General features: G+C 42.3%; 2 protein-coding genes and 2 long non-coding RNA genes across 46 annotated transcripts; 2 read left to right on the top strand and 2 right to left on the bottom strand.

Moving 5' to 3' along the window:
* Positions 1 to 30,199: 30,199 nt before the first annotated feature.
* Positions 30,200 to 42,544, bottom strand: LOC116660825. 3 transcript variants are annotated; one of them, XR_004316473.1, is made up of 4 exons: positions 42,416 to 42,544; positions 41,014 to 41,212; positions 40,574 to 40,771; positions 30,200 to 30,650 (listed from the first exon to the last, which is right to left on the bottom strand). It is a non-coding gene; the product is annotated as an uncharacterized LOC116660825 (long non-coding RNA). The 3 variants fall into 3 exon arrangements; XR_004316472.1 differs by having other exon boundaries at positions 40,574 to 41,212; XR_004316474.1 differs by lacking the exon at positions 30,200 to 30,650 and adding an exon at positions 37,886 to 39,274 and having other exon boundaries at positions 40,574 to 41,212.
* Positions 41,065 to 68,764, top strand: LOC116660823 (leucine-rich repeat and calponin homology domain-containing protein 2-like). Of its 40 annotated transcripts, XM_032471160.1 has the most exons (8): positions 42,444 to 42,548; positions 42,886 to 43,019; positions 43,486 to 43,537; positions 43,977 to 44,053; positions 44,308 to 44,362; positions 44,959 to 45,025; positions 45,309 to 45,421; positions 53,181 to 53,912. In XM_032471160.1, exons 2-7 carry the CDS (start codon positions 42,961 to 42,963, stop codon positions 45,383 to 45,385), a joined length of 387 nt encoding a protein of 128 aa, XP_032327051.1. In that variant the 5' UTR covers positions 42,444 to 42,548; positions 42,886 to 42,960; the 3' UTR covers positions 45,386 to 45,421; positions 53,181 to 53,912. The 40 variants fall into 40 exon arrangements, 39 of the variants coding, with proteins under 39 accessions (XP_032327051.1, XP_032327031.1, XP_032327035.1 ...); XM_032471140.1 differs by lacking the exon at positions 42,444 to 42,548 and having other exon boundaries at positions 42,559 to 43,019; positions 44,959 to 45,000; XM_032471155.1 differs by lacking the exons at positions 42,444 to 42,548; positions 42,886 to 43,019 and adding an exon at positions 54,723 to 55,708 and having other exon boundaries at positions 43,131 to 43,537; positions 44,959 to 45,000; positions 53,261 to 53,286.
* On the top strand, positions 41,418 to 62,488 carry LOC116660826. The gene is made up of 3 exons (XR_004316475.1): positions 41,418 to 41,427; positions 50,681 to 50,685; positions 61,574 to 62,488. It is a non-coding gene; the product is annotated as an uncharacterized LOC116660826 (long non-coding RNA).
* Positions 68,765 to 69,666: 902 nt separating the features above from the next.
* LOC116660822 (actin, cytoplasmic 2-like) lies at positions 69,667 to 97,136 on the bottom strand. 2 transcript variants are annotated; one of them, XM_032471124.1, is made up of 3 exons: positions 97,132 to 97,136; positions 88,828 to 88,833; positions 69,667 to 73,449 (listed from the first exon to the last, which is right to left on the bottom strand). In XM_032471124.1, the coding sequence occupies exon 3, from the start codon at positions 73,428 to 73,430 to the stop codon at positions 72,432 to 72,434; it is 999 nt and encodes a 332-aa protein (XP_032327015.1). In that variant the 5' UTR covers positions 73,431 to 73,449; positions 88,828 to 88,833; positions 97,132 to 97,136; the 3' UTR covers positions 69,667 to 72,431. The 2 variants fall into 2 exon arrangements, with proteins under 2 accessions (XP_032327015.1, XP_032327014.1); XM_032471123.1 differs by lacking the exons at positions 88,828 to 88,833; positions 97,132 to 97,136 and adding an exon at positions 82,076 to 82,091 and having other exon boundaries at positions 69,667 to 73,694.
* Positions 97,137 to 113,908: the final 16,772 nt, after the last annotated feature.

Here is a 113,908-nt window from a genome sequence, read left to right as displayed (position 1 = left end):
ACATTCTTCTAGACCCTCTAGAAGGAAGGCACCCTGCTGGTAACTTGAATTTAGCCCATGAGAACTGTGTTGGATCTCTGACCTCCACAGCCATAAGCTGATAAATCTGTGCTGGTTTAGCTATTAAGCTTATGGAATTTTGTTACAGTGGTAATAGAATAATACCATAGTGAGCGTATTGTAAGGGATTAAAGGCCTAGGATGGGGTGTGGAGAGGATTCTGACATTTACACCTAAAAAAAACAACCAGGTGAGGTGGGAAGGTGTTTTAAGGAAGACCAAACTGGCAGGGCTGTTGAGCAGACTGTTTGGAGTGAGGAGAGCATTGGAGTAGAGGAATCAATTAAATCTCTACCAGAAAAATAAGGAATAAATTCTAACAGGGCTTCAGAATGGAAATGGGCAGAGAGATATAAACATTACTTTGAAATTAGCTACAGGTTTGATGACTGCATGTTGGGGAGAGTTAGGCGATGTGTGGACTGAATGCATCCCCTCAAAATCCATATGTCGGAACCCCGTCTCCCATGGTGATGGTGTTGGGAGGTGGGGCCTTTGGGAAGCCATTAGGCTAAAATAGGCAATAAGAGTAAAGGCCTCATGAATGGGATTAGTGCCCTTATAAGGGGCTATAGAAAGCTTGCTTCTCTCTGCTCTCCACCCCATGGAGATAGTGGGAAGACAGCCATCTTCAAGCCATGAAACCAGTCCTCTCCCAGATACCTTGACCTTGAACATCTCAGCGTCCAAAACTTGAGGAATATGCTGGTTGTTTAAGCCACCCGACCCACGGTAATTTTTTACAGCATCCCAGACTGACTAAGGCAGTGGAGAATGCCTCCGGGTGTGAAACTGATTGCCTGGAGAATGCTGAAACCCAGGGAAGTGGGCAGCACAGAAGTTAAATCACTTAATCCTGCCAGCACAGTAGGAGATAGAGCCTACATATTCCTCACCATTTAAAGGTTAGGAAAAAGAGGCACAAATAAGTAAAATAACAACACAACAACAACAACAATAATAATAAAAATTTCTCCAAGATTCACACAGAACCCCCCAGAGGCAGAGTGAGAATTTATTCTCAGGCAGGCTGGCCCCGGAGACCCTGCTCATAACTACTAAATCAAATGGCCTGGCTTATGTGGATCTTTTTTTTTCAATGTGATATGACGGCACTATGTCCAGTAACTTATAACTTCAAAATACCTCACTATAAGGGAATCATTAGTCACGGGCATTACAAACACAGAAAGCTAGACATACAAAAATAACCTGTTAGGGCAAGAAAACCACTAATGTGTCTAAACATCATACGTGCTGAAGCCTTTGCTGTAAAATGTTTATTTATAATTCTGCCTGGGTACAGAATAACTTCATATTTCTGCATGTGGCTGGTGGCTCACATGTTGGACAGCATGGGCCTAGAGAACTTAAATGACTTGCCGAGCCTCACCCAGGAAGCTCATGGTGGAATCAGATCTACAATCTGGGACTTTTCCTTCTTATCCAGCAAGTCCTTCATGGAGGCTTAGAAGCTTCTCCTTTGGTGCCCAACTGTCTATCCATGCTTATGACATCTTGTCAGGTGTCCCAGCCTGCTCCTGAACATCAGCCGGTACACACTTCTGCTCTTTTCTGACCATGTAATATCTCTTAGAAATTTTGGTGACATCAGTTCTTATCTGGAAGGGTAGTGGCTAGAGATGTAAATGTGTCCACAAGAGCAGACTGACAGATTTTTCATAAACATAGCAGGAGTGGTCAAGAAAAGAAAAAGTCAGGAAAAAGACCAGCAGAAGCAAGTCATTTAATATACCAAATGAATACTTTCAATGTTTGGTTGTGTTACTGAGTCCAAACTCATTCTGCTTACTGCAGGACAGGCCAATAAATTGGAAGACCATGTTCTGTGGCAAGAAATAGCATTTTAATTGCAAAGCCAGCTGACTGAGGAGATGGCAGAGAAATTGTCCTGGAGAACCATTTTCCGGTAGTCACAAATCAGGCTCCTTTTATATTAAAAATGGAAAGGGGGTGTTCTTCATTGTTGCAAACATCTTGGTGTAGGAATCCTTTGTTGTTAGAAACCTTTGTTGTTGCAGCTGTCCACCTGGGTCAGATCCCTGTAAACCTCCAACAAAACAAATGTTATTTTCTGTTCTGCAACATGTTATCTTTATAAGAATGGAAAAGTGTTAATATCCTTAAAGGTCAAAGCCTTGAGAATAGGTTCTCCTGTGTATTTCAGGCTCTAGGCAACATTGTTTTATAAAAGGTGCAGAACCAACAAGACTAAGCCTCGGAAACAGAGCACAGGGTTAAAGTCAAAGAAAAAGATGTAATATGGAGTCAGATTTGTTCTTTCTTATTTCAATAGTGCCATGGAGAAACCACTTTGGGCAGCTTTTTGTGGGGCCATGGAGGCTTTCTCTCTCTGCCTCTGGGCATCTCTGTTGAAAACCCTTCCTAGCTGTCTGGCCTGCTGGAAACCCATTCCACCTGGTTTTCCCAGAAGATGTGTTCTGTTTATAACTCATTTATACTCCTTGGAAAACAACTCAATTAAATCTCAAATGGTTTTCCAACAGCTCCCCTGGGCAGGGGTCTGTGATAGTATGTTATTATTTTATAAAAAATATACATAATAAATGAAGTCATAAAACAGCACTGGGCACATAGGAGAGAGTCAATAAATGCTTCCTGGCTTAAAGCAAAAGTGACGGCTCAGTTCTCCGTGGCTGCTGTACTTGCTGAGCTAGTTTCTCCTCCCCTGCATTACACTTTTTTTTTTAACTGAAAAGGAAACCCATGCATATGGTAAAAAAAATTCAAACAGCACAAAAATACACAAGGGAAAGGTTTGCCTCATCCTTTGTTCTCTCAGCCCTCCCTGGAGATGCCACTGTTTACAATCTTTTGTGAGCTTTTCCAAATATTTTATGCATATTTCAACTTATGTATGGAAATTCCTTTAAAGTTTTACTTATTTTTAACCTAAAGGGATTTAAATCCTCAAGTGGCTTCTGCCTCGATAATAGCAAAGAACACATCAGACTGTGTATTAGATCTGTTCCTTTGACTTTAACCCTGTGCCCTGTTTCCTAGGCTTAGTCTTGCTGGTTCTGCACCTTCTGTAAAACAATGTTGCCTAGAGCCTGAAATAGACAGGAGAGCCTATTCTGAAGGCTCTGACCTTTAAGGACACTAACATTTTTCCATTCATATAAAGATAACAAGTTACAGAATAGAAAATAACATTTGTTTTGTTGGAGGTTTACAGGGATCTGACCCAGGTGGATAGCTGCAAGAACAAAGAATTCTAACAACAAAAAATTCCTACACCAAGATGTTTGCAACAACCAAGCAAGTAGGAAAGGAGCCTGAATTCTGACTTGGGGAGATGGTTTTCCAGGACATTAGTTTGCCATCGAGGTCTACAGAAACTTGCTATTCCATGCTCCAACACCTTGTCTCCTGATTTATTGGCCTGTCCTGCATTGAGGAGAATGAGTTTGGACTCGAGAACACTCCTATCTACATAGCAAGCTGGGCACTGGAACTGAGGACAGCTCTCCCACACCCAGGGACCTACTGTGAGCCCTTCATTGTTCCACTAGGGTGGAAAGTGGTTTACCTAGGAGAGATGGGGACTATGCACCGACACTCGGGCAGTCTGCTCTGTCTGGGTCTCTGAACTTGTACCTCCCACTCCCTGCCAGCCCAAAACCTGGGACAGTGCAGCTAAGGCAAAGATCATGCCTGCCTCAGTTTCCCAGCCTGTAAAAGGGGAATTTATACTCTTCCCAAGGTAGTTCTAAGCGACAACGCCTGTGGGTGTTTGGTTCCGGGAGCAACATGTAGACCCGCTCCTCTTGGGGGCAACAGGTGTGATCCCTGTAGGGGTTCTGCAGGGCCTTGGCTGGAGGGCTGGACCAGGGAGGTGAAATTTGAGCTTCCGGCCTTGAGGGGCTAGAGAAGGGCATTGAGGCAGCACTGGCGCCTCCTTTGGGGTGCCCTTGAAGGTAAAGTTTTTCTCTTCATCTCGGCTACTCCCCTCCCCCTTCTCCCTCTAGATCTCTCGCTTGTCCTTGCTCCTCCTCCGTCCATCTCTCTCCCTCCAATTTTCGCTTCCTCTCCTACTCCTCCCATCTTCTCGCCCTCCCATCTTCTCCCTCCCTCGATTCCCCAGTGTATCTCGCAGAACCCAGAGCCCAGAGCGGATCGCTGGCCCTCCCGCGCATGCCCACGGTTGGATGCCAGCTGGACCGCGGGACCGAAGCTCCAGCTCCGAGCCAGGGATCAGCCCCTGTGGCTGCTCGGCTCTGTCGCCCGGTAGGCCTTTGGCTCCTGCCCCGGGTCGGGGCCTCCGGCTGTGTAAGTGGAAGGTTGGGGGCTCTGGGAAAGGGGGTCCCCGTGTCACAGCCTGCAAGGGCTCGAATCAGCGCGTGTCCAGCTGACTGGCTCGTGACAGCCCCCTCTGCCTGCGCCACCTGCCCCGGCGCCCAGGCCACACCTGTCCAGGGCCGGGAACGCACCTGCCGGGGACATGGCCACCCCCGTCCATACCGCGGCCCGCACCTGCCACCTCTCGCCCCAGCCGGGCTCCCCTGAGTCCGCGGCCGGCGCCCCCTTCCGCTCTCCCGCCCGCGAGTCCCCTCTTCCCGGGCTTCCTCTCCTCGGCTGCAGGCCCCGCCCCGCCCCTGGGCGGGCTTTGTCCCTTGCCTGCGGGGTCTGCGGAACCGGGCGGGGGCGGAGCAGTGGCTGGGACTGGCCTCTGAGCGGGGCTGCAGCCCGCGCCCCCCGCCGCTTTCCCTGCCCCGCCTCCCCTAGACTGCACTCCTCTCCCTTTCCCTGTCCCTGAGGTCGAGCTCAGTGGCATGGACGCTGTTCCCTGGGGCTGAGATCCTCTGGCTGTAAGGCCCAGCTTCTCCTGGCAGAGACTTGGGAAAAGAGAGGGCTGAGCATTCTTCTGTCTCCTCCCTCGGTGTTTCTGCCCCAGGTAAATAGCCTTAATACTTTTTCTGGTGTTAGGATGGGGGTGCTTGTTGATGTCACGTGTTTTTATGGTGAGCGTGATCACAGTGTTGAAAGCAGGGCTTGGTTCACTTAAAAGTGAGCTGAGAAGTAGGGGCAGGGCTATACTTAATATGTTTGAGTTGTTCTGCAGGAGCTAAGGCCCCCACCCATGTGGAGGATGGTAACTTCAGGCTGAGCACGAGATTCCTGGAACACGGCCCTATTACCTACCACCAACTAGTCAGAAGAAAGTCACACACCTGGAAGCCCTCAAGCCTCATTTTGCCTATTAAAAGCTTTACCCTAAAAAAAAAAAAAAGAAAAAATTTCACCTCAAAAACCATCAGAGAGTTCAGGGTTTTTGAGCATGAGCCACTGTTCTTATTTGGCCCTGCAGTAAAAAACTTTCTCTTCTCAAAATAAAGGGATGAGGGCAAGAGGCTGTGACATTCTCCATCTTCCCCTCTCCCAGGGTGAAACATGTGACCGTTGATTTTAAAAACATACAGTCCTTAACTAGTCCAGCCCAACTAGTGTGTGTTAACAGGAGCAGCACCATCAGAGGCATTTTGGAGACCCAGGAACATTGCAGACCTAAAGATCTCCTGGCAAATTTTTGTTTGGTTTTTTTGTTTGTTTGTTTGTTTTTCTTAAATTGTGGGGCAGAGTAGTAATATAGAGGGGAAAATAGTGGTCCAGAAATATTTTTTCGTAGGACAGCTTTATTGCGATATTGTTCACACACTGTGAAGTCCACCCATTTAAATGGTACAATTCAGCGGCTTTTAGCGTATTCACAGTGGTGCAACCATTATTATTCCAGAACGTTTTCATCACTTCAGAAAGAACAGTGGAAATGAATGATCTATCCACCCCTCCCCAGTGGTGGTTCTAAAGAAGTTTCCTGGCTGTTCCTGACCCTAAATTAACTTGTTACATTACATAAAAATTCTGGTAGGAATTCTAATCAGAATTGCATTGAATCTATATATCAAAACAGGAAGAATTAATGTCTTTATGGCATAAACTTTTTCTACCCATAAATGTATCTGGGACCCTATCTTTTCATCTGTCCAGAGCCTGGCCTATGGAAAGTCTTCACTAATTTGTTCTGTCTGTAAATAATGAGATTACATATATCATTGGTTGCAACTTTTCATGAAAGAGAAAAGTAACCTCAGTGAAGCCAATTGACTCCCTGATGGTCAGAAAGAGTGACAGCCATTGCTGGAGTGATCGAGTGGACTTGGTGCTTTCAACCAGTGTTCTCCACCACCTACAGCTAGGGGATTACAGTGTTCTTTTATTTATTTATTTATTTTTAAAATTCTTATTTTTTATTAAAGTGTAATCAGTTTACAATGTTAGTTTCAGGTGTACAGCAGAGATTCAGTTATATATATGCACATGTACATGTATATTTTTCAGATTGCTTTCAGTACAACTTATTACAAGAAATTGAATATAGTTCCCAGTGCTATAAAGTAGGTCTTTGTCATTTATTTATTTTATATATAGTAATGTGTATCTGATCATACTAAACTCCTAAACTGTCCCTCCCCCTTTCCCACCTGCAAACCACAGTTTTCTATGTCCATGAGTATTTCTACATCCTTTTTCCTAGTAATGTATGCTGGTTAGCTGCCCTCATTTTCAGTATTTCCATCTTATCTGTGGGCGTTTTTCTTCTGGTGGGCCTGCATGTGGTTTGCACACGTGTTCATAGAGATCTGTATTTGGGAGAACTCCAGGCCTCGTGTAGTGCCTGGCACGGAGCTCCCGCTGAGCTCATGCTTGAACTGGGAAAAAACATACAAAAAGTTGGAATTTCCACTGTGGTTGAGACTTCCAGGTTTCTATAACCTGTTTAGTCCACCTTAATGTTGGCGGCTCCCATACTGGATAATTTGGTGGAACTGCATGGTACGACGGTGTAGAGAGAGGACTTGTATGTTTCTTCTCTTTCCTTTTTCTAACACTCATTCTCCTGGGCCTCCCACGTCCTTCCCCAGCAGTGCCCAGGGCTGGCTTGGTGCTGCGCTGAGGCAAGATTTGTAAATAAGGCCCTTTCCTCATCTCTTCTGAGTCTCCATTTCCTTCTCTGCACAATGAGGGCTTAGACTAGATAAGGGCTTTTTGGTTTCTTTTAAACCCATGTCTCCTTCTGAGAAACAGCGAACTCAAATCTCTACTCCAACCTTAATTCTAAAGATTTTGATACGTCCTCCAAGGGGTGACACAGCTCTTTGTGGAAAGTTAATCTGACTTTGGTTCTTTCCAGGTGGCACAGAAAAGACTTAAGAGATTTATTGCAGGGAGGGGGCAGGTGGGGGGCAGTATGTCACACTTTCTAGTGTGAGAACTGCAGCAGGGGCATGGATTTAAATACAGCCTCTGATGTGACCTCTCTCTAATCTTGCACAATGTGATAAACCTCTCTTTTCCTCCGTTTCTTCTTGTGTCAAGTTGGAGTGATATTATTTTAGGTTTTCGTGAAACAATATACACATAAGCCATTTGTGTCTCAGTAGAAACCTGACCTGTTAGAGAATCAGGGTTTCTTTAAAAAAAAAAAAAATCTTGTCAATAGCAATCTATGTGTAATTTGAATTTCCTGGAGTGTGTGGGTTGAGACTAAATTCCATCATGGGACTGGTGGCCCCTGGGTCTGGGGACCCCAGTTTCCTCCTCCTCCCCAGTTCTCTTCCTCAGTCCAGGATGAAGTTCCTGCCATTAGAATTACACAGACTTCTTGTGGATATGGCTTTTAATTTTATTGTTTCACTGGGGAGGGCTGCTGTCATGATTTCCGTGGTCAGGTTTTGGTGACCTGAAGGCTATGCAATTGGGTATTCCTATTTAAGTATAAGAAAAGGAAGTTACAAATACAAAATTAGACCTAGGGTGGTGGCAGGGGCTCTTGGAAGTGGGGACCATTAGCTTTGTTAGCTTCAGGTGCAGTGCCCTCTAGCCATGAGGACCCATCCTTGTGCTCTGGAGTTGGAGGGACCAGTGGGCTTGGTGGGAATGTTTACTGAGTGTATCTCATGGGCTGGGCATTGTCCTATTTGTACTGTGTGTTCCTTATTTAAGACAGTGAGCTCATTTAACCTCAATAGCCTCTCTAATAAAATTGGACCTTTTATTTTGAGATGTAAAGTAGATGTCCATGCAGTTGTAATAGATAATATGGAGAGAGCCTATGGACTCTTTGCCCAATTTTCTTTCGTGATTCCATCTTGCAAAATTGTAGTACAATTTGTTATTGACTCACTAACCCTTTGAGGTTTGTGTTATTACTCCCATTTCTATTCGTGAATAAACTGGGGTTTAGAGAAGCACACAGGCCTGCCCAGGTCACCCACATGGTTAGTGTAGAGTCGGGTGGAACGTGGGCTAAGGATTTCCAGGCAGTGCCATTGTGATGGTCTGTGGCAGGGGCAGCATTCACTTGCGTGTTTATTCATTCATTCAACAAACATTTATTGAGTAAACTCTGTGGGTCAGATGATTTCATAGGGTTATCTGATTCTTCAGCAGTACTGAGGATCAGCTAATATTTTCTTTTTTAATCTGAGAAAATTAGCTCTGAGAGGTTATAACCCCATCAAAAGAAATACAGCTCATAAAGGAGGGATAGTAAATTCATACAGTCCCCCTTTTTATGCAGGTGGTACCCTAGGCATTTTGAATTTGCAAACTTCCATAATCCAGATATATTCTTGTAAGGCAAGGATTTTTTTTTTAATTTAATTATAGTCAAGTTTACAATGTTGTATCAATTGCAAGGTTTGGGGGGGTTTTTTTGAATTTTGAATTTAAAAAGATTAATTTTTGAGGTGGGGTAATTAGGTTTATTAATTTGTTTCTTTTTTAATGGAGGTACTGGAGATTGAACCCAGGACCTCATACATGCTAAGCATGGGCTCTGCCACTGAACTGTACCCTCCTCCCCAAGGAAAATTTTCTTACCCATTTTTCTGCAGCTTAGTAGTTCAAGTAAATTGGAGTTAAAATCCAGATCTTTTGATCCCACTGTGGTTCTTTTCTTTATATTCTGCTCAAGGGGGTGAGGAAAGCAGTTCCTTTGTTCATTCTTGTATTCAGCATTTTTGAGCACTGACTTTGCATCAGGGCCTGGCTAGGTGTTGGAAACTGAAAACAAAAAATGACCCTTTACTGCAGGGGCTGGAAGCCTAGACCAAAAGCTGGGTCATGTGATCCGAGCTACGGTAGCCATGTGCAGACGCTGAGGACAAACTGTACGCCTGGCTTTGCTTGGGCTTCCCTGCCTTACGGCTGCTACACACCAGGTCACTGCATCCCAGAAGGGTCTGCAGCCCACAGCAGAGTGTGTACCTCAGTCTCCTCTCCCCTCTCAGCAGGGCCTGCAACGTGAGCATCCCTACTATGTGCAGTGTGCTGAGGACAACCAGAACCTCCCCTTGGTGGTCCAACCTGTTGGGGATCGTCTCAGAGGAGAATTTCTTTTGCATCTATAAATGAATCTCCTCGGTGTGCCAGATCAGCCCGTGCGGCTCCCAGTGCGCACTCTGTATCCACTACAGGCACCACTACGGGCCCAAGAATGGGTGGAGCGACTTCCAGACCCACCACAAGGTCGTGGGCCTTGTCACCATTACCGACTGCCTCTTGGTCAAGACCTTCTAGAAGCTCCAAGTGCAGAGGAGCTGTATGGCACCACGCTATACGACCCTCAGCTCTTTGCCTTTGGGTCTGCATGGAGAGGTGGTCAAGAGGCCACCTACTGATGTGGCCTTCAACCTACAAGGCCTGCAGAGTGGTGGAGAAGAGGGTCGAGGACATCATCGAGTCACTCTTCATCGTGATCGTGTCCAAGAGCCTGGACGGGGACCCCGACAATTCTAGGGACAAGATCCCCCTCCCCTGCATCCCGTTTGAGAAGGAGGACTTGGTGCGACTGGACACAGACAGCAGGTAAGCCTACCTGGAGGCCCGGCCACCCTGGCTGTGTGCCAGGTTGCTTCCCTACATCCAGAAAGGGATTGGCAAGGAGGAGGGCTGTCTTGTAGCCAAGGGGGGAGGGAGGAGCAACCCGCCTGTTTTCAGACGTTTAAAAGTGAATCCTCCTTTGTTTCAGAGAGATCCTTTTAGGGTTAGTGTGGACACTTTCCCTTTTCAGCCAGGACCCCTGGTGGGACCCCTGGAGCTGCTGTCCAATACAGTAGCCACAGCCACCGATGCTAGGAGCACTGTGGGTTTCTAATTTTTGCTTGTTCCTCTTTTCCTTTCTCTTTTTTCCGTTTTCTCTCGGACCTCCCTGTGAACATGTTGGGTCTGAAAATGAGGGCTGTGCACACCCTGCGTTGGAAATAGCGAGATTGCCCTCCGTGCTGCCTCCATCGCTTTAAGAACCAAAAACTTAATGGTTGCCTTGATTCATGTATTATCTCAGTCATGTTTTTATGTTCTAATTTTTTGAAATTTTTGCTTTGTTAGCATGTCACCTCCTGGTGTTTGATACCTGGTAGAATCCTTGCTTTGAGAAACATGTTAGGTCCTCCTTACATTTGGTGACAAATGAGCCCTTATTAATTTTGTTTGTTTGTTTTGAGGAGGTGAGATGCGAATTGATTTAGGCGGCTTCTGAGGGATGTTTTTCATGGGTATTTTCACTTGGAAAGTCAAAGTCTGCAGCACCTTGCTTGATTCTGGATTTTACACAAACGTGCTCAGCAAGCGGTTCCTGGCTGTCGCTGTGTGACTTGCGTGATGGCGCTTCCATGCTGGCTGTCACTGGTGAGGAGGAGGCCGGCTCGGGGCTGAGCAGCTGCAGGGGACGCTGTTGGAGGAAGCAGTCACCGGGTTTTCTTTTGCTTTTGCCTTCCCCATGCCATTTACTTTACTTTGTCCTTGTGAAAGGGCAGAAGTGGGTCTAAAATCCATGTCACTCTATTACTCCCTTTACAAGGCTGGTTTTTCTGAGTATCAGGACAACATGGCCTTCTCCTAAGTAGCTGGCTCACCTGGATCTGGTGGACACAGGGGCTGCTAAAGGGGACCGTAGCTTCCCCTCTGCTTCAGCCAGTGGGCATTCAGAGCCGGGTCTGTGCTTTGCCTCAGCAGCCGTGCAGGCCTCCCTGCACCAGCCCTTACTTTTAACTCATTTTGGCAGTAAATAGCTGACTCTGTGTCTGTTGCAGCTGACGTCCACAACTGATGGCCGTGTCATTAGGTTGTGGTAGTGAGACTCCAACACCCAAGTCAGCCGTGAAGGAAGATGCTTGACCGACCTAGGACCTTGCATTCTCACCCCCACCCTGGTTCATCTCACCCGGGGGAAGGGTTTGGCCACTGCTGTCATGCTGGCCATGAGGCCTTGTTTCTCCTTTCATGCCCTGGTCCAAATGTGGACACCTCATCCTTCACTGACTTGGTCTCGCTTGAGACAGGCCAGACATTCTGAAATAGTCCATCACATTCTGGGTAGGGAACAGAACAGAAGTTAGTGTGGCAAGTAGGAGGAATTGAGGCTGTCAGGGTTGGCAAGTGCAGGCTGGGATCTGTGATGGCTGGGCTGTGTCCCGGACACAGAGCCTTTCCCATGGCTCCTGAGAGCCTGGGGTCAGAGTGAGAACAGCCTTGCCTGGGTTCCTTCATCCTCACCTGCTCACTGGCAGGTGTGCCTGCTATCCAGGGGCTCCCAAAGTCCTTGGGCCCTTCAAGTTCAGAGCACAGGAGAACATTGAGTCCTTTCTCCTGGACCTCCTGTGTAAAACACCAGTGCCTTCTGAGGTGACCCGTGCCAGGAGATGTCTCCCCCTCTAGGGAGCACCCTTCGGAGAACTGTGCGACTCAGCACACCTTGCTGTGAGCTTGCGGGGTTCTGGCCGTGATCTCTTCAAAACGAGACAAGCGATGGGCTTAGCGACAGAAATGACAGGACTGATTCCAGGGCAGGGCTGGGGGGAGGGAACAGGGGAAATTGAATGTGACCTCAAACAACTAAGTGTGTGCTGGGGCTGTTACTAAAATGGGGAAACCAGGAGTTACCTACCAAGGGTTGAATTCCAGAGTAAATGGTGGACATGAGGCATTTTAAGATGCCATTTGCCATCTGAGTTATGAATTCAAAGAGGCACTCGGGTCTATGAGCCTGGGGCTGAGTTGAAGGAGCCGGACTAGAGATACACGTTGGGAGTCGTCATTCTAAGCTGGTGTTCACAGCCTTGCATGTGGATTAGCTCACCACCAGAGGTGCAGACTGAGGCTGAGGGAGGAAAGGGCTGTGCTTGGGCTGGAGGAAAGCCCAGATCACGCAGTTTGGTGTGTCAGTCAACATCATTTGGGATTTTCAGAGCAATGCCATTAATCCACAAGGGGCTGGGGGGCGCTGCCTCCCAGGAAGAAATCTGAAGGGAGGGTCATGGCCACGTGTGCATCTCAGGAAGACTCAGAAGCCGCAAGATCTGGGCAGGATGCCACCTCGGAAGCTGGAATTGCAATGGGGAGTGGGGAGAAGGTAGTCACACTCACCTGTGAGGGAGGGAGGGAGGCATGGGGAGCCCCCACCCCAGCTTACTCACTTTCCCATGGACAAAAGGCGATCAGACAGAGGATCTGAGGTAAGAGGGGCTGGGGGTTGGGAGGGGAGCCAACCTGGAGATGGTGGTTGGACAATTCTGGAATACTCTCCCTGCAAATTAAACTTAAAAAAAAAAAAAATGAAACTCTTAAGAACACGGATAGTGACTAGGAAGGACGCAGGTTTTTTGTTTTTGTTTTTGTTTTCTGGCCTCCTAAGGGTAAGGCTTGTATCTGGGGATACACAGAAGAATCGGGCTGTCTCTTTCAGGGGCTTGACCCTTACCCGGGGGAACAGTGCAAGTTTAAAGGGGGAGAAGGGCAGCGGAGGGAAACTAGCCAGGCCCCGTGTCAGGTACCAGTTGGCAGCCCTACTTGCGTGTTGCATTCACCCCCATGCCTCCCAGGTGGGCGGTGGCAGCCCCCTTTTGCAGATTGGGAAGCCTTCTCAGAGGGGTTAAGGAATTGGTCCGTTCAGCGGCTAGTAAATGCTGTAACAGGATTCAAGCAGGGCCTTGTCAGACTTCAAGGGCGAGTTTTCTCTACTAATTCTGGTACCTCCCTGTTGTACCTGGAATGGTGAAGTGGGTCAGTTTTGGAGCCTTTCAGAAAAAGTGCGATTTAAGTGCCTCAGGACTGTTTTACAAAGCTCAGTGTTCTTTGATGGTTCGGAAGCACCGCAGTGCTTTTCGCCCCACAAAGGTAAGGTCTTACTCCTTTGACGATGACGTGGTTGCAAATGACGTACAGGTGCAAAACCAGAGTTAGCAGCTTCTGAAGGGAAACTCTCCAGTTCTCCCTAGATCGGCTTTCTTCCGCGGGATGTAACTGCTGCAGCGTAGGTCTGAGCTTTCCATATGGAGTGAGGGTTTGGTATCCAATGTTAGCATAAAATGATCAGATGGAGAAAATTGAAGTTGACAGTTTATTTCTGGGTTTCACTGGACAAGATCCACTATCGGTTAATGGCCCAAATAGCATATGAAATTGAGTACAGAACTTTGCATTTCTTACTTTCTACTTAGAGCTGTCTTCCAATGTAAGGTTGTCTGCTTTGGGACTTCAGCTCCACCACCAGGGCGCCTGTCAGTGTGTTGGTGCGATTGCATTTACACAGTGCATGTAATCTGGGCTTCCTCGGTCCCAAATGCTCCAGTGCACAATCATGGGCTGTAGTCATCCAAATACTTCTACAATATATGATGCCAGAAAAAAATGAGACAGACAGAAATTGCCTTTATCAAAGTTCCTTTGGATTCTAACTGCAAACTGTTGTTGAGCAGCTCTGGTTTCCTTTGGATATGAATATATACATTTCTTTGTATGTAACTTGGTTTTTGGAAACACCACACTCTGGCTTTCCACAAGCCACAAAAATAGTAGCCAAATTGCACACGTATGAAACATTTTGTTCTTTTTCCTGAGAAAGACTCCTTGAATTTGGGACTTGGGCTGTGATTTTGCTTTTTGCTACTCCCACCCCTCTTATCATCTCTCACTACTTCTTCCCACGTGGCCTCCAAGAGGTTCGTGGTCTCCAAGGAGCAGGTGGACAAACACCAGTTGGTCGCCATGCAGTGCTGCTATAGAGGGAGCCCAGCCAAGAGCTAAAGGACATCATCAGAGAGGACTTCCTGGAAGAAATGGGCTCTACATTCAGTTGTGAGGACAGAGTAAGAGTCAGCCAGGAGAAGGCATCAAGAGGGTGGCTCAGGTGGCAGGAGCAGCCCGGGTAGAGGCCTGGAGGCTTGTGGGGTGGGGACTCGGGGAGAGTGCCCTGTGTGGTCCAGGGCGGAGGGTGCCCCTGCTTGGGAGGACAGTGGGGGGGGCCTGGGGTGGAGGGCTTTGGAGGAGCTTGGGTTTTACTAGAACTGACAGAGAAGGCAGTGAAGGGTGTCAGCAGGAAGTGACCCTCAGGAGAGGTCCTCCTGGTTTTGCTTCTGATGTTCTACAGAAAGAAGGGGTCGGGACGGGAGAGAGCAGCTCTGTCTGTCTCTTAGAGACCCACTGCTTCATTCACTTATTCATAACACGCACACTTCTGAGTGTCTAGGGGAGAGGGGTCGACCGACAGTAAGCTAAATGTACTTGCTTCTTGCGAGCTTAGCAGTGTCAGAAGTTGACTCAGCGTAGACTGTTCTAGGAACACAGCAGGCGAACCTAACCCAAAGCATGGGGGTTGGAGGCAGGGAAGGCTTCCTTGAGAAACAGAGTCAGAATCAGCACGGAGGCGAGTGGAAAGTAGCTAGGCATCAGGTCAGGGGGCCCCTGAGGTCACTGGGGACCTGGGTACTGCGGTGAGGCTGGGCGATGAGGGCCAGGGGCGGGTGTGGGGCTAGAACTGTGCCAGCGATCCTCGGAAGTGTTTGAGTGGAGGAGTGATGTAATCAAATTTGTGCTTTGGGAAGATTGCCAGCGCTAGCTTGCTTGCTCGCTGTAGCTCTCTCTAGCTCTAGCACTCACAGGCTGGGGAGGTGACCAGTAGGAGAGGCCGTCGGGGCTGCGTGGGGATGGCCCGGGCAGTGCAGATGCAGTGTCTCCTTATGGGGAGGGCTTGTCAGCGTGGCCGCCCTAGTGGCTCCTTGTGTCTGGAAGAAAGCAGATGGTGGAAGCCAGGATGACTTTCCTCTTCTCTCCTTCCCTGCCTTGTGTGATGATCTTAGCTCAGCCAACATTTGGAACAGAAGAGCTAAGTTCCAGGGTAGCCCAGGACTTCGTTGAGCTCGTTCAAGTGAGATCTGATAGGATTTAAGTCTGTGTTGAGATCTGCATGTTCAGTTAGCCAGAAATGTCCCGCCTTTTGGTTTTCCATAGGGGTTTTTATTCTTGCTAAAGATTGCTTTCTTGGTGAAAAAAAAGTGAATATAGCTGCTGTTTTTCTAAAAAAAAATCTTATCTTTAAAGAAATTTAATATTCAAAAGAACAGGACTATTTTGAAATAATAAAGGAAGGCTTCTGTGTAGTTTCTTTGGTTTCAGAGTTGACACGGAGTTAGAGCCTTTGCATTACTTAATAGCACATCCTTGTCACTATTTAAAGAGCAGTTAGTGAGCGCCCCAGGCCCCACCTCTTCAAAGCATCATTAAAACTTGCTCTGAAATAGTGAGGTCATAAAGGTCTTGTTTGCCGAAGACAAACGGTTTATAATATGCAGCATAGCTCTTTTTAGAAAATAATAGGTTAAAAGTTAAGAAAGTGCAAGGTTTTTTTTTTTTTTTTAAAGTTGAAAGCTAAACATTCTTGTGCTAATGTTGTGACTGGAAATTTTGAAAGGAAAAATCCTACCGTAATATTATCTACATGAAATACATATATGCCTATCACGTTTGAAAAATAACTGCACAGCAGTTTTCGAAATCAGGACCATTCCAGCTCAGATACTGGCAGTGATGCGTAGCTGGTTTTCAATTGTAGAGTCTTAATTTGCCTTCTTAGCCTACTTTTTTTTTTTTTTTTTTTTGGAGTGAGAAGTTTGAGTAGTGCTTTGCCAGAGTGATTTTGGGGCAGACGTCGTGCACCATCAGTGAGATATTTCTGTGCATTTTACTTTTTGGACATCACCAGGGAGCATGTGGAAACACGAGGGGGTTTGTGCCTGCAGGCCGGGATGCTGCAGGACTCTCTGGTCCATCACCATTTGTCCTGGAGCTGCTCCGGTCAGTGAATGACTTTCTGTGGCTTGGAGGTAAGGTGATCTGAATGCAGATGATCAGATGTGTAGTTAAAGTGCTCTTACTTGAAATAAGAGAAAACCTAGCAACATGGCTCTAAAAATACAGGATGAAGGAGGAGAATTGGCTGAGCTGCTTGCAGTGGGGAGTCTTAGGTGACTCCCTCACCATGATTCCTGCCAATATCCACCCCAGCACTGCACGGCAGTCCTGCCAAAGCAGGCGAGCCCTTTGCTCAGAAACGCACTGAATTTCCTTGTACCTCTGTGTGTTGGGTTTTTTTTAAGCGCATCTTGGCCTTTGCTTCGAATGCAATTTTTGTTAGGCACATTTTACACCCATTCTTTCAGACCTCGTCCATACGTAGCTGCTGAGTGGATGAACAGAATATAATATCTCCACGTAGTGGAATGTTATTCAGATGTAAGAATGAATGAAAAAGAAAAAAAAAGGGAAGATGAAACAGCCCACTTGCTCTGGGAAGTCCACCCTGACTACTCAACTCGCACTTTTCCCTTTGATACCTCACCCCTTATACTTCTCTCAATTTGATAGTAGTTACTGCCTTCTAATAAACTATAACCTTTAAAAAAAAAATGAGACGCTAATACAAATTCGATATGGGCAAGCCTTGATAACAGCATGTTAAGTAAAAGGAGCCAGACACAAAAGGCCACATATTGTTGATTTCATTGATCTGAAATGCCCAGAATAGGCACATGCAGAGGCAGAGGGCAGATGATGCTAGCGAGGGGCTGGCTGGACAGGGGGATGGGGAGTGACTGCTAATGGACAGGGGATTTTTTTGGGGTGGAGTGTTCTGGAAATAGATGATGGTAAGGGCTGTACAACCGTGAGCATACAGAAAGCTGCAGAATCGTACCTCTTGAAGTGGGCGCGTTTTATCATATGTGAATTATATGTCAATTTAAAAAAAAAAAGCTGAAAAAAAAGAAATCCTCAGGCAAAGGGCAGCCTCTCCCGGGCCCGCCCCGCGGTGGGGTCTGTCAGTCTCCCTCTGGGCTGGAGCTGCCTGTGACATGGTTTTCTCCTGCAGGGACTGTCTCCTGGATGTGGGAGCGGGAGGCAAGGTCCATGTGTCTCCATCATCTAGCATGTTGTAGATGTTCCCTAAATGCTTGTTAATAAATGCTCTGGGAGTAAGGACTAAAATGGGGCACTTTCCTGGAAGAAGCTGACAGCTCAGAGCGCCTGCCAACCACTTAGGATAAATACGGGTCAGAGTGAAGTAATGAAATTCTCTAATAGAAGTTTAACAACGAGCTGTAGTACACACTAAGTAGAAGAGATTCTTGAATGGACTTACATTTCCTAATTTGGCTTCTTAAAGAGGAGAGAGAAATAAAAGTGGGAAAGAGAAGAAATCAATGCAAAAGAAAAGAGAAAACATGTTAAAAAAAAATAAAGTGAATGAGAAAAGGAAATGATGGGAGCTTGAGTATGTTGTATTGAAAGAGAAGTCTGTAAATCCTCGTGACTGATGGATGGAGGGTAGCTGTGAGATTGGGCACTTCTCCAGGATGAGAACCCACCCGGGACCCTGACCCACATGGTGGTGACGGGCTGTCAGCTTCCTGCAGAAAATGGTGTCCTGTGTTCTTGGCCTCTCACTTCAGTCCATCGGAAAAGTACAGTGGAGCTTCCCGGGGGCTCCACGACGTGCGACACCACAGCAGACGGAGCGCAGAAGTGGATGTGGGGACCAGGCTCACTTGTGTTTAACCAGATGGGAAGGAAATTTTAGAACTGTAAAACTATGCCACTCTTCTGGCGTTTTGTTTCAGAAAGTTGTTATCCTTCACAAAAATTTAACATTTAATGGGCTTATTATTTTAGTAGGAATGAATACATAAAGTTTTAAATCCTTCTCTAATTTTCGTCTTCTTTTTTTAATGGAGGTACTGGGGATTGAACCCAGGACCTCTTGCATGCTAAGCTTGTGCTCTATTACTGAGCAATATCCATCTCCACTAGTTTTATTTTTGAATGTGGTAAGTATCTGTAGGTGTAACCTGCACACAGACAGAAAAGCACTATTTGAGAGCCTCAGTGATTTTTCAGAGTGTCGGGGGGTTCTAAGACCAAAAAGTTGGAGGTTCGCGGAGCTAATGAATGCAGATGAAGACTGTAGCCCAGCTTGTCAGGCCTGTGGCTGCCTAAGGTTCTCAGGGTGGAACTGCCAGTGACAGGAGAGCAAATGGTTGTAGCTACTAACTGTGGCAGTCCTTTGAGAAGGAGGCAGGCCAGTTAGATATTTATTCCAGGTGGGGCAGATGCATTTAGGGTGGAGGAGGTGGAAAGGTATTCTGGTCCTGCTTCAGGTGGTATTATTTTAAAACACTTTCATTTAGGGGGTCCTTCCTGCTCAATCCATCTCTCTGCAGTGGCAGCATCTGGCCCAGAGCCTGCCGCACAGCACGCACATTAAACTCTTGGCTAAATGAAGAACTGGACGGCCTGTTTCACGTGTGGGCTCAGTCCCTCAGTGGAACCCTGAGCATCGTGAGATTCTTCCGTGTCGCCAGCCTTGACACGGGCGTGCAGAGCAGAAAAGGTGGCAATTCCTGTTTGTAACAAAACCAGAGATCTGTGGGTTTGATCTTTGGGGGGAAAATTGGCATTTCCACGTAATAAGACTGTCCAAATCATTCTTAGTCACTGCAGTCTGAGATGAGGATAGGCCGTAATTTTGTTCATTGTGCTTTCATTTTAATGCCCAGCTGAGCCTGAGGGCCTGTGTTCGGCCTCTGTCATCTGTCACTATCCTGCTGAGACTGGTTGCTAAGCTGGGGCTCAGAGGTTCCAGGGTAGCTCACTTCCTGCCGAGGCAGCCAAAAGACACCGCCCAGGTAAGCTCTGCCCGTGCCTCTGTCCTGGGCTCGCTGGCAGTCCTTCAGCAAGCAGGAGTAATTTGCTACTGTCCCCTCTGAGTTAAGCTTGACTAATGTTTAAATAAATTATAAAATCCGTTGGGTCATGAATCTTACACATGAGACGTTTTCTTCTGATTTTACTGAATATGCATCGATCTTATTGAGTCTAATTGAATGATAATAATGGATTACAGTCATTGGTTGATTTCTGGAACAGGTACATAACATTTCCTGGTAGATCGACCTTGAACTTCTGGGTCCTTTTCATCCTGTGTATTTGGTGAAGTTAATCCCAGATGTCAGTTTTAACAGCTGATTTAGCAGGCTGTTTCTTTGTTTCCTGGTTGACGAATTTCTCTTATTGAGTGAAGTCAGATTTGATTATATTCATTAGAACCTACAGAGAGTAAAGAATTTTTTTTGGAGGAACTGACCTGCAAATGATCGCTGAATGACTTTGACTCTTTGGGCCCCTAATGAATGAAATTGCCTTCAAAGGTTCAGGACGTAGCTGTCATATTGCATAGGTTGCAAAGTTAATAACAGAATGTGGAGATCCAGGTGGGACACAGAGCTGCCAGGTGTTTTTTAATCCATGAGTTTTTATTTATTTATTTTTTATAGATTATTCCCTCCAAGAAGAAAGCCTCTGGTAGTAGGTGTGTATTAGATGAAGAAATGCTTTAAATTTCCTTCTCCCTGATTTATTCCATCCCCCCCCCCCACCACCAACTGGTGCAGAGAACAGAAGCCGCGCGGCCTGAACCTGGGTGCACTCTTTGTACCCAATGAATCTGATGGTTCTTGAAGATAGTTCATCATTCTTCCTCAGGCCGTTCTAGTGGTCTCAGTGGGGTCTCAGCTACTGGAGAGGGAAGAGGCAGCCTGAGATGTGACAGAGGAGATCAGGTCTAGATGTCTCTGTTCCCTCTTTCCTGGGCTTGATTCTGACCTGAGGTCCCTCCCGTCAGTGTTCCCCCCACTGTGTTTATCCCTTGCCGTCGTCTCTGTTGTCTGTGGGAGGAGGTTCCAGCTTTCTAAGCCCCCGGTCCTCTGCTCCCTCTCTCTGGGAGTGCCTGTTGCTGTGGGTGGCTTTGTTGTGTTGTCACCCTGCAATGTGAAGCGTCCTCATGTGCTGAGGCCGTTCTACTCATGTGAGCAGTGAGGCTCAGAGATTTTGCAGAGTCATGTTTCTTTCTCCCCCAGCTGAGTGTAGGTGAAAAAGGTTTAAGCTAGAGAAAGTGCTCTGTCTGCAGAAATTTCTTTATTTAGTTTTGCATGTTGTAAAAACTTGAGAGCTTTTTAATCATTGAAGACAGTCTGTTGGGGAACAGTCGGTGAAGCCCAGGTGAGACCTGGAAGAGCCGTGCTTCCCTCACTGCCACGGGTGGTGACTTCACCCCTCTTCAGGCAGTAAAGGGCCCAGACCTGTGAACGGAGGTGAGATCATGAATACATATGTGTATCCGCTGCTTCACCTTGGGTGTTAATTTCAAGCTGAGACAGTTTGTGGCGGCAGCCTCATCCTACATCAGGAATTTATGAGGAAGACCAGACAGGCTTGATTAGTGCAGTATGAAGTTTTCATGAAATCAATGTCATTCTAGTAAGATAGGGACTAGTTAAAGTGCCTAAAGCAGACAACCTTGAAGATTATTTACATAGAATGTGTATTTTTACACTCAGAATTCATATTGCCATGTAACCATCCACTAGAACTTTTAAACTTGAAGGAATCTGACCAGAACCACTAATTTAGAAAAATCAACATTAAATATTTTCAGGGAATAACCTTATCTCTTTTGTGATTGAAGAAAATTTTGATTTTTTTCTGTACTCTTAATAGGTTTTAAAATATCAAAACATTGATTTGACATGTCACTTTTTAAATGGAGAGAATAAAGTTCAAGCTGTTTTAATATGTAACTAAATATTTTTGTATTTCAGCAAACTGGTGTGATTTCCTGACTCTTTGTGAAGTATTTTGCAAGACACTTAGATTACCTACTGTTGGAAAAATGCAGAAGTGACTTTTATGAATATAGGCCTAGTACAGTTCTGTTGGTCTTTGATATACTGCAAGACATGAGGACTAGGAGAGCTCTGCTGCTGATTGCCAGAAGGACAGATGCCGGGTCTCAGTCTCCCCTCCTGTAAACTGAAGAGGCAATACTGGATTCTTTCCTCTTCTAAAATGAGTTTCCATGAACTTATGCCTTTTGTTTATATTCAGGAGTATTTACAATTTCAGATTAAATGCTGAATACCACTCCCTTCCCCGAAGCAGAAGTCAATATGTGCTAGATAAGCTTTTAGTTATCTGATTCTTCTTTCTTTTTTTTTTAAATTTATTTTCCTGAGTTATAGTCGTTTATAATGGTGTACCAATTTCCAGTGTAGAACACAATTTTTCAGTTATACATGAACATGCATATATTCGTTGTCACATTCTCTTTCACTGTGAGCTACCGCAAAATCTTGTATATAATTCCCTGTGCGATACAGAATGTTCTTGTTTACCTATTCTATATATACCTGTCAGTATCTACAAATTTCAAACTCTCCATCTGTCCCTTCCCACACCCCTCCTCCCTGGCAACCACAAGTTTGTATTCTATGTCTATGACTGTTTCTGTTTTGTATTTACATTCATTTGTCCTTTTCTTTTCTTTTTAGATTCCACATATGAGTGATCTCATATGGTATTTTTCTTACTCTTTCTGGCTGACTTCACTTAGAATGGCATTCTCCAGGAACATCCATATTGCTACAAATGGCATTATGTTGTCATATTTATGGCTGAATAGTATTCCATTATATAAATATACCACATATTCTTTATCCAGTCATATGTTGATGGACATTTAGGCTGTTTCCATGATTTGGTTATTGTAAATAGTGCTGCTATGAATATTGGGGTGCAAGTCTCTTTTTGAAGTAGGGTTCATTCTGGAGAAATGCCCAGGAGTGGGATTCCTGGGTCATATGGTAAGTCAATTCCTAGTCTTTTGAGGAATCTTCATACTGTTTTCCACAGTGGCTGCACAAATCTGCATTCCCACCAGCAGTTTAGGAGGATTCCCTTTTCTCTACAGCCTCTCCAGCATTTGTCATTTGTGGACTTTTGAATGATGGCCATTCTGGCTGGTGTGAGGTGATACCTTATTGAAGTTTTGATTTCCTTTTCTCTAATTAGTGATATTGAGAATTATTTTCATGTGTCTATTGATCATTTGTATTTTTTCCTTGGAGAATTAGTTGTTTATGTCTTCTGAGCATTTTTGGATTGTTTCTTTGTTTGTTTGTTTGATTTTTTTTATATTAAGCTGTATGAGCTGCTTATATATTCTGGAGATCAAGCCTTTGTCGGTTTCATCATTGCAAAAAGTTTCTCCCATTCTGTAGGTTTTCATTTTGTTTTCCTTATGCTTTCCTTTGCTGTGCAGAAACTTGTACGTTTAATTAAGTCCCATTTGTTTATTCTTGCTTTTATTCTATTGCTTGGGTAGACTGGTCTAGGAGAACATTTTTGAGATGTATGTCAGACAATGCTTTGCCTAGGTTTTCTTCTAGGAGGTTTATTGTATCTTGCCTTATGTTTAAGTCTTTGATCCATTTTGAGATTATTTTTGTGTATGGTGTAAGGGAGTGTTCTAGCTTCATTGCTTTACATTCTGTTGTCCAGTTTTCCCAACACCATTTGCTGAATTGGCTGTCATTGTTCCATTATACGTTCTTGTCTCCATTGTCAAAGATTAGTTAATGAAAAGTTTCTGGGTTCATTTCTGGGCTCTCTATTCTGTTCCATTGGTCCATATGTCTGTTTTTGTACAAATACCATGCTGTTTTGATTACTGTAGCTTTATAGTATTGTCTGAAGTCTGGGAGGGTTTTTCTTCCCTCTTCTTCTTTTTCTTCAGTGATGCTTTGGCAATTCTAGGTCTTTTGTGGTTCCTTATAAATTTTATTATGATTTGTTCTAGTTCTGTGAAATATGGCCTGGGTAATTTGATAGGGATTGCATTAAATCTGTAAATTGCCTTGGGCAGTGTGACCATTTTAATATTGATTCTTCCAATCCAGGAACATTGGATATCTTTTGTTTTTATTTATTTCAGGCCCTACTGGGCTTAACATTCCTTGATTGTTTTTCCCCAATACTATAGCAGGCAGGTAGCATTGATGTGCCATCACTGCTTGGCTTATTTGACTAGATTGGGAGAGGAATGTAAATTTTAGCTTTCCATTGTTTTAATAAGTCTTTGCCCCATAGATTTATCAGCAAGTCAGCAATATAAAGTTGTATCTTAGCTGTCTGACCATCAGGGCCTCGACAATCAAGGATCAGACTGCTACATTTTAGTCCCTGGGTTCTCCCTAGACCCACAACATCAATATTTGCTGGCTGCGTTGGCCATCGGCTCAGCAGTGAGTACAATTAATGATAGAAATGTCCGCTCCAGAATCAATTAAGCCTCTGAAAGATTTTTCTTGTATTTTCACCTTATGGACAGGATGTGAATCCAGAATCTTTTTGGTTAAAAACACCCCCACCTTTCCTGTCCTTCCAAACCCTTCGTTTCCTCGCACATTGTTGCCGACACCTGCAGGGTGGTGTGGCAGCAGCGGCAGCTGAGCAGTTTTATTTCCTTTTTCTGCTTTTCATGGCTTTGTAGATGAGATCAGAACCTTAATTTCTCCTGTATAGTCACTATCTGTCACCCCAGTATGAACCAGGATACCTTGAGAAGTTAAACTCGATTTTCCTAATAACAGGCCCACTCTTCTGGGAGGAAGAGGTCCATACATTTCTGTTTCTATTAATGATGGTTCCTCTCCTGGCATAAGAATTAGTGAATTTAAACAGGGGGTATCGACTGAGGCACTCCCTGTGGTTGCTGGGGATAATTCCATGACATTGGGCTGTAATCTTTGTTCACTCTGGCCTGTACAGGGAGCACTCCCTTTTGTCACAGGGCTGGGAGCGAGCCACTTTTGAAGCTTTCCTGAAGCATTGTCTCACCCTTATGCAACAGAGACCACCTCCATTGATTTGCCCAGTGATTTCTTTTTCACATCTTGGACAGACTCCAGGAGCTTTTTCCTTTTTATTTCTCATAAAATTTCCTGGTGCAGCCTTTTGTTTAGTATTTCTTCATTCCTTTTTTGTATGACCAATTTTTCCACAATTAAAACATTTCCCTTGAAAAATTTTTCCTTATTTCAATCCTGCCATGGCTTGCAACATCATACTGGCCTTAAAATTTCTGTTCCCAATCTCTGGCACAATTTTATATATTCAGTCAATGAAGCCTTCCCTTTAAAGGGACCGATAGCCTTTTTGCAGTCCTCCTTAGCATTTTCATAAGCAAGAAGTTGAAAAGTTGTGTTAGCAGCCTCCAGGCTAGTCTGCCAGGGAGATGGGAACAAGATGACTAAAGCAGAGCATCCTGGGCAGGTCCCATACACCTGTCTTTGACACTGCCCCACCCCCAGACCCCTGACCTCACCAGGCAACCCTCCTGGGAGCAAGCTAACCAGGAGACTTCCATCCCTTGAACCTGGGGAAGCAGATGTTGACCCCAAGCCAGGCCTCAGGGGAGATGGAAACCAACCCAGGAGCTCACACCCCACTTCTTATGCACATACTGAGAGTCCCTGCTGTGATAATGATGACAGTGGGGGTTGGAGGTGCCCAAGACCAACTGGGCACAATACTCAGTAATTACTTCATTTACTTTAACCCTCACAAGCCCTTTATGAAGTTGGTGCCTTTACTGTTTCCCTATTGGACAAATGAGGAAGCTGAGGTTGGAAGAGGAGTGACTTTTCTAATACTAATTACCGATGATGGAGGTGGGGCCCAGGTCATCCATCTCCAAAGCACAAAGACCTTAACACACAGAGGATCCAGGAAAATGGGCATAGAATCTGCTGGGAGACCCTTTTCCAGTTGGTTATTTCTTCATCTGGTTTACCAAGGTGTTTTCAAGTTCTTACTTGAAATGTTAAGAATATCTTGACCTCCTTGCAAATTGCCAACTGGATAGAAGGTCAGATACCAGATGGTCCCATGGTCCCTCTGACTCAGTGACATTGTGAACTGCTATAAATAACAGCCAGATACCCTTCAATCTTCCACTTCAAAAGGCTAAGCCTGCATGTTATGTTCAGTCATTGACCCCTGAAAGTATAGGCTGTCTTCTCCCAGCTGCCCTCCCCTTTGGTGGATATGTACAAAAATGATGCACATCCAAAACCAGGAGCTTGGGCTCCAATAATGACATAACTTATATGAATAGTATTTACATATTTTACATGCATTTCAGTAAACTGGTGAGTTTCCTAAACTCCAGGTGGTAGAAATGAAAACTTGCAACATAATGGAAAACTTTGGCACTGAAAAGTTGACTCACACTCCCTGTCCTACATAAAACTCTGTGCTTCTCAGGACACGATGAGGAAAACTGATGATGCAATAAGTGTAGTTCCTTCCCTAAAATAACTTGTGACTTCATTGATGAGATCATATATAAAGAAGAAAGCAAAACGCCAGCGTTAATACTTGAGTGCTGTGATAAGATCTGTAGGGATTGTCTCAGGCTGAGCTACCCAGGAAGCAGATCCTCAGACAAAAATTTGTGTGCGAGCCTGTTTGGGGTATGTTCTTAGGAAGCTCCCGGGGGGGGAGGCAAAGTGAAAAGTGGAAAATGCTATTTCAAGTGAAGACAAATAAATTCACCAGCCCCCACTTAAACCATGAGGGCAGGCAGAAAAAGCCACCTTTCATATGGTTTCATTCATAGGGAACATCCAGGAGACGTAAAGACACCCAGAGAGGAAGAGGACTCGTGGTTGTCAGGGTCTGGGGGAGGGAGGAAGTGGAGTGTGTGCTTTGGATCCAGGATTTTACTTTGAGGAAAGAAATAGTGAGAAACTAGATAGTAGTGATGGTTGCACAGCATTGTGAATTCACCTAATGTTCCTGAACTGCACAATTCAAACGGGAAAAAGTCTATATTTTATTGCAAGGAACTAAAAACATAAAAATAAAGGATATCATAGAGGATGTGAGAGAAACAAAGGAAACTAAAGAGAAACCAAATGAAAAAACTCTAGGGGAAGGGAAATCAATTTCAGGTGGGGAGGGGATTGACAGTGGGAATTTGGAGAAGGTGTGGGTGGGCGCAGAGGGGGCTCAGCCCCAGGGGGTGGTGATGCCTGAACTGGTTCTCCATTGCCCAGCGGTCCAGATGTAGGTTCGGGAGGGGCTGCAAGACGGAGCTTTGGGTCTCCTGTTGGGTCAAGATAGTACTTTTTTTGGTCTCTGGCATCTTCCCCTGCCCCGCCTGCTCTCGATCTGTAACTGTTGGACTTGGAGAGAGCTTTGAGTCTTGTGGGAGTGCTCATGCTGTGAGAGAGGAACAATTTACCCACGTACCACCTTTTCCATGTGCCTTTTCAGGAACAAAAATCTTCCCAGAGCTTTTCAGACACGTCCCAAACAGGAAGTGCCCACAGGATGTGTTCTATGACTGAATTCTTCCAGACAGGTGGTCTGAGGCCAGTGTTTGCTCTGGTACCAACAGCAGCCTCTGGGGATGCCTCCCTGTGTGGCCCAGCCCTCGGCCCTCCCTCACCTACACACATGCACCCAGCCCAGCCCTTCTCACTTTCGGGCTTGGCCTCAGTGGGTTCCTGGTCCTCCACCAGACCCATACGCAGGAGGGCACGGTGCTCCAGGTCGGAGCCGGGTGTGCTGAGCTGCCCGTCAGCCCCGGGCAGGACCCTGGTGAGAGGCCCGGGTGGTGTCTGGGCAGGAGGCCTGCCCTGTTCACCTATGGGCCGTGGTAGTGGGGACACCTCCATGTCCAGATCCACCCGGAGCCTGTGCTGGCTCTCAGAAGTGTGGCGCACCAGCCCTTCACTCGGGGATGTGGAATGGGTGTCCTTGTCCACCAGCTGCTGTGGTGTCTGGCTCTGCAATGACAGTGACCAGCAGCCACCCTGGCCCAGAGATCTCAGAGCCCTGCCCGCCCCGGACCACCCTGCTTTTACCCACTCGACCCTCTGCTGCCACATCAGACTGGGACCTTGGTCAGCTCAGACAGTCACCCGGGAGGGAAGAGACACACCCAGAGGGCATGGGCTCCACCTCGGGCATCAGGGCCCTGCCCTGGCTCTCCACATCCCAGCCAGCCATCTTGGACCCGGGTTGTGGACGTGACTGGCCCCACAGGCCTCTGACTCATCCTCAGCCTGCTCTCGCTTGAGGCAGGACCCTCCCACCCCAACATGACGGCCCCATCTGCACCAGCCAGGAAAGGGCTGTGGGGCTACCCAGGTGGGATCTGAGTGGTCGCACAGCCTCGGTAAGCCTGCCCTGGGGCTCCCTGTTTTACCTTTGGGTCCCTCTGGCCAAAAGGCCAGAGGCGCCCTGGGTGAGGATTCACCCAGTGTCAGCACCGATGATACAGTCCCTCGCTGCGGGCTTTCCACAGGCCGCGCCTCGGGTGTTGGGATGCAGCAGAACATCTCTGAGTTGTGCTGAGTTTACCACCCAAGTGAGCTGAGTAGGGGGCTCCTCTACAAAGTCTTGGAACTTGGAACTAGGTTCCAGGTTCTGTTGAGCTCTATTGTGAGGTCACTTCCTGGGGTCCCCTTCCCCAAGCTTCCTCCTGACACAAAGCTCCCCAAGGGCATTTCCGGGCTGCCGATGGCTCACTTCCCACCCCATGCCATGTCCACACACAGTGACACCAACTCAGCTCAGCCCATAGCCCTGGGGAGGCCTGGATGCAGCCAGGGACACCAGCTCTGGACACACCTCTGAGGACACAGCTGGGGTCAGACCCGGCTCCCCCCTCAGCAGTGCTGTCACCCTGGACAAGCCACGTGCCTTTCAGTGTCTCCCCAATCCCTCGTCAGCATAGAGGGCATCATTCTGGCCCCTGCTTCCTAGGGAAGCCATCCAGTCTATAGACCCTTAAATGTCCACTGCATATGTCATCCCAATGGGCTGGCATCACAGGGAGCTCATTCACAGACCTAGCAAAGGAAGGACACCACACAGGGCTGGCAGAGAACAGAGCACACCCTACACTGGCTGGGGTCTGCCCTGGGGAATGGGGAAAGTCACCCTTCTTGCCGCCTGCTTCCCAGCTCCCTGTCCCCAGGTTGAAATTAAATACAATTCTGAAATTGTCCACTCTGGCATACAACCTCCTAAGTCATTCTGTCATGTTCAGATTCAGGTTCAGAGTCTCATCTGGGCCTCTAGGGTGAGCTGCCCCTCAGTGTCTTCCTGCTTGTTTGCCTTCTGGTCACACGTCCTTGTGTGATCCCCAAACCTTCCCCTGCAGGGTGGATGGACATTGGGACCAGGTTCTGACATGTAGACTGACTTGTGAAAACGTGCATGACTTCCACACATTCCCAGCTCCAGTGTTCATTCTTTCTCTGTCTCTCAGTTCTTCTCTGTCTGTTTTGTCTCTCTCTCTGTTTCTCTCTCTCCCTCTACCTCTCTGTGTTTCAGCCTGTCTGTCTCTTTCCTGCATGTATGTGTGCATATGTTTACGTGTATATGTGTGTATTCATGTGTGTGTATTGTTAGGACCCAGGGCAGATCACTTCTGAAAATGCCTTGATGACATATTATGTGGTATTCATGTTATTGAAGAAAAAAAAATCTTTGAAAGTTGTGCAAACACTTTGGTGGGATCAGCTCTAAGGATCAGTACCGCTGGGGAAGGGATGCACCTGTGGCCCTTTGATGCGTCCTGCACACTGTTCCCCCAAAGAGGAGCGTCTGTTCCCTCTTCCCTCCAGGGGACCTGCTGGGGCCTCTGCCTCCTCACGTTGTCACCAGGCTAAAGGCCTGCCAGTGCGATGGTGACCAGTGCTGCCTCCACAGTGTGTCCGTCTGCCTGTGTCCTCACCTGAGATGTTAAGCATCTCGAGCACACTGGCCACCTTCACTGCCTCTTATTGGAACTGCCTGTGTGTGTTCTGTTTCTTTTTAGAACACTGGGTTTCATGAGGTTTTTGGTCCACAGGGATATGAAATCTTTCTCTGACCTTGGGTCATGAGGAAAGCTTTTTCCACGTTGTGGTTTGGCTTTCCAGCTGTCTTTCTTGGCCTTTGTTTGTTTTTTGGTTTTGTTTGATTTGTTTTGCCACAGGAAGACCTAAGCATCTCCCTTTTGGCTCTGGTTTCATAATTAGAACAGCAGTGCCTACCCCCAGATGATGCACAGAGTTGTTAAAAGGGCTTTATTTTGTACATACCATCTTTAATTCATGTGGGTTTTCCTTTCAAAATACAAACATGCTAATTCATGTAAACACACACAAAAAAATCACCAGTCCCCTCTTAAGGTATGTGGGCACACACAAAAAGCCACCTTTTATATGACTTCATTAACAGGGAACCTCTAGGATAGGTAAAGACACAGAAAGAGAAAGGGGATTGGGGTTTTTCATGGGCTGGGGGAGGGAGGATGTGGGCTGTGCTTTGAATACAAGTTTTTACTTTAAGGAAGGAAATAGTCTGAAACCAAACAGTGGTGTTGGTCTCACAGCATTATGAGTGCACTTAATGCTCCTGAATTGCAGAATTTTAAATGGGAAAAGGCTAAACTTTATTCTTGTAAACTTAAAACATATAACTAGATGTTACTCTAATAGAAAAGAACAAACCTGACTCCATATTAGATCTGTTCTTTTGTCTTTAACCCTGTACCCTGTCTTCTAGGCTCAGTCTTGCTGGCTCTGCACCTTTTGTAAAACATTGTTGCCTTTAGCCTCTCTGGTAAATGAAAGAGATTGTTCTCAAGGCTCTGACCTTTAAGCATATTAACACTTTTGCACTGATATAAAGACAATAAGTTGCCAAATAGAAAATAACTTGTTTTGTTAGATGTTTTGCAATGGCGGCATGACCTGACCCACGTGGACAGCTATAGACCAAGAAAATGGTAGACTACGTCCTGGAGAACCATCTTCCCCATGTCAGACTTCAGGTTCCTTTTCTATTGAAAAGGGGAGGGGCTGTGGTTAGTTGCTGCAATCTTCTTGGCGTAGGATTTCTTTGTTCTTGGAATCCTTTGCAGCTGTCCACGTGGGTCGGATCATGGTATCCCTGTAAAACCTCGAAGAAAGCAAAGGTTATGTTCTATCCTGCAAATTGTTACCTTTATAGGAGGGCAAATGTGTTAATATCCTTAAAGGTCAGAGCCTTGAGACTAGGCTTTCATTCATATTTCAGGCTAAAGGCAACATTATTTTACAAAAGGTGCAGATCAAGCAAGAATAAGCCTAGATAACAGAAGACAGGTTTAAAGGAAAAGGAACAGACCTAATATGGATTCAGATCTGTTCTTTTTTATTACAGTGCCTTTTGTTGAGAGGTAAGAGGATGTTTACAGGTGGGTCTTCCTCTGCCCCAGGCTGGAGTTCAGGCAGGAGTCCTTCCAGGTTCACCATGTATGTGGACTTGATCTCCTGCAGAGAAAGTAACAATTATTGGTGATTAAAATTGGAGTGAAAGTCCCTTCAATTGCCTGTAAACCATACCATGGCAAGAGACATCTCATAGGCCAGTCAACGGTCAGTTTCCCCTCATGCAAGGGACCAGCAACATGGCGGGTTCCATGGTGGCCTGGCCATCGAAGATGCCTGCTTTGTTCTCCAGCCTTGGCTTCCTAACATGAACACTTTAAAAGCTCCCATCCCTCTTCCCTTTGGCCCAGTGTGAATGAACAAGGTCTCTGCACCCACATGGGCTGAGCCCACGCCATGCACACAGCCCTGTGCACACAGCCAACTGCCTGCTCTCCATCTCTGGGCTTAGCTGCACCCTCCAACCTCCCCAATCCCTGCAGGTCCACATTCCCAGTGTTTCTGCCCTAGGGGTCTGGATCACCATCAGGACCATCAACCACCCCAGGTCCACAGGCGAGTTGCTGGCAGCCAGAGATCACCCTGACACTCAGACTCAGATGAGGCACAGTGCGCAGGGTTCAGGACACCAGGGCGGGAATTGTATCTGCCTCCAGCTCGGCCCGCCTTGCCCTGTAGCCTCAGACACTAGCTATGCAGGTGCACACTAGGCCAGAACCCTCGCTGGTGGCAGTCACCATGGGGACTGGAGTCCGGACTACCAAACCCCAACCACGGGGTGAGTGGTGAGAGATTCATCTCCAGGTAGGGATGCACTAGGAGTGAGGGGGGAACCCGCGGTGAAGGGGATACAGGCTGAGAGGTGACGGGCTGCTCAGAAGGAACTGACCCAATTGAGGGGTGAGGGGGACCACTTCGGGATGTTGGAGGTCCTGTGGTGAGGCATGAGGGGTGAAGTTGGGGTGTAGGGGCCATAAGTTAGGACCTAGCAGGATGGAGTATGTGGCAGGGACCTCGGTGTGAGGAGAAGGAGCCCCATCTTCGGGGTCTGGTGGGAGACTGGGCCTGTGCAGGATGGGAGGATAGTATCGGGAAGGGAGAGGCTAGCAAGGGGAGTGGGGCTGGGGCTGTGGCCCGGCCCAGGGCGGTTGTGGTTTTGAGCGGCAGGACCCCATTGGTGGCGGTATGGGGGCACTGGGGATGGAGATCTGGGTAATGGCGGGCAGCGGTGTGGCGGGCAGGAGGGTAGGCCCGCAGGAGAGTGGGCCTGCAGAAGGGTGGGGTCCCAGCCCACCGCCCCACCGCAGGGCCCCACCCAGGTCCTTCTGGCCCCAGGCGCCACTTCCGGTACAGCAGGAGCTCCAGGCAAAAGTCCCGGATGCCGGCGGGGCGGGGTGGGGGAGGGCGCGCATGCGCAAACGCACAGACGCGCGGACAGCGGAACCCGCGCAGAGAGTGTGGCAGCCAGGTGGGAGCCGGGTGTTCCTGGAGCAGCTCCCTGAAAAGGAGCGCGGCCTGGAGTCTGGGCCGACGCTTACAGTCTCCTCCTCTGCCGCCGCCTGGGAGGTGAAGGCGCGCTGGATGGGACACGGAGGCGGCGAGTGCGGCCTGAGCTGCGCAGCTGGGGAGGCGCGTGGGTAGCGGTGCTTAGTTGAGTCCCGGGCCACGAGGCCCATTAGGACCCTGAGGAGGGTCTGAGGCCGCCGCCTGGTTCGTGGTGCTGTCCCCTCTCCTTAGTAGTCCCTGAACCCCGCGTCTGCCATGACTCTTATTCCCGGGTTTGGGAAAGCGGGTGTGGCCCCGGAACATCTCCAATCGGCCCTCAGACCGTGGCCTGCTCCCTGGAGGCTGGTGCGGTGCAGTCAGTGGGCGGCGGCTGAGAGGAGGGGTGCCTGTCCTCAGGGGGAGTAGGTGGACTTGCTCCCATCTCCTCCAGGGCCTGTCCTCGGGGCAGCCTGTTCCGCGCCAGGTTCTCAGGACACATGTCTTCATGTCAGCCTGCTCCTGGGAGGAGGGCTCAGTACGGTCGGGGGCAGTGTCGATGGCGGGCAAAGACTTGTGGAGGACCAGGCTCTAGCCCAGGGTAACTCACTCTCCTTTTTTCTCTTGCTTCCTCAGGTGGTGGCTGTAGTGGCTTTTCCAGTATAGCTTATTACCAAGTATGGAACATAAGTTTCTGTGCTATACAGAAGAAACTGTTTTTTAAAAAATCTATTTTCATATAGAGTGGCTAACACTTATAAGTCTCAAACTCCCAAATTTATCCCTTCCCACCCCCTTTCCCTGGTAACCATAAGATTGTTTAGTATGTGTACGAGTCTGTTTCTGTACTATAGATGAGTTCATCGTGTCCTTATTTACTTTTTCTTTTTCTTTAAGATTCCACATGATATTATGTTGCGTTATTCTTTCCCTTTTTGGCCTGCTTCATTTAGAATGATGTTCTCTGGCTCCATCCACTGCTATTGCAGCAAATAGCATTATTTCATTCTTTTTAAATGGCCGAGTAGTATTCCAGTGTATAAATATACCACAATTTCTTTATCCTGTCATCTGTTGCTACCTTAAAATTTGCGTCCACGTCTTGGCTGTTGTATATAGCGGTGCTGTGAATATTAGGGTGCAGGTCCCTTTTCTCATTGGAGTTCCCTCCGGATATATATCTGAAGTGGGATTGCTGATTCATAGGGTAAGTCTATTTTTAGTTTTCTGAGGCGTTTCCATACTGTTTTCCACAATTGCTACACCAAACTACATTTCCCAGCAACATTGTAGAAGGCTTCCTTTTTCTCCACAACCTCTCCAGCATTTCACATTCATGATGGCCATTCTGACTGCTGTGAGGTGATACCTCATTGTAGTGTTGATTTGCATTTCTCTGATAATTAGTAGTATTGGGCATTTTTCCTTGTGCCCATCGGCCATATGTTTGTCTTAATTGGAGAAATGCTTGTTTAGGTCTTCTGCCCATTTTTGGATTGCGTTGCTTGTTTTGTGCTATGAAGTTCTGTGAGCTGTGTATATATATACTCAGGAAATTAAGCGTTTGTCGGTCGCATCATTGACAGATATTTTGTCCCATTCCGTAGGTTGTCGTTTTGTTCGCTTGAGGTTTCATTTGCTGTGTCAAAGCCTGTAAGTTCAGTTGGGTTCCGTTTGTTTGTTTATTTTTGATTTTATTTGCGTTGCTTGGGTAGACTGCCCTAGGAGAACATTGCTGAGAACTATGTGAAAGAATGGTTTGCTTATGTTTTCTTCAAAGAGGCTTGTAGTGTCTTGTCTTATATTTAAGTCTTTAAGCCATTTTGAATTTGCTTTTGTGTGTGGTGTGGGGGAGTGTCCTTACCTCTTTGATTTGCATGCAGCTGTCCAGTTTTCCCTATACCATTTGCAGAAGAGCCTGTCTTTACTGCAGTGTGTGTGCTTGCCTCCTGTGCTGAAGACTAATTTACTGTAGGTGTGTGTTTATTTCTGGGCTCTGTTCTCTGTTCCATTGATCTAAATGTCTGTTTTCATGCCAGTACCACACTGTTTTGATTACTGTATCTCTGTAAAGTAGTCTGAAGTTTGGGAAGGTCATTCCTCCAGCTTTATTCTTTTTCTTCAGTATTGCTTTGGCAATTTTGAATCTTTATGAGTCCATAGGAATTTTAGGATTATTTGTTCTAGTTCTGTGAATAATGTCCTGGGTAACTTGATATGGATCACATTAAATCTGTCCAATGCCTTGAACAGTACAGCCATTTTAACAATATTGATTCTTCCAATCCAAGAGCATAGGATTTTTTCCATTTCTTTAAGTCATCTTTAATTTCTTTAATCAGTGTTTTGTAGTTCTCCATGGATAAGTCTTTCACCTGCTTGGTGAGATTTATTCCTTAGTAATTTTTTGTTTATTGGTTGTGATTTTAAAAGGGATTGTTTCTTTACTTTCTTTTCTTACTACTTCATTGTTAGTGTAAAAAATGCAACTGATCTGTGCATGTTAATGTTGTATCCTGCCACCTTGCTGCATGTTTTTGTAGTTCTTCTCTGTCCATCTTTCGTACCCCTCCCTTATGGGTAGTTGATTTTCTTTATTGTTACATTTGTGCTTCTCACTTGTTTTTGCATATCTAATGTAGGTTTTTGATTTATGGTTACCATGAGGTTCATATAAGTTGCTTTGTTACAGTATCTAATTGTTTTAAACTGATTGTCATTTAAGGTTATATAAGTTCTAAAAGATCTACTGCTTTATTCCCTCTCCACCACTCCTTTTTTTATTTTATTTTTTACATCTCCATATGTGTCCTATAGGTGTTTATTGTAAGTATAGCTTTTACAAATTTTGTCTTTTAGTCTTTGTAGTAGCTTCTTTAAGTGTTTGATTCACAGCCATTGCTCCATTTTTGCCTTTAAAGTGGGATTTCCCCCTTCACCTAAGTTCTGATTTCTTGTTCTTTTTCACATGAAGAAAACCTTTTAATACTTCTTGTAAGGTCAGTTTAGGATTGATGAACTACTCTTAGTTTTTGCTCATCTGAGATGATTTTTAATTCTCTTTCAATTTTGATTAATAACTTTGCTGAGTAGGTGGCCTAGATTCTAGGCTTTTTTCCTTTGAGTACTTTAAATATATCACAGCTGTTCCTTCTGGCCTGCAGTGACTCTGCTGAAAACCAGCTTATAGGTTTCCACAACTTGCCTCTCCTCATGACTACAGTGAAACCACAACTGACTGCTAAACAAGCATCAAAAAAAGATTGGATCCTAGCAAAACAAGATCTTCAGTGGAAACATAGAGACGGAGCCACAGCAGGATGGTAGGAGAGGCATTCTCATGATAGAGTTGGGCCCCATACCCTCCACTGTGGGCAACTCACAAGGTGAAGAATAAGTCACAATGAACCTCCCACAGGAGTGAGAATGATAAGGCCAGCATCAGGCTCCCTAGCCAAGGGTTCTGACACTGGGAGGAGGAGGAGACCGCAGGACACTTTTTTTTTCTTTTTTTCTTTAATATTCTGTTTATTTTATTGTCCTTTACTTTATTTTACTTCATTTTATTTTATTTTATTGAGTTATAGTGTGTTTACAGTGCTGCATCAATTTCCAGTGTAGAGCACAATTTTTCAGTCATACACATACTCATTGTCACATCCTTTTCTACCATGAGCTACCACAAGAACTTGTATATATTTCCCTGTGACATGCAGTATAAACTTGTTTATCTATTCTATATATATCTGTCAGTATCTACAAATTTTGAACTCCCCAAGTGTCCCTTCCCACTCCCCTCCTCCCTGGCAAACACAAGTTTGTATTCTATGTCTGTAATCTGTATCTGTTTTATATTTAGGTTTATATATACATATGAGCAATATATGCTATCTTTCTTTCTCTTTCTGGCTTACTTCACTTAGAATGACATTCTCCAGGAATATCCATGTTGCTGCAAATGGCATTATGTTGTCACTTCCCATGTCTGAATAGTATTCCGTTGTATAAATATACCACATCTTCTTTGTCCAGTCATCTTTCAATGGACATTTAGGCTGTTTCCATGTCTTAGATATTATAAAGACTGCTGCCATGAATATTGAGGTGCGAGTGTATTTTTCACATTGGGTTCCTTCTGGATATATGCTCAGCAGCATAATTACTGGGTCATATGTTAAGTCTATACCTTGTCTTTTCAGAAATATCCATATCATTTTCCACAGTACCTTCATCAAATTGTATTCTCACCAGAACTGTAAGAGGGTTCCCTTTTCTCCACAGCATCTCTCGCATTTGTGATTTGTGGACTTTTGAATGATGGCCATACTGACTGGTGTGAGGTGATACCTCATTGTAGTTTTGATTTGCATTTCTCTGATAACTAGTGATTTTCAGCATTTTTTCATGTGCCTATTGATCATTCATATTTCTTCATTGGAGAATTGCTTGTTTAGGTCTTCTGCCCATTTTTAGATTCAGTTGTTTGCTTTTTTCATATTAAGTCATATGTGCTGTTTATATATTCTGGAGATCAAGCCTTTTTCAGTTTCATCTTTTGCAAAAATTTTCTCCATTCCGTAGGTGGTTGTTTTGTTTTGCTTATGGTTTCCGTTCTGTGCAAAAGCTTGTAAGTTTACCTAGGTCCCATTTGTTTATTCTTGCTTTTATTTCTATTGCTTGGATAGACTGGCCTAGGAGAACAATTTTGAGATGTATTTCAGATAATGCTTTTACTAGGTTTTCTTCTAGGATGTTTATTACATCTTGTCTTATGTTTCAGACTTTGATCCATTTTGAGTTTGCATGTTTGTTTGTTTGTTTGTTATTTATTTTTATGGTGTAAGGGAGTGTTCTAGCTTCATTGATTTTCATGCTGCTGTCCAATTTCACCAACACCATTTGCTGAAGAAGCTGTCTTTTTTCCATTGTATATTCTTGCCTACTTTGATGAAGATTAGTTGAGCAAAAGTTTGTGGGTTCATTTCTGGGCTCTCTATTCTGTTCCACTGGTCCATATGTTTGTTTTTGTACCAATACCATGCTGTCTTGATAACCCTCCTACACTGCTGGTGGGAATGCAGTTTGGTGCAGCCATTATGAAAACAGTATGGAGATTCCTCAAAAGACTAAAACTAGACTTGCCAAAAATGCAATAATCCCACTCCTGGGCATATATCCAGAGGGAACCTTAATTCAAAAAGACATCTGCACCCTGATGTTCACAGCAGCACCGTTTACAATAGCCAAGACATTGAAACAATCAAAATGTCCATCAACAGATGACTGGATAAAGAAGCAGTGTTATATTTATACAATGGAATACTACTCAGCCATAAAAAGAATAAAATAATGCCAATGACAGCAACATGAGTGGACTTGGAGAATTTCATTCTAAGTGAAGTAAGCTAGAAAGAGAAAGAAAGAAACCATATGGTATCAGTTATATGTGCAATCTAAAACAAAAAGAAAAAGATAAAGAAAAAGACAAATGAACTTATTTACAAACAGAAACAGATTCACAAACATAAAAACAAACTTACGGTTACCAGGGAGGAAGAAGGAAGGGATCAGTTGGGAGTTCGAGATTTGCAGATACTGACTACTGTATATAAAATAGATAAACAACTAGTTTATACTGTATAACACAGGGAACTATTTTCAACATCTTGTAGTAACTTATGGTGAAATAGAATATGAAAAAGAATATATGTATGTACATGTATGACTGAAACATTGTGCTGTACACAAAAAATCAACACAAAACTGTAAACTGACTCTAACTCAGTAAAAGATAAAAATTAAAAAACAAAGATAATTCTCTTTCTTTGGCTTTCAATAATTGAACATGACATGTGCTAGCAGTCTCATTGTTTTTATCCTACCTCTGTCCCTTCAGCTTCTTGGAGGTGTAGATTAATCTTTTTCATCACATTTGGGAAGTTTTCAGTCATTATGTATAAAATGTTTTCTTCCCCTTTTCTCTCTTCTATCCAGGTGACACCAGTACATGTTTGTCTGTGTGATGACTGTTCCCCACGTTTTGCTAAGTCTCTGTTCCTTCCCCTTTTTCTATCTCTGAGCTTCAGTTCACATTGTCTCTCTCTACCTTCACGTCCTCTGAGCCCTCCACGATCCTGCTTCTACTCTTGGACCCATCTAGTCAATTTTCACTTCAATTTTGTAACTTTTAACTCGACAATTTCTATTTTCATGATTTCTATCTCTTGATTGATATTCTCTATTTGATGAGACACTTCCTCTAATCCTTCAGACGTGGCCTCGTTCAGTTCATTGAACATATTTATGGTGGCTTCTTTGAAGTCTTTGTGTGCTAAGGCTGACATCCCAGTCCCTTCCAAAGCCTTTTCTTTGCCTTCTTTCTTGTGTGTGGACCACACTTTTCTGCTTCATCACATGTCTTCACATTTTCTTGTTTAAAGCTGGACATTTAAATATCATGTGGTAGCAACTCTCAATTCTTTTTTTTTTTTTTTCCGGTTTTCAAAAGTTTACTGTAAACTGCGTGCATTTGTAACATCTTTATTATTTGCATATAGATATATTTTGATGTAGCAACTGTCAATTCTAATCCCCTGCCCGCCCCCACTCATCCCTGGTTTGTCTGTGTGTCTATTAATTTATTTTTCTAGTGAGTTGGCTGAACTAACTCTGTGACTTCTATTTTCCCTGATGTCCCTGCTCAGTCTTCTTTTTCCTGGTTTCACCTTTTAGCCTGGCTACCTAGGGGTCACCTTGGGCCAGCATAAGCCACTTGTCACTCAAAGGTTGTGCTTAAGGCCCAGTGGCCTGTTAGATTTTTGCCCTTTACCTCTGGATGTTTGTGTGACATGGAGGCTGCTGTCCCAGTTTACATGTATTTTGTCCCATGTCAGACAAAGACCACCCACGCACCCATCTCTCCTGCGAGGCACAGCCTTGGGCGAGCACACAGTCTTCCAGAGTGCCAGGGATGTGTGTGGTTTATTCTTCAGAGCTGTTCCTGGGTCAGGGTGGCCTACTTCCCAGCCTGTTTGGCCAGAAATTGTGCTGAGGTCGTCAGTGCTGGTGGGCCTGTGTCATTGGGGCTGGGTTTGTGGGGCTGCGTCAGTGGGGCCCTGTGAGGAAGCCTGGGAGAGTCTCCGAGTCCTCTGATCATCCTTCATGGGGTGCTCCTGAGCAGGGACAACTCCTCACCTCCAGGGCAGCCTCTGATGCAGGGATGGCTCTTCTCCACCGTCTCTCTCCTGGTGGGGATGGGGGTCCCTGACTGTTGCTGCCCCCACCTTTGATGGCCCTGGTTCTCCAGCCCTTCCACACAACCCAGAGAGGCCAAGGCAGAGTCTAGCCTCTGTTCTTCCACACCCTCATTCAGCCTGCAAGTGTCTGTCTAGCGCCTGACGTTCCACCACCAATGGCAGGTCCAGGGGACACTGAAAGTCAGCAGTCAGGGATTCTGCCCAATGTGGGAAGCATGCTAGCTGGGGACCAGTACACTGGGTGGTGGGGCCGAGGGTGCTTGGCAGGGAGGGAAGCGGGTCGGAAGACCGCACAGCTGGGGAGACTTTAACCTAGGGTGAGTGGGAGCTGGCTGATGCATGGCATCTCGGTGCAGGGAACTCTCCACACTCAGAGGGGTTCCCACTCCTGCAGAGGCCCTTTGATCAGGGTGCTGGGCTGTCAGCACAGCAGGGTCCCCAGTGAGGATTACGGTGCCTTCAGGCAGTGGGAAGTGAGGGGTCCAGGGGCAGTTAAATTAACTGTGCACCCAAAACCAGCCCCCACCTACTTCAGCCTGTTTCCTAATCTGCAAAACTGGAATGGTGTTCACCATCCCGCGTGGGTGTAGATGGGCTGGGACAGACTAGAGATTCAGGAGCTGGAATTCCTCTGTCCCCTGATTGTTTTCCTTCCTTCCCACTATTTGCTCTCACGAGCTCAGTCTCTCTGTCTCTATCTTTCACTTGTAACTTTCTCTCCTGCTCTGGTTTCATTTGATTTTCACCCTAGCCCCCAGATGAGTGAACTTGGTTTCTGTGTGTCAGTTCCAAATTCCCGAGAAAGACCCTCTATTTCCCTCTGGATCTGTTGTCCAACCCATCAGTTGTAGCCAGAGGAGCGACACCCACTGGGACCAGCAGAGGGGGTCTGCACAGCCCCCCACCCACCACTGTGGGAGCACATAGCTCTCCGAGGAGGAGGTACTGGCTGTGACTTGGTGTCAGTAAATGTGAATTTATGTCTCCTCTTGCCCCACCTTCATCCTTCTAAACAAAGATGAAAATTAAACACTCCCAGGATCTGTGTCATGGAATGCTCAGGGTGGGGGCTAAGGGGGCTGGATTCCTTGCTGTGTTTAAAGGGCTACAGTGACTCCCCAATGAGAGTCTGAGAAGGGGACAGCACCGTTCCCACCCGGCACTTAGGGCGCTGAGTCTGCATAACATTGAGCCAGGCTTCTGACCACAGCTCAGGGGTCTGGTCTGACCAGTTAGCCTTTGAAACCATCCAGCTTTGGATTCCTCAATCCCTCCCTGAGGTTTTACCTGAACCACCATCTTCTGTATCTCTGAAGGCAGATGATGAGGACCCTTCACGTAAGGCATTTGCACAGCCCTGTGCAGGCCTTTGTGCTGCGCGGTCTGCCCGGCGAGCTGACCGAGGTTCGTATTTTACCGGCCTTAGAAATAGTCTGGTTTCCCAATGCACTGTTTCACTGAAGAAGCAGCAGAAGCCGCATCCAGCTGATAAAAGCAAAAAAGGGACTTAATGAAAATATACTCGGAGGGTTCGTGGAGTGCCCCGGACCAGAGCCGACCCGGGGGCCGTAGGAGATGTTGGGGAGCCCCAGGCACCAGGCCGGGCTGGGTGCTACCGGGCCCCCTGCCGCCCCAGCAGGGACCCCCCTCCTCCTGACCCTCCACCTCACTCACTGCAGGTTCACGTCCCGGCAGGGCCAGGTCACACTGAAGCCACCAGCACACACCTCAATGGGAGAGTTGGCCCGTCTCAGCTGAGGGCGTGTCCGGTGTGGGGAGATGCCCAGTTAGAGGAAGGCGGTTCTCCTACTGATCCGAGTTAACGTGCAAGTCAGTGCCCATCACTCAGGAGAGCCGGGCTGGTCGGACTTCATTGTGGTGACTAGGCCGTCTGAGGTCAGTTATCACTTTTTATGTTGGAAGGCCCTGGAGGGAGCAAAAGTGGAGGTTGTAGTGCTTATTTTGTTTCCCACATACCAGGTATGGTAAGAAAGCCACTTCAGACGAGGCCCAGAAAAACCATGTAGACAGGCCACAGAGCAGGTCGTGCAGCCAGGCCTCTGAAGCCGCGAAGCCCGTGTCCCCATCGGCTCCTTAGTTACCAGTGGAAATTTGGGGGATTTATGGGACTGTGTGCTCATGTGGGGTCTGGGACGTGTGTGTTTAAATCCACATCTTCAGAAACTCGGCTAGAACCACAGCCACTGATTGTCTGCATGGAGGGAGAGGAGGGGAGGATTCCAGCCTCTGGTCCAGCTTGTGAGGAGCTCAGAAGTTGCTCCTCCTGTCCTTAAAACAACACCAGAGCTGAGGGATCTGCAAACCCACTTCTCTTCTTAGATCCACCAGAAAACTGAGGGGAAAAGCTGCTCCCAACCCAGAGAGGCAGCCGGAAACCTCGGAGATTCTTACAGCAGCTCCCAGGGCAGAGCCCGCTGCTGTAAGAACCGCCAGGGGCAGGCAGATTTAAAAGGTCCCTGAGACCAGCGGGAGGTTACAGCATGGGGAAGTTTGAGTGTGACAACTCCAGGGGGCCAGTCAGAGGGGCCCCCTCCTCTTTTTCATGCATTTTACCTTCAGGATCCCGCCCTGTTCTCAGAGTGAAAATAACAGAAAAACCCCTCATGCTTCCTGCCAGGAAAGGAGAAAATAGCTCTATTGAAATACACCCAGAACATTCTGTTCCATTGTGGGGGGGGGGGTTGTTTTGGTTTGTTTTTAATGAGAAATTATTTTACCAGAGCCTAACCTAACTGGGGGAAGGGAAATCCCTTCTGTGTCACCCAAATTGGCCTGGGGGAAAGAGACAGACTTGTGGAGGTCACAGCTCAGGGCACAGGCTCAATGAGAACTAATCACAGGACTACAGATGCTCCCCTCTGTCCCTCTCCCCCAACGCCTTACCTCCATGTCAGTAGGGCCCCTGTGTAATGACAGGAATAAAATTAAAAGAAGTAAATGTCTCAGGAGTGTCTAGGGAAAACCCAAAGACAGCGGGGAGATGAAAACAAGGACACACGGGTGGCTTTAGCCTCTCACACCAATAGCTGTAGCAAACTACACACAGCCCAGCCCCAGCAGATAAACAGAAAACCTCACAGAAGAAGCTATTTATTTTGGTTCTCTTACCCAGTGCATTCCATGGTGCATCCTCGCCTAGAATTGAGTGGAAGCAAGTCCATCTCAGAAGGGACATAACTGAAGAGGGATGGCTTTCCAGACTCTGAGGGGCAGAGAGAGCACCAGCCTGGGTGCGAGCACGGTGAGGGGTGGGGTAGGGGGTGGGCTGCCTTCTTCCCAATAAGGAAACTTCCTGAGGCCAGCACAGTGGGAGGGAGGGCTATGGGGTGGAAGCAGCCAGACTTCTTCTTGAGAACTGATGGGGTGCCTCCAAGGGACCATTCAGGTGCCCAAACTGGGCCCTGATGGTGGGAGCCAGTCTGTTAGCCTCAGAGCCCAGGACTGAGCTGGGCGCACAGCAGGCCTTACTTGGCAGGGTCCATTTCATTTCCGTGAAGCCCTGTGTAAAACATGAAGCATGGACGGCCTGGTGAGAACAGCTCTGCCCTCAAGAGCGGTTTCAACTCCTCTCTTCCCAGAGAACAGCATCTCTGAGCCCGTCCTGGGCGACCTCACAGAGATCACCCTAGTGGCCCAGGCTACTGACCGGGAACATGTACCTTCCTGCAGCCAACCCCAGACGTCCACTGATGCATCATATACTGGCAAAGATATGAGTCCCTGTGCATTGGTCTAACAGCAGAGACTCTGCCACAGGCCCAAGAGGTGGTGTGTGGGACAAGCAGGGGTGCAGGAGTGTACGCAGTGCAAAGGTGTAAGTGGTGGCAGGGGTGCAGGGGCTGTGGAGGGTGCAGGCAGTTCAGGGGATGCGGGGGTGCAGGCAGTGCAGAAGTGCAGAGAGTGGCAGGGGTGCAGAGGTGCAGGGAGTGTAGAGGTGCAGGGAGGTGCTCAGGCAAGTGCACATCCTCGCAGTCAGCCTGACCCCGGGAGGCTAGTGCAATGGTCTGGGGTGGCGGAGGGGGCGGCGGCGGCGGCGGCGGCGGCGGCGGCGGCGGCGGCGGCGGCGGCGGCGGCGGCGGCGGCGGCGGCGGCGGCGGCGGCGGCGGCGGCGGCGGCGGCGGCGGCGGTGGGTGGGAGGCTGCCCGGGCAAGCCGGTCGATTTCTTCTCTTCCCTGCAGCCTGGCCTGGGGGGCCTTGGCCGCCGGAGATTCGCCAGATGTTGGACTCCAGGTAAGCTTGCTCCTGGGAGGTGGGGCGGTTAGGTCAGGGGGCGGTGGCAGCGGCAGGGAGGCGGAGCGGGGCTGCCCCTGGCGACCTGGTGGAATAGCTGCCTTGTCCCGGCTGCCGGGCCTGGGAGCGGCCTCTGCTGCCCCAGGTCCCGGGACACCCCTGTCCCACTTAGCCAACTGGGGGCGGGAGGCAGGGTAGTCAGGGTGCTGGGGTGGCGGAGGTCGGGGGCCTGCAGCGGGGAAGCGGGCCCATTTGCTCCCATCTTCCCCGCGGCTTGTCCTGGGGGTGGTCTCTGTTGCCCTGGGTTACGGGACACGTGTATCCTAGTCGGCCTGACCCCGGGAGGCGGGCGTGGTACTTTGGGGGTGGTGGCAGCAGCGGCAGGTTTTCCCATGGAGCCGGTCCACTTGCTCCCATTTTCCCCCATTGTTTACCCTAGGGGCGGTCCCTGTTGTCCCAAGTTCGCCGAACGTCCATCTCCAGGTCAGCCTGCTCCCCAGAGGAGGCCACCGTGAGGTCAGGGGGCAAGAGTGGTGGCTGCTGCGGGGGTAGGGGGCTGCCTTGGGGAGCTGGTGGATTGGCTCCCGTCTCCCCGATGGCCTGGTGTGGGAGCGGCCTCTCCTGCCCCAGATCACCAGACACACCTGTCCCATTCAGCCTGCTGGGGAGGGGCGCCCTGGGCGGTGCCTTTAAGGTGCGGGGGTGGCGACGGCGGGGGTAGAGGACCTGCAGCGCGGAGCCTGTCCATTTGCTCCCCTCTTCCCCGCAGGCCAAACCTGGGTGCTGCGTCCTCTGCTGCCCAAGAAGCCGGATGCCCGTCTCCAGGTCAGCTTGCTCCTGGGAGGCGGACGCGATGAGGTCGAGGGGCAGGGGCAGCCGGCCGTCGCAGCTGCCTAATGGGGCCACTTCTCCTCTCCCCTGACCTGGCCTGGGGACGGCCTCTCCCGCCCACGATTCGCCTGACACCCCACACCCGGTCAGGTTGCTCCTGGGAGGTGGGCGCGGTGAGATCAGGGGGTGGAGAGGAGAGGGGGGCTGCCCCTGGCGGGCTGGAGGATAAGCTCCCATCTCTCTGGAGGCCTGACGTGGGGGCGGCCTCTGCTGCCCCTCGTTCCCAGGTCACCCTTCTCAGGGTCATATTGCCCTGGGGGTTGCGTTAGGGTGCGGGGGCGGCGGGGTGTTGGCGGGGGTGTGGAGCCTGCCGCTTGGGAGCTGGTGGTTTAGCTCCCCTCTCCCCCGCAGCTTGGCCTGGGGGCAGCCTCTGTTGCCCCAGGTCGCAAAGCACAGTTTCCCTGACAGCTTAGCCACCGGAGGTGGGCAGGATGTGCTGAGGGGGCGGAGGCAGCCGCCAAGGCAGCGAGGGAGGGGGCTGTCCCTGGTCAGCTGGTCAATTTGTTCCCATCTCAACCTTTGCTGCCCAGTTTCGCAGGACGTCCTTCTCCAGTTTATCCTTCTCCTGGGAGGTGGGCGCAGTGCATGCAGCCCAAGGTCTGGGCTCTCCCCTGGGGAGGGGAAGAACTCTCTTGTTCTCCTTTTTCTTTATTCTTCAGCGAAGTGGTTACTGGACCCAATTCTTAATTCTGAGAAAGTGTAGCCTGTGTTACGGAGGAGCTGCTGGACAGTGAGGTTTCTGGGTGGGTTTTCACATCAGCTGATGCCCCAGGCAGGCAGGAAATCTATTAGCTTAGAGCTTCTTAGTCTGGAGTTGGGGGATGGCCCCGCCATCCTCACCATGCTTTTTAAAAATGTGTTACTCCCCTCTTTTTCCTAGGTGACATTTTAGGTTATTGGGTCCCAGATTGCTGGCACACTCATCCCTGTTCTCAAACATCTTTTAAACTTGGGTGAAGTGATAAGTAGGGGAAGAAGATGATTTACTGAAAGGTAAGAACACTTAAATTTGCATTAAAGCTACATTCTGTCAATCTTTCTCAAATGATTTTTCTCTGATTCTAAATCCACGACCTAGTGAATGTTGTCCTCCTGTGTAAATCATTGATCTTCACATCACATTAGTTAAATGGTCAATGAGATTTGTTAATTAGATTATTCCTGAAAGGAAAAGCTCAAGCTTTTGAGAATTCCTTGTCTGATGTCACCCAGGCAGTCACAGTAGAAGACAGAGCTTATATAAAAATCCCTCAGCTGCCTGAACTGCAAAGCTTCTGGGATTACTGATCCCTGAAATGCAGGTGACTCTTGATGATATTCTGGGGGGTGGTTTACATGATCAGATTCTTCCAGTCCTGTAAATGGGTTCCGTGGCCCCAGCCCCGGGAGAGCTGGTCATCAGGGCCATATCGTGAGGGGTGGGATGGGAAGGCAAGGTCTAAGAGCTGAAATCACTGAGATTCCACACTCGCTAAACACAGACTCCAGAGCCTAATTGTTGTCAGGTTCTATTCTGGATTTGAGAGTGTGTTCAGACATGATTCTTGCCCTTCAGGAGTCACTGCCTGGGTGGAAGAAACCCTTACATAGATCTGGGGAGGATGGCAATTAAGTAGATGGGCTGTTATGGTTCTCAGTGTGCCCAGGCTCACTCTTCCAGGCACTCGTGGGACTAACGAGAGTCATGTTATTCACTTGTTTACTGATTTATTACCCTTGAATTGATCATTTGTCCCACAGTATGTGAAACAAGGGATCAGGAACCTGAGCTTTGTCCCCTCTCCTATCGCTGATTGTATCTGTCAGTCGGGCGCCCTGCGTATGCATTGTGAAGTGGTGGTATTTCTGCCCAATGGGGCTGCACTGTCAGTTCTGGGAATCAGGGGAGACACGTGGGTAGAACAGTGGTTTGACAAACATGACACCTCTTTATATTGTCACCTGGGAACTTCTCTCTCCATAGTTAGCTCTGTATTATTTTTGTTGTTGTATTTTATCCAGCATTACTAAAAAGGTTTACTTAAAAATAGATCCGAATTAGCTCTCTGTTCACCTGTTTTCAGAACTGAAAGCTTCAGTTCTAGAGTATCTGTTTGATTTTTCTTAAAAATATATTCCAGTATATTTCTGTGGTGAAAGTCTTTATCCTGTTATCTATTTCACCATCATTTCTTTATTTTCTTGAATATATTCAAAGTAATTATTTTATAGTCTTTATTGTTAATTCTGATGCCTACATCACCTGGGAGGTTGCATCCATTGTCTAATGTTTCTTATTCTCATATTATCCATCATATAGTCTTGACATGTTGCATATCTAGGAATTTTCTATTACATGGCAGACATTGTGAATGAAAAATCCATATATTATCTTCCATGAGAGGTTTTCTACCTTCCCGTCAGGCAGACAGGGTGAGGGACTGATCATCTCACTCCAATCAGGCACTGAGGTAGGTCAGGACTGGCGTCTTCTTTCTTAAAACAGCTTTGAGGTATACTTGGCAGAATAATTTTCACATATGTAAGTGTACAACTTAGTACACTTTGACATAAGTATATCCCCAAGAAACCATGACCACACTCAAGACAGTGAACACATCCATCAGCCACAAAACTGTCCTCCTGCCTTTTGTTGTTCCTTAGATGCAAAGAGAGATCTTTGTATCATATCATCCTTTATCAGATATATGATCTACAAATAGATTCTGTCTATGGCTTGTCTTTTCATTTGCTCAGCGGTGTTTAAAAAGAGCTTTGAAGAGTCTTCATTTTGATAAAGTTCACTATATTGGTTTCTTTTTTAAATAGATTAGACTTTTGGTGTCATAGCAGGGAAATATTTGCCAAACCCAAGATCTTAAAGTTTAAGCCTATGCTTTTGTCTCCTAGATGTTTTATAGTTTTCGATTTTCTATGAAGATCTATGATCCATTTTGAGTTAATTTTTCTGTATATGATGAGATTTGGATGACAGGTCATTTTTTTTTTTTCATGTGGATATCTAATTGTTCCAGCACTGCTTGTTGAAAAGACCCTCCACTACATCCTTACTGAGAATCAATAGTCCATATGTGTTGGTTTATTTTTAATTTTTAATTTTTAAATTTTTTATCTTGTGGGAAAAGCAATTAGGTTTATTTTATTTATTTATTTATTTATTTATTTATTTATTTATTTATTTATTTATTTAACAGAGGTCCTGGGGATCGAACCCAGGACTTCGTGCATTCTAAGCTTGCACTCTACCACTGAACTGTACCCTCCCTCTATATAAGTGTTGATTTAGTTCTGAACATTTTATTCTGCTCCATTATTCTGTTTTCCTGTTTTACACTAATAGCATACTTTCTGATTACTGTAGATTTTTTTTTTAAGTCTGAAAATCAGATAGTGTCAGTCTTCCAACTTTGTTTTTCCTGTTTAAAATTGTTTTGAATATTTGGGATCTTTTGCATTTTTATATGAATTTTAGAATCAGTTTTTAAATTCCCTTCCTTATATCCTGTTCTGCCAAAATTCCACCCATGTCTTTGGCCATCTCCAAAGCCACATTTTCTGAAGAAGTCTCTCCAGACACCAGGTGAAAGGAATTTCTCTTTCGTCTGTGCTCCATTCACATTTCATAATATTTGATTACATTTATTCATATTTGGCTATATGTACTTGTCTGATCTTTCCTGCCATATAGTAAACCTCTCAAGATCAGGAATCTTGACTTGGTTCCCTCTGTCTGCTGAGAAAACTAGTTCTATGCTTTGCAGGAGTGAGCCCTGCAGTCAGAGGCATCTGCAGCACACATCTAGCTCATTGCTTGCATATCGTCAAGGAATCCTGCAGATTTAGAATTGTTTATTGATTGTTGTCTCCAAGACGGCTCAGTCTTTTTTAATTCTATTGCTACTGCTGCAGTTTCAAAGAGCAATGGGCTAATTATTTTCCAAATATCAAAACATACTGTAATTGAGTTGTGATGCAAATTATGTGCTGCTGTGACTTAACAACCTGCTTAGTGTTCACAGGCTCCTTCACTCAGGGAACTTTGGGAGAATGTCATATCCTTAGAGATAGCCATGCTGTCTTTGGCGACCTGAGCAGCAGTATCTGAACTCACTCTTGTTTTTCCAGTGTCCCCTCTAGCCCTCCTCCAGCCCTCCATGGGGGGCCCTGCAGTTCTGCCCTCGAAAATCCTGTTGCTTCTCAGGAAGACTTCCCTATGAAACATAATCATGTCCTTTTTGTGGGGACATTCAGTCCAGAGATCTGACGGCAGGGGAAAATGTTTAGTCTGCTTTTGGTAGAACCTAAATTCTTCCATACTTGTTAAAGGCAAATCCAATGAGGAAACTGTGTTGGCATCTAACAAATCAGCATAAATGTCTGATGAGGAAGATCAGCTTCCCCATCCCACTCAGGCGTCAGGTTGACGTGACACTCACCTTGGCTAACATTCTCTCCTGTGAGCAACATAAGGTTCAAGACGTTATGAATGGCCTTTTGTTTTTCTTCCTTAGTCTTTCCACATTCACTGTGTCTGGTGAGATTACATGAATCCTGCTTATTTTCAGCCCAGCACTAAGCTTTTTTAAAGGATCACATGTTTAAAAGTCCAGTGGGCAATTTGTTAGAAGCTAGACATCCTCTTAGATATTGGCCCTAAAGTCAAACTTTGGTTAGTGTGAATGAAAATTTCCTTTAAAATTTTAAATACAGTGGTATAAACATTTAAAAATAATTAAATATTAGTCAATTTCATTAAACACTATAGCAGTTATTTACCTTTAAGCCTGTTTCTGGGGCAAATTTGCAAAGATTCCCTCTCTTCATTGATTCCCTCTTTGTCAGAATCCTTGAGAGGCCCCTGTCATCACTGTCAGTATCATCATCATCATCATCATCATGGAACTGACTCCTCTGGAAGATTCTAGGAAAATAGAGATGATGGGGATAGTGTAGGTGAGTGTATGCATATACACTGAGAACAATTATTAAGCATTAGATGCACAGTATCTGTTCACTTTAGAGAAGAATGTGGCCATGAAATCCTGATGTGGTGAATGAAGGAAAGGGTGGGAACAGGATGGTCAATGGAAAGGAGGAGGAAGTGAGCAAAGCGGGGAGCATAGATCCTCGGTTAGGAGACCAGCACGTTGGTGAGAATGAGGGGAGTGTGGTGGCAGAATCATGTCCCTCCCCCGCCACAGGGTAGGCCACCTGTGACATGTTACTGTACATGGCAAAAGAGATGACAGATATTTTAGGACAAAAATCTTAGAGGATTTCTGTCTTCTAAATTGTCTATTAGCCTTTTAAACCCATGATACATTATTAGAGATTAGTGCAGGGCCACAAATAAACAGGATTCATATAATCTCACCAGATGTACTGAACGTGGAAAGACTAAGGAAGAAAAACAAAAAGCCATTCATATGTGCCTTGAACCTTAAATTGCTCACGACAGGAAACGTTACCCAAGGTGAGTGTCACAGCCACATACATAATGCCTGAGTGGGGTGGGACGAGGGGATCCTGAGATGAGGTGATGGGGAGAGTAGCCTGGATTGTCCAGGTGGGCCCAGGGGTAATCACAGGGGTCCTTACTAGCAGAGGACATTTCCCATCTGAGTTTAGGGTCAGAGGGAGGTGCAGCCATGGAGCGATGTTCAGAAAGGCTGCTGGCCATGAAAATGGAGGAAGTCGTGGGGCACAAGCTAAGGAAGGTGGGTGACCTCTGGAAACTGGAAAAAAAACAAGGAAACATTCTCTTCTAGACCCTCTAGAAGGCAGGCACCCTGCTGGTACCTTGAATTTAGCCCAATGAGAACTGTGTTGGATCTCTGACCTCCACAGCCATAAGGTGATAAATCCGTGCTGGTTTAAGCCAGTAAGTTTCTGGAATTCTGTTATAGTTGTAATAGAAAAGTAACATAGGGAGGGGGTGTGTAAGGGATTAAAGTTCTGGGATGGGGTGTGGAGGGGATTCTGACATTTACACCTAAAAAACAACCAGGTGAGATGGGAAGGTAGTGCCCTCAAGCCGAGTTTTAGGGAGAACTACCTGGCAGGGCTGTTACGCAGACTGAAGCGAGGACAGCATTGGAGTAGAGGAATCAACTAAACCTCTACCAGGAAACTAAGCAGTAAAATGTCACAGGGCTTCAATGGTAGTGGATGTAGGAAGGGTAATGGGCAGAGAGAAGCATTACTTTGAAGGAATTAGTACAGGTTTGATGACTGCATGTTGGGGAGAGTTAGCCGATGTGTGGACTGAATGTTTGCATCCCCTCAAAATCTATATGTCGAAACCCCATCTCCCAGGGTGATGGTGTTGGGAGGTGGGGCCTTTGGGAAGCCATTAGGCTAAAATAGGCAATAAGAGTAAAGGCCTCATGAATGGGATTAGTGCCCTTATAAGGGGCTATAGAAAGCTTGCTTCTCTCTGCTCTCCACCCCATGGAGATAGTGGGAAGACAGCCATCTTCAAGCCATGAAACCAGTCCTCTCCCAGATACCTTGATCTTGAACATCTCAGCGTCCAAAACTTGAGGAATATGCTGGTTGTTTAAGCCACCTGACCCACGGTAATTTGTTACAGCATCCCAGACTGACAAAGACAGTGGAGAATGCCTCTGAGTTTGGCACTGATTGCCTGGAGATGCTGAAACCCAGGGAAGTGGGCAGCACAGACGTTTACTCATTTAATCCTGCCAACACAGTAGGAGATAGAGTCTACATGTTCCTCACCATTTAAAAGATAAAGAAAAGGGGCAGAAATAAGTTAAAAAAAAAAAAAAGAATTTGTCCAGGATTCACACAGAACCCCCGGGAGGCAGAGTGAGAATTTATACTCAGGCGGGCTGGCCCCAGAGCCCCTGATCATAACTACTACATCAGATGGCCTGGCTTATGTGGATCATTTTTTTTTTCAACTGTGAGATGATGATACTGTGTCCAGTAACTTATAATTTCAAAATACGTCACTATAAGGGAATCACTAGTCACGCGCATTACAAACCACAGAAAGCTAGACATACAAAAATAACCTGTTAGGGCAAGAAAACCACTAATGTTTCTAAACATCATACACGCTGAGCCTTTGCAGTAAAATGTGTATTTATAATTCTGTCTGGCTACAGAATAACTTCATAATCCTGCATGTGGCTGGTGGCTCCCATGGTGGACAGCATGGGCCTAGGGAACTTAAGTGACTTGCCCAGCCTCGCCCAGGAAGCTCGTGGTGGGATCAGAGCTATAGTCTGGGACTTTTCCTTCTTATCCAACAAGTCCCTCCTGGAGGCTTAGAAGCTTCTCCTTTGGTGCCCAGCTGTCTATCTGTACTTATGACATCTTGTCAGGTGTCCCAGCCTGTTCCTGAACATCAGCCAGAACCCACTTCTGCCCTTTTCTGGCCAGGTAATACCTTCTAGCAACTTCCATTGCCTTCTTGGCATCAGTTCTTACCTGGAAGCGTAGTGGCTAGAGATGGAAATGTGTCCACATGACAGGTATTTCATAAACATAGCAGGAGTGGTCAAGAGAAGAAAAAGTCAGGAAGAAAAACCAGTGGAAGGAAGTCATTAAATACACCAAATGGATACTTTCAATGTATGTTTGTGTTACTGAGTCCAAACTTGTTCTGCTCGCTGCATGACAGGCCAGTAAATCGGGAGACCAGGTTTTGGGGCAAGGAATGGCAACTTTAATTGGAAAGCCAGCTGACCAAGAAGATGGCCGACTAATGTCGTGGAGAACCATCTTCCCCAAGTCAGAATTCAGGCTCCTTTTATATTAAAAAGGGGAAGCGGGAATGCTGAGTTGTTGCAGACTTCTTGGTGTAGGAATTCTTTGTTGTTAGAATCCTTTGTTCCTGCAGCTCTTCACCTGGGTCACATCCCTGTAAACCTCCAACAAACAAATGTTATTTTCTATTCTGTAACTTGTTATCTTTATAAGGATGGAAAAGTGTTAATATCCTTCAAAGTCAGAGCCTTGAGAATAGGCTCTCCTGTCTATTTCAGGCTCTAGGCAACATTGTTTTACAAAACGTGCAGAACCAACAAGACTAAACCTAGGAAACAGGGCACAGGTTTAAAGTCAGAGGAACAGATCTCATATGGAATCAGATTTGTTCTTTTCTATTACAGGGGCAGAAGCAACTTGAGGATGACGTTTATTTGATTTATAATTTTCTCTCAAATTCTTTTTAACTCTTGATCACTTCCATTTCATTTGCTTGTTTTGAATCGCTCACGGCCTCTGTACCCTTCAGTATAATTTACTGTGGATCTCAGTACTGTCCAGCCTTTGTCTGTGTGTTAATGCTGCTTCCATTTCATCTTTTTTTCTCTGATTACTTTTAATATTCTACTTATTTTCTGTACTTTGCCAACTCTTCTTTCATTCTGTAGGCTTCCCATATATTTCTTAAACTCTTGTATATCTTTTTTCTACTTTTATGAAAACAATTGCTTTAAGTCATGTTTCCCATAATACATTTAGTAACACCTTTCACCATTCTATGAAAAGCAGTTTTGTTTTCTAGAGTCTTCCATTATCTGTCATTTTATTTTGTTCTCTTTTTTTAAATGTATTTTTGTATAAATACCAGCTAGCTCTTTTATTTTTAAGAACTTTTTTTTTCATTTCGACTAGAAATCCAGGCCAAGCTCTTTTCCAAATACGTAGAGAGGTGCCCAAGTCATGTGCCAGTCCAGAAAGATAAAATCAAGATTTTTTCATTGTTGTCTCTCCCCAGTCTGCCAGAATCAGTTCTGCAGAGCTGCTCCCAGTGTGCATTTTCCCCATGTCCACTGCCTCATGTCCTGCTTCCTGCAGATGCTGCTTGTCTGTGAAGATTCCCCGTGAGCTCTCCTCCTCTCTCAGAACCAAAGCCGTGCACATTCCCAGTGATGTCCTCTAGGCCCTGGTCCTGTTGTTATAAAGAAAAAAATGTTGCTTTCACTCTAGAGTGTGCTACTTACACTAGAAAGATATGTGTTACCAACATTCTCTGAGCTCCAAAGTCATGGGCGTTCTGTAGCTTTGTAAGCACAGTCTGAAGTCAGGAAGTGTGATACCTCCAGGCTTTGTTCTTTTTCCTCAAGATTGCTTTGGTAATTCCGGGTCTTTTTTGGTTCCATACAAATTTTAGGATTATTTGCTTAGTGAGATAAGTCATACAGGGGAAGACAAATACTCTACATTATTACTTATATTCAGAATGTGAAAAATAATACAATCAAGTGTGTGTCACAAAACAGAAACAGACTCAGATGCAGAGAACAAAGTAGTGGTTACCAGTGGGGAGAGGGAAAGGGGGAGGGGCCAGAGATGGGTAGGGGATTAAGAGACATGAACTACTATGTAGAAAACAGATAAGCAACAAGGATCTGTGGTATAGCGCTGGAACTGTAGCCATTTTTTGGCAATAAGTTTAGATGGAGTATAACCTATAAAACTATTGAATCCTTATGCTGTACACCTGAAACTAATACAATGTTGTAAGTGAACTATACTTCAATAAAAATAAATGAGTAAATAACTAAAATATAAGTGAATAAATAAATAAAATATAAACGAATAAATTAAAAATAAAACTTGGGACATTCTTTTCCCATGTCCTTCCCTGTTTTATATTTACTGATTTGGGCAGCCCCCTCCTATTTCATTGTTCAGGAATTTAAGTAGCCCACATACCTCAACAAAACATTAGATTTATATTTTTTCTTATTTTCCCAGTTACTTTTTTATATTTGAGAATAAATGAGAAATGAAGGATTTAATCAGCCACATTAGAGTGGAAAGTTTTTAGTGTCCTTTTAATAAAATATTTTGCGTTATATTTTGTATATTTTACTTATTTGCAATTGGTCTGTCAAGATTATCTACTCCTTCTTGACTCAGTTTTAGTAATTTGCATTTTTTCTAGAAACAGTGAACTTAATTTAGAGTCTAGATTTTTAAAATATATGCATTATTTTACATACACATAGATCTCTTTTTAATGAAAAAAGTTTTCTCATTATTTGTAGTTATATTCAATTATCTTATTTCCTTCAACTAATTTGCAAAGTAGGTTGGTGGCTCTTTTCAAACTACCATACATATTTTTATATTTTAAATATTGTTTAAAACATTATTTTTCTTTAAAATTTCTCCTCTTTTACTTGCATGTTACTTATCTGTTTCTAGATTTTGAGTAGAATATTTTATTTTAAACTATTTTTTTCTAATAATGCTTTAGAGCATCATAAATTAACTCTGATTGTTGCTTTTTTTTTTTTTTTGTCTCTCATAGGAATTGATGAATATTCTGACTAATTTTGAGAGTTTCTTTTTTATTGAAATAAAGTTTCTGGTGTACAAAATAGTGAGTTATGTTAAAAGAGTTTCTAATGCCAATTTTGATTCTCAAAATTCGTATTAAAGGTCAGTAAAGAAATGTAAGCTATCCTTTTTTTTTTATTTCTATGTAAAGAGCTTTAGTTGGCTACTATTTCAGTTCTAAATTTATTGCACTGTGGTTTAAGGGTGTAGCTTGAATAACATCCATTTTTTAAATTATAGCTTGTCAATTGCTGAGTCATTGATTGATCTTACCATGTGGTAAATTATTTGTAGGTGTTTCAATAACGTTAGGAAATAATGAGTATTCCTAATCTGGGTTACATGCTTCTATGTCTAGTAAACAAGTGTTGCTTGTTGTAGCTTTTAAATCTTCTATACTCAGTTTCTAAGAAAAAGGCATTAAGATGTTATAGAATATTAAAGAACAATTCAAAGAATGAAGGCATCTTTATGTGCCAACAACAAATGCCCTCAAGATGTAAGTGCTGAAGCCAAATTTTGGAACCCCTCCTCCAGGGCTTTGCTCAGACCTTACCTTCTCCGGAAGCTGACTGAGAATCCTATTTAACGTTGCAGAACTCTCCACTGCACACACAGGAAATTCTTACTCTTTACTCCGCTCTGCTTTTTCCACAACCCTTAATATATTCTGCAATATTAAATGATTTAATTATACGTTATGTTTACTGTTAATTGTCTGCTTTTCTCCACTCAGATATAAGCGCCACAAAACCAGTAACTTCTGCTTGTCTTGGTTGCCAATGTCTCCCAGTGCCTGGTACACAATGAGTAACTGTTTAATAGATATATCTTGAAAAAATGTTTATTATTGTAAGTCATGTAGGAATAAAATCCCAAACTATTTTGAAAACACATAAGATGCAAATACATAGAAAAGAACCCATAAGGAAACTCACAGAATTGTTACGTGTTTGATTCTAGGATGGGGTTGAAAAATCAAGGAGGCTTTTTACTTTTAACTTGACATCCTTCCTCATTTGATGGTGTTTATAATAAAAAATATGTAAGTATTCAGTATGTAATTGCAATGTTAAAAATTAAATTTGAAATGACAAATGGCTCAGAATAAATAATATGTTTTGATAAAGAAGAGTGATAGATGAGGATGACCCTTACCATGTATGAAAGGAGACTCTAAGCTTCTCTGTGGAATGGCATTGATAAAGGAATAGACCTGCACATCGGGGAACCAGGCAGATGTCTGGGATAGATTCCTTAGCAGAGATGAGAAAACACTACATAAGAAAGGCATGTCAAGTCAAGGTGGAATAGAGAAACGTGGAAATAATTATTGAGCTCTTGGGGTTAGGAGCGAAACAGTGTGAATTTCACCTTACATCAAAAAGGAAAATATAAATAGAAAAATATAGAAACATTATATTACTCATGACAGGAAACACCATACATAAAATGGAAAGTCCAAAATTACTTTGAAAAAAAAAGTGCTAAACAAATATAGAAGATACTGGATTGAGATGCCTATTAAACCAAGGTCCATGCAACCGAAAGAAAAATACTAAAACTCTGGTAAGGGGACAAAGCTCTTAGACATGCAGTGCTGATTCAACCATAATCTACCAATTTGTTTCTTTCTTTAATAGTCAAATAAGCCATTTACAGATGGTTACTTCACACTGAGTGACCCTAAGCGTAGTCTGAAGTCTACAAACAGCATATTTGCAGAATTTTTAAAAGGCTTTAAAATCAGAGAAGTACTGGCTTTTGGGTAAAGTAAGACTTTCTACAGTTAATTTTTATTGTAGTTTAAACACAAATCAAGGATGCTGGTTCAGTGACAGATGAATGCAAATTAACTGGGATGGGAGGCTATTTAACTGCCCAGAACAGGGGGAATCTGTCTGCCTGGAAACCCTGTCAATAATAATTAGTGCTTTCTGAAAAGGATGTTGTAGGTACACAGTCAAAATGATCCTTAAAGGGGGGATATAATTTGACTTAGGGAAATAACTGCTTGTGGAGCAAAAATATAACAAAGCACCGCACTCGGAAGTGATAACCACACAAAATACCACCCCACGCCCAGGCTCGGTCTTATATAAGAAACTATCATATTGCCAATTAAATAGTAATTGCTCAGTGATGACACTTTGAAATGGCCAAATACAAAATTGAGAGAAGAAAGGAATTGATCCCAGTCACCTCTCTGTCCCTCTTCCCTGCCTCCGCAGCCCCACAAACAAAACAGCAAGGGAGAAAATCCAACAGCCCTGTTAGAATGATTTTCCTGTCTCACTTTCATAAGAGACCTGGAAATAACATCGCACCAGTTTATAAGCCAGACAGGGCCTGGCCCGCTGTGTCAACACAGAAAAGCAATCCTGCAGTCCCAGCCCTGCCTTGTGGCCTTTAGGACTGCTTCAGAAATCAATCCTGGGGAAGAATAAAAGGGCAGCACCACCAGGCTCAGGGACACCCCTTGCAATCTGGGTTCTAGCTGTGGATTTGCCAGGAGAAGAGTCCCGGCCACGCACGCAAGCTCCTTCCAGGTGCTGCCAGCCCTTTGAGGCTGAGATGCTGGAGGACTTCGTGGGTGAGGTACTGAGCTACAGCTTTGCATTAATTACCTCACTTTGTCTCCACAGCAGCCCTTTGAGGAAGATGCTATTCTGGTTCCCCTTTGCACAAAGGAATAAAGTTACTTAGAGGAAGTCAGTTGGCTAAGGTACTGATCCAGTGCATAAAGTTGGCCCTTTTTACCTTAAGTATTTACAAAATAAAATGTTTTCCTGACATCTTTGTGCTCATTTATCTGGGCAGCCAGGGCAAAGTACCATGGACTGGGTGGCTTAAACAATGAAGATGTATTGTCTCAAATTTCTGGAGGCTGGAAGTGGAAGAGCGAGGTGTTGGCAGGACTGGGGCCTCCTGAGGCCTCTCCCTTGGTTTATAGATGGCTGATCGTTCCCGTGTTCTCACATGATCTTCCTTCCCTTTATGTGTCTCTGTCTCCTGGCTTTCTCTTGTTCTAAGAACACCAGTAATGTTGGATTAGGGCCCACACTGATGAGCTCCTATAACCTAACTACCTCTTTAAAGGCCCTGTGTCCAAACATAGTCACATGCTGAGGCGTTGAGAGTTAGGAATTTAAACATGAATGTTGGTGCAGGGTAGGGGGGACACATCTCAGCCCATAACAACTTTATTTTTTTTACAGACTTTTCATTTAATATTTTATCAAATAATGACCATAACCTGCACATCCCACTCTTTGCCAATCCAATAAAAAATATCTGATTTTGTCTGAGAAAAACCTACAGTATGTTAGCTGACTCGTCTCACTTTGCATGTTCTTGATATTTGAGGTAGTTAGAGTGACCCCCAAAATCATATAGTAAGTCCCCATGCAGCAGCTCGGAAGCCCCAGCGTTCATCAGGACCCCTGGAGGACCGGCTGGGCTCAGCCTCCGAAGTCAGGTCTGAAGTAGGTCTGAAGGAAGTCTTGGGAATCTGCATTTCTAACAAGTTCCCAGGTGACACTGTTGCTGCTGGTCTGGGAGTCCCCCTTTGAGAAGCGCTGTTCTGGCTTATTCCCAGCCCCCTCTCTTAGGTGCCTCTTCCGCACCAGCCTGCCCATCGTGAGATGCAAAGGGCTCAGAAGAGAACCTGCTTGAACTCCCAGTGCTGCCTTTCCTCCCCGCACCGGCACCTGTGCTCACTCGGCCTGCGTGGCTGCTTGGAAAGATGGAGTTTCTTTGGTCTTTCTAGAGCCCGTCCTTCCACATGGGTACCAATCCCAACCCCTGTTGCACACTGAAGACATCAGTCCATGCATTTTCCCAGTCTCTCCTACATTGCCAACTTTTTTCTCCTTACAAAATCATCCTTATCAGCACATAAGCATGATATTAATTCTCTCATCTTGAAAAGCAAAATTGAAACAAACAAAAAAAATGTATATTTTACTGCACTCTCCCTTCCCGTTAGTTGTTACGCTATTTCTTCTAGTCTTTGCAACAGAACCCCTGGAAGGGACGGTCTTGACTCAGTCTCTCCTGTTTCTCTCCTAATCTCTCATAAACTCACTGTGATCAGACCTTCACTCCCACCATTTCACCAAAACTGCTCTTATTAAGGTCACAAACGACCCCCAGATTGCTAAATCTCATGGCCCACCTTCTGCCATCTCATATTTTACCCCATGCGGCAGACATGACATTCCTTGTTCATACACTTCTTTTGGCATCTAGGGCAGCTGATAATGAGATTACTCTTGTCATTTAGAATATATTAATGGTTAAAATTTCAAAAAGTCTTTAGCTTTCTTTCTAATAAGATAAATATAGATAGATATGATCTACATTAAAAAAAAAAAAGTCTTTGGGGTCGCCCATGATTCTGTAACACTGTTAAGAGTCCCTGACACCGAAAGTTTGAGAAGCACTGCGGTCCTGAGTGCTCCTGGGCTTTGAGACATCCGGAGTTCGGGGCTTTCTATTCCATTGTCTCTCTAGTGTTTCTACGTAGAGTTTTGGGAAAGGTGGGTTATGTATTGTCCCATGGAAGATGAAGATGTGATTCTCAGAAAGGCACCACCACACACAAAAAAATACACATCTATTTTAATGTGGTTAAGGTCGAGATTTTTCTCCTTAAAGAGGAAGGAGCAATGCAGAGAAGGGACAAAGCTTTCAGGGTTTCAAATCCTACAAGTTCCCCAGCTGCCAAGGGTAAGACCCCATCAGGTTCTTTGGAAGGTGTCCGTTTGCCAGTGTAAACTGTTCAGGGGCTTCATGATAGCTGCGCCTGCTGCCCAAAGGCAGGCAAGCAGCAACCTGCTGGGAGATTTGTGGAAAGTGCAGATAAATCGGAGTTTCTGTTGCCATGTGAATGATTCCCTTGGCAGGCCTGAGATTGAGGCCTAAAGATCTGTTACTCTAAATAGAAACTCTACAAATACTTCTTGATTAATTGGTTGATGGACTGAAGAAATAGCAAAAATTATAAATTAAGAAGTGATATATGGTAAATTCTCACAGCTGTATAAATATCCTGGAAAAGGTCACTTGGTTTTGAGTGAAGTTTGTAAGCATGTGCAAAATTTGGAATGAATAATTTAAGATAAATTACAGGCACAATAATTTTTTTTAAAAACTTCTACCACAATGGGAAAGCTATGAGATCATGTAATTCACATTGGCAGACATCCCATATCTCTTGAGTTATCATAAACTGCTGCACAAAAAGCCTAGGTATTCAAAAAGATGAATAATTCAAAAATGCTATTATTTCAATTATGCAAATAAACTCTCATAAGAACTATACAGCAAACTGAGAAAAGTTGGTATTCTGTCCTGGTGACACCCCATGCTGCATTCCTTTAGGGGGAAAAAAAACCTGATAACTAAATTTTATTGAAATATTGCAAAAAAGAAACAAAAAAGAAAAGAAAGAAAGAATTAAACAATGCCTAAAACATTTTCTATTGTTTTTCCTTGGGTTTCAAAATACAATTCAGACATTGTTTCTTCCCTAGGAAGCCAAAAAATTTTACTGCTTACAAACAAGGCAGATAACATCAAGAGAAGAAAATATACTTCTTTTCATTTTCTCTGCCACTGAAATGCTACTAACTCAGCAGAGAAGAATCCGTTAATGCATAGCAAGTCACAGGGCCCTATGAGTTTTTTCTACATCAACCTAAACAGGGAAATTATAATTCTGACTATGCACCTCTTTTTCCCTCTTTGTAAAAAGTGTATTAATATGAAACTTTCAGGGGTAAAATATTGCAATCCATTCTTTCTGAATCCAAAGAACTGTTTGCCCATGAAAAGAAATTTCACCAAGTTAGAGACATTATTTTATAAAAGTAGTAGAATATTCTTTCTGCTAGATAAAGACAGCAGCCCATCAGTTTACTCTTGTACCTGTAGGTAAATGGTCTTCTCAGTCTACATCACAATTACACCTTTCCACTACACAGTTTAGTTTTGTGAGGGCAGAGGCTGGGACTTCTTGGTCCTAGGAGCCAGTCATTGCCTGGTTCAAAATAAGTTCAACAAATGTTTGTTAAATTGAAAAGTTAAATATTGCCATCTGAATCTTCAACAAGCACTACACATTCAGTATCTTCTCCCATCATTACCTATCTTTGTAGATTGCTTCATCACCTATCACTTTCAAAGCCAAAAATGTTGGTTTCAATGACCGTGTACTCTGCCACTCTGAACTTTATATCCAATTAATGAATCCAACAGACTGCAAATTCTCTATTGGTGCACAAATTTGGGCTTCATTATTATTTACCAAAGTTTTATTTTAGATTCATTCATTTCCCCTAGTATAATGCTTTCTCCAACTCCTTTCACTTTAAAGTTGGCAGTATTTGCTTTCCAAAAGGTGGAAAAAAGAGGTATAATTGATATGCTAAGACAGGAGGAAAAATAGAATCATTAAATGTTCAATTAAAACCACAAAAGGCAGAAAGAGTGGAAGACAAAAATAGTGACAAAAAAACAAGGGCAACATATAAAAAACAATAACAAAGATGGTAGCTATTAATCCCAACCATGTCAATGATTACTTTAAATATCAGTGGTCTAAATGTACCAGTCAAAAGACAGAGATTGTCAGTATGGATCAAAAAATAAAACCCAACTGCATTTTTATATAACAAATCCACGTTAAATATAAAAACATATATTGATTAAAAGTAAATGGATGAAAAAAATACATCGTCCTAATATTAATCAAAATAAAGCAGTAGCTAGACTAATTTCAGACAGAATAAAGTGTAAGGACAATTATCAGGGATAAAGAAGGGAGCTACATAATTATAAGTCAATTCTCCAAAAATACATAACAATTTTTAACATACGAGCACCTAAGAACAGAGTGTTAAACTACATGAGGCAAAAACTGATAAAACTGCAAGGAGAAATGAATGCACTAGCGTAGCTGAGGACTTCAACAGCAGACTTCAGCATCAGTTGAAGACTTCACCCTTTTTTCAGAAATGGACAGATCTAGTAGGCAGAAAATTAGTAAGGACATGGTTGAACTCAACACCACCATCAATAAACTGCATAATTGACACTTATAGATTACTTCAGCCAATAACAGCAGAATACACATTTTTCTCAAGTCATATGGAGTATTCAAGACAGACCACGTTTTGAGCCATAAACACATCCTAACAAATTTAAAAGAATTGAAATCATGCAATGACCACTCTCATACCACAATAAAATTAAACTAGAAATCAATAACAGAACAATAATTGAAAAATCTCAAAATACACAGAGATTAAACAATATTCTCTTAAACATAACACATGGGTCAAAGAAGATATATCAAGAAAAAATTTTAAATGTTTTGAACTAAATGAAAGTGCAACTTATCAAAATTTATGAAATACAGTGAAAATAGTGCTTAGAGGAAAATTTTCAGTATTGAATGTATGTATTAGGAAAAACAAAAGGTCTAAAATCAGTAATCTAAGTTTCCACTTGGAAAAGAAGAGAAAATTAAGTCAAGCTAGGCAGAAGAAAATAAATAAGAATTACAGTAGAAGTCAATGAAATTGAAAACAGGAAATAAATAGAGGAAATCAACAAAACCAAAAGCCAGTTATTTGAAAGGATCTTTAAAATCAATAAGCCTCAAGGGGGTGGGGCTGGGAAGGGACAGACTGGCATTTCAAAAATGTAGAGTAGATAAACAAGATTATACTGTGTAGCACAGGGAAATGTATACAAGATCTTGTGGTAGCTCACACAGAAAAAAATGTGACAATTAATATATGTATGTTCATGTATAACTGAAAAATTGTGCTCTACACTGGAATTTGATGCAACATTGTAAAATGATTATAAATCAATAAAAAATGTTAAAAAAAAAAAAGAAAATTGGTAATATTTGTTAAAGAGACACACACACACACACTGTTTGAAAAAGACATGCCCCTAGATAAAAATATTTATGCTGTGAAAATGTCAGATCACTCCAAATTTATTTATAAATTTAACATAACTCCAATTAAAATTCATTCTAAGAATAAAAAATAAACACCAAAGATCCTAATAAACATATAACCAAGAAGATACATTGATTTCAAATAAGCATAAGAAAAGATGATCCATATCATATATCATCAGGGAAATGCAAATTAATACAGTGAGACACCACTGGGCATCTATGAGTATGGCCAAAATCTAGGGCGCTGACAGAACCAAATGCTTGTGAGGATGTGCAATAACAAGAACATTCAAATATTGCCTGTGAGAATGCAAAATGGAACAGCCCTTTTGGAATGCAGTTTGATGATTTCCTACAAAACCAAATATACTCTTATCATATGATCCAGTGCTCACACTCCTAGGTATTTACTGAAAGGAGTTGAAAACATGTCCACACAAAAACCTGCACTCAAATGTTGATAGCAGCTCTGTTTATAATTGGCAAAACTTGGAGGCAACCAAGATGCCCTTCAGTAGGTGAAGAATAAATTAAGGTACTTCCTGATGGTGGAGTATTAGTAAGCCCTAAAAAATGAGCTGTCAAGTCATGAAAAGGCATAAGGGAAACTTAAATGCATATCTCTAAGTAAAAGAAGCCAGTCTGAAAGGCTATATGCTGTAGAGTCCAACTACAGAACATTCTGGAAGAGGCAAAACTATGGAGACAATTAAATCAGCGGTTGTCAGGGGTTGATGGGGAAAGATAAAGAAGCAGAGGACAGAGGATTTTTAGGGCATTTTTAGCACTCTGGATGATATTATAATGATGGCTATATGCCATTGTACATTTGTCCAAACCTGTAAAATATACAAGACCAAGAATGCACTGAAATGTAATCTATGGACTTTGGGTGGTTATGACGTAACACAGAGATGACAGCACTGCATGGTGATGTTGAAGGAAACTGAGAGCAAGCTTCATCCTTGCTCGTAAAGGTACCATTTTGATAAGTGATGTAGATAATGAGAGAGGCTTTGTGTATGTGGTGGCAGAGAGTCTGAGGAAAATCTCTTTCCATTCCTCTCAATTTTGTTGTGAATTAAGACTGCTCTAAAAATTATCTTTTTTTAAAAATGGATATAAAATATTGCTACTGCTTTCTTCTCAGTTTCCCCTCTGCTTAGACTTTCAAAGGCTCCTTATTTTCTATATTAATCACATACTTACCATATTCTACTGGATTTTACTATATGCCTCCAAACAACAGCGTCCTCATCAGCTCCTGCTTACAATTTCCATACGCCCTGTATTCCCAACAAGTGCCTCTATCTTAAGGTGCTTTCCCCAGAAGCAAATCCAGGGGCAGGGATTTGCATGCAATTGCTTTATTATTTGGGAGATGTCCCCGTGAAGCACCATAAACATTCAGGAAAGGAAGACAGGAAAGAAGAGAAACTATAAGATATGCAGTATAAGTAGGTTTTAGAATGAGCGCAAATACTGACCAATCTCACTGGGGAACCCTGGGATACAGTGAGATACACTCTTCCCCGTTATTCAGTGACCAACCCCAATTGCTTTCAAGGGGTATCATATTCTCCAGTCAGTTTGCCACTGGCCAAGAGCTTCTCCTGGATGCATTTGCTCCCTAGCATTTTTAGCCTGCCTCGTGCATGAACAGATAGAATGTCTCTGGCATAGTTACAGGTGCTTCCAGCTGAATGCATGCTGCCAAAATGGTGAATGCCAAGGACATATGGGTGGGCGCTGATGCAGGACTATTTTAGTGCACTTGGCACAGTCTCATTTATATGTCTGTTGCTGTGCTTAAACAGTTACTCACGTAGGGGCTGCCTTGTTGATTGTTGTTACCAGTGAAATTCTACTCAACCTCTAGTCCCAAGGTCAGCCGTCACTTACTCTAATTCCATCCCTAAGGAAGAATTAATGATTTCCTCCTCTGTACATCCATCATACATCTCTAGAGATCAAAATGTCAACCTGGACTCACCATCTCCTTCCACATCACCATGCAGTGCTGTCATCTCTATTTTATACATGAGGAAACGGTCAGGCAGGTCTGCCCAAGATTATCTGGCTCCTAAAAGTTGGAGCCCAGACTCCAACCTAGTACTCTTAACCCAGAATCTTCTACTTGGCTCAAGAAACCAAACAACTTTGAAATGAACTCAACTTGTATCTTTTCCATGAAGTAACTGAAGACCAACTGGCCCCAATAAGCCCCCTGACATTCCAGGAATCAGAACCGCAATGTGAAACAGATTTATCTGAAGACACCAATTTATAGAAATGATTTCTATATGAATTGCTCCACAAAATCTGAGTGTAGATAAGAACATATTTGTATTTCCTATCAATAACTCAATCATCACCCGCCTTATAAAAAGAAGTCCAGTTTCTCCCTATTGATGTGCCTCATTTCCCTGTTTTTTTTTTTTTTCCAGAATCATGGCAGTTTACACAAACTAAAAAGATTTTACAGCCTTCCACACCCAAGCCTGCAGAGATTCGGTGTCTCAAGTACCCACTTCCTTTGCATCCTGCTGCAGCACAGTGGACAATGGAAGTTGGCCCCACAGTCTGCTTGTCAGTGCTAGTCTCCGGCTGTGACTGTCTCGGTGGTCTCAATGCCACCCAGCTGGTTTTCAAGGAATTACATTCATTTGGTGCCCTCAGGGCGAGGCTCAGCCTTCCAGCGCTGACTGAAGCAATGACTGCTCAATTTTTTCAGTCTCCTATGCAGCCAGCTCACGGGGTCTGCTGGCCCCAGAGTACCAGGATAGGATGGTTCCGGTACCTAGCACTTTATGGAAGGATGATCTTTTTCCTTCCCTGTTCTCCCTTGTCAACCCCACTCCTTGTATCCTCAATCCAAAATTAGAGTCCTCGTGCTTTATGACCCTATTAACAGGGGTGATGCTCAGCCCACAAATTCAATTAAGCAACAAGCAGGCAATCCTGTGCAGCATGAAACTCAATTTTTATCGAGACTCACCTTACCCACAAAGGTAGTGGGAAACTTAAGCTCAGTCCCATTCATAGTTTTCTGTCTCCTTTTGGGGCCTTGGAGGGTGGCTTGGGATTCAGGAGTGGGAACTCTCTGATCCTCAAGCACTCGCCCATACAGGTAGCCGCTGGGACCTCCTCGGCGCTAATGCGCATGCGCCCTTCTAACCCGCTGGCTCACCCGTGCTGTCCGCACAGCGGGGCCTGGACCTCCCCTCTGAGCTCATCTATGAATCCCATCTCCTCAGACGCCCACATAGCCGTGTCCACTCAGAGATCCTGCCCTGGGTCACCATTCCTGGTGGCGGCCGAGGCCCCAGCCACTACCACACCGGGGCCTGTGCGTGCAGTCTTGCTTCCTCCCTCCAGACTGACACATCCCTGAAGCGGTGCGGGGCTCAGTCCCACTCTGCCTGCTGCTTTGGGTCAAGTATTTTGTCCAATCTGCCTTTGCTCTCTCTTCTATGGGGCTTTTGAAAATCAAACAGATAAGCTAATAATTAAAAAGCCCAAAAGATGAGGAAGCTCTTCCTACTTTCTGCTTTTTCATGCCTCTTCCCTGAATTGGATGGAAGGAAGAGAGAATAATTTAGGGAGAAAGATTCCAGAGCGATACTGCAAACTGTTACCTTAGATACACCTACAAGATAAAAATAAGCCTTCCTACAGGTTCTGTCTTCTCCCCACAAAGCTAACACCCTAAGCCCTGCTCACGAATATCCCCTTTATAATGCATTTCTCTCCAAACACGTCCTTTTGCCCTGTCCTGCTCTTGTATATATAAAAACATTCAGTTCTAGAAAGTCCTGTCCATCTTTTAAAGATTTGCTTCCTAAAACTCCAAGGTGGTTTTCTGAGTACAAATTTATTCTTTAATGGGCTATTCTAAAAAAAAAAAAAAAGAAAGAAAGAAAAAATTAAATGTGTCAACTGATGTAACTTGATAAACCTTAATATCAACACAGTTACCCCCAGAGGACACAGGTGGAGAGGATGATGAAGGTGATGAGTGATTGGGAAACTTAATTCTGAGTTAGTACCTGGTCTTCTGTGTCTAAAAATATCACTTTATTTTAAAAGACTTAAATATTTCTAGATAAAGCAAACCTTTACTTTTGCCCAAACAGGGGAAAATATTTTTGTGAGTGTCTGTTCTATTTTAACAAGCATCATCTTAGACAACAAAAGAAATGATCAGAAAATTGCTTTAAAAAAAATCTGCTATTCAGATATAGGACTCATAGTCATCCTCTTATGAGATACTCTGAAGAGGCTGCTCAGGAGGATAAAAAAGAAAAATGCAATTGTTAGATGTCAGTTAAATAAATGTTTATTGTAATTTAAGCTAATAGTTATTCATTATTCAGTCAACTATTTGGTATAAATAAATATTCTCCCACTTGTTAGACCCTGGGGCCTTTCTTAATCTTATCTGAATTTCTGAGTAATCAGAAGTTATAGATTGGGTGCATGTTGAGCTACGGACACCCATGGTGTCACTGCTTCATTTTTTTTTTTTTTTTTCATTTCAAAGCAAATGGTCCATCCAAAGTGAAACCTGCTGTGTTGTCTTAGTGGTAGAGGATGCTTTAATCTTTGTTGGTGGTGGTATTGTTGCTGTTGTTTTAATCAGACAGTTATTTCAAACAGAAGCAATCAAGTTTCTTTTTTTCATCGCCACCTCCCTCCACCTTTTCCACGCAATCCATGCTGTTAAGGAAATACCCTTGTTAGTAAAGTGACTCATCTATGTTTTGAGCAGCTGAGCAGCTGGAAAGGTCATTGTAAGGGAATCTTTTCAGATGGTCAGTGTAAGTTAAAATCTCATTAGAAATATGGCAGTGCCTCGGGGTCATAGATATCTTCTGAGGTCTAATGTGTCTTCCAGAGGCAGAAAAAGAAGTTTCTACTCAACGGGGTGCCAAAGAGGACATTTAACTCCAAGCTCCACAATCTGAAATTGGTCCATGCATCTCCATCTGCCCCTAAAACTGGAAGCCATAGCCAGTTTCTCTCCTCTTCATCCCCGCATTTACTGAGACAAGTAATTTCTCTACAGACAAGCAGAAAGCGCACTCCTCTCTGTTTAAGGAAAGATGAAATCCCCACTGTGAATGCCATGACTCTAGGCTTTCTGATGGACAGCTGCCAAGTCTGCATGCTTCCACTCAATAACGTGCTTTGGTTTACAGGCTGAATCCCATCACTCCGCTGAGAGAAAACCTCTGAGGGGCTGGGATGCAAGACAGTAAAAGCATGACAGCAGGAAGGCTGAGGAGGACCTGAAGGAAGGCTCGCTATCTGGAGAAGTCAGGTTCAAAGTGAAAGTGGAGTGGAGAGAGAAAACACACACCAAACCTGTTCAAACCTACACTCAGAACATTTTATCTAATGTATTCAGAGGGTCTCCTTTCTAAGCAAAGGAGTATAGATTGTAAACATCAGTTGTGCCATAAGGTAGCTGAGCCAACTTACCAGAAAACCAGCTTTATCTTCTCCAATTTAGTGTTGGGTTATATAGTCACAATTTGAATTTACAACTTATGAAGAAAAAGATGATTTTGTATTTTCTTAAATGTAATAAAGTTTCCTGTTTTTAATCACAGTCAATGTAGTCAAAGTGACTATTATTATATCTGATTTGTAGTTATTTCTTCATGTGTTGTTTTGACCAGCTGGAAAACTAGCTCTAAGAAGAGGCATTCAAAGAGGAGATAGTGCACTTCCTCAGCATTTCTACTTTAATAGAAGTGAACCAGAGAAGGGACCATTACTGAAATATAGTCATAATTTTTATGGGTGGTTTGAACTTGTTAAAAGTTGTAACTGGGATTTTCTGTTCAAATTTTCTGCAGCCCACGTATCCAGAGTTCATCATAAGAGGGTTGACTAACCAGCTTCAAAGTTCCTGAAGCCACACCAGTCAGAATGGCCATCATTCAAAAGTCCACAAATGACAAATGCTGGAGAGGCTGTGGAGAAACGGGAACCCTCCTACACTGCTGGTGGGGATGCAGTTTGGTGCAGCCACTGTGGAAAACAGTATTGAGTTTCCTCAAAAGACTAGGAACAGACTTACCATATGACCCAGTAATCCCACTCCTGGGCTTATATCCAGAAGGAACCCTACTTCAAAAAGACACCTGCACCCCAATGTTCATAGCAGCACTATTTACAATAGTCCAGACATGGAAACAGACTAAATGTCCATCAGCATATGACTGGATAAAGAAGATGTGGTATATTTATACAGTGGAATACTATTCAGCCATAAAAATGACAACATAATGCCATCTGCAGCAACATGGATGTCCCTGGAGAATGTCATTCTAAGTGAAGTAAGCCAGAAAAAGAAAGAAAAATACCATATGAGATTGCTTATTGTGGAATCTAAAGAAGAAAAGAGAGAGAGAGAAAGAAAAAGAAAGAAAGAAAGAAAGAAAGAAAGAAAGAAAGAAAGAAAGAAAGAAAGAAAGAAAGAAAGAAAGAAAGAAAGAAAGAAAGAAAGAAAGAAAGAAAGAAAGAAAGAAAGAAAGGAACATAAATACAAAACAGGAACAGACTCATAGACACAGAATACAAACTTGTGGTTGCCAGGTGGGATGGGGTGGGAAGGGACAGGCTGGGAGTTTGAAATTTGTAGATACTGACAGGTGTATAGAGAATAGATAAACAAGATTATCCTGTAGAGCACAGGGAAATATATACAAGATCTTGTGGTAGCTCACGGTGAAAAAGAATGCGACAATGAATATATGTATGTTCATTTATAACTGAAAAATTGTGCTCTGCACTGGAAATTGATACAACATTATAAAATGATTATAAATCAATTTAAAAAAAAGTTAAAAAAAAATAGGTGGGAGCACATGTAATTATTTTTAGAAACATCTCAAACATCTCAGCCGTGATGGAATTCTAAGCGCCAATTGTTTAGTAAAGCAGATACGCCTGAACTCACTAAAGCACAACAAACAGATTAGTTTAGTGAGAATATCTGTTTCTATGCCTTCTCTCAGTCACCACTTTTTCCTCATTCCATAGAAATCCAATTTATATTGGGTTATATAAGCCATAGATTTGGGGAAAAAATGAGTTTATTACATTTCTTAAGCAATTTCATTTGTGTTTATTCTGGCTCAGAAAGCCACATGGTAGCCAGCTAAATTACTTTCCCTGTTCATATGAAAGAATGACAGAGAGACTTAGCTTGATTAAGAAACAAAAAAAAAAAAAATAGGAAACTATTTCCCCAAATTCTTATTATTTAGATGGCAGAAACCATCTATTTCTATGCAATTACGTATTTAGATGACCCCACTAAATACATAGGCTATTTTCAAAAACGGAAAATCAGATCAGATATGGACCAGAATGGACCAGATCATTGATAATGAGAAAAACCAAAGTGGAAGCAAACGAACCTCCACCTCTCTTTGAAGCTGAATTTTCTTTTTCTATTTGTAACCCGCCTAACTCACACTTAAACTTTTCCACAGAGTGCTGTAGTTCTTCATTTAGATATACTTTGGATGTTCTGTTACGATTCGATGGAGAAGAACTCATATATTCTAATTCAGGATCCATGATTTTAGAATTACCAGCACCGCAGCTATCTGCAAGCAGCGGCTTCTGGAACCTGTTTGTATTGGTTTGGTTTTCTTATAAGTATTTCAAACAGCAGAAATATCATGACTTTTTTTTTTTTTTTTTTGAATCATGTGTTTCATCTCACTGAAGTGAGCAAGCCACAAACCCAAAATGTTTTTTGGATCACTACACTGAGGTGTGTGTGTCCCATGGCTGATTTCCAGTTACTGGTATTTTGGTTCCTATTTTGTATCGTTTGCGTATCAAACTCTTGGTCATCTTTCACTTCAAATGCAGCTACTGGGTTCCTTACTTTTTATTTTCTATATCATTATAAAAATTCTCATTTTTGGTGAAAAGCAGGTTCAGTGTCCGTTTCAGGTTCATAGTCTAATTTATTTTCATTGAAATGAAGTTTTGAAGACACCTGGCAAGTGTATTTTGGGGACTTAGGGTTGGAGTAAGATGGAAAAAATTTTTTAACACTGGGCTCTTTGTGTTCAGGAGATGCCTGGAATACTGCAGAGACAGAGGCTCCCAATGTATCTTTTCCTTCACAATCAAGTATACTATGTGTTAGATTGGAAGGTATTACCCCATTTTCCATGTTAACTCATTTGTGATGAGTTTTATATTATTTCCCCACTCTAATTTTCCTTGTTTGAGCCACATGTCCTCATAATTTTCCACCCAACACCACCCTGAATACACAGACATGTCCTCTCTATCATGTTCCTTATTCATTCCTGGTTCTTGAGGCAGTTTTTGAAGATGCAATATGGGAAGATAATTTTCTTGATTTGATTTTCAGATGTCTTTTCTGTCAGGGCACATATTTGTAAAACAAAAAGGTAATCAGGTACAGGAAAAGAAAAGTTAGGAAATTATTTAAAGTTAACAAACTTCTTAACCTAAGATTAGCTACTCACAAACTAAGAATTGAAAAGCAACTTGCCTTAGCCTAACGTAGGAGAAAAACACGAACTCACAGATCTTTGTCATTGTTTATTTCAACTAAACAATTCCTACATCTGAAATCTACCAAGAATTAATGAGGAGGTGAGTTTTAATGTTACAAAGGCTTCCTCATTAAAAAAAATGTTTCACATCAAATTCCTTAAAGAGTGAGTGCCCCCCAGTGCATGTAAAGTTTTTTTTTTAAGGATTAATAACAGAAAAATGGGCAAACTCTAAATTCCTAGGAGCCAAGATCAATTAACCTCAACCAGAAAGAGGAACGCATTCCTAAATTTTACTACAAATTATATACTATGATAGAGTTATATATCACTATGTATTGTCTACTTCCATTCAGTTATATCTAGTACCCACTAATGAGAGTGAATCAAATAATTTTTAATTATATTCACCAATTTCCTAGCCTGAAGTGAAGTAAAGTAGAAAGTTACTGTTTGTTCCCTAACAACAAAGGTCCAATCCTGAAAGGGGTGATTCTCTTAATCGGCCATTGGGTTGACTCTATGACCCCCATTCTCTCCTTGATTGTAAATTCTGAAGTCAATTACATAGAGATCACAAGACAGAAGAAATCTATCATCTTGGCATTAATGCCTGGTAATAGGAAACTGCAAATTTTGAACCACTGGAAGTGATTACACCTTCCATGAATCTAAATCAGTGGCCATTATTTCTATATTGTTCACAATTTCAACTGATTTAGTGTATGATTCAATACTTGATATACCTTTTTTATTATGTACAGAAGTTATAAAAATGGAAAAAGCAAGTATTATTCAGGAAATCTTTTAAAGTTAATTCCTAGGATGAGGTTTAACTAAAAATTATTATAGATCCTAACAATATTTTAAGTTTTATAACGAGATAAAGGCCATAAAGACTATATATATATAATTAAGTATATAAAGTCATCAGCCACTTTGTGAAACTTTCGGGATGCTCAATCCAACTGATTGCTATCACCTTCAACATTCCAATTTTTAAATCCTGAGTCAAGCACGAAGAAAAAGAAAAAAGAAAGAAAAGAAAAAGAAAAACCAAATAAAGCCATGCCAATCTCATCTTATATTGTGCCCCAAGTACAGTTTTGTCAAGAAAACAGTGGGAGGTAACTCAGTCCGCCTAGAAGCACTTGTGGTGGACGATGGAGGGGCCAGACTCATCGTACTCATCCTTGCTGATCCACATCTGCTGGGAGGTGGGCAGCGAGGCCAGGATGGAGCCGCCCATCCACACAGAGTACTGGCGCTCAGGGGGGGCGATGATCTTGACCTTCACCGTGCTGGGAGCCAGGGCATTGATCTCCTTCTGCATCCTGTCGGTGAAGCCAGGGTACATGGTGGTCCCACCAGACAGCACTATGTTGGAGAAGAAGTCCTTGCGGATGTTGATGCCACACTTCATGATGGAGTTGAAGGTAATCTCGTGGATGCCACAGGCTTCCAGGCCCAGGAAGGCGGGCTGGAAGAGAGCCTCGGGGCAGCGGAAGCGCTCGCTGCCGATGGTGATGACCTGACCGTCAGGCAGCTCGTAGCTCTTCTCCAGGGAGGAGCTGGAGGCGGCGGCGGCCATCCCCTGCTGCAAGTCCAGGGCGACGTAGCAGAGCTTCTCCTTGATGTCACGCGCGATCTCCCGCTCGGCCGTGGTGGTGAACCTGTAGCCACGCTCCGTGAGGATCTTCATGAGGAAGTCCGTGAGGTCCCGGCCAGCCATGTGCAGACTCAGTATTGCATGGGTGAGGGCGTACCCTTCATAGGTGGGCACAATGTGAGTGGCCCCATCACCAGAGCTCATCACGATGCCAGTGGTGCGGCCAGAGGCGTACAGGGGCAACACGGCATCGATGGCCAAGTACATGGCTGGGGTGTTGAAGGTCTCGAACATGATCTGGGTCATCTTCTCACGATTGGCCTTGGGGTTCAGGGGGGCCTCGGTCAGCAGGATGGGGTGCTCTTCGGGGGCCACATGCAGCTCATTGTAGAAGGTGTGGTGCCAGATCTTCTCCATGTCATCCCAGTTGGTGATGATGCCATGCTCCATGGGGTACTTGAGGGTCAGGATGCCTCTCTTGCTCTGGGCCTCATCACCCACATAGGAGTCCTTCTGGCCCATGCCCACCATGACACTCTGGTACCGGGGGTGCCCCACGATGGATGGGAAGGTGGCATGGGGTACATCGTGACCCGCAAAGCCAGCCTTGCATGTGCCAGAGCCATTGTCAACCACAAGCACAGAAACACCATCATCCATGTTGAACTGGTATTGGTGGAGCCTGGTTGGCAAAGCTGGAGCAGTGAGGGGCCTTTGCTGGTGGAGTGGATGTGGTCTCAGCTGTCACCTTAAAGTTTCTTGATCTACTCATGCAAGAAAATATATAAGACACTCCTAAGAAATAATATATATAAAGTTTTAAATACTGAAATATGATTATAAAAAAGGAAATAAATAAATTTAATTGCCACAGAATTATTAGCTATTAAAAGTCTTTTATATTTCAAAATCAGCTTAGTATTGACTGAAAACAACAATTTTAGCTTTTAGGGAACAATCGCTATTAATTTCTACTGTTCCTAAAATTACTTTGGTTTGGTATATATCATGCTGATGTTTAAAACACTTTTTGTGAAACAGATATCTTATCAAAAAAATAGCTATCCTTAAAAGAAGTGATTGCTTCCATATTGAAATAAATTCATTTGAATAACAAATTCCAATGCAACATATATCTTTGATGCCTGATAGTTATGAGGAGTGGATGTGGTTTACAGCAATTCAACCCCACCCCCTGCTTCTGGAATTCTCTGGAGTGGAAATGATCTAATCTTGCTTCACTGCAAATATACTGACATCATCAAAAAGGAGTTCGCTCAAGGTTGCTCATCAATTCCAAAAGTACCTAATTAGCCCCATTTTTTCCTCCCTCGTTCCTGTCACTGTATCCTTCCCTCTTCAAAGGTACCTCTAGATCTGTGGTCTTAATTCTTCCCCTTTTATATTCTTTTGATGGATGTTCCCCACCACTCCTTTTTCCTCTCTGCTTCATGGCAGCATCTTACACCTGTCATTTCTACTTCAACTCTTTGCCTCCCTCTGGCTATAAACATGCTCAGAAAGAAAAAACAAAATCATGCTTTTCCTCAATGCAGTTGTATCTTGAAATCTCCAGTTGCTTTTCTTCTAAGATTTCTCTAAACACAAGCCTCCCCTCTTGCTACTCTGAGTGTGGTCTGACGACCAGCAAAAATGTGTCATCTTAAATCTTGTTAGAAGTACAGAATCTTGGCCCTGCTGCTCAGAAGCCCTTCCAGTATCCCATAGTAGAATTTAAACATAGAAAAAAACCCAGCAATTTCCATAGATGTCCACTAACACACAGAATGTGTTATTTTTGTGTGCTCCATCAACAGAAGTCAATTTGTTATAATCTGTTGGCTCCTGTGGAGCACTTTCCACAGTCTCATGCCCACATATACACACAAGATTTTTTTTTATAACTAATTTTGTTTCCCAATTTCTGGCTCAGAAGCTGCTTTCTATAAAAATGAAAAAAAATAAAACAACAACCCAACTTCAGAAAATATCCTAGTCATACACTAGGTCATTCAAACAGTAAGAAAACAAATATTTACTATATCTATCAAGTCATAGGCACTATCCTGGGAGAAACTGGCCTTATAAATAAAAGACAGATTCTGCTCTACAGTCAGAGGCAGAGACACACAAAAACAAATCAGCATAGAAAAGTGTCATTCAATGGCTCTACAGCTCAAGTAAATGGATACAGTATATGGGCACTAAGGAGACAAGACTGTTGCATCTGCATAGTTCAGGGAATGCTCAGAAGACCAGGACGTGTCTTAAAAGACAGACCTAGTGCAGAGGGGGATGTGAAGGGGATTCAAGAAAGGGCAGCCTGAGCAAAATGATGAGGAGTGAAACAGAATGAGTCACATGGTAAACTAGAACCCAGTTACTGGGAATGGAATAGAGAGGTCAAATTTGCTAGATTAAGTAGAAGACATCACTTTATTAATTTAAAGTAAAGATTTCTAAAAAAAAAAAAAAAGAAGAAGAAGAAGAAAGAAAGAAAAGAAAGCAAGGAAGGAAGGAAGAAAGGAAGGAAGGAAGGAAGGACAGGAAGGAAAGAAAGAAAGAAAGAAAGAAGAAAGAAGAAGAAAGAAGAAAAAAGAAGAAAGAAGAAAGAAAGAAAGAAGAAAGAAGAAAGAAAGAAAGAAAGAAAGAAAGAAGAAAGAAAGAAAGAAAGAAGAAAGAAAGAAAGAAAGAAGAGGAAAAAAGAAAGTCCACCTCTCCCCCCTCCTCCCTCCTCCCTCCTCCCCCCCCAGTCCCGCCCTTCCCCCCCCTCCCTCCCTCCAGAAAAGAAAGGAAAGAAAGAAAGAAAGAAGAAAGAAAGAAAGAAAGAAAAGAAAAGAAAGAAACTTCCACTGGAAACTATCGCTATACAATAGCTTGTAAAAATGTATAATGGAAAATAATTTGAGTAAAAGAACTTAGAGACACTTGTTTCATTAGGTAAGTCCGGAAAATTAACAGAAGTGCCCTACAGAGTAATATGACATGTAGCACAGAATGATGGTCTTAATTACAAACTAGAAGAAAACATTTGGATAGGGAAATACAAAAGTGAGAAATTAATGTCAGAGCACCCCTCCATTTATCTTTTAGCATTACTTGATGCTTATATTTTAAGATAATAATTATAATAATTATGATAGAAAACAGTAACTCCATATGAGAAAGGAATTCTGTATCTTCCCCTTTTCCTAACTACAATGGTGATGTTGCATTTATAAAACGTAGTCATAGATACATTAATGAGAACATTTACCACGGCAAATTTCAAAAACGCATATAAATCTTATCTCCATTCATGGATAATTCAATAACATAAAGTGGCACAAAGGAATTTCAGAGGATTGAAGTATTTTCTGGATGAGAATCTTGGTCATGTTTGCGATATTTATGAAGAAAGGTGGCAAAAGAAAAAACTCTTAAATTGGAATAGATATCATATTTGAAACTACATATATCAAATTTTTTATACAAGCTTTTTTTGTTTTCAATGTAGATACTGGAGATTAAACCGCGATCTTGTGCATACTACACATGCGTTCTGCCACATACTAAGCTGTGTGCTGGGTGATGGGTAGGAAGGATGCGAAAAGCCTGAGACTTGGACAGAAAGTTTTGGAAAAGTTCCAAACACATCTTCATTTTCACTGTCAGAATTATTGTCCTCAAAGAAGGTTCTAATTCCTAAACTCATAATGACCTGTTTTCCTTCTTACTAGGGTAGATGTAAATATCAGTCATCTCAAGTCAGCACAAGAAAGTCATCCTCCAGTAACTTACTGGTTTTCCTGACCTGCTGAGCGGCATACATTTGCTTTGGCTTCAGGACAGTCTAGAGAAGTAAGTAACAGCTTTAAGAATAACAAGTATGAAGTTGAATAAAATAGAATATTCCCCATTACCCTATGATCTAATACAATGAGCACAGGTTTTGGAGTTATTCCGTTGTGGATTTCAATCCTGGTTCTGACTTTTACCAGCATACATCTTCTCCTGCGGTGAAGATTAGGAGAGACCACATCAGGAGTCACAAAATATTACTTTCCTTACACCTCATTGATTATTATACAAATACTATAGTATCCATTAGATTATTTCCTTGACTAAAATGATCTAGAACAAAAACTGAACTGTTTCAATTCAGCTCCTTTGAAGTAACAGAAATACAAACATGAGTAAATTTGAGGGGAAATGACTCCTGAATGATAGCCACACAGGTACTAAACAGAAAGCCATAAGCAAATATGCTCACAACAGAGGCAGAGTGAGATGGACTGAAAGAACAGACACTAAACAAGTGTTTTCTGCAAGGAAAAATTAGAATAGGGGTAAACAATTAAATTTTTCAAAAGTGTGTATGAAGGAAGAGAAGAAAAAATGAGACGTGACTAGTCAACTGATCAAATTGTGCTCTACACTGGAATTTGACACAATATTGTAAAATGATTATAAATCAATAAACAGTGTTTAAAAAATCAACTAATCATGTTTTATAAAATGGTTTATTCTAATCCTATTTCCAATACATACATAGATCACTGCTCAATTTTAAGACTAAATACTACACAAAGCTAAATTCAGAGCAGAAAGGTTGAAGTTCACACTAATACAAAGTTCATACTAATAAACTAAAATGAAGTCCTTGAACCAATAGAAAATCATATGATCAAAAACCTCTAGTTGCAAATGACATCAGTCACTATTCTAAAGCAAGATGAATTCTGCTACACATTGTTCTTTGTGACACCCGGTCAGAATAATTGCTTTTCTACCTAACTGATGATGTGTTCAGTCTAAATTAATCCTCCTATTAATTTAACCTTTCTGACTGTTGCTACTCTAGAGGAACACTAAGGTTTTGTTTTTTTAAAGAGAATATAAATGATTGTAACTTTCCAGTTTATCAACTGCATGTATATATGTCTGTCTTTACTAAAGATTCTACCATTTGCTCTTTGTTTTCATTTACAGGAAGTAAAAGTGTCAGGCCACATTGTGAAACAGCAAAAACTGTTAATAAATTCTAAAATTACATATTTGAAAACTGAATGTAAAAACTTGTAGCAGTATCTGAACTTAAACATATCATATCAAGTATATAAAAGTTATCCCCTTCCTCCTCAGCCCTTTGTGTTCCCACTCTTTAAAATAATCCTCCTTGACCTCTTCAAAAGGTTAACTGTGAAGTCATTCTTTAAAACTCAATTCAAACATTTACAGGTTCCAAGAATTTTGTTTCCATCACAGTGTCTACCAGGCCTTCTGTAGTTAATTTATTGCTCCAATACTCCTCTGAACACTCTCAACACGACTCCACAGAGAACCATGTAGCTACTGAATCAATTGCATTTTTAAGGAAACATGCTGGGGAGAATGATGTCATACTGTCTGCAATCTGCATAATCTATCCAACTACAGCCACGCCCAGCCTCATCAGGTTTACAGACGTTCCAATGGGAATATGATTATTTACATGTACATGTAAAGAAAAAATATTTTTAAGTAACTTATAAATTCTAATTTTAAAATCTCAATCCCATTCTTAAGAGATTATTCCATGAAGTGAAATAGATTATATATTAATATAGACTGTCTTTAAAATCTGGAGATATTTATTAAAATATACTATAAAACAGGAATTGTAAACTCAAATGCTTCCAGAGGCAAAGTAGGTGACACATGTAAGTGAAGGTCCCAGGTGAGGACAGCAAACTGGAGAACACGTGCCCCACTGAGAAGGGGTAACTTCCGTAGGGCAGACCACACAGTAGCCTGCACTCCAGGGGGACCAAATTTGATTATTTGAAGAAGTCCAAAATGCAGATTTCTGCATGAGTCTCCTAAATTTTAAATGTTGACTCAATCTGTGGAAGCAACATGAACATGTTGCTTAGCCGAGCTTAGCCTGCAGCCCACTTGTGTTTTTATATTTGTTGTGCTTCCAAGGTTGGGTATAAAGCAAATATTTGGATGTAAAACCTTTCCTTTCTTTAGTATCATATATCTAAAGGAAAAAAAACTGGGCTCCAACATGTCATAAAAACTGCTACTAAGACTCAAAAATACCCACTTTGAGAATTTTTCCAATGCCTACTAAAACTACAATCTGTATCTCAATCTCCCTTATTGTTAGTCAAATGGATAATTAGTTTATAAGACAGCTGAAAGTAAATTATTAAAACAATTCCAATCTGTTAGTAACTTCGTGGGTTTTGATGTTTAAAACTGCCATCTTCCATGGTACCTTCATATATATTGAAATACTACTCAGCCATAAGATGAGTGAATTAATGCCTTTTGCAGCAACACGGATGGACCTAGAGATTATTGTACTGAGTGAGGTAAGTTCAAAAGAGAAAGACAGATCCCACGGGATATCACTTAACGTGTGGAATCTAAAGTATGCTATCAACGAACTTATTTACAACACAGAAACCTACTCACAGATACAGAAAACAAACTGATGGTTACCAAGGGGAAAGGGGTTGGACGAGGGGTAAATTAGTTTGGGGTTAGAAAATACAAACTACTATATATATAATAGATAAACAACAAGGTCCTACTGTATAGGGTACAGATCAGTGTTCAATATCCTGTAATAAATCAAAGTGGAAAACTACGAAAAATTTATATATATATATATATATATATATATATATATATATATCTGAATCACTTTGCTGTAAACCAGAAACTAACACAACACTGTAAATCAACTATATTGCAATAAAAAAGATGCCATTTTGATTACACCACTGCTCAGTGACTCTAACAGATATATTGCAAGATTCCATCACACAGCTTTAACAAAAAGAAAGCTAATGAATTACTATTACTGGAATCAGGGAAAACCTGTTGATGTAATGACGTGGATGGTAACAAAAGTTGCAAAACCCTTAAAGGGCTCTGCTTGTTAAATCACTCACCGTAAGCACATCTCTAAGACTGAGTGCCACTCAATGATCAGTGGTTGGAAAGAAAACAGAGTTATTCTTCAAGCTAACAGGTATTGCCAATAATATTCCTTTTAACTTGTCAATCACAGAAGAAGGCCTGGATAAAATCAGGTTTATATGGTTGGAAAGGAGAGCTTGGAAGGAAGTAGCTTGTATCAGACTCCCACTATTCTAAAGATGTCTTATTTTTGAGACCTGTGGATTTACACTCATTACACGTATCCATTCAATAGTTCTCAACTAAGGGTTGTATCAAAATCTCAAGGAAATCTTTCTAAATATCCATATCCAGGCCTTACTAGGTTTATTCAATCAAAATCTTCAAGGTAGGGCCCAGGCTTGTAAATTTGTTGTAAATTCTCCCAGATGATTGTGGTTCACCAGCACAATTTCAGCTGAGAACTAGTGAAGGACGTAACAGAGCACTTAAGTTTCGTCTCTAAGCAACGTAGCTGGTTTCTCCTCTCATCGGAGGATTTGCACAAAGAAAAGTGTAAGAATTAAAAGTCAGTTAACAAAACTGCATTTCCTTGTCCTGGGTAAACAGTGATAGAACAGGGACTAGTAAATTCACAATGCAACTTGATTTCATTATGTGTGCATTCCTCACTTCCCATCAAGACATCCTAGATTTGAGAGCCAAGTGTAGACATTTATCTAAGTGGCTGCTTCTGCCGCAATAGGACAGTATGTCAGTTAATTATTGCTTCTGCTTTCTTATTTCCCACTTAATCACCACCTGTTCATGCCCAGTGTGATTCCCTCAGAGTCCTCATAAAACTGATCTCTCAGAAAGTTTACAATTCACTCTCTTTCTCCAAAATGAGAATGATTACCCCCGACAACTGAAGAGCAGCTTGCCTAAATACGGAAACAAAAAGAAAACAAAATCAAACCCAAAAAACTCTTCTTGTTAATTCCCAACTCCCAGTTTCCAAACTGGCCTGCGTATTTCAACTGCACTCTCCACAGTCTGTTTCCCTTTTCCCTCTTAAGACTTGGGCAATGACAGAGAAATCATTTTTATACAATTCATAATTTTTTTTATAAAACAGAAACTTATCCACATCAGCTAGATTTTGATTATATTGTCAAGTGTTTTTGTTTCCTTTGAGTGTTAAGACAAAGCTTATTTCCAACACAAGTTTTGTTTTCTTCTGTTTTTACACCAATCAGAAAAACTTGAGTGGGGAAAAAATATTTGAAAAAAAGTTTGCCTGCAACAAATGCAATGTTTTCACAATTATCTACCATAAATGTATAAAAGAAAGCTGTACCTTCTGATGCTGCTTTAGCAATATAATTATTTAAAGTAAAATCTTAGACAATTAAGTTCTTTCCTAGTATTTTCACTCAGGGAATGGCCAAGCCTCCAATACATATAATTGCACCTACTGTGTCAGTGGAAGGAGTTCCTGGTGGGGCTGCAGGCAGCAGGAGGTGATGGATGTTCCAGAGCCAAAGTAGGAGGATTCATTTTACCGTCACCTGCTTCCCATATATAGCCACTGCCCCACTAAGGAGCTACACCTGGCTGAGCCTGGATGCCCTCAAGGTGTACATGGCGGCCAGGTGGCCATCAGCATGAGGTCACTACCCTCAGGCCTTCATCTTCTGTGGGCTCTGAAACTACCACCCACCCCCAGGCACTTCCTAGTGGGGAGGCATTCCTTCCAGGGTAGAAGAGGGGCTGGGAGACAGAGCTCTGTCCTTTCTGTGGGTACCACCTTTCTCTAGCCCCTGGCCTTGGCTTTGGAGTTGTATCCATGGTAACAGGACCTGATGTGTTATTTTTCATTATATGTACTTTTAGATATAAAGCACCTGTAGCTAAAACAAGAACCTGTATTTCAAATATTTTGTAAATAAATCTAGCGGAGCTATACCCTGTTTCTCGCTTCAATATTGGCATTGTAGGAAAGCAGCTTTGCTGCAAATGTAATATTTGCAGATAAGGCAGCGTAGCGGAGAGTGGCTTTGCCATGGACGCCCACGAGGTTTGGGTCGGCACCACATTTTAGCAGAATCATCGCACACTCTGCTTCTTTGCTCTGCATGGCCTGTCAGTATCATGCCAAGAAACAGACTGTAAGTGCTAGGAATTCCAAGTCAACATTCCGCAAGGCCCATCAGTTTATTATACTTAAAACAGATCAAATCATTTCTATTCTAAGTCGTTACATTGAATCCACCTTGCATGGATGGCTGGCTGCCACACACCTTCAGCGCTGCCCTGTTCTCACCGTCATGGAGGCTCAGCTGGCATATCTTCTCTATCAGGAGAGTCGCCACTCATGAATGGCCAAATCGGGGGCAGCCCTACAAATGTGAGAGTACTTTTTAGGAAATTCGAGTGTACTGTTTCAAACATACCATTACTCGTGTAATTGGAAACACTCAATAGCATGCTATTCCTACCCCTTTCAAATAAATACTTAGTTTTCTTACGGAGAAAGCACAATATTTATGAGCTTTTATTGCTCACGTTAACGGAAGAATAACCTGTTTGAATACAAATAGCGTGACCTTGACATTCAGCTCAACTCGATTCTGACTTTTAGTTTAACTGTCACTTCTTAGCTGTCACTTAGCATTTCAGTGCCTCACTTTCCTCATCAACAAAACAGGGGTGGAGTCAAAGTTATCTCACAGGACAACACTGTAATGCTTAAATGAAAATTTATGCAAACTGTTTACAACAGTTTCTTGCAAAATAACAGCCCAATTATTGTTAGATAATACAATTATGGCCCTTACTACTATTTAACAAGTATAATATTTCAATTAAGTAAAATGATAGAATACCTATTTTGCTGATTTAAGGATTGGAGAGAACACCATACTTCAATCATTCTAATATACTCATTTTCTCACATTTTAACATCTCTGACACGGGAAGGCAATTTAAAATTCATAACATCTTACAACCATGTTTGGTAGGATTTTTGTTTGTTTCTCATTTTTCCCATTGGTCAAATTATTGTAATATCTTTTTGTCTCCAGTTGCATTTTTATTGCTGTCGAAGTATACTTGATGAATAACATTATTAGAGAGATCACAGGTGTGCAATACGGTGATTCACAATTTTTGAAAATTATATTCCATTTATAGTTATTATAAAATATGAGCTATATTCCCCATGTTGTACCATATATCCTGGTACCTTATTTATATTTTAATATTTTATACCTCAGTCCCCTCCCCTTTCCATCTTTCCACTGTTAACCACTAGTTCGTTCTCAGTATGTGTGAGTTGGCAGCATTTTTTAAAAAATTTCTTATTGGGGCATAAAATAATGGGCTATCATACAATCCATGGTGCCTTACAGTATGTGCAATAGTGATCTATATCATAGTTCTTGTCACATGGGTGGCATTTAAGTAACTTTTAATTCTTAAAATCTTTATAGGTAATATTGTAAATCAACTAGATTTCAGTTTGAAAAATCATAACATAAAAGCATTGCAGGGAAAGAGACCTAAAATAACAAAACAAGAATTTTTGAAAATGTAATTCTTACTCTAATTCTCAAGAGACTTGAATCAAGAAAATTCAGGGTTCAACGGAATCAAGATGGCTCCTTTTATTCAATATTTAGATTTATACATTGTATGAAAGCAGAATGTCCAATGATGAATATTAATATTTAATTTTATTTTAAATGTTCAAAAGGGTAGGCAAAGGTTATCTTTTACAATTTCCAACTTTCAGACATATTTTTGTTTGGAAGAAGGGAGGAAAAGCTTAAACTGAAATTAAGTCTTAAGACTTCAGTTTTAAAATTCTCTTCTTGCTCAGAGTGGTCAATATGGAGTTTTTAAAGTTCAAGGTATTCTGAGAGATGATGGGTCCTGTGTAGAATAGATTTACCACATGGTATTCAGGTAACAGATGATGAATAAATGGATTGAAAGAATGAATAAATACATTGCAGGGTTAAATCATTTTAAAGAAATCTTTTACCAAGTAGAGTTATACTTTTGTAATAGTATTAAACAATTTACGTTTGCTATTTTTTACTTTATTTTCATAAGGATAGACCTAAAATTTATAAACTTTTGCAATAGTAATAATCATTTACATTTACTATATTTTTATTTCCATAAGAATGTAAGGTAAAATGATTAATCTATAGTCATTTACATTTGATACATAATAAAGCTACATATAATCCAAAACATGTGGATATAATTAAATATATACCTAGTAAAATCTATAAGCAGAAATAAAAAGATTCCCTTCTTTTTTTCTTTTTCTTTTTTTCTTTTTTTTTTTTTTCTTCCTTTACTTCTGAAGAGGCTAAAAGTTTTCCAAACTTACCAATCATCAAACAAATTAAAGAAAATGACAAAGTGACAAGTTATTTTTATCACTGTGCAAAACTCCTATTCTTGACCTTTCCCAGTATTTCATTAAAAGTAAATATTTTCTAGAATTTTTATACATGTTCATTGTAAAAATCACACATTTTTTTAAAAGGAAAATCTTCACATATAATGCAAATGCCCGGAAATAAATTTTTATCACATTTGTGTATTTAATTTTGGCTAAGACCATAGTCTTCTTATTTTTGTATATAATAAAATTGATTTTTTCTTTGTTTCAATGATCTTCAAAAGGACATCTTTGCAGGTCAACATGCATCTATTATCTATGCCACCTTCAATGGTAAAATATTCCTCCATACTGAATGCACTGCAATTGATTTATAAAATCCTTTATGTGAGTTTGTATTTATATACATTGCTATTTTAAGTAGTCGTGAGAAAAACAAATTGTATGTTATATACCTTTAATATAGCTCTAATTATTTATCTCTAATCAGTATAAAGAACATTCATGTGTAAAGGAAATGTACATTTTTAATGTGGTACTAATCAGCAAATTACCTCTTTGAAAACTCAGAAGCAACTTAAACTTGAATCAGCAGTATAAACACCACTGCTTTTCATCTTCACACACAGCCGTGTAAGTACCACTGTTCTGCACCTTCCCAAATTTTGTGAAGGGAAAATGGTATTTCATTTCTCCTTTAAATTCTTTTTCTGTCCAGAGATACCAAATATTTCTCCCTATGTCCATTGGGCATTTATAGGTATGAAAAAAAAAGTACTTTGCCCAATTTCAAATTAGAGGGGTTTTTTGTTTATTGATTAAAAAACTTGCCAGTAAAAATGAAAAATTCTTATCTCTGTTACAAATACATTGTAAATATTTTAAAACTACATTTTCTTTTATTTTGTTAATCTTATTTTCTCATCTATAGGTTTAAATTTCTTTATGTTGTTAAATCAAATTCCAGAATTCTTGCTTCTGAAGTCCTTCTTAGGGATGTCTTTGCCAGCATAAAAATGTATGAATAGAAATTTATGTTTTCTTCTGTAAATTTTTCTCACTTTGTAGGTTTAAAATTTTATTCTATACAACTGAAACTTATTCTAGTGAGATAAAAATCTAGCTACTTTTCTCTAAAGAGATTATTTCTCCACCATTTATGAATAACTTAGCTTTTCCTTATATGAAATTTCATCAGTAACAAGTTCTAAAATTTTACATACACTTGGGTGTCTGTGTATTTTCTGTTCCACTTATTTATCTGTTCTTTTCAGTTGTTAGTAAATGAATAATTTGTGGAAATTTACAGCACATTTTGATGTCTAGAAGGGCAAACTTTGTCTACTACACAAAAATTTGAATTTCGTCACAAGAATTTAAAACAGCATGTATAACTCAAAATTTTTAACACCATGATTTTTTTTTTGCTTTATGTAATATTGAATAAATATGGGAAGACCACACATTTTAAGAAAATGAGTCCACTATTCAAGAACACAGGCATCTCCCCACTTCAAAGTTGTCCTCTAAAGTCCTTCAGTAAAGAACATATGTACACATGTGTACACTGATATAAAATGGAGATTAAATTTTATCTGAAGAATTTTTATCCCAGAGGCTGACCTATCATGGGAATTACTTTTCTCATTACACCCTTTCCTATATATAAAAGTGTACATTCAAAATAAGATGCTGTTTTATATTTATGTTTAATTTGGTTTCTATGATTACTGATATGCAGTTAAATCACTTCAAAACTGTCAGTACAGTGTTCTCTAAGTGGAATTATGAGTGGGTCCAAAACAAGTTAAAACTTTAGCTGCCTATAAAGTCTGCTGGGTGCCAGACTACAAGTTAGTTTCCATGAGCCTCAGGGAGAGAACTGACAGGTAGACCTGGCTCCTGTCTCCTCCTGGATCCACCCCAACCCAGTCTGCCACCCCTGTAATCTGTTCAATTTATCTCTTTCATCCAGGCCATTTTTTTTCTTAGCAAGAGAATCTGCTGTACCCTTGCTATCAAAGGATAAAATCAGTTCACAAATTAACCATGGGTACCAGACATTTTGCATTCTTACCTGAGAGAGGTAAGAGGAACAGTGGTTCAACTTCATCATCGTGCTCAAGACATTTGCTCTTCGATTCTGTGATAATTTAATGCACTGGGATTTTGATATTCTCACTACCTTACAGGACATCAAACTGACCCATTCTGTGGGAGAGTTTATGCTGGTGGTACTAGGTGCATAGAAAATAGAAGATAGTTAGAAAATCCTGGTAAATAATTATTTTCCCAGTTATAACTTATGTCAACCCTCTTAAAAACAGAGCAGCATTATCCATTGAAAGATATATTTTCCCCAAAGTTAAACAAAAATTCAAAATATCACCATGGCATTATATACAATTTACAAAATAAAATGTTACCAATAAAATCAGTTCTAACACTTACCAACAGCTTTGGTCATTAAATGAAATATGCGATTCAGGTTAGTGAGATACACGGTAACAGTTCAATTTTCGAAAAGGTGTATTTTTTACAAAACCTAACTAACAGAGACATTCTTTTCATACTCCTTAAGTTGCTCTAACAATTTTCTTCTAATATTATATGAGAAGATTTGAGGATATTGTATGACACTAAGAAGCAGCATGGACTTAAGAATCTTAAAACCTAACAAAGACAAAAAAAAATCACACAGGATCTGTGTGTGCAGGTAAACACTTGCCCACCTGTCAACTCCCCAAACCAGAAAAAAAGCTCACATTAAGTTTTGATAATTTTGAAATCAGCTTTCTTTGTGCTGTAACAGTACAAAATATTATCTTTCATCCAAATTAAAAATATAAAAAATGATGGACTTTTTGATCAAGTTAACACTGCAAACATGAGACTCTGCCTGGCGGGTCCTGTGCTCCGTCTACACAGGAACGTTCTGCACCAGGACTTGCTTGCTTGATTCACTAATTTCTTACCATCATCCAGTCATTTCACATTTCTTGTTATGGTTGATCTTGGTTTCTTTTTCGATAATGATTATTTCCAAATAATATAAAAACAGAAACTCTCCTTTCTGCCTCCTGGAAATCCTTTAGCAAACACCTTCTCCAATCCTCTACATTTTGCCACTTCTTCGTCCATCTTCTCCCACCTCTGCCTCTTTAATCACCTAGATCAGAATTTCTAGATGAATTATTCAGACATTACTGACATCTCAAGTTTAAAAATAGCTGGTCTTTAACATGCTTCAAGACTGAGAATGGAGGCGATATGTTGATCAAAGATAAAATACATCTTGTGTGGAATCAATCTAGAATACCTGAATTTCATAGGATGCAGTTCTTAAATTTATCATGTTATCCATTTAATTGATTCTTTTTTGTGAAAGATACTGTTAGCCTGGTACACAATCCTACATTTCATATTATCTTCTAAGAAAGCAGCCAGATTTTTCTTAAAAAGAATACATTTCATCTTCTTTATTGTTATAGTCACTGGGATGTTTTCAAAGATGAGAAAGTCACATAATCATCTTACTCTCTATGGCATCATTTAACCTTTTCAATAGAATCAGATCTATCTACTCCAGTGCTCTGCCTGGTGGGGGAATTAGGATAAATTGACTGAATACCTACGATTCTTTCATTCACTGAATTTATTAGCTGACGTCCTATAAAGCACTCCATTTGGCCTTAGAGATACAATTGTTCAAGATTTCTTCCTCAAACTCAACAGCGGGCAGGAGAAGGCTACCATAGAAACAATAAATTAGAGAGGAGCGTCTTACAAACATACAAATTCAATGTTCTGGAGAAAGAAAAATCCATTGGACATATCAAAGAGCTGTAGAGGAAGACTAAGAAGTTATCAGTGTATGTAATAAGACAATATAGAGAGAAGCTAAAAGGAACAAGGACATGAAATCTTAGAGTTGGCCAATATAAAAGGGACAGCAAAGACTGAAAATCCCACAAGGTAATTCCTGAATTTTAATGTAATCATAGAAATGTCATCAACAGAATAAAAGGGGAAGGAAGGGCTGTACTCAACTGAAAGCAGCCATCAGAAAAATTTTGTCTTGTCCCGCTGTTAACAATAATGTATATAGATTATTCTACTAAATCCCTGGATTAATAATGTTGCTATTAACAGTATTAAATTGATAACAAGTATGGAATTATAATAGGACTAAATTGCATAGGAATTTTAAGGGAAAAGGATTCTAAGCCACAATAGATTAAAATCAAAAATCATATTAAAAATACAAAGACAAGAGAAGCTTTGTTAAAATAAAGCTATTCACACACATATCCGGTACATTATTATGGTGGAATTTACACAAATATTTCAGATTTTGAAAAAATCTTCTAAATGGAATTCTATCACTCAAAAATATGTTCAAACAAAAATCTGTTCATATATGCAATTAATATTTTTGACCGATGAGCTATAATTAGAAGGCAAAATCATCTCGCAGTACCCTTTTAAATATCCAGTAGTTCTTCTCCAAATCCAGGTTGAAAAATGTTACTCTCAAGGAAAAAAAAAAAGTGCGGGGTTGCTTTAACTCACAAAGAACTGAAACAGAACATCCAGCCCATGCAAGTATGAAAAGGCCAAGTCAGAGGTACTCAGCGAGGCCTTGCTGCTGGCTGGCCACTTGCAGGAGGGGTGGAAGGCAGGATGGCCCTCTTCCTCCTTCCTGCCTAACCCCATCCTTCCTCCCTCAGCTGGCTAATTATGGTTCTGGCCCTGCCAGGATCAAAGCTGCAGGGGACGGGAGAGCTTCTAAGTGACTGATGCTCCTGGGAGCTGGTCTTGAGCAGCCCACTCCTGGCAATAATTGGAAAGCAGACTCTCTCAGGGGCATTTCTATGCTCACAGCTGTTCTCACCCGCAACTCCCCTGACCTAAGTGAATACAGTCCGTTCTGTTGGCCTTTCTTTTTCCTTGGCTCTTAAGGAATCCAGAAACCTACTTCAGATTAGCCTCTTCTGAAGTCTGTTCACACCTCTAAGTGGCCCCTGTGGATGGTGCCTATGTTACATCCCCAGAGAGGCTCACTTTCTGTCTTCCATGTTTGCACTACATCTGGTCCTGCAGAAGCACTCAGTCATTGACAAAGATGTTCATTGTGCAAAACAGTCTCAACACACCAGCAGGTCTCCCTTCCTGAGATGAAGTAACTTACCAGCTCTCTCAGATTCCGGGTTCCCTGGGCGTGAGTGACACACCTGCTCTCAGAAATGCAGGGGATTCATATAAGCTCTCCAAACTGGGTTCTATGTCCTCTCCCTCTCACCATCCCTTTTTGGCAGCCAGCTCTGTAGTCCCTTTTTTTTTTTTTAATGAAATGCATTCTTAAATTCACAACTTATTAGCCACTCATTATATTCCCATATAGAAGCACTGGTATAGAATTAAGTTAAATTTGTTTTAAAAGTGGGAGGTGAGGTGAGTGAGTGGGATCACATTCTCACCTAAAAGAATAGGGATTTATGTGACTGAACGTGGGTTGAGGAGAATTTGCATAGAAACAACATCCTCAGTTCAATCTATCAACTCTAAATTTATGTCCATGACTAGCTATTACTTTCTTAATCCATAGATCAAGTCTAAATTCCAGCACATTTTATTAAAATATTACATGCTTACATTAAGAAACATGCTTATAAACAGCCAGATTATAATAACTCAGTATTTACTTTAAAATGAATATGAACAAATAACAAAATATTACTAAAAATAAAACATGTATCAAATATCAAAAGTCATCAAATTAATAGACAGAAGCTCCTTGTAAAACTCTGGCATTCAGGTAGCTTTGAATGCTTAGCTTGGAAAGTTTACAAGTCCTCTCCAAGTCCATTCTCATTAAACTGATTTGGTTGGAGTGTAATTCCAAGGAAGTTGGTTAAATTCACTTTCTTCATGATGAGGTGAGGAGGTTGAGAAATCATCTCCACTTTTAAAAAATGTGGCTATAAATTTGGATAAACTTAAAGAAAAAAATCACTTCGGCACTCTAACTGAAGATCTGCAACAAACTAAAGTGCTTATTCATGAAAGCCCCTGATGTTCAGGCAATAGAAGTGAGAGACTTTGGGTCTATCCCCTGCCAGGGCTGAGGGGACAGCAGCTCAACCAGGGGGACAGCAGACCCTGGGCACAAAGCTTGCTGCCACCACCAGGAGGGGCTCATCTGACTTGATGCTTGGGAAGGTAAACTGGTGAGCTCAGGGGTTGGCACACAGGGTTCACTGAGGTTGCACTCATGTTTGGGGCAGACAATAGGGCAGCTAAGTATTTCTCTGGAAGTTCTGGGTGGTAAGACAGTATCTGGGCTTGCTAAGCACTCTATATTCTCCAGATTTACAGGTATGCAGAGAAGAAACTGAAACGGGTTCAAGCCATCCACATCTCCATGGCTGCCAAAGCCAGCATGTATACACATGGAGATGGACAGAAGCACACTAGAAAGCAAACACCACTGCACATTTGGAAACGATCTGAACTGTAGATGTACTTGCTGGCCCACAGAGATGCATCGACAGAGTGACGGCCTGACTGATAGGGTTTGAGCCCAACCTCTGCCCAATCTTTGGCTAAATGCTCAGCTACACAGTTGCAGCAGCAACTGTTAGGAAGCAAGTTTGAACATTCAAAAAATGAGCAGTGACATCAGTGGTTGCACGCTGTAGTAGAGACAGACTTCACAGATTTACTGGTGGCAAGTTACTTTAAAAAAAAAAAAGAACAAATCTCTGGATTAAAATTCAATATTAGTATTGCTACATTCTTTCAAATTCAACAAGACTACAAACAAAGAGTGAAGAAAGTGTACTATGACTGAGAAAGAAAAGGGCTCAATAAAACCAGTTATCTCCAGATGCTGGAGTTAGACATGACCTAAAAGCATCTACTATGAACACACTGAAAGAAGTAATGGAAATCATGTTTAAAGAATTATCGACAGCTGTGATGAAAATAATGCAAACCACAAGGAATCTCGACAGAGAGATACAAAGTATATGAAAGAACCAAATGGGAACTTGGAGCTGAAGAATGCAGTATCTGAAATGAAAACATCCGTTGAAAGAAGAAGAAAGAAATCAGTGAACTTGAAGAAAAATCAACAGAATTGTAACCAATCTGAAGAGGGAGGAAACCAACAAAGACTCAGAGACCAGATCAATGCCAATTATACCAACACATGTAAAAAGAGAACCCCAGAAGGAGATGAGAAAGGGCAAAAAATATATATTTGAAGGAACAATTGCAAAAAATGTTCTCAAATCTGATTTAAAAACATTAATCTACAGACCCAAGCATCTCAAAAAATCCCAAGTAGGAAATACTCAAGGAGACCCACACTTATACACATCTTAGCCAAACTATTAAAGACAAGGCTAAGAAAAAAGTCTTGAAAGCTGCAAGTGAAAAAGAACATATCAGAAAGGAGATCAAAATAATCATTAACAACTGACTTCTCACCAAAAATAATAGCAGTCAGTGGTCTGTGAGATGACAAAGTCAAAGTGAATAAAGAATAAAATGTTAAACATATATTCGATATCCAGTGAAAACATTCCTTAATAAAAGAGGTAAAGAAGGCAATTTGCATATAAAAACTGAGGACTTTAAGATTACATAGAGTAGGAGATTTTTTTTTAACATTTTTTATTGACTTATAATCATTTTACAATGTTGTGTCAAATTCCAGTATACAGCACAATTTTTCAGTTATACATGAACATGTATATATTCATTGTCACATTTTTTTCTCTGTGAGCTACCACAAGATCTTGTGTATATTTTCCTGTGCTATACAGTATAATCTTGCTTATCTTTTCTACAATTCTTAAATCCCATCTATCCCTTCCCACCCTCTGCCCCCTTGGCAACCACAAGTTTGTATTCTATGTCTATGAGTCTAATTCTGTTTTGTATTTATGCTATTTTTGTTTTTGTTTTTAGATTCCACATATGAGCTATCTCATATGGTATTTTTCTTTCTCCCTCTGGCTTACTTCACTTAGAATGACATTCTCCAGGAGCATCCATGTTGCTGCAAATGGCGTTATGTTGTCGGTTTTTATGGCTGAGTAGTATTCCATTGTATAAATATACCACCTCTTCTTTACCCAGTCATCCATTGATGGACATTTAGGCTGTTTCCATGTCTTGGCTGTAGAGCAGTAGTTATTTTACTGTGTTGTGCATTGTTGTAACATGTACAGATGTAACATGACAATAACTTCACAAAGAGAAGACAAGGAGATATAATGGAACAAAGCGATTTTTTCCAGAAATAAATGTGTATTACATAGACATAGACTGTGATGAGGAATAGTGAGATGCATACTGTCGTCCCTTGAGCAATTGCTAACGTAACACAGAAGGAGGGACACAGGGATCTCTTTACATATGAGAATAATAGAAAATAAACAGCAAAATGGCAGATATAAAACAATGATATCATCATCACATATGAATGAACTAAATACCATAGTCAAATGAGAGAGACTGTGTTGAGTTCTGCAGGAACTGAGAATAAAATATTAACCATATATTCTATGGGCAGTGAAAATATTCTCTTAAAAAAGGTGGAGGATGGGAACTAATTTCTGAGGTCCCAGGCTGGCTGGAACCTAAGGAATGATGATACATACAGACCTTTTCTGACCTCATGACTTCAATCAACTAAAGCTTTGATTCTGTTAAACTCTGCCTCAATTCTTTGCTGAATTTGCATCTACTCAAACCCCTTCATGGATATGCATGTACCCTTAGCTTAAGCCTTCCCCAGTTTTGCTCTTCAGGGGGACACTGCTTTGGGAAAGATACCGTATTTTCCGTACTTGCTACAAAAAAATAATTATTCCTTCTCTGGCTAAAAAAAAAATAAAATAAAATAAATAAAGAAAAGAAAAGAGAAAGGAAATAACAGAGATTGTCAGACTAGATTAAAAAAGAAAAAATAACAGACATAAAAACCAAGATCCGTGTGATAAAGGACTTGTTTTTTCTTCTGAACATATGATCTCTTATCACACATAAGACAGCAACCCAAAGGGGGACTTGAATGGACATTTCTCCAAGGAAAGTAAACTAATGGCCAACAGCCTCACAGAGGATGGTCAAAATCACTAGTCTAGGGAAACATAAATTAAATCCACGATGAAATCCTACTTCATATTCTGTAGTAGAATAACTGTGTCAAAAAGACAAGACTGTAAGCAGCACTGTGCAAGATATGGAGAAACTGGAACTCTCCATACGTTGGTAGTTGGAAGATAAATTTATATAGTTCTTTTCAAGAGTTCATCAGGTTCTTAAAAGGTTAAACAAACTCACCACATCATGCAGCAATTTCTAGAAGTCTGCACAAGAGAAATGAAAACAAATTCCACGCAGACACATGTATGCACACATACATACATAAACACAAAGGGGGAAGTGAGGGATGGTAGGCACTAAAAATCTGGAACAAATTATAACATTGGTAAATTTGACTCAATGAATATGGGAGTGCCTTCTATTATGCTTGTAATGTTTCTCTAAGGTTGAAAATACATCAAAAATTTTAATTACCTACCCCCGAAAAGGGCAAGAATATCATGTATAAGCTGTGTCTATCAACCTCAATGAAGACCATTTGCTGCTTCAAATTTACCAGAAAACTAATAATTTTAATAAAACCATTTCAAGAATATCATTTTGTTATTCAACCAATACAGTGTCCTCTAAAATAATTTTTTCTGGGTTAAAAAAGGTCATCCATAAATCCCATAAGAACATTTTCATATTCAGGAAATCTGAATGAAAAATTAACAGAACTTTCCATTTTTAACACAGAAGTTCACTCTGAATGGGGCTAAGATTTTGGCTTTATTTCAGTTTCAATACCAAGCATCATTACATAGTCATTCAGAATTTGAGTTGTGTCATTTGTTTATATAACAAAATACTGCTTCTCTGAAATGAACTTTATTTTCAGAGTGATAGTAATTAAAATAAAACATGAAAATGCAAGCTGCATTTTCAAAAGGTTACAATCATTTAAATTCTGATTGCATCTCTTGGTTCATAATTCTCTTTTAGATTTTAAAAAACCTTAATATATGCTCAATCTGGAGTATAATTCAGTGCGTATTAAGGATGTGTCCACTGATGTATGTAGAAATATGATTTACCAACAGCCAAAAAGCATCATCTTTATAAAAGATAAATGGTACTATCTAGAAATAAAGACAATCCTTCAAGAATTTTACTTTGCTAAGTAAAAGTACTTCCCAGAAGCTAAAGGCACAATTTCTTTTCACATCTAGCATTGTAACCAACCATAAAATCAATACTTATTTTCAACTTAATAACTGACTTGACATTTCTCCAACAATTCTCAAAAAAAAATCTGTTTTCAATCCTGATAGTTCTTTATTTTCTTTAAAAAATTTGCTATTTGCAGTCAGTGTCCATCATGAGAGTAATCAATATTAATTAAATGTGACAAACATTGACAAAGTGTCTCACTGTTTGTTGACTGATACCAAGTCAAGAATGGAAGGAAAGCATTACAAAATAAGACTGGTGCAGTGCTACTTAATTCTTGCAATAAAACTAGCAATGTATCCACTTCAAGAGCTATCATCTCACTTCCTATTTATTATGACAAAAACAAATTGAATCTCCTTGGCATCCAATGTCTCAGCCACATGTTCAGCTGGATTCTGCTTTGATTCCAGCCTGGCATTCTGGGTTACCTCTTGGACGGGCCTGCCTACACTACGCCATGACTCATTGTAAGTGAGAATTTTGATACATCGCTTGTTCTTGCCAAGACCCTCTCCACCAGGGTTGGGGGAAGAGTCTGTTCCATAGCCACCTGGAGATCCAATATACATGCCTTTAAAAATGAACATATTCAGATATTTGGATTGAGAACATTCCAGCCAAGGGAATTAGAGCAGTGTAGCAGAAGGAGGCCCAGCTTTGGAGGTTGGTGGAGCAAACCACTGAATGTCTAGGCAGCCTTTTCCTCCTTGCCTGCTCTGCTCATTGTGAGATGGGGCACCCCCTCCTGGCTTTTGGGGTAGTTGTGAGGAATAAAGCTGATAATGACCACAATGACGGGGGCTACCACTTCCTGAGCCGTCACTGAGTGCCAGGCTTCTGTAACAGACCAGAGAAGACAGAGAGCACAGCCCAGGCCTCGCTCCATTTCCTCAAGACCTGAGTTCTCTTCTGCTAATAAACAGTCAGATGGACCATCAGGGAAGGAGACCAGATGAGACCTCACCTCAAGGATGCAAGACAGAGGACCACCTAGCCCAGGGCAAGCACTAGTGCCAGCCAGGGGTGCTGGTACTGGTCCCACTACAGCAGCCTGTGCCCTGGGGAACGTTGCCAGGCTGAAGGGGAGGGACAGGAGTCTCTGCAGAGAGTCTCACCCGAGGCTGGCATGAACAATGGATGAAGGCAGGGAAGCAAGCCACACACAACCTGGCCTCACCTCTGAGTCATGAATGAGCATCCTCTGGAGATGCTGCTGGGCCCTGCCCACCTGGACCAGCACGGTCTTCTCTGGAAAAGTTAGGGGGAGGCAGCTGTGAACTTTCAATATGAAGTCTCCTCTGGGGGTCAGAGGCGGTGATTATTTGGCAGTTCCCAGCACCTGCAGGAGGCGGTCACTGCCTCTGAGTCAGTGACGAGGAGTAACTCCCTCACTGCACATGGCGCCCAATTCGCACTGCACTTAGCACCTCCAGGTAAACCTGGCCCTTGTTCCATATCCCCAAGGCCTCCTGCATATCACCCCAGCTTTTCCCCCAGGAGCATGACGTAGTTTTAAAAAGCACTCGACCAGGAATGTGGGGACCTGAATTATTTTTTTAAGCAGTAACAACCTCTGTGACTTTGAGTGTGTCACGTACCTCCATGTTCCTACCTACCATGACCTCTGAGGTTGTGAATATCAAACAAGAAAGGAAAGCAGCCCCCAAACTAGGCAGCATTCCAGAAAGTTCTAAGATGGTCAAGGATACCATCATAGCCTTCTTAAATCACAGGAGATAAGGGGCACCCCCAAACCTGAGAAAACCTAAGCCACCACAATCAAACAGTTTCCACAGGAAAGACTTGCTGGGGACACTGAGAAAAACCTCATCCTGGGCAGAAATCATGGCTGGGTTTTCCAACTTCCTGTCTGGAGTTTCCATTTAGGAGGCAGGCTGCTGTTGGCACCTGGCTAAGCCAGCCTGCAAGTTCCACATGAGGTATCGCCAATGGAGCACAGACAGAGGGTGGTTCCATGCAGATCAGGGGTCTCCACTGTCCCCAAAGTGATGATCACACTGGTAGGGATTGGCCACAGGCCTCTCCTCCCTGTTTCCTCTTTTATCGGCAGAGGGGACAGAGCTGCCAGATGTTAGATTGATATATATGTTACAGCCATTGTGCAAACTTTTTGGAAATCATGCATGTGTTCATTTTATCCACCTCAGAATGTACTGCAGGAGATAGAAGGGAATGGAGGCGTGGGGAAGAAAGGGCTTCATGGCCTGGTAGGAACACAGTTTACTGGGAGGCAGATGGCACCTGAAGACTGAGGGATCTCTGATTATGAGTGACACTGGAGCCAAGAGCTTAGGTCACTGTCAGGAAGGCTCCAGCTGAAATCTAACCCCAGGCCAACAGGGCGCACTCATCTTTCTAGGAGGATGGAAGGAGTGGGTGAAATTTTGAAGAAGAGGTCTGCTTTTTTCCCAATGATAGGATCTCCATACTGAATTCCAAAAAAGGAATCATGAGGGTGTTTAATGAGCATTTCCCCCACAGCCCAGAGAAGACTCACATCCTGCTCACTTCCTCTCCATCTGGAGGCCCATCCTTCAAGAATGCACTCTCCCCGGCTTATGCAATGGTAGGAACCAACTTTACGCAGAGCAAGACCCCACTTCTCTCAGGGACACGGGAAGTAAGCTGGGCTGACTCAGTGCATCAGAGCAGAAGTGGGTGGGAGGAGGGGGCTGGAGCAACACAGCTTCTTAGAGAGTCAGTCCCAACCATCCCCTGCCCTTCCTGGAAACTTCCTGGAACTCAAATCAAAGGTAGGAGATAAAAGGAGAGTGTGGAGGCATAGGAGGAAAAGATAGAAGAATATTCACATTAAGGAGAGAAATGATATTTACTGGACTTTTACTGTAAGTGTCTTTAGTGCATTGACACTTTAACTCCTAAAAGCCCTGCGAAGTGAGCGCTATTATTATCCTATTTTGTTAGATGAGAAAACGGATTCCACAGCTAGTGCTGCAAGTCACCTTTATACCAGGTGTTTGGGAAATGCCTCCAAGAGTTAAGAAGCCAAGGAGAACAGTGCAGCATGTCTGGGAAAGGCCATTCCAAGGGGCACAACAGGAGCATGGTGTCCTGTCATCCAGAGTGACTGAGAGCACAGGGAAGATTAACAGATGCAGCTCTCAAGGGCCCTGGGGTGCCCTTGGCACTGACCCAACAGCAGAGGCGCCCCCCATTCTGAGCAGCTGGGTCCTTGCTGCCCGCTCCACAGTGATGTCCTTCCCCCTGCATCACTGCCTAAGTGTTTGGGGGTGGATGGGGGTTCTGAAAGGCTTTGCTCTGTCAGCAACTTGGACTCTCCCATGGGCCTTATTTAGCACATGGCACAACCAGATTCTAGTATCTCGCCCAGGGATCAAGGTGATGACCAGATCTGGATCTCCTCTTAAGTTCCCCAGTAATGTGTTCCCCAAATTTAACAGCTGACAGTTACCACTTCTTGTCCACCTGCTGTGACTCAGTGCCTTGGAGCAGCTGCTGCTTTATACGTATAAGCTACTGAAACCCTCACTGCATCAAGGTAAGTATTGTGAATGCATATGCTGGATGTCCTATGACAAATTAAGTGTCTGATGTCCCACATTGTGAGAGGATTTCCCAAAGGTCAAAAGGCTGGTGAGGCCAAAAGTCAATCCATGGCTAACTAATTGTGTCCAAGTCACTGAGTAGGCTTCTCTGATCACCACATTTAGGTTTAAATTGGTTTAATGCTGTGGACTTCAACTCTGCCATTCACACCCTCTTCCTGAGCCCCCATGCAGCAGAGAGCAGAGGCATTTCTCCCTCATAATCCTCCACCCAATTCCTTCTATCTTCTGCCCCTTCATCTCACATGGCTTGGTGAGGAGGATGCTGGCTGCCACTCCCACCCATCTCTACACACACACACACACACACACACACACTCCAGGCCTCCCCACACCCTCCAATGGAAACAAACCAAGGTTTTTTTAGGCCAGGCCCTCAGCCCAAGTTCTGAACAGACAGGGATCATATCAAGCTCTGCCCAGTTCCATACTCACCTGCTGGACACCTGTCCACCTTATAAAAGAATAAGAAGAACTTGAGTTTGAGCAGCCTATGAAGAGAAAGGCTAAAAGGAAAAAATCCAACAAATCAACTCATTGCTGGTTGTTTTTCCAACTAGAAAAAGGATGGGGAACTCACTACTAAACAACCCCTCCCCGGATCTGTGGGTCTTGAGTCTCCCTTTGTGCTCGTGGCCAGGCCTTCAGCAGAGCGCTGTCAACAAGCAGTGCCCACCCACTGAGGAACAGGGAGTTCGAGTCCTGCTAACAGGCCTTCCGTTCCCAGCACCCTCAGTCACACAAAGACATGCCCTTTACAGGTGACAAGAAATGGACATATTGTGCATTTAAGCAGTAACTCTAACAGCACATCAAAGAATTTCACCCTTATCATCCCCTAGCCATGTTACTAAAAATGACAGAGTTAACCCGAACCCAATTTGCAGGTGCTAAACTTTACTTCCCCAGGTTTCAATGAGTTGAAATGAGCCAGGCTAGTAAACCAGGACACAGCACAGTCATGTGCCCTTGGGGCCCAAGACACACTCTTCCACACTGCCTCCTACTGACTTGAAGTCAGCAGACAAGAATCCTTGCAGGCATAAGGCGGCTTCCATTTGCATCCAAGCCCCCTTGTCTCCCCAGATGGGGTCTTGACACTGGAGAAAGTCCATTTCAACCGGCCACAAGCCCAGGCTCAGGGAGAAGCAACTTCTGTGTGTCTCTGTAGAGCCAGCCTCTGCCCAGTTTCCCTCAGATCGATGGGGAGAAAGATGAGCAGGAGCAGCAGCGTAAGTGAAGGAAGAGTGGCCCGTGGTCAGCAGGAGATCAGGGAACAACATGAATGCAAGGGAGGGTGGGTTTTGGAGCTTGTACTTGAGCATTCATGCACTCACTCGCTGGGCCTCCACTGAGCATTCTCTGTGTGGTAAGCAGCAAGAATGAAGAAGACAGTCCCTACCCTCTGGGGAGGAGAGAAGCCAAGAACTCTGAGAGAATCCCACCGCATGAAGCTGAACTGTCTAGACAAGGAATCACAGCCACAAATGGATTTATGTTATAGAGTTTCCTTTTCTTCAGCTCATCTGATCTGAAGCTACTTTCAACTCATGGTCTTACAATGCAAGCAGATGAAAAGAGATTCATGGGCATCTAAACATGCCCCATCCCATTTGCAAAATAACGTAATGCCTGTGGAAAGTCCATGAAGGCTCTTGGTGAAGAAGGATGGACCTGCAGCACGTAGGGGAATCGAGGGCAGTGAACCACGCTGTGTGGTGCTCTGATGGTGGATCTATGTCCCTGTACATCTGCCCAATGCCGTACAATGTACAATACAAAGAGGGGCTTCCCAAGACCACCTGTGGGCCTTGGATGATGATGATGGGTCAGTGTAGGCTCAGCGATTGCCACAGATGTACCACTCTGGAGAGGAATGGTGATAGTGGGAGAGATCATACATGTGCTGGGGCAGAGTGTATGTAGAAAATCTGATTTCTACTCAATTTTACTGTAAATCTGAGACTTCTCTTTAAAAAAAAAAAACTGTTCAAAAAAGAAAAAGACCCAAAACAAAAAGACCACCAGATCACAGTAGTGACAGGTGTCTTAGTCCAGTCCAGCGGCTGCAGCAAAGTACTATAGACGGGGTGGCTCTGAGCAACAGCATTCACTTCTCACAGCTCTAGAGGCTATGAAGTCCAAGGTCAAGGTTCGGTGTCTGGTGAGTGCAGCTTCCTGGTTCTTAGATGGCCATCTTCTCACTGAGTCCTCATGTGGAGGAGGGGACAAGGGAGCTCACTGAGGACTCTTCTAGAAGGGCAATAATACCATTTATAAGACTCCACCCTCATGACCTAATCACCTCTCAACCATCATGTTGGGGCTTAGCATTTCTTTTTCTTTCTGTTGTTTTTTTTTTTAAATGGAGGTCCTGGGGATTGAACACAGGACCTTGTGAGAGCTAAGCACGCATTTGCCACTGAGCTGTACCCTCCTCCCTGGAGGTTAGCATGTCAATATATGAAATGGGGGAGGAGGGACATGAACATTCAGTCTGTGGCCACAGGAATCCTGGGCATCCAACGAGCCTCCTCACCCTGAACCCTCTCTCTGCTCAGGGCCCTCTCCATGGCAGAACCCCTGCTCGCCTTCTATGTGCCAAAATGAGACTCTAAACTGCTTGCCAGACATCTGGGCCTCCATGCTCATTTTCTGGGATCCAAGATTTAAAGCAGTGTCTGCTTGGAAGCTCAGATTTCTTGATCTGCAAGCTTTACCTCCACACAACATTCTGACATAACAGCTCAATGGGCCAAAAAGCAAACCATTTGGGGACTTGCCAAATTATAGAGTTCTCATTCACCAACCAGCCACTTCTTAATCTGAGCCCAACTCTTTCTCTGAACAGCTCATTTGAAACATAAAACAGCCCTGTGAAAAGGGACAGTATCTCAGTTTTACAGATAAATCAGGTGAGGCTCAGAAAGTTTGATCCGTGTGACAAAAAACAAGTATGCACTAACAGCATAATCAATGGACAAAACCAGACCAGCTACACAAAACTAGGACAGCCAGTACAAAGTGGGTGAGAAAAGTAGCAATCTGTAAGCACAAAATCTCTCAACTTGGGGAGGCAGGAGAACTCCCAGGAAACAGACAGGATGGGGAACATAAGTAGCATTAACTTGAAATTGGCAGACTCTTGTCTCACTTCCGGCCCCATTACTGTCCACCCACACTCCACTTGATTTGTCTGGGTTTCAGCTGACTCCACTGTCAGTATAAGAACAGAGTCAAGTTCAGTGTTTACAGAACCCTCAGAGAAGTAATACATAACCCCTTCATTTCCCAGAAATGAAATTATTTAATTTCAATGAACAAGACACTAATTGAGCATATATTATGTGCTGAACATAAAGATTCACAAAGGTGAGCAGATCTCAAGATTAACAGTAATTAGTGGGCACAGTCCCAATTACATTCACATCTGCTGAATCCCAGGCCCTGGAGGATCCCCAAGGGAATCAACTGCCCTCCACAACCTGTTCCAGCCCTACCTAAGCAACTTCACACACTGCAAAGGCTAGAGGCCCACCACTGCTGAGATCGCCCCATGCCCCACGTTGACGCCAGGCCTTCTCAAATTCTCAGCCCCTTTGTGAGGTCACGCATCCCCCTTTCACAGCTCAGACTGAAATGCCGGCTACTGTGCTCAGCTCCAGCAACACTCCCTTGTCTACCATCCTCCCATTACTGAGCTGATCTACAGCAGCAATTCTCAGAGCCTGCAGATTCTTGGCAGAACCCAAGGTTCCTTCAGAGCGGTCCATGAGATCAAAGGTTTTTTCAGAATATTACTAAAATGTCCTGTTCATGGTGCTGACGTTCGCACTGCTGGTGAAAAAGCAAAGGTGAATAAAACTGCTAGCACCTGGTGCAAATCAAGGCAGCAGTACCAAATGATATTAGTAGCCATTATTTTTCAGCACCAAGTGTAGGCAGAGAAGAAAAATGTGCTTTAAGAATTGTCTTTGATAAAGCAGTGAAAATTCACTATTAAATCCTAACCTTAAGGACACATATTTTAATACTCTGGGGGAAGAAATCAGAAGCCACACAGAAAGCTCTTCTGCTGCTTATAAAGTACAATGGTCATCTCAAGAGAAAGCACGTAGGTGATTGAGTTCTGAGCTGAACCAGTGGATGTCTCCCTGAGAGGCCAGTTCTACTTGAAAGAATGAATGACACACCAACTCTGGATTGGAGCATTTCATAGACATTTTCTTGAAAATGAATGAAGTGAGCCTCTCACCTCAAGGAACAACAAACAACTAGCGGTATTTGCTGCCAGAGATACAATTTGAGCTCTCAAGCGAAAATCAGAATTTCAGAAATCTTGCTGCTGTGTGCATGGCATTTATTCAATGCTTTGAGACTTTCTTCATGAGATGAAAGTTGATGAAAAGGATTTTTAATATTGCATAATTAAAAGTAAATATTTTCAAGATCTGTATAACCCTAAACTAGTATTTTTCAAATGGTCAGTTCATCAAGTTATAAAATCATGCTTAGGTAAAAAAAACAGTAAATTCAAAGTGCAAGACAGACGAATGGATTTTCATGTAGGAACAGAGAAAGTTCATTGATAGGCTGTCAGTTTCAGGTTTTCAGATTCTGCACTGCAACTAACTTGTAAGAAACTGACTATTTTAATTTAATGTGGTATCAAAAAGAATACAGAAAAAAGTACTTAAGTACATAAATTCTTGTTCAAATGAAGTTATATTCCACCATCCATAGGGGATATCTCTCTTCTTGAACAAATAATCTTGTAAATGAGACAGTATAGGCAAACTTTCAGGGATATTTTAAATCAAATACTTCTATGGCTTTAGGGAAGCTATGAATGAAATGAATTATGATTTTCTTGACCTTTGGGGGTGCAAACTTCACTTTTGAAAAACAAATCCTCTTCCCATTCCAATTTTCTTTTGACCATTAGAAAATAAATGTTGTTCTTTCCCTCCCTGCAGCATGTCCTATGCAAGGTTGACCAGATGTACTAAATGGGCCCAGTCAAATGGAAATCTCAACTTCCAGTGCCAGTGAAGATGAATTGACATGAACATAGCCTCTGACTCCTACTGATTATGTTAAAAATGTCTGCACATACTAAAGCAACTACTTAAAGACTCTGAAAGCTCAACAGCTAGTAGCAATGAGACCTTAATCACTGTACTATGCAGCAAAAATTCTAGGAGAAATCTCCTATTTCCATTCAGAAGACCAAGAAAAGGAGCCCCAGTGTACTAGTGAGCACAAAGAAGTCCCTAATTTTCTTCTCTTTTTCTCTTCTTTTTTTCCTCACTCAGCCTTGTTCTAGAGCCAACCTCAGTCTCAAGTCTGCACTGCCACAGTGGCGTAAGAAAAACAGCTACACTTAATAGTTCTAGCAATTGAAGAAATTGTATGAGCAGTTTAAAATCTTCCCCAAAAAGACAACTCCAGGCCCAGATGATTCATTGACAAATTTTACCAAACTGTTATGGACTCCATTTTGTCTCCCATCACTACCCTGCAGATTCCGATGGTAAAGCCCTGACACCCAGACCTCAGAATGTGACTGTGTTTGGAGATAGGGCCTTTAAGCAATCATGATAAAAAGACGCTGTAAGATTGGATCATAATCCAACCTGATCGGAGTCCTTACAGGAAGGAGAACTTGTAGGACAAATGGAAAGATGGTAAGGATGTCATGCACCGAGGAATGACCATGTGAAGAGGCAGCAACAGGGTGGCCTTTTGCAAGCCAAGCAGAGGCCCCTAAGAGGAATCAACCCTGCCGGCACCTTGATCTTGAATTGCTGGCCTCCAGAACTGTGACAGGATAAATTTCAGTTGGTGAAGCTACCTATTAGGTGGTATTTTTCTATCCATAGAAGACTAATACACAACAATTTAATGGGAAAAATAAATACAATTCTACAAAATCTCATTAGAGGAAGAAATAACACTTTCCAACTCATTTCGTGAGACCAGTGTTACCGTGATGCCCTGTTATTCATCACAAGAAAGCTATGAATCATCATTCCTCATGAGCAGAAGTGAAAAAACTCCTCAAGTACTAGCAATTTCAGTTCATCAATACATTAGAAATTATGATTTATTCTGAAAATATTTGGGATGCTCAGCATTTGACCATCAATATAGTTTGCTTTATTACAAATTGAAGCAAAGTGCCAAGAGCATCTCATGACATTCAATTTCAATTCAGTTAAAATTCTTACCAAACTAAGAATAGATTCCTTAACCTGATAAAAGGCATGAACACAAAAACCAAAATAACATTCTTAAAATGGGCTGTCCACTCTCATCACTCCTCCATGAGAACTCAGACAGGAAGTCCTGGCCAATGCAGTAAGACAAAAGACATATAGATATGAAAGGGAGAAATAAAACTCTCTCTCTTCACTAAGAACGTAATATTTTACATTAAAAAAAAATGCCATGAGTTTGGCAAGATTGTGGGTTACAAGGTGAATATGAAAAAAAAAAAACCCAATTGTATTTCCATAGCCAAGCAATCAATAATTAGAATAAAAGCATTAAAAAATATAACCACTGATTATTGCAACCCAAAAATGAAATAAAGAAGTATAATTCTAACAAAATGTGTGCAGTATCTGTAAGCTGAAAATGTAAATATAAAAAGAGTACCAAACTGGGGTCATACAGCTGAAAAATAGAGTAACTGAACTGAAACATTCAATAGAACAGTTCAACAGCTTCCCAGATCAAAAGGAAGAAGGGATTGTCAACAACAACAAAAATAATCACCTAAAAAAAAAAAGGTATCAACAAACTTGAAGACAGATCAGTGGAAATCACCTAATCAGAAGGGACAAAAATAAAAAGATGAATAAAAATGAAGATACCTTAAGAGATCTATGGGGGACAATCAAACTTAACACCTAAATGAAGAAGAAAAGAGAGAAGGCTGAAATAAATACAGATATGAAAGATACATTACAATAGACACCTCAGAAGTAAAAAGGACCATATGAAAATAGTTGTAAACAATTGTGTGAACAAATTGGATAACCTAGAAGAAATAGAGAAATTCTGAGGAACATACAAACTGTCAAGATTGAATAAAGAAGAAACAGAAAAAAGTCAACACATCCATAATAAGGAGATTCAAATAGTAATCAAAAAACTTCCAAAGGCACAAAGACTAGGACTAAATGCACTCGAAGCTGAATTCTACCAACATTCAAAGAAGACTATCAATGACATCACTTATATATGTAATCTAAAAAAAAACCAGACAAATGAACTTATTTGCAAAGCAGAAACAGACTCATAGATATGAAAAACAAACTTAAGGTTACCAGAGGGGTAAGAGGGTGGGAATGGATAAACTGGGAGTTTGAGATTTACAGATATTAATATATACAAAATTGATAAACAAGTTCATACGTATAGCACAGGGAACTATATTAAATATCTAGTAGTAATTTACGGTAAAATATTCTATGAGAACCAATATATGCATGTTCATTTATGACTGAAGCACTATGGAAATATATATGTATATATATATATATATAAAATTTTAAAAATTTGAAAAAAATACCAATTTTTCTTATACTCTTAACCAAAAAATAGAAGTAGGGGTAATACTTTTACAATCATTTTATGACAACAGTCTCTCCTGATATCAAAATTAGACAAAGACACTGCAAGACTATAAAACTATAGGCCAGTATCTCTAGTAAACATAGATGCAAAAATACTCAAAAAAATACTAGCACACTGAACTCAACAACACATTTAAAACATTATATAACATGACTCAATGGTATTTATCCCTACGGGAAGATTATTTTAACATACACAAATCAATGTGATACAGGACATCAACAAAATGAAAGATTTTAACCACATAATCATCTCAATTTGCAGAAAAATCACTTGACAAAGTTTAATATTCATTCATAATGAGAACTGAACAAAACAGATACTAAAGAAGTTTCCTCAACACAATAAAGGCCATTTATGAAAAGCTCATGTCTAAAATCATAATCAATGGGAAAAACTGAAAGATTTTCCCACTCTTGCCAATTCTAGTAAATATAATACTGAAAGTACCAGCAAGAAAAAGATATAAAAAGGCATCTAAACTGAAACAAAGGAAGTAAAATTATCTATTTGCAGACATCATGATTCTGTATATAGAAAGCCCTAAAGACTCCACACCAAAAATGTAGAATACATAAATCCAATAATGTTGTAGGATAGAAAAAAAATCAGCATACCAAAAATAATCAATTGTATTTTTTAAACACCAATAACAAACTCTCTGAAAAAAAAATAAAGAGAACATTACCATCTATAATGACACCAGAAAGAACAAAATACCTAGGAATAAATTAAACCATGGAGGTGAGAGATCTATGCATGGAATACTTTAAAACATCAATGAGAGAAAGACAAAAATAAGCAGAGAGATATCCAATGTTCATGGATTGGGAGAATTAATATTGTTAAAATTTCCATACTCCCAAAACCATCTAGAGATTTAAAGCAATCACTATCAAACTTTTCACAGAAGTGGAAAACCATTTCTAAAATTTGTGTGGAACTACAAAAATTCCTGAATAGCCAAAGCAATCCTGAAAAAAGAACATAGCTGTGGCATCATACGTCCTGATTTCTAGTTATGTTACAAAGCTATAGTAATTGAAACAGTATGGTACAGCCAGAAAAAAAAATAGAACAATGGAATAGAACTGAGAGCCCAGCATATATCTGGAGGGAAGTATAATTTGAAAAGACACATGTACACCAATGATCAGAGCAGCACTATTAACAATAGCCAAGAAATGGGGGAAAAAATCCCCAAGTACCCATTAACTGACTGGTTAAAGAAAATGTGATATATATTTATACACACATACACACACACACACACACACACACACACACACACACACACACACACACACACACACACACACAGTTAAATACTACACAGCCATAAAAAAGACTATAATAATACCATTTGCAGCAACATGGATGGACCAGGGGATTCTTGTTCTAAGTGAAGGAAGTCAGAAACAGAAAGAAAAATGCCATATAATATCACTTATATGTGGAATCTTAAAAAAGGACACAAATGCACTTACCTACAAAACAGAGACTCGCAGATACAGAGAACAAACATGGCTACCAGGGGGTAAAGAGGGCAGGTAGGGATCAATTGGGAATTCAAATTTGCACCTCTCGGGGAGTGATGGAGATGTTAACTGCCGTGTGGTGGTGGTTTCATCTATCAAAATTCATCAAACTGTATATATGAAAGATGTGTACTTTACTGTATAGGAATCATACCATAATAAAAGTGTTTTTTAAAAAGCCCAGAAATAAACTACACATTTACAGTCAACTGATCTTCAGTAAAGATGCCGAGAACACTCAATAACAGTTCCTTTAATAAACTGTATTGGGAAAACTGGATTCACATGCAAACAAATGAAATTGGATGCTTACCTCACACCATATACAAAAATTAATTCAAAACAGACTTAAATGTAAGACCTGAAACTATAAAACTACTAGAAAACAAAAAGAAAGGGGAAAAGCTTCTTGACACTGGTGTGGGCAACAATTTTCTAAATATGAACCCAAAAGCACAGGCAATGAAAGCAGAAATTGATACATGAGATTGCATACATGAGATTCCTGTGAGCAAAGGAAACAATAAATTGAAAGGCAACGTTTGAATTTTCCCCTAATCATCTATTTGGTTCAAAATATATAAGGAACCCATACAAGTAATTAGCAAAACAACAAACGAATTTATTTGAAAATGTGCAAAGAACCTGAATAGACATTTCTCCAAAGAAGACATACAGATGGCCAACTAATCATCAGGGAAATGCAAGCCAAAACCACAATGGGATAGCACCTCATGCCTGTTAGGGTGGCCATTGCCTAAAAAATGAAAGATAATAAGTGTTAGCATGGATATGGAGAGAAGGGAACCTTTGTACACTGTTGGTGGGAATGTAAATTGGTACAGGCATTATGGACAACAGTCCACATGAGGCTCTTCAAAAAATTAAAAATAAAACTACCATAATATCCAGCAAACTCTCCTCTGAGTATATACACAAAGGAACCGAAATCAGTAGCTTGAAGACATGTATGTGATTCCATGTTCACTGCATAATTATTTACATTAGCCAAGACATGGAAACAACCTAAGTGTCCATCAGCAAATGAATGGATAAAGAAAAATGTGGGAAGAAAAACGCACAATGAGATAGCACCACACATCTATTAGAATGTCCACTATTCAGCTCACAATTCCAAGCCCTGATGAGAGTGCAAACAACTGGAAATCTCATCAGTGCTAACGCGAATGCAAAGGGGTACAGCTACCCTGGAAAACAGTTTTGCATTCTCTTATAAAGTTACATATTGCACTTAACTTACAATCTGGCAAACCATTTTGAGGTTGTTACCCAAGAGAAATAAAATTTTATGTCCACACAAAAACTTGTGTATCTCTATTTAGGGCAGCTCCAGTAGCCTGGAAACAAATTGGAAACAAACTGGAAACAAACTAAATATCTTTAACTGCTGAGTGGGTAAATAAAACTGTGGTGTCTCCCCCTGGTGGAATACTTCTAAGCAATTAAAAAAAAAAAGTGAGCCATTGATACACACAACACAGACAAACCTCCAGTGCATACTGCTATGTAAAGGAAGCAAAACTAAAAAAAAATGCTGCACAGTGTGCGATTCTACACTTAGGACATTCTGGAAAACACAAAACTAGCTGGAGAACAAATCTGTGGTTCCCAGGAGTTGACGTTGGGGAAGGGTCTGACTATAAAGGGCAGCAGAGGAGAAGATTTGGGAGATTATGGAAATTTTCTATGTTGTGGATGTAGCTGTGGTTACATAACCATGTACATTTGTCAAAACTTAACACTGTACATGAAAAAGAATGAAGCTTACTGTGCGGGCATTTTAAATACTAACTTAGAAAATAGAAATAGGGAGGGAGAGAGGAGGCCTTTGCTTAGTAAGAGCTCAGAGCTCTCTGGATGAGAGGGAATTCATTTAACAAAGGTGTAAGACACCATAAATACACACCAAGTGCACAACAGTGAATAAAATGCGTAGCCCTGCCCTCGAGCAGTTTAGTCCACTTGGGAAGACAGTGACCAAGATGGTTTGAACAGGATGCCTGCCATCTTCAAATAAAATGAGAAACTCTGTCAACCATTCTGCCCCCTTGACTTGCATTCTGTATTCAGCCCTCCCCAACCAAACGTCCTAATAGAGTGGCCCACCCCCGCTATCTCCAGCCCCTCATGTTCCAGTCTCTCCTCACAATGCCCCAACCCAGATGCTACTCCCTCACTCGATGGAACGGTCCTCATCTGTGCCACAAAGTTGACTGCTTACTTGTTAGTCCCCACCATACTTGACTTCCAGCAGCTTCTGGTTCTGTAGATGACTCATCCTTCTGGAGACACTCTGTGCCCGTGACTCTCCCGCTTTCCTAGTCTCCCTCTGAAGGCTCCTTCTCCACCAGTGTTAGCGCTCTAGAAGACTTTGTCCTACCCTAGTGCTTCTGCTCTTACTCTGTTCCATCTCCCTTGTAAAACTCCCCATATCCAGTTTCAACTGACAACTAGTAATTGGTCAGTTCCCAAGATGTATCTTCTGCTCAGAGCACTTCTCAAAGCTCCAAAGTTATAATTTCTAACCACCTATTCCAGATCTCACATGGATGGCTCAAAGACACCTCAGCTCAGTATTTCCACCACTAGACCCACGTATTTCCCTACCAAATATGTCCTATTCCCATTTATCAGTTTGGTCCTGGATCATAGGCAGCCAGGAATACAGGCATTATCTTTGACCCTCTTATCTCCTTTGCCACCCAAATCCAAATCATCATTAATGTCTACTGATGTTATTTCCTAAATATCTTTCAAGTTTGCCTATATCACTCCATCCCCACAGCCTACACCCTAATCCAACATCTACCTGGGGCTTTCTAAAAACTCTACCTGTTCCCACCATATCACCTAGATCTCCTCCAATACAATTTCCTATTCATCAGGGTTTTTTTTTTTTTCAAAATGTGAATTTGACCCCATCACCCCTTGCTTTCAAAACATCAGAGGTTTCCCATTACTGCTAGAACAAAGTCCTGTGCTCACCGGGATCTATCCATCCCTGCGTGGCCTGGCTGTTGACTCATTCTGGTGTTCTTGACTCATTCTTCTCACTGACTCCCTTTCCTCCAGCCACAGGGATTTTTTAAAATTTGCTCAAAGGAATCATGTACCCTGCTACCACAGGGCCTCTGCATGGATTCTTCTTCTATGGATTGCTGTCATTTCCCTGTTACCCCAACACTAACTAGGGTACATCCCCATCTATCAGATTTCACCTCCAGTATCAATTCAAGAGAAAAGGCTTTCTTGACCCCTAAGTCTGGGTCAGACTGCCTGGTTAGTTCCTTTATTTTCCTCAGATAATTTATTTCTATTAAAAATTATCAAGTCATTCATGTGGTCTTTGGATTATGTCAACCACCAACACAAGGACTGTAAAATTTTTGAAATTAGGGACTCTATATTTTACTCAATACTGAAACTCTAGTATCTAACACACTAGCTACTTCACAGTAGGTGCTCAATAAATATCTGCTAATGACTGGACTCAACAAGCCCACAGATTGTAGTATAATGTTATGCATATCTGTACACTTTGTAACAGCAAAGGACTGGACACAACCTAACTGCCTATCAGCAGAAGACTTGATTAAATATATTATGAGATGTCCATCCAATAGAATACTATGCAATCATTTAAAGCAACTTATATACATTGATACGGAAAGAATTTCAAGGCTCACTTGGGAATAAGGCAGGCTGGGCAGAGTAAAGTGTGAGTCATGAAGTGCCACTCTTCAAAAATGACAGTAATTGACAGTAATCATGTTTGAATTACAAGTTGAATGAAAATACTTATTGCATGTTTACAAGAGACTTAACGATGGTTATTTGTTTGGTTGTTTGTAGAGTAGTTGGGTGGATGGGTGTTAGCGGTGGAAGAGAAAACTCTGCTATCATTTTATACTTGTAGATTTGGGAACCCATGTGGATGTGTTATCTGTTTATAATTAGGTAAATGAATATTTAAAGAAATGCTCCTTTGCAGGATCCCAATCAATTCTGTTGAATGAATTACAACATCATGATAGATTCTCCATCATCTTTTCCCACCTCCAACACATATCGTGTCACCACTGCTGCCCCCAATCTGCCATTACTCTGGGAAGAGGTAGGGTGCTTTTTAAAAGTGACATATTTTTTGTGTTTCAAAGCAAACTTTCTGATTATCAATATACAATCATAAACGTTTATAAATGCAAAGTGCTTTCAGACATCAGCTCCAATTAGATCCTTACAAGAACCTGTGACAGTTTATGTTTTTAGCCCTAGTTTAGAGAAAAATTAAGTTGTAAGCAGTTAAAGGCCTTGCCCACAATCACTCCTCTGGAAATGACAGGGCCAATCTAAAGAGAAAAAAAAAAGAAGGCAACAGGACTTTCACAGATTTTATTTCCATCCTCTGACATTCCAGGACAGATTGATGTAAGTGTGGGTCAGTCTGGGTTTTGGTCATGGGGGAAAACCTTGGCAGAGGGAGGGAAATAACCAACTTCTATTTTGACTGTTGCACTCACTCAGCAGGGAAGGAAAGAGAAAGGAAATTGTTCCTGGCTGGTGTGAAAAGATCTTGCCAGGAATGGAATGGATTCTCCAACGCGCCAAAGACATCCCTGAGGTCCCACTAATACCAGGATGCTGAACCAGAGAGATGCTGAACACTAGGTGATTCTGCTGACTTCTTGTCAACTTTTGAAAGCAAAATTGTTTCTACTGACTCAGGTGTGGCTGGGACATCTGAGGATGAAACTGGAGAATGGGAGGGTTTGTCTCCTGAGGACAGAGTTGCAAATCACCCTGAGTGTGCATCTCAAAAATTTTCCATGTATAAGGTTTTCCTCTGATTCCATATCTTACCCTCTGGATCGACTCTATTGTCCCAGATTCATGTGATGCTACCAATAAAAAGAATGAAATGCACCCTTCAAAACTACTGCCTGAAGCCCCAGTGGAAGCTGACTGGGGGCTTAGAACAGGAGCAGAAACAGTGGAAAGGGCATCTTGTAAATGATCTTTCAGGATTTCTCATCATCTCAATATGGTATGTAATACAAGAAAGCTGTGTAACTTGCAACATCCAAGGCCATTCATAATTGTCTCAAACATGTGTTCTGATTACCAGAAATCTACCTCTACCCTTGGCCAAGTAAGAGGGGGGACTTGGAAAACTCCTCTGGTCCCTCCTGACTGAGGACCCACCACCACAGGAAGAGCATGACTGTTTCTGATGCAACATGACATATTTATCCCAGGCAGGAGAGGAAATTGGCCGCTCAAACTTGACACAGGAAAGGCTGAGAATTTTTAGCTCTTTTTTTCTTGAAGACATGAATACGTAATTGTCCATAACCCTTCATCCAACACTGAAGGCTTAATATCACAACTACTATCACTACTCCAGAGGTTGTAACAATGTCTCCAAAAGTATCACAAAATGTAAAAGCTAAAATTTACCAGAAAGCCAACTTAGTTTTCGTCTCACCCTAAATTCTCAAAATAGCAAACTTCACTTGGCTCTGATGTGGCGCCCTCCCAAGTGGGCAGGAGATAAAGATGGAAGGAGCAAGGGCATTGAAATGTACAGGGTGCATCAGCTCCAACACCTATATTTGGCTCCACAGCCACTCAACCATCCGGGAAAATTCATTTTCTTCCTGCAAAGCTCTTACAGCAATGCAGCACACCCACCCTCTGTCACCTAAGAGACCTGGGTGATGAAAGGGAAAAGGAATTCTCCACAAGATCAACATCTGACTACCAGAAATAGGACAGCCTTTGCACTGAAATAATTATCCATGGCCCTATTCTGTTTTCTTCTAATGATGGAAAATCTAATTCCCAGGAAATACTAACAGCTTCATTATGTGACCACAGAGCTACTCAGTTACGTAGGTAAGGAGTTTGGAGACTGACATATAAACTATTTTTGACACAACATCTGATCCCTTGATATAAATCTATTGCTACCAAGTGTAAGCAAAACTCTCACCAACTGGAGAATCAAAGCACCAAGATGAAAAAGCTTTTATATGGAATGTGTTCATGTCTGACTCAGGCTGGGGATACTAATGTTCACATTTGATCGGTCCTGTTCAACATGGAGTGGGGGCTGGTACAGACTAAAAGGGTGGAAAAAAAATCTGGTGTTTGGAACCATGTTGGGAGCTAAATATAGGAGAAGTGCTCAGAAAATTCTGGCAAACCATGGAGGATTACTCAGAAGAGTCTAGATCTTTGTAAGTAGGGTAGGCCTATGGAAGGGACCCTTGATAATGCAATGATCTGGCCTGAGGTGTCATAAATGCCTGCAGGGCCTGGCTCTGATCTGAGGGAAACTACACCATCATCTCCTCCACAGCAGAACTCAGGTCACACTCAGCCCTGATTCCAGTCTCTGGCCTCCCCAAGTGTGTCCTCCCAGGCAGCTGGTGGCTCCACATTTGCAGCCCCCTTAGTCACATTGAGCCGTTGTCTGTGCCAGCCTCCCAGGGAGAGCTGACTGCTGCGCATCCCCTCGGCTCCAACATCCTACATCTGTCTCTGGTCCAACCTGACTCCCCAGATTCC

The sequence above is a fragment of the Camelus ferus genome, chromosome 31, assembly GCF_009834535.1.
Source record: "Camelus ferus isolate YT-003-E chromosome 31, BCGSAC_Cfer_1.0, whole genome shotgun sequence".
Classification (NCBI taxonomy): domain Eukaryota; kingdom Metazoa; phylum Chordata; class Mammalia; order Artiodactyla; family Camelidae; genus Camelus; species Camelus ferus.
This window is presented reverse-complemented; position numbering and strand designations above follow the sequence as displayed.

Coding starts and splice junctions, on each gene's coding strand:
- LOC116660822 (XM_032471123.1), bottom strand. CDS start 73,559: ATGGATGATGGTGTTTCTGTGCTTGTGGTTGACAATGGCTCTGGCACA.
- LOC116660823 (XM_032471137.1), top strand. CDS start 43,307: ATGGTCTGGGGTGGCGGAGGGGGCGGCGGCGGCGGCGGCGGCGGCGGC. Junction 43,538..43,976: donor CGCCAGATGTTGGACTCCAG/GTAAGCTTGCTC, acceptor TGTTTACCCTAG/GGGCGGTCCCTGTTGTCCCA. Junction 44,363..44,958: donor AGCCGGATGCCCGTCTCCAG/GTCAGCTTGCTC, acceptor TTTGCTGCCCAG/TTTCGCAGGACGTCCTTCTC.